The sequence below is a fragment of the Peromyscus maniculatus genome, chromosome 6 (genome assembly GCF_049852395.1).
Source record: "Peromyscus maniculatus bairdii isolate BWxNUB_F1_BW_parent chromosome 6, HU_Pman_BW_mat_3.1, whole genome shotgun sequence".
NCBI classification, from domain to species: domain Eukaryota; kingdom Metazoa; phylum Chordata; class Mammalia; order Rodentia; family Cricetidae; genus Peromyscus; species Peromyscus maniculatus.
The window spans coordinates 3,279,173-3,408,282 of NC_134857.1; the positions used below are offsets into that span (position 1 = coordinate 3,279,173).

General features: G+C 40.5%; 1 protein-coding gene and 1 pseudogene across 1 annotated transcript; one reads left to right on the forward strand and one right to left on the reverse strand.

The window, feature by feature from the left end:
• Positions 1–10,934: 10,934 nt before the first annotated feature.
• LOC102919169 (large ribosomal subunit protein uL30-like 1 pseudogene) lies at positions 10,935–14,844 on the forward strand (annotated as a pseudogene).
• A 10,507-nt stretch (positions 14,845–25,351) lies between these two features.
• Positions 25,352–78,208, reverse strand: LOC102918868 (uncharacterized). Its single transcript, XM_042280235.2, has 4 exons — positions 78,060–78,208; positions 32,698–32,824; positions 32,435–32,495; positions 25,352–31,138 (listed from the first exon to the last, which is right to left on the reverse strand). Exons 1-4 carry the CDS (start codon positions 78,060–78,062, stop codon positions 28,090–28,092), a joined length of 3,240 nt encoding a protein of 1,079 aa, XP_042136169.2. The 5' UTR covers positions 78,063–78,208; the 3' UTR covers positions 25,352–28,089.
• Between the last annotated feature and the right edge of the window lie 50,902 nt (positions 78,209–129,110).

Sequence of the window (129,110 nt, forward strand, 5' to 3'; positions counted from 1 at the left end):
CAAACTATAAAACTTATGAGTCTATAGAATGGCAAATAACTCTACAGGATATACTGGCACCTTTTCTTATTTCTGTCCAACAATTACAAATTCTTTCCCTATGGAAGCTCACCATGAGGCTTACTTATGATTTTTGGTTATGAAATAAGAAGTAATACACCATTTATTTTTACTGCTTTTCAATTTTAGGAATGCCTAGAACTCATATATAGACAATAGCCTTACTTATACTTCAAGAACTCTTAAGAATTGGCGCTTAGATTTTTCATATGTCCCACTACAGGCATTCCTTATTACTCCCAGGCCAAGCCACAAAGTTACACCTAAGCCTCTGTGATCTTCTCACGGGTATTTGAAAAAGTCCTGATGTTTTCATACTGTCAGGAAGAGGATATGCTTACATGTCTTCACAGGACATTGACCTGCCTTTATGAATCCTGGATCGCCTGGTCACGCCATATACTAGGCCACTGCAGGACAAAGGCGCTCTAAAGCTGCCAAACTGAATACAGACTGTTATTTACATCTAGATTCTTAAATATTGAGTGTTAAATATAAATAGATTGATACAATTCCAGATCCTTTTGATGAACTGTTCATCAATGATATAAAACTCATAGAAATATGATTAAAATAATAATTCTCTTCTAAATGTATTTTATTAACTTTTGTCAAAAGATAATGAGACTTGAGAGATATATAAATGACACATTTCAGATATCATTCTCTGGCTATCCTGATTCTGTTGAGACTCCAAGGATTCATATTTTTGTCTGACAAAATTTACCTCTGTTATATAGCTAACATGTCTAAGCTTTTGTCCATTAAGGTTCTCACAAGCTTCAGGAAATCAAAATTTGCCAACGCTCACAAACCAAGAAGGACTGGGAGGAATGCAACCTAACTACAGTTCTTATCTCCCACTTACAAAATTTCTTTTTCTCCTCTGGGTGGGGGAGGAGCCTTCCCTCTCCCTGGCCTGGTATCCCCTTCTCTTATCTACTAACCATGCATTTAATATCCCATAGGTACGCCTAAGAGAAAGAGTTTCCTCTTTAAAACTCCTCATCTTTAAAACTCCTCGGCTGCATGTTCTACCATTAATACACATATTTGTTCCCAGCAGAAATTCTAACCATTTAAAGAGTTACAGGTTGTCATTCTCTGGACCATGGACATGCTGTCTAGCTGCAGGTCTGCACCCCACCCTCCAGCCCACACCGATGTGCTGTCCAGGCCAGCCCTGCGTCACGCCCTCCAGCCCATGAGACAGAAAATTCTGCTACACTGCCTGTCTCACAGAGCCTGAAACAGCCTGCGCTTCCTGGGTTTCCACTGCATCCCAGGCCTCAAGACCCCCAGCTTCGCCCCCATATCCGCAGGAAGTAACCATGAGAGATTTCTACAGCCCCCTTTGTCACGTACCCCTCTTTGTGAACTGAACTTTCCAGCCCAGGGGCTGGACTGCCCTTAAAAATGCTCTATTGTTAATTGTATAAGTTTTGCCCATGATCCTGAATTGTATGTATGTAAGTCTTGCTATGTATACCCTGACACAGGTTATCACTGTTCTCTCATAGCTAATAGTTTAATATTGCATTGATTACAAATTTAAATTAGGTAAGCCTCAGCTGCAGCCTTGGTCCCACAGGTGTTCAGGACTAGCTCAGGTAACTCTTTAACTATGCCTCATTAAATTACAGGTTAACCAAATTAATACCACTAACCAAAGATTAATAGATAGAGTTAATGTTCCAAACTAACCATTTCTTTTTGATAAGTCACAATCATAGTATTCAGACACTTTTGACCATATTATGCCATACTAGCTAAGGATAGATTTTTATGATTAATCATCTGCTCCCTTTTGGAGACAGAGATATTCTAACTATATACAGATATACCTATTAGATGGTTAAACTAATCCTCAGCCTGCCATCTATATAGAGTATTGATTATAAATATATATTATAGGTACAATATTGATTAAATATCAATGTTAATTAATCATTATTTATCATTTTTCAGAAATCTCCAAACTTAAGTTTATCTACATATTCAATGTCCTACAAAAAAATTTTTTTAACTAAATGAAAAAAGGGGAACTCTTGCGGGCCACAGAAATATATCATAAGAACTCAGCTGGTTATGGCAAAGTCACTACCTGGAGGGATCAGGGAATTCCTCCAGAGGAAGCCAAATCCCAAGGAGTTTTTGGTGTTACTTGGCTTGTTATATATCAGCTGTATTCTGTTATGAAAATCATGTGTGCCTTCATAGTTTTCCCAATTGACTTTCCCCTAAGAAGGACTAACAGTGTAGACTGATCACTCTCTGGACATACACATTCCAGGTATTTGGAGAACAGCCTCAGGAAAGGCTTTCTCTGGAACCAGTTATCTCCCTTAGCCACTTTCAAGGACTACAGGAAACACCACCCAGGGGGGCGCCCAACTTCCAAAGACTAACAAGTGATAGCAGCCCACGTACAAGTCTCCTGACTTACAGTAAATTCACAAGAGGACGCCGCCTAGGCCAGGTGGACACTAAGTAATAGTTTTACACAATTTAGCTTAGGCCCTTCTTTCTTACAGCCTTACTAACTTTATAGACCTCTAACTACTTACCTAACCACTTCTAGGAATATTTAGATAAACTTCTGTGCTAACAGCTATGCTCAGCCAGAACTCCCAGTTCAAACCTCCCTGTATCACCAGAGGCATCTAGCTGTACACAGGTTGCCTAGAGACTGAGCACACTTTCCCCCACCCTGCAGTAAACGGCAGACAGCTTGAACAGATAGGAGCCTGTGGCGCGCTCCTCTCGACCCGCAAGAAAGAACGACCGCCACACAAAGATTCTTCCCGATCACACTTTATTGGAGAGCCTTTGGTTAAGGGAGTGCTGGAAGCGAGGGGAGGGGGCAGTGAAAGCGGCTGCCTTTTATAGGGAAAGAGGCGCGAATTGCTGGCTGAACTTAGCCCACGACCACCAGGCGAGATAGGATTGGTGAGGGGCCAATATAACTTGTGCATATGCAAAGCAGAGGCGTGTATTTCGTCGAAAGCATTGTCTTAGGAGTAATAAATCTTCAGAATGCAGAGAAGTCAGCGCCATCTTATAATGGCGATTGTCCCGGCTCCCTGCAGTTCCCCTTTTTTGTTTTAATATAAGAGCAAAATGAGGACTTACTCCCGTTCAGGTCCCCACCTCATGATGTGTGGACCGATCGAGGGAGGCCTAGGGCCAGATAGACACTCCTTCTCCGGTGCAATGGGGTCAAACCCTCGGAGGTGCAAAGGCAGTGCTAAGGCCAAGACAACTCTACTCGCCTTACCTCGTGCAATGGGCAATTCTGTCCCTGAGGGTGCAAAGGCCGAGTAGGTCAATTGCTCTTTAAGGCAGAAAGCCAAATTTGAGGGGAGGAGCCACACTCCAATGCAGCCAATGCTTGAGAAATAATCACCTTGTCCCTTTTGGTTTGGGCTCGCAAGCGACAGACCAGCCATAAGCAAAACGCGCATCCTCCCAGGCAGCACGCTAAAAACATCCCTACCCCCACCCATTCCTTAAACAGGGAAACAGCAGAGGTGATCCAAGATGTCATTCCCTTGGCCAGGCTAAGGTCCACTCGTGTGGAATTGATGGTCACCACTGCCACTCTCAGTTTTTTCAGGGTCTCATCAAACTCTCCGGACCAGTTTCCTAAAAGATAACTAGACAAGGTTTTAGACAAATTGGCAGCCTTAGAAAAATTCTGATATTGAACACTAGTAATACACAAGGCTGGCATTCTCCATTCGCAGCCCAGCTGAGCCAATTGCCAGAGCATATCCAGCTGTTCTTGGACTAAATCAATGCGCTGATTCACCACCATCAAACCACCCTTCAGCTGAGTATTCATGGACACCTGGTTATCCAGAGCTTGTGCTACTGAAGCAGAAAGCTCATTTAGAGCAGTGCCTGTTGTTACAGCCATATGCATAGCTATGCCAGCAGCAGTAGCGGCAGCCGCACTCAACGAAAGAGCAACAATGACAGCTGCAGTAATACCAAAATCCCTTTTTAGTCTAAATAATGTCATGGTACTAGGGGCCTCTACAGGCACTGGTATCCAGCGAGGGACCCGTGCAATTAGGGCTCTGGAGAAGTTCCGAGCATCCCAACATTGCGACATCCAGCAGGTATCATTAGTGCAGTTAGTAAAGGGGTTATTGGAAAGAATAAACAAAAAAGGGGGGTACACACACACGGGGGTGGGCTTATACGAGATATTAAACAGGGGGAAAACCCCTTCTCCTATACAACCTGGATTAATACTACGGATAGCAGTAGGATTTTTATAACTTGGAGAGGACTTCATTCCCCATTGGCCCCAAGGCTTTGACCCGGACCAGCTGAACTTGCTCAGCCCATGCATGCCTCCTCTCAACATTGCTAGGGGCTCCAAGTTCATACAGCTGCCATTAACCCCACATAGGAGCCAATTATCAAATGGGTTGGAAACATAAGCTTGAAGTGGATTCTGATCACTAAAATTAAACCCTGCAAATGAGGTGTTGTATTTTGTACCAATACCAGGGGAGAAGGAAAAATATTTTCCTTTGCTTGCCCACTTGACTGTATGAGACTGGCACCCAGTCCAGGGCCATATTTCCCCCCAATTCACGCCCCAACAATAAGGGGCCCATTTTGGTTGTCTAGGGGGTAAACCTTCTTCTCCTGTGGCTGGCCACCAACCGGACAGCCAAGTTGCATTAGCCTTATAGCAGGGCCCGGGCAAGTCTTCAGGTAAATCAAACCATCCTGCAGTTTGGTTATAAATAGGAATGCAGGGGGTGGTTATAGAAATATTATCGACTAGCTGAAAACAAAGAGTCCCTTCCAAGAAAAATGATCTATTCTCCCCCAGGGGAGCAATCTCAGAATCCAAAGGCAGAAAGGCTACACCCATGCTCCTATTGCTACTAAACAACCTAGGAAACAATTTAGCATCATGACGGACTGGCATCGGTCTCGGGAACACGGACAGGATCCCCCATCTCTGCTCCGCTTTCCCCTGGGCCCATATCATCAGGAGCAGCAACAGACTCATCTTCCAGCGACTCAGATTCAGCCATGGGAACATCTTTGATGACTCTTGTCAAACGGGTTGGAACCCAATGCGGTGTTTCTTGATTCTGTGGAAAAACACAAACAACTCCCCTGGATCTCGCCACAACCGGATCCGGTCCGTACCATTTGTTATCAATGACATCTTTCCACATAACTGTGTCCTTTATTTTTGTAGCTTTCTCTGACACATGTCGATCTGCAGCTGACTCCTCAGCATCATTCAAAATTAAGAAATTAAGAGTAAAGAGTGCAAGGGAAAGTCTTTCCCTGGGGGACGCTGTCTCAGCTATTCCCCCTCTTTGTTTTTGAAGCATTTCTTTTAGGCTCTTATTGGCCCTTTCCACAATGCCCTGACCTTGTGGGTTGTACGGCAGCCCCGTGGTGTGGGCTACCTGCATCTGGGCACAAAAGGCACGGAAGCCATGAGATGTATATGCTGGTCCATTATCTGTTTTCAGCCTGAGGGGTTTCCCCCAGGCTGCCCAGGCCTCCAGGCAGTGTATTTTTACATGCGAAACCTTTTCTCCTGCCAGGGGCGTGGCATGAATCACACCAGAGAAGGTGTCTACTGATACATGTAAATACTTTAGCTTTCCAAATTCTGTCAGATGTGTTACATCCATTTGCCACAAGGCATTGGGTCTTAGTCCCCTGGGGTTCACACCCACATGAGGGGGGTGAAGAAAGGTTACACAGGACTGACAGGCCTTTACAATTTCCCTAGCTGTTTTTCTAGAGATATCAAACTTCTTTCTAAGAGTATTGGCAGGCACATGATACAACCTATGAAAATCTCTTGCCAATTCAATAGAATCTGTTACAACCAGAGCCAGAGCTCGAGTTGCCTGTTCTGCCAAAGCATTAGCTTCAGACATAGGGCCTGGTAGCAAAGTGTGAGCCCGAATATGACCAACATAAAAGGGATATCTTCTCTTTAAAATAAGGTCTTGAATTTGTAATAAAATATTAGAAACAGCACTCGTATTCTTGACAGAGGCTGCAACTTCAAGAGAGGCAACTGCATTTACTACATACTGTGAATCAGAAAACAAATTAAAGGGTTCATCAAATCTCTTAAACACTTCTAAGACTGTCAGGCATTCTGTAACCTGTGGAACATCTGGTCGGAAAGTCAAAATCACTGGTTCCTGGCCTTGAACCACAAAGGCACCCTGGCCTGTTTTGGAGCCATCAGTGTAAATTGTCAAGGCGTTTGCCAAAGGCTCTTTTAAAGTAACAACAGGAAAATAAACCAAATCCTTTTCTACAATTGCAAGCAAGGGATGTTTAGGATAATGATTATCAATGAGGTTAGGGAATGCACACATCAGGATTGCCCATGCATCCACAGTGGCAGCCAAGGTCTCTACTTGATCCTTGGTATAAGGAATAATCAATTTTTCTGGAATCCTCGCAAAATGCATCAAGCAACACTTTAAACCCAATAGCGCCTGATTTGCAACAAGCTCTGGAAAATATTGAACAGTTCTAGCCCCAACAGAATTACCATGAAGCCACCACAGGGGGCCATCCTGCCATAGGACCCCTGTAGGATAATTCTTAGTTTTCAAGATGCATAATAAAATTGGCATGGTCGGATCATAACGATTTAACTGAGTTCTGGTCATTGCTTCCTCGACCTTTTCAAGGGATTTTAGGGCCAGTGGTGTCAACACCCGAGGAGATGTAACATCAGGATTGCCTTCTAGAATGGAAAATAAGGGCAACAACTCTGACCGGGGAACATTTAAATACCCCCTGATCCAATTGATATCGCCCATCAACTGTTGAAAATCATTAAGTGTTTTTAACTGAGCCGTCCGGATAGAGATCTTTTGTGGCCTAATAACAGAGGGAGAGATAATGGCTCCCAAAAATTTTATTACTTGAGATTGTTGAACCTTATCAGGGGCAATGGTAAGTCCCCATTTAATAAGAGCAGAGGTAACCTCCTGGAAGGCTTTATGAAGCACCTCCTGCGAAGAAGCGGTTAACAAAATGTCATCCATGTAATGGACGATCTGGACTAAAGGAAACTTTTGTCTAACAGGCACCAGGGCCGAATCTACAAACAGCTGACATATAGTTGGGCTATTGGCCATGCCCTGTGGGAGGGCTCTCCATTGATAACGGGCATCTGGTTGCTCATGATTAACAGATGGCAAAGTAAAAGCAAACCGCTCTCTATCCTCAGGGCAAAGAGGGATAGAGAAAAAACAATCCTTAATGTCTAGAGTCAGGACAGGCCAGTCTCGAGGCAGCGCAGAAAGCAGCGGAAGTCCCCTTTGGACAGCCCCCATAACTTTCATCTGGGCATTGACTGCCCTTAAATCATGTAACAGCCTCCATTTGCCCGAGGCCTTTCTGATGACAAAAATAGGTGTATTCCAGGGAGACACAGAGGGCTCAATATGGCCCAATTGTAACTGTTCCTTAATTAGTTCTCTGGCAGCTTCCAACTTTTCTTGTGAAAGGGGCCACTGAGGTACCCACACCGCCTTTTGAGTAAGCCAGGGTATGGGCACCATACCTTCATTGGAAGCTCCTTTTTCAGCAGCCCCTAGGAAAAAACCAGTCCCTTTCGATCTGACTTAGGAACCGACTCAATTGGTTCCTGACGCCCCTGGAGGCATCTTCCAAGTCCCTGAGATGGGACATACCCTTGTCGTTTCATCATACTTTGACTGGCCTCTGAGAAATCATTAGTTAATCTAAGTCTTAATTGCTGTTGTACATCTCGCCCCCATAAATTGATGGGGACATCAAGCACAAATGGCTGTACAGTTCCCTTCTGGCCTTCCTCAGTTCTCCAAATCAATTCTTTTGCACTCACACATGGGGTGTTAGCATAGCCAAGACCTTGTAGAGTTTGGGAGGACTTTTGTAGCGGCCACTGTTTTGGCCATGCTTTTATCTGAATAATGCTCCGATCTGCCCCTGTATCCACCAGACCAGGAAAATGTTTTCCTTCAATTTCTAAGAACAACATGGGCCTCTGGTCTAACTCCATGGATAAGCATGCAAGGTTGACTCCTGTAGAGCCTAAGCCTGCATCTCCTCTTTCCTTTTGTAGTGAGGAGAAATTTCCGTGTTTTGAGGGCAAAATCAAGAGCTGAGCAATCCTGTCTCCTGGGGCTATGGAGACTACACCATAAGGTGCATGGCAAAGGACCTTTATCACTCCAGTATAATCAGAGTCTATGACCCCAGGAAAGACTATCAACCCTCTCATAGTAGAAGAGGAGCGCCCTAATACCATTCCTACAGTATCTTTATCTAAAGGCCCTGTCACATCAGTATCCAATATCTGTACTCCCATGGCCTGTGTTAAGACCAATCCGGAGGAGGCACAGAGGTCCAACCCTGCGGAGCCTGAGGTTGCCCTTCTGGCCTGAATGACTGTTGTAGGCTGGGAATGGGGGCCGGAGTTTGGAGTGCCCCATAGATTTGCGGGCCCTGGGGTCGAGGGCCCTTCCCCCCGTTTTTTGGCTCCGGATTTGTACTGGCAGGGGGAATGGGATGTCCATTAATGTCTTTTACTGACCTGCATTCATTAGCCCAATGCTTTCCCTTTTTACATCTAGGACAGGTTCCTGGAACTCTCTGATTCCCTGGAAGGCCTTGCGGGGCAGCCTGAGGGCACTGTCGCTTGAAGTGCCCTTGCTGACCGCATCTGAAGCAGCCCTTTCCTTTTCCGTCCTTAGCTGCCCTAGCGGCAGACAGAACAGCTGCAGCCAGGCCTGCATTGGTCAAAGGACCACCCACCTCTCTGCAGGCTTTTACCCAGGCTTCCAAGTCTTTGTCCTTGACTGGCGTTATTGCTCTCTGACATTCTTTTGTGCTTTGTTCAAAGATAAGCTGTTGCACGAACAGCATGCAGGCATCAAGATCTCCAAAAACACGCTCTGCCGTCTCGATCATGCGAGCGACAAAATCAGAGAATGGCTCGGTCGCGGCTTGGATAATCTTAGTGAGGCTACCGGCCATCTCGCCCTTATTGGGAATTGCCCGCCAGGCTTTATAATATATATCATTTATTTGCCTGTATACTTCCCAGGGATAATTTATTTGATCAATGGCCCATTGCCCTTGGCCAAGAAGCATATCTACGGTCCAATCGGGCCGTCCCTCCTGCACATTTCTCTTGTATTGGGCCTGAGCTTTGTCCATAATTATGGATCTAAAATCAAGAAACTGCCCATGGTTGAGACACGTGCGGGCGAGCTCTAACCAATCATTAGGCGTGAGCGCGTTAATTGTGAGCCTGCGTAGCAAAGCTACTGTAAAGCGGGCGGCTACTCCGTAAGTGCGTACTGCCTCTGCCAAGTCCTTTATCTGTTTGTAGGAGACGGGCTCGAAATATCTCTCAAATGTAACAGTATTTTCAAAAACTGGGAACGCAGTCGCCAAGCGCTTCCAGGTCTCTCTTCTTATAAAATGGCACTTCCCAACCGCCGGAGAATACGGCGCGGGCGCCGAAGGTGCAATCTCCTTTCTACCTTCAGCCACAAGAGGTCGCTGCCGCCCATAACCTTTTTTCTCAAACCTCGCAGTCGTTTCCTCCAAAACTTTGTTTCTAGGATCTAATTCCTCTTCTAACTCTGAGTCTGATCCCAAATCTGATCCCAAGTCTGATTCTCCCTCTGACTCTCTGTGAAGTTTCCTACCGCTGGATTCCTCATCTGTTATTTTTAAGCTTGTAAATTCGTCCAGGGTTGGATAAAGCTGTCTTACCTCCCTGGCTCCCCCCTCTTCCTCCTGCGCAATTTCTTTAAAGGACTCAAACCTGTCCTCTTTGGTACCTTTTTTAGAGCTCTGAGGTTTGTTTTTATCTTTTTTCTTTTTAGGCCTAACCTCCTTTCCTGTTTCTGACTCTGAAAGGCTATCTTGGTGTTGCATTAATACTCGTCTTCCCGCTCTAATAATTTCATGATGACGATCATCCCTGAGACATGAATAAATAAGACGCCAGAGAGGTATTGTCGCTTTGCCTATCCTGTCTTCCTGGTTCGCTTTCGCTAGATCCTTTCCAAGCTTATTCCAGGAAGCCAAATTAAGGTCTCCTGACACCGCGAACCATGGCGCGATCCTATCGATATCGTTAAGGATCTTTTTAATAGTACCTGCGGAGATCTTTAAGTCACGTTGACGGAGTAATGCCTGCAGGGGTTCATGAAAATTGGCGGCATCCGCGCCAGTCCCCTGCGTGTTGCCCATGGTACACTCTTATCTGCGAGCGAGTTTATCCACGGGTAGAGAAGGCGGCACAAATACAGACTTCTCTCTCTCGAAAAGCCGAGTTATCTACCACGGACTTACTTTCGGTTTTAAGCAAAAAACTCCCAGGCTACTTTTCAAGAAAGCACCGACACTCCCTCCCGGGTTCGTCACAATGTAAACAAAGACAGCATGCGAGAATTAGAAGCACCATGCAGGGAAAGACAAAGGCGATCACCCAGAATTCCACCCCAGTAGTCAGCATTCCTGGAGATACCAGCTGATACTTACCGACGTCCTCCTCTCCGTGTGTCGAGTTCTGAATCTTCCACGCCCCTCGCTCGGTGCCCGAAGTTCCCGGGTTTCGGCACCAATTGTGGCGCGCTCCTCTCGACCCGCAAGAAAGAACGACCACCACACAAAGATTCTTCCCGATCACACTTTATTGGAGAGCCTTTGGTTAAGGGAGTGCTGGAAGCGAGGGGAGGGGGCAGTGAAAGCGGCTGCCTTTTATAGGGAAAGAGGCGCGAATTGCTGGCTGAACTTAGCCCACGACCACCAGGCGAGATAGGATTGGTGAGGGGCCAATATAACTTGTGCATATGCAAAGCAGAGGCGTGTATTTCGTCGAAAGCATTGTCTTAGGAGTAATAAATCTTCAGAATGCAGAGAAGTCAGCGCCATCTTATAATGGCGATTGTCCCGGCTCCCTGCAGGAGCCACAGGAAAAAATAAGACAGTTTTATTTTCTCCCATTGACCTAGCAACTTATAGATTTTTAACATCCTTTACCAAACACATTTAAGGTTATAGTTGTGCACGTAAGATCCCTCTTCTTAGATGTTACCCATATTTAGCATTTAGTTAATTCATTAGTCACTTCCCCTTTGGGTCACAAATGGTAATTAACAACTAGTGCCCCTCTTTGTAATTCTTATCAACCCTCCATTTGATCTTGATAGCGGACAATCACTGCCTGAGGAAGTTCAGGCTGAGTGTCCTGGGTGGAGGGGAGGATCGTGATTTTGGGGAGATATATAACTGTAAAGCAGAGGACAGGAGGGGAGAAGAGAGAAGAGAATGGAAGAACGAGATGGGTAAGAACTTGAGAGGAACAAGCTGAGATGGGGAAGAACTAGATTGAAGAGCTAAAAGAGAGGACTAGAGGAACAAGATGGAAGATGAGGAAGAGCCAGATGGGGAAGAACAAGATGAGGAAGAGCCAGATGAGAGAGGAGGAGACAGGAGAGGAGCTGATAGGGGAAAGAACTAGATAGATGAGAACCTAGAAGGGACAGAACTAGATGAAGGAATTAAGATAGAACATAGAGGGGACAGTAGATAAATATAGAGAGAAATCAGGCAAGAAAGGAGCTAGACATGAGAACAGAACTGAAGCTGTGTATAAAGGATGTTATGCCAGAGGAATTAAAGCAAATGGATCAAAGAACTCTGAGTGCGTAGACTGATTTACCGACCCTAAAGATTCTCTGCTGGTTGATAGAGCCTTCTGCGGACCCTGGGAGGGGACTATCGAGGGGCTGGACCCCCATAGTCCTCGTTAGATATATACAGGCTTACTTTGCTGACATTGCCAGGGCACATCCAATCGTTGAGGGAACTCAAGAAAAAGGCATGGCTAGTAACGGAAGGTGTAAACATTGGAAAACATTGCTTATTGATGTGTTCTCTTGCCTGGTTATGGTCTTATGCTCAGCTAGCTCTTATCAAGTCTGGGCCACGTGCTTATAGACACTGCCACACTCAGAGACTGGACCTTTCTACTCAAACAATAAATGTATAATCTCTCAGGCATAGCAACAGGTGATTCTGATCTATGCCAGCCCTCAACTGATAGTCCTCAGATCATGCTAGGATATGTAACAATGACAGTTGAAGCTAACTAAGACACACAGAAAATAACGTGTAAGAATACTTAACAATTCCAAATCAGTGTATAAACCCTATCAATTATGAAAACAAAACAAAAAAAAACAAGCAAACAGCAACAATTGGAAAACACAGATATGCCAAGAAATGAGAACAGGGAAGCCCAGGGCTGGGTAGTGGTGGTGCACACCTTTAATCCCAGCACTTGGGAGGCAGAGTCAGGTGGATCTCTGTGAGTTCGAGGCCAGCCTGGTCTACAGAGTGAGATCCAGGACAGGCACCAAGACTAAACAGAGAAACTTTGTCTCAAAAAAACAAAAACAAAAAAAAAAAAAAAACAAAAAAAACAAAAAAAAAAAGAAAGTTCCCCTCAAACAAATTTCTAGAAAGTAATATGATATGTTAGCCAATTTTCAAAATACAAAATTACATGTAAGTCCATCATTTTTTGAAAAATCAATACATTCTTAAACCTATAATTAATAGAGAAATGCAATATGGACAGCACCACTGATGAAAGACACAAACAGAAACATACAAATATAACAAGTTCCTGAGCATTTCCTGTTCACAGCCAAGCGGCCGCGTCCAGACACCACGGCCTAAATGAAAAGGGCTGGATCTTGATGAATGTCATAGACTCTAGAAAGCTTGGCAGTGATGCGAAGGAAACTGGAATTTTTTTTTCTTTGGCTGGATTCAGGGCTAGTAAGATTCATCGGAAGCTCACAGCCACTAAGGGATCCCAGCCGGCCTGGGTCCTCCAGAGTGGGCGAGAGCGGCGTCTCTATGATCAAGGAGCCATAGAGCAGGCCTCTCTTCCCCGTGCCTGAGCAGTAGCTGTATCACCGGAAAGATGGCGGAGGAAGGGAGAGAAAAATGATCTCTTTGGTTCCGGAAAATCTCCTGAAAAAGAGGAAGGCTTTTCAGGCTCTCAAAGCAACCCAGGCAAAGCAGGCCCTTTTGGCAAAGAGGGAGGGGAAATCAAAAGAATTCAGGTTTAAGCAACTGGAATCATTCATACATGTGTGTCCGGCAACTCGAAGTGAAACCTCATGCATTGGAAGTGCCTGATAAACATTCCTTGGCCTTCGTTATTCGCATGGAAAGGACAGGAGGAGTGAGTTTATTGGTACAGAAGACCATAGCAAAACTTCGCCTGAAGAAATTGTTCAGTGGTGTCTTTGGCCATGTCACCCCTCAGAGTGTGAAAACGCTACGCACAGTGGAGCCTTATGTGACCTGGGGATATGCGACCTTCAGACCTTCCAAACTGAAGTCTGTCCGGGAACATGGACAAGCAAGGATTAACAATAAGACTGTCGCTGTGACAGACAACACAGTGATTGAGGAGCACCTGGGGAGATTTGGTGTCATTTGCCTGGAAGATCTCGTCCATGAAATCGCCTTCCCGGGCAAGCATTTCCCGGAGATCTCCTCATTCTTGTGCCCCTTCTGCCTCTCCATGTCCCGGCATGCTACAAGAACAGGGTGGGGTTCCTCAAGGAGATGGGTTCTCCTGGCTATCAGGTGAACGTATCAATCAGCTCATCCACCAGCTGAACTAGACTGGGACCAGGATTTCCAAAACCACAGTGCACTGGAAGAGTGCTTTTGTATTTAAGATGACCAAGTATCTTCAGAGAAGATTGTTTTCTGCCTTCCAACAACGGAAGGAAGAGGCGGGGAGAAAGACAGGGGTCCGAGCATTGTGAACCTCAGCACAGCCCAGTTCCATGGAAAAATGGCTGCCCTGCTTCACCCTGTCTGATATCTTGGTGTATAATGTTGGGTGAGCAAATAGTCCAAACATCCCCCCCCCCCCAACTGCTTCCAAGACTAATGCAATGGACCAGACCAGGGGCATACTTGAGTTTGGAAGAAAAGAGTTGTTTTTACTTTTTATTTTATTTTTGTCAGTGCAGGTGGCTTTTGTTTGTTTGTTTAGGACAGGGTCTCACTGTATACAGTTCTAGCTGGCTTTAAACTCCATAGCAATCCTACCTCATCCTCCTAGATGCTGAGATTACAGGTGTGTGCACCCCCAGCCTGGGAACTTATTCCTCACACATGAAATATGGTTAGGAAGTAACAAAAGCGTTGTGTGGTCTTGTGCTGTGAGGCCACGGTGTGACATCAGTGTCAGCTTTGGTCAGGTTTACCTGTCCTGAGTCAGCATGGTGCTGTTTGAACCCTGACCCGCTGTTTAATATGGGGATTGTCTATGCTAGGAAGACACATAGCCATACACACACACTCCCAACTGTGCTCAGAACTCCATGGTGCTGAGACACACCCTCTTGGAACCCGTGCCTCTTACGTGAGGACAGCCTGCTTTTATGTGCATTAATCTAGCATTCTGTGCTAGAAGAGCCTAAAGTTTAGTCTTGATTGTTTCCTGTTAGAACTAGTGATAAACTGGGCCTTGTGTTACACCCCCTTAATCCCAGTGCTTGGGAGACAGAGGCAGCAGAGCTCCTGAATTCCCTGCTCTACAGTTACAGGACACCAGGGCCACACACACAGGAACTGCTCAAACAAAAATGTATCCGGGAATTGCCCATTAAATTTCACCCTGGGTTTCAGGGTGGCCTTGGAAATTCCCCTATCAGCCTTTCCTTAAAACCCATACCAGAGGCTGGGTGGTGGTGGTGGTGGTGGTGGTGGTGGTGGTGGTGGTGGTGGTGGTGCACACCTTTAATCCCAGCATTCAGGGGCAGGTGGATATCTGTGAGTTCAAGGCTAGCCTGGTCTACAGAAAGAGTTCCAGGACAACAGGCACCAAAACTACACAGAACAAAACAAACAAACAAATAAAAAAAACCCACATCAGGGGTCTACTTTCTTAGCCATTGTTTTCCCCTGAGCTTCTCTGTAACCTTGGCTCACTGTGAAATTGAGTTAGAAATAATGGCAAGAGCCAAAGCTGTGTGCTGGTAGCACATGCCATTAATTCCAGCACTTGGGAGACTGAGACAGGCAGATCTCTGAGTTCATTCCCAGCCTAGTGTGCAGAGCAAGTTCCAGGACAGCTAGGGATACATAGTGAGACCCTGTCTCAAGGGGAAAAAAAGGGAAAGAAAAATTTAACAGTGCCTCAGAACATACTGGTTACAAGGTCAGTGGATTCCAGAATCCACCTGAGGTCAGTAACTGCTGTTGTAGAGCATTGGGAGATGAGGTAACCAAAAACGCCTTGTAGTCATGGAGAAATGCTCGTGGGTACCATGCTTAAATGAGGGAACCCAAGGCAGTGTTAGAGTGCTTCCCTAATATGTGTGAGGCCCTTGATCTAAGATAAGGGGGCATGGCTTCAGTTTCTGGCCTGAAAAATGGAGCTAGTATCTTCCCGAATGTCTGCCTTGCTCACAATTTAAAACAAGTTTTAAATTAATTATAAGTAAAACACTATTTTTAGGTGAAAAAAAAAACCAAATATAACAAGTTCCTTTAAACAAGAACTACAAGATCCTAATTAAAATAATTGAATCATGACCCTAATTAGTCTTAGCAATAAAAACCAAGAGCCAGGTATTGGGTTAAAACCTGAAAGATCGGAGAAGCAAAGGAGCAGCCACCAGTGACTTCTTACCTTTTCAGATCCTCTGACCAAGAGGGCTGTGATCCTGTCTCCACCCTACCTTATCACTTCCTTTCTCCACCTTCCTGGTAAGATTAAAGTCAGGAAATTCCAGAGTGCTGGCATTAAAGGCCTGAGCCTCTCCAGTGGTGAGATTAAAGGTAAGAGCCTCCCAAGCCTGGTATTAAAGGCATGAGCTACCCACACCAAGATTCTGTGGTTAACTAGGCTAAACTCTACCCTCTGATGTCCAGGCAAGCTTATTTGTCAAAACACAAACAAAATATCACACAACATTTCTCCCTTTTTGCCTAAATACAAAGTGAAGGTTTTGATGAACACAGAAACTGTATACAATAACTATATATAAATATATAAGGCAATAATTACATTAACCATGCCTAGTCCATTAACATTTGACAAATTAAGAGAAAACACTCCCATTATCTATCCTATCTTGGTGAGTCCAAAGTGTGGCACCTAATTCACCTTCTAGCCTAACTTGCATTACAAACCCAAAACTATCTTTTTATGTCTCTCAACCTTATACACTTTACACCTCTTTTATGAGTGTCTTTTCTGAATTTGTTCAAAAGGAGAAGTATAACCATCTAATCTCTAACTCCATCAGAGAACTTAGAAGGATATAATATTACCAAAGTAAACAGGAAATTAAAAACAAACAACTTGCAAGATTAAGAAATCCCAGAGATCAACACATGCTTGAAGTATACAGGCTGATTGAATTCAGTAGGATTTTCTACTGCCGTATGTCTCTCTGCAGCTGTCATTCCTCATTAGCATTTGGAAAACAAAGTTATTAAAGCTTTATGCAATCTATCTCTGGGGTCTTTATTACCCCTTCCTGTTTATTAAGCATATCTTTTAGAGTGTGATTACATCTTTGTATAACTGTATAGGATTGTGTGGCATACCTGTAATATGTTTTATGTTGTGATATGCATAAAATTGTTTCATTTTACTAGACACATATTCTGGAGCATTGTCAGTCTTAATTTGTACAGGTGTCCCATGATGGCAGAACTTCTAACAAATGTGTGATTACAGAATCAGCCTCTTCAGAACTCAAAGCCATTTCCAATTGAAATCCTGAACATGTATCTATACTGTGGTAGACATATTTTATTTTTCCAAACTTTGTAAAATGAAACACGTCCATTTTCCAAATTTCATTTGTTTGAGTACCCTTTGCGCTACTCTCTGCAGATAGTGGAATTTGGTAACACAAGGAACAAGTAAGACATTTTCTTATATTTTCTATGACTTTCTATCAAGTGGTGGGAAAACCCTTTTACAACCTTTGCCATTGACATAGTGTTTTAAGGAACTTCTGAGGCTTCTAGTACATTTCCTACCAATAGTTGATCAGTTTCATAAAAAAAAAAAGAAAAAAAAAAAAGAAAAACCTTGTGCTAGAGAGCCTGATAGAACCATATGGGATCTAACATGTGTTATACATAAGGGATGACTTCAACTTATCATTATTTCTTGTAACTGAATAAATAACAAAATCAAGTCTGTATCATCTGAAGTAAGTTCAATTTCAATATGTAAAACACCTCTTTATGCATAGTGAGAGTCAGTAACTATATAAAGAGAAATCTAATAATATTGTAAGAATAGCATATAATTCTGACTTTTGAACAGGATCATAAGGGCTTTGAGTCACTTAAAAAAAAAAAAACAATTCCTGATTTGTTTGCATCAGTATAGAAAGTTGGGGCTCCAGAAATTGGTGTTCCCATTTAATGTGAGGAAGGATAATTCTCTTGCTTTTGGGATATTTGTTGTTAATCTCTACAAAAAATACCCTGCAATCAATTGCTGAGGTTCATTTTCTGCCAATAAAGAGGAAATTTCAGCATTAGTAAAAGGTACTATGATTTCTGCTGGGTTTACTCCTGTTAACTGGCAAAGTCTCAGTTTTCATTTTAGAATCAACTCAGAATTTTTCTACATAGGTCATTAATTTCTGTTTATATGATAAAAATATCCATTCTAAGATATTATCTCTCTGCATTAAAATTTCTCCAGGGAAATATGTAGAAGGTAAAATAACCAGAATGTAAAAAAGTTATAGATCTACACGATCCACATGTGCATCCTATAATTTCTTTTCTATCAGAGCCATTTCTTTCTCAGCTTAAGCTAATAATCTCTTCAACTATTTATGTCCTTGTCACCTTGTAAGGTTTGAAATAAATTTCTTAGTTCTTGAGTTGTTCATCCAATTGTTGGTCATAGCCAGTTACTGTCTCCCAGGAAATTTTGAAGGCCAGTTAGAGTCCACAATTGATCTCTCTTGATTTGTACCTTTTGGGGCTGAATTTTTTGTAAATGCATTTTATATCCTAGGTAATTAATGAAATCTCCTCTTTGTATTTTTTCAGGAGTAGTTTGTAGACCCCAACAAGGCAAAATTTTATTTCTTCAAACATTTTCCTTTAAAGTATCTACATTTGAATCTGCTAGTAAAATATCCATAAAATGGTAAATCAAAGATGGAGGAAACTGTACACAAAGCATTTCCAATGGCTGTTGTACAAAATATTGGCACAGGGTGAGGCTGTTCCCCATCCCCTGTGATAGAATCTTCGATTGATATCTCTTATCAGGCTGAGAATTACTATAATTAGACACTGTGAAGGCAAATTTTTCCTCATTCTTTTCTTGTAAAAGTAGAGTGAGGAAACAGTCTTTTAAAGCAATAACTATAACAGATCACCATTTCAGTAATAGAGAAGGCAAGGGAATTCCAGGCTGTAAAGAGCACATTGACTGAGTCACCTTATTAATAGCTCTTAGATGGGTTACCATTCTCCATTTTCCAGATTTCTTTTTAATAACAAATACAGGAAAATAATGAGTGTTAAATTCCTCAACATGTTGAACATTTAGCTGCTCCTGTACCAGCTGTTGTAAGGCCTATAATTTTTCTGATGTCAAAGGCCACTGTCCACCCAGACAGGTTTGTCAGTCAGCCATTTTAAAGGTAAAAATATCAGTAGCTTTTAAAAATCAACAGCTGTTTTGCCTTGTTTTTGTACACACTGAATGGTCAGTGACTGCTCTTTATAATTCCTGTTAATATTTTTCCCAGAAACATCTTAGTGTATGGTTTGTTTCTGAGATCAGGGGAATGTTAATCTTGGTATTCCATTGCTTTAACAAATCTTGTCCCAATAAATGCATTGCTATATTAGCCACATATGGCTTTAATTTTGCTCTCTTTCTGACCCTTTACATTAGAACCATCTCATGCTCTATTTTACCTGAGATAATGTTCTAATCCCTAAACGATGAACATTTACCTCTTGAAAAGCATAATTTGGATGCCAAGATTTAGGTTCAATTATTGTTACATCTGCCCTGTGTCTACCAGACCGTCAGTTACAATGTCATTTATTCATAACTTTGGCTTTGGTATTTGATCATTTATAGAAGTCTATAAAAATATTCACTTGATGGTTACTTATGAAATTTTTGTTTTATCTTCTAAAGCTGTTCTATCATCCAGAGCAGTATAGATTTTTTTTTTTTACAATAGGCATAGGTCCTTTAATTGCTCTGGGTAGGAGTTTCCTCCATGTTGACAGGGAATGACTGACCCAAATTGGATATGGGGGACTATGAGAGGCCACTGAAGGCATTTCCTGCTGGCAAAGGTTATCCTGTCTATCCCTTGTTAATTTGGATCCAATGGTCCAATGTTAGCCTTTGCTACACATTCTGTATACTCCAGAAGGCAGGGGCCTTCTAATTGAATTATTCTTATAAAAACATTGTTTCTAGGAATGCCTGTCTACACTCCTTTCTTAGGTGATGTTGTTTGCAACAATTAAAACACCTGACATTTTTTTTCTTCAAGCCTCTGGAAATCACCTCTCCTATCAAAACATCATAATGGTTATGAGACTCAATACTGACTGTATCACAGTACCATTCCTCTAAAGGTACTGATCTTGCCTTTAACAACCAAAGTACACTTTTGCATTGTGAATTAGCATTTTCAAATGCCAAAGATTCAATTTGTATTGGTCTAGCTTCTGACTTTGGTATATTTTGAAGTCAATCTTTGTAAAAAAAAAAAAATCAGTGAAAGTCTCTTTTGGGCCCTGTATAACTTTATTAAATAACTCAGATCTCCTTCTGATTTCTTCAATTCTGTTCCAAGCATTCTAAGAAGTTACATGGCATATACCCAGGGTGTGTCTATGCCATAGGCATTATTTTCTTTTCTATACATGCCAAAACAAAGTGGCTTTTCAAAGAAAATGGTGAAACACTAATTTTATATTTGTATATTTGTCACCACTAATGTGAACATCTATCAGAATGTAAAATTAACATTTAGCCTATGATAGAAAATAAACCACTCTGTACCATTCTAAATGGGAACTATGAGATGTTGCCAATGTAAATGTTAATTTGCAAATGGGAACAGTGGCTCATGCCTGTAACTGCAGCCACTTAGGAAGCTGGGCCGAGTACATCATCTGTGAAGCAGGGGTGAATTCTAGACAGTGTTTTGCAAACAAAGAATCTTGCCTCATTGTACTGTGACTCTCCTATCCGATACCAGAGTCAATAAAAAATACGTATTAGATGAAACCAAAGAAGTACATTATGAAACAGACTTTAGATTATAATGAAATATAAACCCAAAATTCATCATGTTTTCCCTTAATTGGACACCTAAGGTAGAATTTTATGAATACTTATTTTATCATACATATTTGGCTATGTAAAAAAGATGCTCTGAGCCGGGCGTTGGTGGTGCACGCCTTTAATCCCAGCACTCGGGAGGCAGAGCCAGGAGGATCTCTGTGAGTTCGAGGCCAGCTTGAGCTACCAAGTGAGCTCCAGGAAAGGCGCAAAGCTACACAGAGAAACCCTGTCTCGAAAAAAAAAAACCAAAAAAAAAAAAAAAAAAAGATGCTCTGAGTTCTGAGTTATAATTGGCAAATATCATAATCTCTCAGTTATTTGTTCACTTATAAGCCAAAGGAAGCCTTAATTTTATTGATGACAAATTCCTTTGGCCAGGCATGGTGGCCCATGTGTATAAAAGAACAACTGGTAGTCCAGAAATGGGACTACCAGCTAAAATGGGAGAATCCCAGCAACTTTCACACCAGTCTCGATTCTAGCCACAGAGTGCAAACCAGGTAGCCTCTACTCCTTCATCCTACCTGCACTACCTGCTGGTTCTGTTTTATCCTGACAGCTTACTGAATTTGAGGAGACATCGAGTGCACTGGATAGGGAGAAACAAAGAGGAAATAAAGACAGTTGAAGGACATTGGAAGGGAGAGTTGAAAGCTCTGTGTGACCCAGAGAGCAGGGAACAGATGTCCAGCCCATGGAATCTTGAGCCAATGATGCTTTCACACTACCAGTCCCTCAGCTACACAAACCTGGCTCCAAGCCTCAGTATCTGTTCTAGGTAAACAGGGACTGCTTGCCAGGATGTGAGCTAGGACACATCACTTTAATTGGACCTGCAACACTCTGCCCTGGCACTGTGACTAGGCCTCTAAGACATGAGTGGGAAAGAGGCAGATGAACAACCACCCTAGATAATGGGGTATTTATGTCCTTCCCAAGCCCCATGCACATACAATGAGATAACATGCCCCTACTTGGTACAAATGCTGTTGATGTGGAATATAAGAGGAGTATTAGCTTGGAATTCAAGTGGGACTGCCACATTCCAGGCGTCCTAAACTGGTTTCGTAGGCTGCAGACAAGATAATGCCCCTGATGAGGGGACAGAAGACAGCCTGAGGCCCAGAGTAACACATGCTGATGCCATATTCCCTGAAGTTCTGTAGCTTCTGGGAAGACTAAGGACATTGACCTGTGCCAATTCCAGTCTCCCTTAACTTTGTGGGTTTCCTACCAGACTCCAATGACCACTCTCAACTTGGATGACTTCGAAACCTGAAACTCCTACCTCAACTTTCAGAGTGGTATTATTGTCTTATGCCACAATGCCTGGCTCAGGTGGCTGCTTTTCAACTTCATTTAGTGAGTCATTAAAATAAGGGTTTGAGGACAATGAACAGTTAGACTTAACTATATTCAAAACAACTTATTTCTGTGAGCCTGAGTTTCAATATCTATAGAATAAGGACAGAACTCCGTTCAGGTCCTTTGATGCATTATAACAGACTCAATGATAAAGACAGTACTGCTCACAATTGGAAGACAGTGGACAGTAAGACAGGAGGGCTGATGGGACCCTTCTTCTTTTACGGGAGTTAGGACCAGAGCCTGTGTCTACCTAAACTTAATCAGCCAGGCTCAGTTACTCGTCCTCAATAAGTGAATTAAAAGAGGCAAATTAGTTTATTGTGATGTGCTATAATACAGGTGCTCTGCAGACAAGGTGGATAAATCTCTCTGATGTTTTGGAAAAGCCTAGTCTATCTATTGAGTTTCAGGCCAGCAAGGGGGTAATAGTGAGACTATTCTTAAAATAAAAAATTTTAAAAGAGAATGAAAGGAAATAAAAAATTCATTATAAAAATAAAAAATGTGATTAAATTGGAATAAGGATGAAAATAGAAGTTAACTCTTCTTGCCATCCAAGTAACTAAGCTACCCAAGCTTTATAATGAATTTCTACCCATCGCCTAAACCCTCCCCCATTCTCTGCTCCTCTGTCTCTTGGCAAGTATTGGTTCAGGTAGGATGCATATAATTCTTCAGCAGAAACATTCTCCTTGGCAGGACTATTTATTCCCAGAATGTGATTGCAAGGGAAATTTGAATTTCATTCAATCTACTGTTTGCCTAATTGTTAGCCAAAGAGAGAGACATACGTGTCTCTTTAGAATGTCTGTACTCCTGTCAGGCAGTCAGGTGAGAGGAATGATGACGGGGTGGGGACCATTGTGTGGAAGCATGCACGGTACTGTCACTGGCAGCTACGCTGTAGTTGCCAAGAGTAATGACAGAGTTGAAAGCTAAAGGTGGCTAACCCACCACAGCTGGGTAGATACAGAGAGCACAGGAGGAGCCAGCTTGTCCTTGGGTACACCCTAATTATTGCCCTCTGGTCATTTGATCCTCTGGTTCTCACATCTAGAATCCATCCCTAACAGTTCATCCATACCCCACATCTCTTTGTAAGTGCCTGATGGCCCCAACCTTAGAGTGACGTCTGTTTGTCTCAGGATCTCCTGATCATCTGGAGTCACCATCACTCAGGGACACTAACTGAAGCTCTTGAAGGCATTAAGGAAGCAGAATATGATGCCATTCAGACAAGTTGATCTTCATGCCCCCAAGTTCCTTTTCTCTCCTTTACAGGAGGCATAAACTCCAGCAGGGTACAGCTGACCTGTGTCCTTGTGGGCTCCCATGGCTGCCTATTTACCACATTTCAGATGAACTCAAGTCTTGTTGCTTTGGTCAAGCAGTCAGTCACTTTTTAATAACTTGTCTTGACAGTGTCTATCCTGATAAATTTTTGTACTCTTCCCGCATTTTGTGTAGATTTGTGTTTTAACATTTCTTTTTTAACTCTTTTGGGGGAGGCCCACCACCCAGCTGCGAAGTAAATCACACACAGAGGCTTATTCTTAACTATGAATGTCTGGCATTAGCTTGGCTTACTTTCTAGCCAGCTTTGCTTCACTTAAGATTATTCCTCCCTCCTTTTTGCCTCTGGGCTTTTCCCATTTTCTTACTTTTGTAAGTCGCAAGCCATGGCTTGCCATGTAGCTGGATGGCTGTTCCCTGGAGTCCTCCTCCTTCTCTGGCTCCTTGAACTCTCCTCCCAGATTTCTCCCTGGATATATTATCTGCCTGCTAGACACACCTATCTTTTCTGCTGCCTTGCTAATTAGCCATTCAGCTCTTTATTAGACCATCAGTTATTTTAGATAGGCACAGTAACACAGCTTCAGAGTTAACCACATAGAACATAAACAAAAGTAACACAACTTAAAATAGTAAGATTCTACTAAAGATTTTGGTTTGAAAACATTTTAAGCATGAAAGTCTAAGTTAGTTTCTGTTGCTATCAATCTTTTGTTTCTTCTGAATCATCAGGGCTGAGGTAAAGATGAGCGTAGGATTAGCCATTCTCACCTTATTACTATTAATGTCATCTTCATGGGACTGCGTAGGTGGATCAACAACTAAGAGCAATGGTTGCTCATCCAAAGGGCCTGCCTGTGATTCCCAGGAGCCAAAGGACAGCTCACAACTCTCTGTAACTTCAAACATGGAGGATTTGCCACCATCTTCTGGTCTCCATTGTACCTGACATGCATTTGAGATATATATATATATATATATATATATATATATATATATATATATATATATATATATATATATATGTGTGTGTGTGTGTGTGTGTGTGTGTGTGTGTGTACACACACATATACAAAAGGCTTATACACCTAAATTACTTTAAATTGTTTTTTAAATAATACATACATGAAGAAAACCTTTTAAATGATCTGGGATCCCAAATATATCTGCCTTTTCACTATTTGCATATCTGGTGCCCAGGAGGCAGTTGAGGCATCAGATGTCCTGAAATTGGAATTACAGGTACTTCTGTGCTATCTGATATAGGTGCTAGGAATACTACTGAACTCTGGAGTACTCCATTACTCCTATCACTAGAATGTGATAAAACTCTCCACTAGACGGTTGTCAAAGGATTCCAGTTATAATGTATTAGAAAAATATTCATAATTTTAGATATGCTTTCCCTTTTTGGAATCTGTTAAGGATGTCCTGGAACTCATTATGAAAACAAACTTGGCCTCAGAGAGATTGTTCTGCCATTTTCTCAAAAGTGCTGGGATTATAGCATGCACCTCTAAGCCCAGCTGAGATGTTTTTAAATTGACTCAGATATGTTCTCAATAGTTTTTTTAATATTTAATTTTATACACATAAAAATGCTCAACTGTGTTTGTGTTTTTACCTGTAGCATGTTGTGTATATGGCAATGAGAGGACATTGTACTCAAAGGTGTTTGCTGTGGGATGTTCTGTATGTCCTGTGGGAGCCCTTCTTGGGTTCTTTGTGGCGTTACCCAGCAGGTCCGCATAGAGGATGATTAGGACCATGGGCCTGAGTGCAGGTGTCTGAGATGGTCTGCACTTGGCTATGCTGGGGGATGGTCTGTATGTCAAGTTGTTCTGATTGATCAATAAAGCAAGCCTGATTGGCTGTGGCTAGGCAGGAAGGATAGGCGGGACTAACAGAGAGGAGAAATAAAAGGACAGGAAGGCAGAAGGACTGACTGCAGCCGCCGCCATGACCAGCAGCATGTGAAGATGCCGGTGGGCCATCAGCCACGTGGCAAGGTATAGATTTATGGAAATGGACTAATTTAAGCTATAAGCACAGTTAGCAAGAAGCCTGCCACGGCCATACAGTTTATAAGTGATATAAGCGTCTGAGTGATTATTTTATAAGTGGATTGTGGGACTGCGGGTGACAAAGATTTGTCCTGACTGTGGGCAAGGCAGGAAAACTCTAGCAACAGGTGTCTATTATGTACTTCTCTTATGTGAACTTTAGAGATGAAATCCATGGTGTTGTTTGCTGCAAGTGACCTCAATGGCACTTACTAGGGTTTAAAATTATTCATGTATGTGCCTGTGTGGGTGTGTGCATATGCCACAGGACAAATGAAGGGATAGGAGAAAAATATCTTGGGATATTATGTGTTTAAGTAGTATTATTTGTTTAAACAAAAACCACCTTTACCAAGTGAGATAATTGGAATTCATTTGTGGTTCTGAAAAAGTGTTATGAAAGTGTTTAGTCCTCAGAATAAACCAACACATTCCAAAAGAAGTGACAGCTGTATATCATTTTCATTTGCAAATTAGATTTATTATTCAGATGGTGCTGTTTTCCATTATCTTTGGATGAAAGTATGTTTACAACATGAAAAGGAGACAATATTTTAGCTGTATCACACTTCAACTAATCTCATTTGAGAATCAGTGATATCTCAGTGGGAATGGTCTGTGGTGTATGAGACTGGCAAACTCATCACCATATGAATAAGGAAAAAAGGAGACTGCAAATCTTCAGACTACACATATGTGTCATGGCTCAAAAAACCATAATCATCTCTCTCTCTCTCTCTCTCTCTCTCTCTCTCTCTCTCTCTCTCTCTCACACACACACACACACACACACACACACACACACACACACACACACACACACCAGAATTTTTTTCAGTACATTATTTGGCATCTCTGGATAATTTCCTTAGAACACAGTAGTTATAGAGGAAGTCTCAAATGGATAACTAATGGGGCATGAAGACACTTGGAATGTCAAATAATGTATACATATCCATAGTACATGAAACTACGTTGTGAAGTACAGTTGATTGCTGATTATGCTACATTATTACATTTCTACCACATATATGAATATACAGCTTTGGATATATATGAAGTATTTAATGTTTCTTATACTTTTATTTAAACATTATAACATTAATGTTAAAACATGGTAACAGAACAGCATACATTGGGGTATATCATCTATTGTTGTACTTGTACTCATCAGAGTGACACAAGTATCATGAGTTCAAATGTATCCCTGACTAATTACTGACATTGAAGCCAGGCTGATAATAAACATCATCAAGGGAATTTATGAAAATATGAAAAACAGAACAACTTACCACCCTTTCACAAGCACTCTCACTTGAAAAGGATGATCACAAACTTCCAGATATTTAAATAAACAATGGACCACTTAGACGATGGACATCCCATTCTATACATTGCAATAGAAAAATACCTATTACTAAGTGAAAGCACAACAGAAGATGAACAGAAGTCAAAGAAAGAATAAAAGGACAAAAATATAAACTTCACTAAATGGATTTGCCACACTTATAGCACACTTTAATACATAACTCAAATGTTGCAAAAATAGAAACAATGCAGTGATCTCCACAATCTGTCTTGAGTGAACATGTTAAATACTATGTGCTTCCTTCAAGGAATGATGAAAAAGAAATGAAACAAGATTGTTTTCTTGAAATTGAAGAAAACTGTGATGTCAAGTTTCTATCAAATCATTTACCTGAGTAGGGTTTTTCTCTTGTAGGAATTATTTCCTATTTCCTGACATCAACATGAAATATAAAGGCTTTTAAATATCTACAGGCTGAGAGACATGGCCAAGTAGTTATAAGAAGCTCATTCCCAGGAAAAAGGTCAGGTTTTTAACAACTTTCTGTAATTCCAGCTAAAAGGAGAGCCAAGGGTATACATTTTTGGGGAATCACCATGCACACAGTAAAGACACATTGAGATCACACAATTAAAACAAATTTTTAACAATGAGATTTTCACTCAAGAATGTTTTTCTCCCTTAAGGATTTATTCCTATAACCCAGGTGTTGAAGAATCAAAAGGCTCACTTACAGAGTTTTCTTCATCATGAACTGACTTATGTAACAGAAAGCAAGCAGAGCAAGCATGGAGGCTTGCAGTTAGAGAAATCATTCCTGCTCAGTTGGTGGTATCATTTGGAAAGATCTGGGTAATGCATGCCCTGCTGGAAGAAATAAGTACCTGGGTGTGAGCATGAGAATTCACATCCACACCATTTCCAGTTTGACTTTCACCTTCATGTTGTAGGTGGAAGATGACAGTTCTTAGCATTCTGCTGCAGCTGCCGTGTTTGAAACTTGTTGCCATGCCACTTTCATTGTGATTCTATACCCTTCTGGACCCAATGGCCAACTCTTTCATGAGTAGACTTAGATATCACGTTTTATCACAGCAATAGACAAGGAAATACTACTACACATGCATTAAGTGTTACACCTGGATGCCTTATAGCATGTAATTGAACTGTAGAATAGAAAATGAAAACTTTATCATTTAAATTCACAGGTCTTTTGTCCACATGAAAGATTTTACCAAACCCTTTATGGCCAGATTTCCTTCAGTATTAATTTTGTCAGGCCCTCAGAGACTACTGTAAAATGCAAAGGTTTTAAGCGACTAATTATACACTACAAGTCTTACTCTTGTATAAAGACTACCATGACATGCAAAACTTTACTACACTCAGTACATTTATAGGGTTTCTCTGCAGTATTTTCTCATGATTTCAGACTGCTGATTCACGCAAAGGCTTTACCACATTGATGACATTCATAGGGTTTTTCTCCAGTATGTGTTCTTCTATGTGTTCAGAGATTTCCTGTGTCTTATAAGCACTTTACCACAATTACATTCAAAGGGATTCTATTTAGAATGTGTTCTTTTATGTATTTGGAGACTACCAGGACATGCAAAGGCTTTACCACATTGATTACAATTAAGGGGTCTCTCCCCAGAATGTGTTTTTTTATGTATTTGGAGACTACTGGCACAGGCAAAGGCTTTCCCACATTGATTACATTCATAGGGTTTCTCTCCTGTATGGGTTCTTTCATGCCTTTGGAGATGACTATGTAGTAAAAAGGCTTTATCACATAGATTACATGTGTAGGGTTTCTCTCCAGTATGTGTTCTTTCATGTATTCGCAGACTACTGGAACATGAAAAGGCTTTACCACATTGATTACATTCATAGGGTTTCTCTCCAGTATGTGTTCTTTCATGAATTTTGAGATGACCATGTCGTGAAAAGTCTTTATTACATTGATTACATTTGTAGGGTTTCTCTCCAGTATGTGTTCTTTCATGTATTTGGAGATGACCTTTTTGTGAAAAGTCCTTACCACATTGATTACATTTGTAGGGTTTTTCTCCATTATGTGTTCTTTTATGTACTCGGAGATTACTGTGTCGTGAAAAGACTTTATCACATTGATTACATTTGTAGGGTTTCTCTCCAGAATGTGTTCTTTTATGCACTTGGAGATAACTTTGTCGGGAAAAGACTTTATCACATTGATTGCATTTGTAGGGTTTCTCTCCAGAATGTGTTCTTTTATGCACTTGGAGATAACTTTGTCGGGAAAAGGCTTTGTCACACTGATTACATTTGTAGGGTTTCTCTCCAGTATGTGTTCTTTTATGTCTTTGGAGAAGACTGTGTTGTGAAAAGGCTTTATCACATTGATTACATTTGTAGGGCTTCTCTCCAGCATGTGTTCCTTTATGCATTTGGAGATTAGTGGGTCCTGAAAAGACTTTATCACATTGATTAAATTGGTAGGGTTTCTCTTCAGTATGTGTTCTTTTGTGCACTTGGAGATTAGTGGGTTGTGAAAAGGCTTTATCACATTGATTGCATTTGTAGGGTTTCTCTCTAGTATGTGTTTTTTTATGGTTTTGGAGATGACTGTGTCGTGAAAATGCTTTACAACACTGACTACATTTGTATGGCTTCTCACCAGTATGTGTTCTTTTATGTGCTCTGAGATTAAAGGCGTATGTAAAGGCTTTATCACATTGATTGCATTTGTAGGGTTTCTCTCCAGTATGTGTTCTTTCATGCCTTCGGAGAAGAGAGCATTGTGAAAAGGCTTTATCACATTGATTACATTTGTAGTGTTTCTCTCCTGTATGTGTTCTTTCTTGTACTCTGAGATTATTGGCATATGCAAAGGCTTTATTACATTGATTATATTTGTAGGGTTTCTCTCCCGTATGTATTCTTTCATGTATTTGGAGATGACTGTGTTGTGAAAAGGCTTTACCACATTCTTTGCATTCATAGGGTTTCTCTCCAGAATGTATCCTTCTATGGGTGTGAAGATTACTGAGTCCTGAAAAGGCTTTACCACATTGATTGCAATTGTAGGGTTTCTCTCCAGTATGTGTTCTTCTATGTATTTGGAGACTATTGTGTTGTGAAAAGGCTTTCTCACATTGATTACATTTGTAGGGTTTTTCTCCAGAATGTGTTCTTCTATGTATTTGGAGACTATTGTTTTGTGAAAAGGCTTTCTCACATTGATTACATTTGTAGGGTTTTTCTCCAGAATGTGTTCTTCTATGTATTTGGAGATGACTGTGTTGTGAAAAGGCTTTCTCACATTGATTACATTTGTAGGGTTTCTCTCTTGAATGTGATCTTTTATGCATTTGAAGATTACTGTGTCCTGAAAAGGCTTTATCACATTGATTGCATTTGTAGGGTTTCTCTCCAGAATGTGTTCTTTCATGTATTTGGAGACTATTGTGTTGTGAAAAGGCTTTATCACATTGATTGCATTTGTAGGGTTTCTCTCTAGAATGTGTTCTTTCATGTATTTGGAGACTATTGTGTTGTAAAAAGGCTTTATCACATTGATTGCATTTGTAGGGTTTCTCTCTAGAATGTGTTCTTTCATGTATTTGGAGACTATTGTGTTGTAAAAAGGCTTTATCACATTGATTGCATTTGTAGGGTTTCTCTCTAGTATGTGTTCTTTTATGTTTTTGGAGAACACTGACTCGTGAAAACGCTTTATCACATTGATTGCATTTGTAGGGTTTCTCTCCAGTATGTGTTCTTTTATGTATTTGGAGATGACTGACTCGTGAAAACGCTTTATCACATTGATTACATTTGTAGGGTTTTTCTCCAGAATGTGTTCTTTTATGTACTTGGAGATTAAAGTTTTGTAAAAAACCTTTACCACATTGATTACATTTATAGGGTTTCTCTCCAGTATGTGTTCTTTTATGTCTTTGGAGATGGCAGACACGTGAAAATGCTTTATCACATTGATTACATTTGTAGGGTTTCTCTACAGTATGTGTTCTTTCATGCCTTTGGAGAAAAGTACCTAGTAAAAAGGCTTTACCACATTGATTACATTTGTAGGGTTTCTCCCCAGCATGTATTCTTTTATGTATTTGAAGTGTAATCTGTATTGAAAAGTCTTTATCACATTGATCACACTTGTAGGGCTTCTCTCTGTTATGTGTTCTCTCTTGTACTTGCAGATTATTGGCATATTCAAAGGCTTTATAACATCTATTACATTCATAGGGTTTCTCTCCATTATGTGTTCCTTCATGTCTTTGAAGACTAATGAGACATGTACTCACTTCACCACATTGATTACATTTATATGGTTTCTCTCCAGTATGTGTTCTTTTATGTATTCGAAGATGACCATCACTGGTGAAGGCATTATTGCACTGATTACTTTCATTGGTTTTCTTTCCAATATGTTTTCCTTTACATATTCTGAGACTAGTGTTGTGTGCAAAGCCTTCACCATACTGAATACAAATATAGGGTTTCTCTCCATTATGAATACTTTCATTCTTCTGAAGATGACTGTGATATGAAGATGGTTTTGCACAATGAGAATATTTGGAGGGTTTCTCTCCTCTATGACATTTTTTGTACCTGTAATGATAATTGGCACATGTAAAAGCTTTCTCAGATTTATTACACTGATGAATATTTTCTCTTTATAAATTCATTTTATAATTTAGTCTAATTTTTAAGACAAATAAGATCATAAAGTTTATACTCATAGTGTTCCCCTTCATTTAGGGATGTTTGGTGTTTGAATGTATTTGTAATGGTAAGAGCCTTTATTACAGGGACATTTGTAACATTTATTTTCTATGAGATTCTTCACATATTTGAAGAGAACTGGAAGAACTCAGAGCTTTGACATACTTATTACAATCATATATTTTCCATTGTGTGACTCTATTTGCAAAGTGAACTAGGACAACCATATTTATACATAACAATACTCAAAGGGGTTTTCTGCAGCATGAGTTTGTTGATGTATTCCCAATGAAGAACGAAAACCAATTAATTTAAATCTTGTATCGCATTCAAAAATTCTACTCAAATTGGGGAATACTACATGTCTTCTAATTTTCCTATGTGAGAGAGTTACGTTGCTTTTTTCCATATCTCTATGCTCACATGGTTTGTATCCAGAGTGACATATGATACACTGATAAACTAACAAGAAAAAATGTCTCCACTGCATTCACACAGGTTGACTTTCTGTTCTTCATAGATATGTGGTATAGCAATTAAGGTTTTTTTACAACTTTCTTGGCTGTCATAGAACTTAGAAGTCTATGTCCCTAAACTTAGAAGTATAAGAGTAACACTAGCTCACTCTGAACTACATGCTTATTAGAAGGTTTTTGTGATATAATTACCACATATTCATCATGTATACCTTTTTCAATATCTAAATGGTATGAAATTAAACAGACTGGCTGTTCTGCAGCATAGCTATCATGAAGGTGTAATTCAAAGGGGGACATCAATTAAAGCATTGTGTTCCCTGTGCTCTTTCTTAGAGCAATGCCTTGCAAGCACATGTCAGCTACCTGACATTGAGGCATTTGGTTTTGTGAGAATTTTTTTTTTTTTTTTTTTTTTAAAGATTTATTTATTTATTATGTATACAGAAGAGGGCACCAGTTCTCATTACAGGTGGTTGTGAGCCACCATGTGGTTGCTGGGAATTGAACTCAGGACCTCTGGAAGAGCAGTCGGTGCTCTTAACCTCTGAGCCATCTCTCCAGCCCCCTGGTTTTGTGAGAATTTAAGAATCATCAGTACACTTTAAAATGTGCTCATTTACACTCTTGCTTTCATTTAAAACTTCTAGGACACATTAAAATTTCTCCATAGGTACATTCATATCAGCTTGCACATGAAAATTACCTTCCATGTCTTCCAGAACATTGACAATGTTCTTCAATATTATGGTCTTCCCAACTGTAGCCTAAAATACAATACCAGTAAATGTATGATATATTATGGGAAATTGTGGAATATTTAGGTTACTATCTTCAGTGAAAGTTAGAACCATGCCAGATTTATTCACCTCACTCTTCTTCTTTCTCAGTTGAAATTACGAAACTATATCAATGGCTAAGGAACCATTCTCCCATTATTTTAAAATGTGATGGAAAATTCAGTCTTACCTATAGCAGTGAGGTTCCTGTATGTCTCTTGCATCACATCTTTGTAGAGATTCTTCTGGGAGTGATCCAACAGAGTCCACTCCTCCCAAGTGAAGTCGATATGCACATCATCATAGGTCACTGAAGTCTAAAATATCCCATACATGTGTACAACAGAGAGTGTGATACTGAGAACATACTAATGTACATTTCTTAGACAATATATTCATATAATTTGGGGGGCTCCCCACAGTTATTCCATGACACGAAAGTTCTAATCATCAACTCATTTTAAAAAACAAAAACTGAACAATGAAATTCACCTCTGTCATCATAAAGAGACATAAAGAGAGAGGCAAGCAAACACATCAAAGTACACAGAGAAATTGAATGAACAATTATTAACTACAAAAAAGATGGGCACGCTGTGTATATTGGTTTATGCCTTTAATTGCAGCAGTCATGAGGCAAAGGCAGGTGAATTGAATTGAGTTGCATGACATCCTGGCCTATACAGTGAATTTCAGGATAGATCGAGTTAAATATTAGCAAGACCCTGTCTCATCTATAAAAATAAATTGATCAAAAAAGGTAGAAAGAACTCACAGGTGTTTATCAAAGTTCCTACAAAGAATTATGCATACATTCTAGTTCTGTTTTCATCTTCCATAAACCAGTTTAAACTGGTTTAAAAAATAAGATTTTTCTAAAAGAGAATGCATGCTTAAAGTTACAAATGAGCAGATGAAAATGTTAGCAATGTAAATATTGATCAAAATAGACAACATAGGACAGTAGAAATGGCTCAGCATTTAAGAGCTCTTGCTGCTGTTGCAGACAGTTGGGCTCAATTACCAATACTTACATGAGGGCTTACAACTAGCCATTACAACTTCAGGGGTTGTGAAACTATCTTGATCAATCTGAGGAGCAGGCACACAAGGCAAAAGATGTATATTCACTCAAAAGAATTCCAAACAATTACAGTAGGTAGGAAGAATGTCACACACCTGCAATAGAATGCCTCAGAAGGCTCAGGTAGTTTTAATGTCAGGATTACTGCCATCCTGGGAAAGGGAATAGTACACTCTGCCAGATTTCAAAATTGACGATTGGCTGAAGTTCAGCAAAACAACATTAGCTTGACTTGTACAAAAACATACATTACAGGCTCATCAGATAATAGTATAAAGAAACCCAGGCATGATGGGCCACATTTATTCACAAGACATAGCAGCCAGAATAATTTGGATCTCTGAGTTTAGGCCAGCCTGGTCTACAGAACTACTTTCAGGATAGCCAGAGCTACACAGATAAATCTTATCTTAAAAAACAAATATAAACACCAAGATTGAAAAAAAAAACTCAGGTTACACAATGGCTTAGCACTGAATAGTAATTGCTTCAACTGTATCATATGGGATTTAGTGATACTACCTATAATCTTGGTGAAGTCATGACAGGTAGACACAAAGAACATGAGCACCAGACAAGGGCTGTGGAATGCTCAGGTGATTGGGCTGTACCAGTACCTATGCTTGAGCCCATCTGTGCTGGCTGGGAAGGTGTTTGTGTGATTATGCTGTGGTGTGTGTCTGGTGGCTTGATCATCATGGGGGTTGTTGCTGGAGTTGAGGGTACAGCTGCATAGGAAATGGGCTAAAGAAACTCAAATCCCTTCGCCAATGTGGAACTTCATCCTGAAACTCCTCCTACTAAACATTGCACAAGCACCCAAAACAAAGCCACCAAGGAGAGACAAGTATTCAAACATATCATCCTAAGTCAGATGATTTTCACTCAGTTGAATACATTATGACCCAGGTCACTATATGCTTAGGGTCATGCCATGATCAAAACTTCAATGATCCTCATAGTCTTTAAAACCATCTACCATTTCAAATGTTCAATGTCTCTTTGGACACTCAAGGTGATTGCTTGCCTCTGACATCTTGTAAAATCAGAAAACAAGTTAAATATGAATGCAAAACAGCTTGACCACACAACTGTTATGATAGGCCTAGAGGCCCCCACAGAGCTTTTATAAGAGGCTTACTAGCAGGCAAGAATCAGATCCAGGAAAGCCTTGAGATGACACCACAAAGGAATCCACCCCGAGATAGGCCAGGGACGGGCAAGTACCTAACATCCCAAACATCCCAACCTTCAGATATGATAGCCAGAAGTCCTTGACCCTAGCACACACCCATTTCCTCTTCTTAGCAAGATAGCCCTAGACAAATGTCAGCCCATCAGGATCCTGAAACCTGGAAATCCCCTCACTCCAACCTCAGTTATGATAAAAATTCTACCATGCCTGAGCTCCGGGACTCTCTGCTCTCACCACTGCATTAGACAGAAAAACCAAGCTTGTAACTTGAAAATAAAGTCTCTTTGCTTTTACATAAAAGATTTGGTCTCTGTGGTGGGCTTTTGGAGGTCCCCATGAACTGGCCAGAACATTTGGGAGCTCATCTGGGATCTCCCAAGCCCACAGGGAGCACTGCCCTTAGAGCCTGAGGCTGCCTAGTACGTTTTCTGTGTGTCTCTGGTATGTGTTTACTTTTGTGTTTTCTGTGTTTACTTGTGTTTACTTTCCTTTGGATATCCTTTTGTAAGTAAGCCCAAAATTTGTAAACGCCTGCAAATAGTGCCATAGGCTGGGGAACTGACATCCTTGATTAATTTGAATTTGATTTGGAAGGGGGCAGCACCTCAGTTTTGTCTTCAGGAGCCAGGAGTTCTGGTTGTATTGTTTGCAGCCCTGTGTGTGCTGTAATTCTGTTTGTTCTCTTCCTGACTTATGAGACTGATGTAATGGGACAGACTAAGAGTACTCCTACTCCCGAACCTTGATTCTGGACCATTTTCAGGGCTTTAGAAATAGGACAAAGAGAGAAAGAGTGGAAACTATTAAAAAAGGTAAACTTACCATCTTTTGTGAGACCAAATGGCCGACATTTGGAACAGGGTGGCCAATAGAGGGAACCTTTGACTCATACATCATTTGTAGGACAGAAGACTGGAGTTAGGGCAAACCCAAACACCAGACCAAATTCCTAACACAGTCACCTGGGAGGAGGTTGTAGCACATCCTCGCCCTTGGTTAAAACCTGTCATCTCCACCGGACGGATGAACAAAACTGACCTCGCCTTAAAGGAAGACAAAGGGTGAGAGGAACTTAAGCACTTTTTGCCCCTGTGTTGCAAGGGGGTACAGAGGATTAACTCTCCCCGACCCCTTACAGGCCACCTCTCCCAAGTGATCAGGTGGCCAGTGCAGCCCAGTTGGATGCAAGGAATGCTGGGAGCCCACCATTTACCAGGGGATGAGCCCAATGAGAATTACTCCAGGTGCTTCTGTCACTCTCCCCTTGAGAGTGGTAGGCCCATTGGATGATGAGGGCAATGAATGGATGCAGTATTGGCCTTTCACCATGACTGATGTTTATTAAAAAAAAACAAAAAACAAAAACAAAACAAAAACTCGAGTTTTTCAGACAATCTATGGGCTCATATTAACCTCCAAAATTCGGTTATAGTTACTCACCAGCCCACTTGGAAAGACTGTCCTGTCAACAGCTTTTACAGATTCTGTTTACCATATAAGAAAAGAATTCTGACAGAAGCCCAGAAATTGGTTCTGGGACCTGATGGAAAACCGACTGTCAACCCTGCCTTAATAGACCCAAGGATTCCCTCAGGCCCGTCCTAATTGGAATTTCAACTTAACACACGGTAAGGAAAAGTAAGGAGAGGCTCCGGGTCTACCGCCAGGTTCTAATGAGGGGGCTATGTGTAGCCAAGCATTGGCCCACCAATTTGGGCAAAGTCAGTAGTGTACAATGGGAAAAGACAGTCTCTATCAGCCTTCTTAGATCGGATTGTGGAGGCCTTTAGGGCAGACTCACTTATGGATACTGAGGCCCAGGAAAATCGATCATCCATGGTCATGGCCTTTGTTAATCAGGCCACACCTGACATTAGACACAAGTTACAAAAGATAGATGGGCTTGCAGAAAAGAGTATCCAGGAGCTGTGACCTGTAGCTTAGAAAGCGTACAACAACTGAGAAACCCCAAAAGAGATACAGATGAGGGTCATGGCGGCAGAGAATTCAAAGCAGACTCAAAATATGGTGAGAATCCTCCTAGCAGTCACTGCATGCAGGAGATCCAGGTGAAAGGAAGGTGCCAATTGAGATGCCTCACCAGAAGCCAAGAAAATGACCCCCACTGAAGGGAGTATCACAGGGTGCCAAAAGACCAGTGCGCTTTTCAATGAAGTGGGACACTGGGCTAAAGAATGCCCTAAAAACTCCAAGTGCAAGGATTATGATCCGGGGCATGTACTGGTTGCAGAATCAGGTAACTTCAGTGATAAGGGGAGTCTCAGTTTGGATCCCCTCCCTGAGCCCAGGGTAACACTCAGAGTGGATGGTAAACTTACAGATTCCATAGTAGATACTGGAGCTCAACATTCGATCTTAATCAAACCCCAAGGAAACCTTTATCAGGAAAAGTCTGCAGTCCAGGGAGCCACAGGTATGAGACAATATTCATGGACTACCTCAGTAACAGTGGATCTCAGAATGGGCTGGGTATCCCACTCATTTCTGGTCATACCTAAGTGCCCTTGTCTCTTTTCAAGAAGAGACTTACTAAAGTTGAGGCTCCAATCACTTTCAATAAGAATGGAGTCTCAATTAGAAATCAGAAGGAACAGACAACTGAAATTCTCACCCTTCAGCTTGAGGACAAATATAGATTACATCAGGATATGCCACCTGCCCCTGAGGACATGACCACATGGCTAGTCAATTATCCAGAGGCATTCACAGAGACTGGGGGGCAGGGATGGGCTTGGCAAAACATTGAGCCCCAATACTAACTGAGCTGAAGACCAATGCCTTCCCCACCCAGGTGCGGCAACATCCCATGTCCCAGGAGGTGAAGGAGGGAGGGAATCACCCCTCACATCAGGCACTTCATGGAACTAGGAATTCTGGTTCCTTGCCACTCAGCCTGGAATACTCCTCTGCCCCCCATTAAAAATCCAAACTCAAGTGATTACCAGCCTGTGCAGGATCTTGGGGAGATCAAACTCAGGGTTATGGATGTCCACCACACTGTCCTGAATCCATACACCCTTGAATTCACTTCCTTCCACATGGGCCTGGTAAACAGTATTTGACCTTAAAGATGCTTTCTTCAGCCTGCCCTTAGTGCAAAGAGCCAGTCCTTGTTGTACGACCCTGGGAAGGGATACAATGGACAGTTGACTTAGACCAGGTTGCTCCAAGGGTTCAAGAACTCCCCAACCATCTTTGATGAGGACCTTAAGGAATACTGGAGGGGACATCCACTGGTCACTCTCCTGCAGTATGTGGATGATCCTCTGATAGCAGCTGACAAGGAAGAAGATTTTAAGGTAAGCACTGACAATTTGCTTACTGCCTTGGGAAGTTTGGGGATCAAGCATCAGCTAAAAAGTCCCAGATCTAAAAAAAAAAAAAAGTTCCAGATCTACCCACCAAAAATGATGTATCCGGGATATGTCCTTGAAGGGGGTCAGCATTGGCTCTTTGAAGCCCACAAAGAGACTGTGCTCAAAACACCTGCCCCCACCTCCAGGAGGGAGATTAGAGACTTCCTTAGGTCAGCCAGCTTCTGCTGTCTCTGGATCCCCAGTTTTGCTGAACTGGCTAAACCACTGTATGAAGCAACAAAAAATGCCATCCCTTTCAATAGACTGAATCTGATGAACAGGCTTTCAGTAAGATAAAAAAAAGGCCCTCCTCTCGGCACCTGCACTTGGATTGCCTGATACAACCAAACCTTTCCATCTCTATGTAGATGGCAGAAAAAACCTAGCTAAAGGGTCCTGACTCAAAAGCTAGGACCTTGGAATAGGCCTGTGGCCTACCTGTCAAAGAGACTCGACCTGGTGGCAGCAGGGTGACCCCATGCCTAAGGATCATTGCAGTTCCTGCCCTATTGGTTAGAGTTAACTTTGGGCCAAGACCTCCTTATCTCCACCCCTCATGCCATGAAGGGAGCGCTCAAACAACCGCTCTACTGGATGATCAGAGGTCCAGTGACTCAGACAGCACAGGCCTCCCCTGCTCTGCAGTTCCACCCCAGGAGACAGGTCCCTAGTATTTTAGTAGAAATTCTTCCAGTCTCCCAGACAACTTCCTGGCAGGGAGTGTTTTGTGTGAACAATTCATTACACGCTCAATGTACAATGCAGCCAACCCTTTGCTTCTTATCTGAAAACTACTTCCAAAAATGGGCCACATTCAAAAAGTGACTGTTGTTACTGTTTAATTGTCTTTAAAGCAAAAACAGGCCATGAGTTAGAAAACATGAGGGGCAGTGGTGGGGCTTGCAGGCAGGAAAGAGACTGTGGACATGATGTAGTTATACTCTCAAAGAACTATTTTGAAAAGTAGAAAAATGCTTCAGGGCCATGTGCTGCAGATTTGTAGGAGAGCACACCAATGATTACTCAAACCTTTTCCCTCAGGCTGAACATCATAAACCAGGAAAATAATAGTCCTTTTAGGCAGAGCCACATCATTGTACCCAGATCTTCTATTTTGGTTGAACTCGTGTAACTAGAATAATTTGGTTTCATGGTAAGGTTAGTACTTTATCCAGATTCTTGATTTCCCTGGTCTGTGGATCCCAAGAAATGACCAGTCAGGACATATACGGAGCATCTGAAATTGATTACCTACCACATTGCTAATCTCAACTACTGCCAAAGCAGAACAAGTTTCACCCTCCTTCCTGCCCCTCCCTTTATACACTGTCACTACACCAGCTTCAAAATTGTTCAGGGAACTCCATTCTTGCCAGGTCCCTCTTCATTTCTAGATCCCCAATAAAAGCCAGAGATTGGAGGACACTCCTTCACTGGTCTATGTTTCCTTCTCACTGACCAATCAAGACCCAACTGGAAGGAACTAAAGGACTCTTCTTCCCAGCACTGGGTACCAGAGGAAGGATTAGGTTTTCCAAACAAGTCTCACTTACTTAGCATGAGGCAAGCCAAAAGGAAACATAGCTCTAAACAGTATTAAAAAATCAACAGCACTTGAGAGAAAAAGAATGAAACTATTAATGACCAAAAAACATTGGGAAACAGAAACAAATGAGGATTAGAGAAGAAATGCATTTATTTTTTCAAATTTGTATTAAGAAATTTTCTATTCATTTTACATACCAACCACAGATACCCCCTCCTCCCTCCTGCCAACCCTCGGCCCCAACAAAATCCCATTCCCACCTCCTCCAAGTCAAGGTTTCCAATGGAGAGTCAGCAGAGACTGGTATACTCAGTTGAGGCAGGTCCAAAGCCCTCCCTACTGCAAAAGGCTGCCCAAGGTATCACACCTTAGGCATTGGGCTCCAAAAAGCCTGCTCATGCACCAGGGATGGATACCAATCACCCTGTCTGGGGGCCCACCAAACAGTTCAAGCTAAATAACTGTCTTCCATATCCAGAGGACCAGGTCTAGTCCCATGGGGGCTCCTCAGCTATTGGTTACACAGTTCATGTGTGTCCACTAGTTTGGTATGCATCTCTGCATGTTTTCCCATCATGATCTCAATGTCCCTTGCTTATAGAATCCCTCCTCTCTCTCATCAATTGGACTCCTGGAGCTCAGCCTGGGACCTGGCCATGGATCTGTGCATCTGATTCCATCAGTTACTGGATAAAGGCTCTATGATGACAGTTAGGGTATTCACTAATCTACTTACTGGAATAGACCAGTTCAGGTACCCTCTCAACTATTGCTAGTAGTCCAAGGTGAGGTCATCCTTGTGGATTCCTGGGAACTTCCCTAGCACTCTATTTCTCCCTATTCCCATGATGTCTTCATTTATCATGGTATCTCTTTCCTTGCTCTCCCACACTGTCCCTGTTGCAGTCCAAACCTCCCATTTCATTATATTCTGATTCCCATTCCTTGCCCTCCATTGACCCTCCTTAATCCCCACTTTGTTTAGATAGATCTCATCTATTTCTCCATCTCTGGGCTACATATGTGTCCCTCTTAGGGTTCTCCTTGTTACTTAGCTTCTCTGGAGCTGTGGGTTGTAGTCTGGTTATCCTTTGCTTCTACATCTAGTATCCACTTATGAGTGAGTACATGCCATGTTTATTCTTCTCAGTCTTGGTTGCCTCACTCAGAATGATATTTTCTATTTCCATCCATTTACCTGCAAACTTCATATCTTTTTTTTTTATTGTGGAGAAGTACTCCATTGTGTATAGATGCCACATATTCTTTATTCATTTTTTGTTGAGTGGCATCTAAGTTGTTTCCAGGTTCTGGTTATTATGAATAATGTTAATATGAACATAGCTAAGCATGTGTCCTTGTGGTATGATTGAACATTCCTTGGGTATATGCCCAAGAGTGTATAGCTGGGTCTTGAGGTAGATTGACTCCCAATTTTCTGAGAAACCACCATACTGATTCCCAACGTGGCTGTACAAATTGGCATTCCCACCTACAGCGGAGGAGTGTTCCCCCTTGCTCCACATCCTCTCCAACATAAGCTGTATTCAATATTTTTGATCATAGCCATTCTATCAGGTATAAGATTATATCTCAAAGTAATTTTGATCTGCATTTCCCTGATGACTAAGGATCTTGAGCAATTCCTTAAAAGTATTTCAGCCATTTGAGATTCTTCTGTTGAGAATTCTCTGCTTAGCTATGTAGCCCATTTTTAATTGTATTGTTTGGTATTTTGATGTCTAGTTTTTTGAAATCTTTATATATTTTGGAGATCAGCCCTCTACAATTAATAAGTGGGACCTCTTGAAACTAGGAATCTTTTCTAGGGCAAAGGACACAGTCAATAAGACAAAGCAACAGACTACAGAATGGGAAAAGAATTTCAGCAGTGCCACATGTGACAAAAAAATTACATTTTAAAAAATGCCTTTCAAAAGATAATAATAATTGCTTTTAGCATGATAAAAGTAACTTATTTTTAAGGTAAAACACTTGGCTATATTAGCTATATTGGCTTTAAAAAAAGAATAGAATCTTTCCTAGTTGAGGAAATGCAATTAATAAGAGACTGATCTTGCCCATGTGCACATGTTGGCTGCTGAGATCTTTAACCTGACACACCGAGTTACAGGCAATGGTCTATTTCTCAATCCTCTGAGCTGATTTAACTTGGTCAAGCAGGACTGAACATATCTGCAAAATGAGTTGTCTAATTGGAAATTCAATATTCATTGGCTCAAATTAACTTTCTCAAATTGTACACCCACCAATCTGGTCTGTGTTCATTCATATGACAGGGATTAAAACATGCTGGAAAACTACAGTCAAGTCCTTCTTCATAATAGTGACTCCAGCAGCTGGTTGCCTACTGCTTCTCTCTGAAGGGCACACATTAAACTATTCCTCCTATTGCTGGGAGGAAGGTATATAAGGCCTTCCCTGTTATTGAAGAAAGGAGTTCGTTATTTGCCCTCAACAGACTCTCAGTGTCTATGCCATTGATGTCACGCCTTCTCACCCCCTACCCCAAGGGAGCCATTAGAATCTAATCTGGTACCCAATGTGAGACTTTTGTTACTTTTCTCTCCCAGCGCAGGTTCTGATGTCTCGCTCTATTCTCTCCCTCTTTTCACTCATGTACTTGACAGTTCCCCCAAGACAGTGTGTTTCAGTGAGAAGACCCCTCAGTGTTGTGTTCTTTTGATCCCTCTGGCAGGTAAGCATTGGGACCCCCATTTCTTTCCTTCTTTTGTGTTGTCTGTCATGGTTGCCCATCCCATTAGGAAGGCACAGTGTTTTCTTTCTGTTTTGGTTCACCCAGTGCCTCCACATAAAGACTGACCCACCTCCCCAGGAGGTGGAACCAAGACTCAGCCCCGATCACTCTAACTCATCAGGAGACACCTTGTGGGCATAAGACTGTGGCCTAAAAAACCACGGAAGTCCCCCACTAAACAAGAGACATAAGGGTCCAGTACAAATGTTCACCCTGTTCCCTGTCATCTTCTGACTGCTGTTTGCTTGCTGTTTCCCTCTAGAAGATGGGTAAGCTTTTCATCACCCCCACCACTGCCCTGTCGGATATCTCTACAATATCTGATGATGAGACACAGGCAGTTTGGGCCTCTAGATACTTGTCAGTTTAGGCCCCACAAAATCTGTCAAGGAGAATATAACTGTCAGTTTGGCCCCCTAAATCTGTCAAAGAGAACAAAACTGTCAGCTTGGGCCCCCTAAATCTGTCAAGGAGAATGTAACTGTCAGTTTGGGCACCTAGAAATCTGTCAAGGAGAAGGCAGCTGTTTGGGCCCCTAGAAATCTGTTAAGAAGGAAGCTGTCAGTTTGGGCCCAAGATATCTGTAAAGGAGAATACAGCTGTCATTAAGGCATGTGCTATGTCCCCAGCTGCCTCCCCACCACTGCAACTAATGACACCTCCGCTGGAATATTCTTGGGGTGTTCTACTCCAGTACCTGCCTGCCTCAGGAGGTGGCTCCTCTCCCGCAGTGCCAGGTGTCTTACAACCCTCACAGCCTGCACCACTGTCAGTCTGCAGGCCCAGAGAAGCCTGCCCAGCAAATATGGGCCAAATGCCAATGCCCAGGCCTGGATTTCCACCCCCATAGCTGATCTCTCCCTATTCTGGAAGACAGCCAATGAGTCAGGCCCAGCTTCCCCTACTTTCAGCAGGTCCTTGCTCAATGGTCCATGCAGTAACAAACTTATTTTCGTTGGTGCCAATTGCTTAAAGCTGTGTTGGAGCCCGCAGTCTTTCTCAGTTGGAGATTAGCCTAAGATCATCACGTGGAACCCCAGGTCTGGGCAAACATCTTACTTAACTTCCCAGTGAACTATGATATGCTTACAGGGGATGGGGAAAATATCCTTCCTGTACACCAGGCACAGATTGGTTTGAATGTCTCAAATATGGCCCTCAAGGCCTTACAAGGGGCTTGGCCTGGCCTACAAGCTCTGGACATCTCTGGGAAAAAACATGCCCCTGTCCCTGTTGAGATGGAGAGATTCTATCTCCCTCCAATGGCAGCTGAGAGCCCCGCTGCTAACCCATGGGAGAGGGTGTACTTGTGTTTTTTCTCAGAGTATCACTATGGTAACGTGGGTCCCAGCAAGAGATGTGTTCTTGGCCACAGACCAGCCTGCTTCCACCACTTCCATCACGGTGCAGCATGGTATGCAGGCAGACGCAGTGCACTGTACAACTGACCCACAGGCAAAAGGAAGTGACCTGGGACACTAGGTGTGGCTTGAGCACATATGAGACCTCAAAACTCTCTCCCACAGTGACACTTACCTGCAACATGGCCATACCTACTACAACAAAGCCACACCTCCTAATAATGCCACCCCCTTTGAGCTTATGGGATCCAATTATATTCAGACCACCACAGGTACTAAGTATTAATGTTCACAAGGAAGTATGATACGTTCTCCTCTGTGAGGAAACAATGCACCCATACTATTGAGAAAGACTAAAAGTATGATTGCTTCTATACCATAATTTATAAAACCATGAAATTTTCAGTGGGGTCACCTAAGGCCCCATGATAGATTATATGAAGATTTCAGCTTATATTTAACCCAATGTGGGAATAATGACAAGATTGCCCCTTGTCCTCCAATTGGACATGGAAGAAATGAGGCACTTCTTTAATACTGGTTATGATTTTTGAGATGGCGATTTAAATAACTCTGCTTCCAATAACTTGTACAGGGTAAACTGCTATTTTTCCCATTTTTTCATTTGCCCAAGAAAAAGGCATACCGTTATTAATTACGAGTCATCCTGGTGTATTATTTGTTATTCATGACCAAACATTTGAGTCAGAAGCGTTATTGTAATGAGCATAGTAAAAACACTATATAAGCAGAAATGAAGAGTAATACTCTGCTCTCCACATCTGGAGATATGCTACCTTGATCCACATTGTGGCTGGAGAGTCTCCCCCAGGATCTGACCCTCCAATCAGAGATTTCTGTTAGAGACTGGACCTGACTTTCCAGCTAAGATACACTGGACAGCCCTGGAGAAATAGGCTTAGGACCAAAGTTAGAAATTCAGACTGTGAACCTTGTGTGATGGCCATCAGCATAATAAAGTATAACATTTGTTATACTAACTATGCACATCTACCTTCTTGTTCATGATGTTTCTCTTTTCCCCACTTCCTCTGCAGCATTTGTTGTCAGTTGATTAATGAGTCTTTGCCACAATTCTCATCAGTTGACCAAAACCTGATGCTGTTTCTATGGAAAGAGGAAATTCTATATCAAAAACCTCCATAATTCTGATCATAGCTAATATAACTCATGGTGATATTTCATTTGTGCTGAAATATGATTTTATTTGTATGTTAATGAATAAAGTTGCCTGGGGATCAGAGGTCAAAGCCATTAACCAAAAGTCTGGCAGTGGTAGCATATGTCCTTTATCTGATCACATGGCAGGCAGAGTCTGTGTATTCAAGGACACAGCCAGCATGATGACACACACTTTTAATCCAAGTACCAACCATAGAGACTTGGAGGTCTCTATAGACAGGCAGTGACCAGAAAGTCATGTGGTTGGGTTTAGACCTGATGAGAAGGCAGAACAGAAAGTCAATAAAAACACAGACACACAGGAAGTAGTCTCTTCCTCAGGGGAAGGATAGCAGTGGCAGCAAGTGGTAAGAAGGTGGTCTTAGCTCTTGGCTACTGCTCTCTGACCTCTGGGCCTTTAACTCTGTATTTGGCTCTGTGTTTCTTATTTAATAAGACCGTTTAGAATTAGATCTACACTCGGATCTCTGGGCTTTTAACTCTGCATTTGGCTCTGTGTTTCTTATTTAATAAGACCGTTTAGAATTAGATCTACACTCGGATCTCTGGGCTTTTAACTCTGCATTTGGCTCTGTGTTTCTTATTTAATAAGACCATTTAGTTTTACATCTACAATAACTAGTTTTTTAAATACCAAATAGCAAATGCCTCAATACAACAGTTATAAAATCATCTGCCTCATAAAATTTCCAGTTTTACAAGGAGCTCACCTATGAGAATTAGCCAGGTTACCCCAGGAACACTCAAATCTCTAGGAACTTCTTATATTTTTGGTTGTGAGCCATCTGTCAGACCTGACTCTAGCAATTTCTAAAGGCTCACAAGGCAGTAGAGGCCCCATGGAAAGTGTAAAGCAGATGGACACTAGGAGGTATTGTGGGGCATTTACCCACCAACCCCACAGCTCCCCAGAGTTTTCTTGAGTGTAAGCAGTAGGAAGTATTAGATAGAAAGATTTATTGTGGAGAATATTGTGGAGATAAACAGAAAATAAAAGATAGCCTCGAGAGGACCTGGAACCTTTTCCACAGGCCCCAACTTATTCTGTCCCAGGGTTTTTATAGAGATGCCAAGAGGTGGAGCAAAAGACCTCCTCCCCCAGCCCAGCCAAGTGCAGACCATCTCAGACACTTGCACTCAGGCCAATGGTCCTAATCATCCTCTATGCGGACCTGCTAGATAAAGCCACGAGGAACCGAAGGATGGGCTCCCACAAGGTATCTGGAAGGCACATGGGCTCAAAGAAGGTTCTAGAGAGTAGCTTACAGGCTAAGGAATCAAAAGACAACCTGGTGGTGAGAAGGTCCTAAAAAGAAAGGGCAGGTAGATACTGCCTCACTTTCCCTGTATCAGAGGTTCACCTGTATGGCCACGGTGAGCTGTTCCTGGGCTGTTCCCAGCATCCCACTACTCTTCACCACTACAGCAGGAGCAGTATGACCTCCACCTCTCTGTGTTTCATCATAGACTTGGTTGACTCCTTGCTCAGCAGGACTCAGGTCCTGTGGATCTCCAGGGACTAGTTCCAGGGATGAAAGGGATCAGGCAGTGTTATGTTCCTGGAACATCTCCTTCAGCTCTACAAATATTCACAGATAGGCAAGACAAGAGCTAAGATAGTGAGCAGGGCCTGTGAGCTTGTGCAGCCCCACATTCCTGCCTTGCTGAGCCAATGATACTTGGAGCAGGTCCTGTGCACATAGAAAACTTCCCTGTTTTATACCTCTGAACAAAATCATCAAGCTTGTTTAAAAGCCAAACTTAAGAAAATACAAAAATACTTGTAGCTAGAGTTTTCCTGCCTTGCCCACAGTCAGGACAAATCTCTGTCACCCGCCAGTCCCACAGCTGCTCAGACCCAACCAAGTAAACACAGAGACTTATACTGCAAACAAACTGTATGGCCATGGCAGGCTTCTTGCTAACTGTTCTTACAGCTTAAATTAATCCATTTCCATAAATCTATACCTTGTCATGTGGCTGGTGGCTTACTGGCGTCTTCACATGCTGCTGGTCATGGCGGCGGCTGGCAGTGTCTCTCTGCCTCAGCCTTCCGCTTCCCAGAATTCTCCTCTCTCCTTGTCCCACCTACTTCCTGCCTGACCACTGACCAATCAGTGTTTTATTTATTGACCAATCAGAGCAATTTGACATACAGACCGTCCCACAGCAAATACTAGCTGCTTTCAGAACCAAACCTTCCAAAGTACTAGGGAAGAGGATCAAATATTTTGAAAAGAATACTGCTAAAAGATAAACTAACTAATTATGAGGGTTTATTTATTTATTTACTTTTTGTTCCTACTTGACTTTATTTTCATATATTGTCTCATTACATTGCACAGGCTGGGTCTTACCTCACAGTCCTTGTCTTTGTTGGCCTTTCCTCAACATGACATAAGCTAGGATTATTTGGGAAGAACTTAAATTATAGGGCATTTTCTTGATTAATGACTTTTGAGGGAGGGCCCAGCTCACAGTGGAGCAGTACTATTCCTGGACAGGTGGTATATTCAGTGTATAACTCAATAGAATATTGTGAAATAGACAGCCACTTAGTTTACTGTGTTTCATATGAAAATCAGATGTGACTAAAGAGACATTGATTGATTTATCTGCCAAGGGTTTGCAACATAAATCAGTTGCAGAATGAGGAGAGGTTCTATCTTTTCAAAGGGGTTTACTTTCAAAAGTCAATTTATTGTAAAAATGTGCAAGAGCTGAAGTTTGGTCATGCAGTATTAGCATTCTCATTTTTTTCTAATTCAAAGTCACTCTCATTAACATTATTCACTTCAGAAATGAACACAACAAAATCAACCACTGATTAAATTAAAATAGTGATTCTCAAGAATGAAAAGTATAGAGTACAATGTGTCAGCATTTGGGGGAATGGTCAAAGTACAGTAACAATCTCTGATTACCAGAGGCCTATAGTGTAGTACATCACCCACATATGTAAATCACAAATGGCTATTACATCTCTATAATAGGGGCAAGGGATGTAGCTCACTTAGCTGGTGGAGTGTTTGCTCTGCATTCACACTTGTAATCCCAACACTTCTGGAGACAGAGGAAGGATTGGAAGTTCAAGGATTTACAATGCCGTCAAGGTCAATCTGGGAAAATTGAATGCCTGTCTCAAAAAAACTACACAAACAAACGAACAAAAAACAGCTATAATGTCAACCAGAGTCAGGATCAAATAGGTTGCCTACAATGGCGGCAAAAACCAAGGGACTAGGGCAAAGGCTAGGCAATTAAAAGCACTGGTTACTTTTCTAGGGGGCTGGGTTTGATTCCCAGCATCCACATAGCAGCTCACAGTCATCTTTCATTCCAGTGGCAGGGAATCTGACAACCACGTCTGGCCTCCGTAGATACCAGAAATGCAAGTGGCACATGGACTTACATATAGGCAAAGAACAAACATAGGAAAATTCATATAAAAACAGCTATCTTCCAGTAAGAAATTTTCCAGCAAAAGAGTGGGGCAGGAGTGGCTACATGATGGTTTGGGCTATAAACATAAAGAGGCAACAGTATAAAAATAAACACCAGGACTACATGTATAGTTTTTCTCACCAGAGTTAGAGACAAAGACACTCTTGGATTCTGGCTATGCTCAATCTAATGCTCACCTCATTCTTAATCCAGGGCCTCTATATTCACAGCAAACACCAAGCAGATCTTAAAAACCAAGCTGGCCAGGCAGGTCTAGTGCTGTGACAAAGTGATGCATTCATTTTTCTTTACAAGGAGCATGTAACATAAATTGCTAAATGATCTTATTAATAAAATCCCAGAGCCAGATATTGGGGTAAAAGTTGAAAAATCAGAGAGGCAGAAAGCAAACCAGCCAGAAGTTCTTACCTCTACAAAATCCTCAGTCTCAAGAGAGTGAGTTCCTCTTTCCTCAATTCTTATGTGCCCTGCCATATTACTTCCTGGGATTAAAGGCATGAGTCCTTCCCAAGTGAAGACATGAAATCTCAAGTCCTGGGATTAAAAGTGTGTGCTACCACTTTCTGGTATGTATGTCTAATCTAGTGCCTGGCTCTGTCCACTGATCCCCAGATAAGTTTATTAGGATACACAATATATTGAATTACACAGTATATCACTACAGGAGCACATCCTGGACTTGGTGTCCTAAAAGAACATAATCCAGGACTGCAGTAAAACTTCATTCCTTAATTTGTGTTTTTCTAGACCTTCCTAGTACATTATTACTGTTGTAGAAAAGTAATAATAACTTAACATAAACATACATAATGTCTCAAAACTTACATAGAACTGTAAATGTATGCTGCACTTAAGTAACCTGAACCCAAGAATCCTAACTATCAACCAAAGAATAGGAAAAACCCAATGACTGTCTACATGTGACAGCAGATTTCACATTTGCTGCAATACAGAATCATTAATTTAGACATTTCTTAGGAGAGAAAATAACATGAAGACAAAAGATATTTTACAGGGTTCATACGTGTAATCCCAGCTCTTAGAAGCAGCAGGATTACCCCAAGTGTTAGACCAGCCTGGTCTACATAGATCAATTCCGGGGAAGCTATCCAGCAAAGCTATCTCAAAAATATTAATTCATTAATTAAAAAATGAAAATCAGGGCAACTGTAATTGAGCTAAAATATTTCTAGGCTTTGTGACAAAAAGAAAGACACTTTTTTTAAATACAATCCACAAGGAAAGCTTGCATCTTGATTCAAAGATGGGATACATGAAACAAAAATATGCCTTAAGAACTAAGTCATCTAACTTCACAATTATCCCACTGTGAGAAAACCCACAAAAGAAGCAAAAATTAATACAAAATATTTATTAAGAAAAGGGCTTGATCTATTTACTAAAATCATACCCAAGAAGAAAAAATATTCAACTATCAAACGAGTATTTCTAAGGAAGGGAGCAGCTCAGTGGCAGAACAACAGCCCAGCGTGAACTCTGACTGGGTTTCACTCCCAACATGAAAATCATCTAGAATAATGGGGAATCTAAGATACATAAAATTATCATAATCATAAAAGCAAATAAGCTTTTTAAAAGGAATGCTGATGAGTTGGCTGTTTGAAACCTGGAGCTTATGCAGGGAAACTTGGCTCAGTCTGGGAGGAAGGGACTGGACCTGCCTGGACTGAGTCTACCAGGTTGATTGCAGTCCTCGGGGAAAGATTTGCCCTGGAGGAGGTGGGAATGGGGGGTAGGCTGGGGGTAAGGGGAGGGTGTGGGACGGGGGAGAATAGGGGAACCCGTGGCTGATATGTAGAACTGAATGGTATTGTAAAATAAAAAAAATAAAAATAAAAAAAATAAAATAAAAATAAAAATAAAAGGAATGCTGAGTAATAATGATTTAAACTAATTTTAGCAAACAAATGATACAGATCTGAAAGGAAAACAAGATTATTTTTCAACTCTGAATCAAAACCTATGCAGTAAACAAAGAAACAACATTGTTACATTTTAAATGTTTAAATCATAAACTGGACAGTGGCCTGTGTGAAGGTAATAGCATTAAGACAAGGCCTTCCTCAGGTGAATATGGAATTCAAGGCCACCATGGCCTATTAAGAGCAGGTCTCAAAATAAGCAACTTTGGCCCAAAATTCTTAGTCCGCATCTGTTATTTTACTTTTTCAAAGCAAAACAACATTTAGTGGTCATATAAAAAAGATCTTGAACTGTAGAGATGGCTCAGGAGTTAAGAGCATTGGTTGCTATTCCAGAGGTCCTGAGTTCAATTCCCAAAACCACATGGTGGCTTACAACCATCTGTAGTGAGATCTGGTGCCCTCTTCTGGGATAAAGACATACACACAGGCAGAACACTGTATACAGAATAAATAAATCTTAGATAAAAAAAAAAAAATTAAAAAAAATGCATCCAGGTGTGGTGGCACATACTTTAATCCCAGGGCTCTGGAGTGAGAGGCAAGCAGATCTCTGAGCTTGAAGCCTGCCTGCTGTACTCAGGGACTCCAGGCCCACTGAGGATACATATTGACACTGTTTCAATGAACCTGAAACCAAAGCCAAAGGCCAGACTTGCTGGTATAAGCCTTCATTCCAAGCACATGGGAGGCAGAGACAGGAGGATCTGTCTGAGTTCAAGGCCAGCCTGGTCTACATAGCAAGTTACATGATAGTCAGGGCTACAAAAACAAAACCAAAGCAAAACAATGACTTTTTATGCTATTGCTGACATTCAAAATGATTCTTAAGGCAGTAATATTAAATGAAACAATAATTTATTCATACTGTACTCATAGTAGTCAGAGTACTCCAAGTTTCATACTTTCCAAATATTAGCTTTATAGCTAACAGACCAGACTACTAGTTCTTTGAGGTCAGAAATTTTCAGAACATGCAGTTATTTTATACAAATTACAATTAAAAAATTGAACAAGGAATGCAGTCCTGTGTAAACTTATTCACCATGCATATCCTAAGGGTTCTTTAAATACTAATACTACTTTTAAAAGGTTGTGTGTGTGTGTATGATGTATATGTATTTATGTTTGTATATATCACTGTGTATTTCTGTGTTTGGGTGTGTGTGATGTATGTGTGTTTATTTGACATGTTTCTATTCAGTTTGTGTGTATGTTCATAAGTTTCTTTAAGTTTCTGTGTGTATTTGTATGTAAGTATTTGTGTTTGTGTGTGTGTATTTGTGTGTGGTATTTGTTTATGTGTGTGATATGTGTGCATTTGTGTTTGCTTCATGTGTACTTGTGTATATGTGTATGAGAGAGGTGTGTGTGATGTCTGCATCTGTTTGATGTGTGAGTATAGGTACATGCTATACCTCATGTGTAAAGTTCAATGGACAACTTTCAGGACGTGGATCTCTCTACCATGGATTCCCAGGAACAAGCTTATTGCACTTATACAGCAATGTGCTTTGCCTGTTGAGTCATCTTAACATCTCATAAATACATGTAAATAAACTTAATATAACAATTGCTGTCACCTAAAGTCTGTATAAATATACAGTCTTGTGTGACTGCTTTTCAAGCATACAAGAACTAACTCAAGTTTACTACTGAACCATCTTAGGTCAACTTCATGAGTGGGATGATTTTAGCACTTAAAATAATTTTATCAAAAGCAACAGTGGCTACAATTACCCAAAGTTACTATATCTGTTGGTCTTTGCAGTTGGTAACACCAGTGTGAAACTTCTCTAGTGCCTTTGCCACAGGACAAAGTTGGCAATTTAGGATGCAGACAAATTATAAAACTATCCATTAGTATAGGCAGGTGACAAGGAAGTTTTTAAACTTTAAAAAACACAGAATATGTGCACTAGCAAATAATCCCTCTAGTGTGACAATTCCACATGATGCCAAGTTGAGAGTTCCTCCTTCTATGAAACTCTCTAGAGCTACAGATTACAAATACCTACATTAAATCAGTTTTCTTTAAAATTCTATTTTCCAAGCTCTATCTCTTAGCTGCTATGATTCAGAGTAACTCAGATTTTGTCAAGAAAGCTATAGTAAGATCTTCTTGCAATCCTGATAAGCAGTCAAATTTGTTTACCATTAGTCCACACTTGTTGAGTTTTTGTTTTTAAATCCCCCATATCAATCCCCCCAAATGTGTGAATGGCGCAATGGATGTGAAAAAATTCCCTCAGTCTCTGCTGCTTGTGTTATGTCAGTCTCATTGGCTGACCACTTTCCTCTCTACCTCTTAGAGGAGCAGTAAACTAACTACTGGTATTATGATAAGGCAAGCAGGAGGCCTTGGGAGGTTGGGCCAATGTGCCCCAGTGGGTGAGAGAGACATGTAGTGCAGACTCGGTGGAGGTCAATGTGGCATGGTGGAAAGTTACTCACCCTAGGCAAGGCATCCATGTAGAAGATTATTCTAATAGAGAGAGGGGGAAAGGAAGGAAAAGAGGGAGAGAGGAAGAAAGAGAAAAGTAGAGTTAAAGGGATAGTGGACGTCAGTATACCTCATGGTAGGAAAGGGAAAAAGGGGAAGAGGAAGAAGAAAGGAGGGTCTGTCCCCAAAGGAGGCCTTATGTCAGGACAGAGGGTGGGTGCCCAAGGGGAGGGCCAGAATGCCAACACTTGGGATCTGACACTAACTTTACTATTCAGAAGAGTACATGGATATAACCACAGCACTCACAAGCTGGGAGGAAAACTACCATGAATCAGTGGCCACCCTGGACTAGGACATAAAACAACAACAAAATTCCACTCAAGATAGAGCAGGCCTAAATATTTGAAGTCGCTGAGAAACTCTTAAACCTCAGAGTGGTATGAGCTGAGCAACACTTCAACTAGATCACTCTGGGAAATAACTTGCAGCACAAAGGAAAATCCACCACTCAGGGACTCCTAAAGAATCACTATAGGAGGTGGCAGTGAGCAGGAAAACCATCCTATTCTAAGCACTAGGAAGGGTTTCACCTGAAGTGCACTCTAAGGGCAGAAATAAAGTTTTATGTATAGGGAAGATTCCAGCTTGATACTTTCAACAATAGGAAGTATGAAGCTGGAATCTTCCCTATACATAAAACCAGTAGACCAGAAGAAGCCATAGAGTGATTTCAAGGGTGGCTATGTGATCAGATGAGAGTGCAAAGGGGCTTTGCAAATATCAGGTGCCACAGAAGCCCTTAAAACTGGATAGAAATCTTCAGACTGGATAGAAAGCTAAAATACCAGGCACAGGAATGATTGAGAATTAGTGTCACACAACTTAATGCAGTCTCTAAAAGGTACCAGCTAAGTGTCATGCTCACTCTAGCATCAGTCAACTGTAGTGGGTAGCTATTCCAGCTTGGATCTGGAAGTTCCAACCCCCATTGAGACTCTGGCAACTGTCATGCCTATGAGGCGGGGCCAAGGGAGGCATCTGGAGACCAGAGACCTGGATGGGCAAGCGCTCTCTCTGTTCCTGGACCCTGGACGGTGAAGGTTGACTGAGCAGAGCTCCAGAGAACACTGCTGGATTGCGATACACCTTCCCCAGACCCCCGCAACCTATCTATTCCTTCATTTGTAAGTCATCCACTAAATAAATCTTCCTTTTAACTACGTGGAGTGGCCTTTATAATTTTCCCCCATATCTGGCGCCCACGTGGGTCAAATTCCAAAGGCCTGGGCGGCTCCTGCCCTCAGCCTCCTCCCTGGCTGGCGGGTACCTAAACCCGCCTGCAAAGTTCCATATAAACAGGGAACGCCTACACAGTTCCATTCCTGAAAAGGGGAGTAGCTAATCCGGTCTCAGCTCCCTAGCTTAGCCCTGAGACCAGTGAAAAACCACTGCGAATGAGGTATCCGGCTCCTGGCTCCATGCAATGTAAATAGCAGAGGTTTGAAGAAGGATTTCTCCATCACTTAGCAACAGCCTAAGGATATTGTGAAAAAATGTCCTACTTGTTCCATCTATAACCAAACTACATTACCTACAGAGAGCAATCCAAAAGGTATACAAAGAAATGAAATTTGGCAGATGGATGTGTTTCATTTTGCAGAATTTGGAAGATTAAAGTATGTACATCACACCATTGACACCTATTCAGGATTTCAATGGGCAACTCCTATGAGTTCTGAAAAGGCTGATTCTGTGATCACACACCTATTAGAAGTTATGGCCATCATGGGAATACCTGTACAAATTAAGACAGACAATGCCCCAGCATATGTCTCCAATAAAATGAGGCAATTCTTCGCTTATTACAATATAAAGCATGTTACAGGTATACCACACAATCCCACAGGCCAAGCAGTCATAGAAAGAGTTAATCAAACTTTAAAGGATATGCTAAATAAACAGCAACAGGTAACAATAACTCCTAGAATTAGACTGCATAGTGCTTTATTAACCTTGAATTTTCTCAATGCTGATGAGAAAGGAACAACAGCTGCAGAGAGACATTGGATGACAGACAAAACTCCTGAGCTAAACCAACCAGTTTATTTCAATGATGTGCTGACCTCAGAATGGAAACCTGGATATGTTCTATGTTGGGGAAGGGGTTTTGCCTTTGTTTCTGCAGGAGAAGAAAAGCTATGGATACCAACAAAATTAATAAAAATTCGATTTGAACAGGAAAAACACCTTGATGAAGTGAAGTAAAAGATCATCCACCAATGTGACATCTCTACAAGTTGTAAGAAAAATTTAACAATCAAAGGTTGGGGTAGGGGTCTGTTTTTGTCTTTCCAGGATAACGGAAATATCCATCTTCCAAAACTCATAAGGCCTTGGATATCCGGATGTTTACAGCAGAAAGAATCTATTGGTACCAATCTACACATGGTAAAATCTCACTGTCTAACATCTATCCCTCTATCAATATAGTAAAGTTGTGGTTCCAATTCAATTATAAGCCAAGCTGGCTTTGGAGATGGAATTGGCTCACTCCTTCTCTAAACACAAGCATATTGCTAAAGAAAAGTTTGAGAGATTCTTCAGTCCCTTATCAGAAGAGCCCTCTGGTGTGGGACAGAAGGAAACCAATAAAAAGGAACCATTGTCTTCTAAATTCTAATTTTCTCCATGCTTACTCTTGATTTCTCAGAATCCTTTCTTACATGCTCTGTCCTCTTTAAATCCAAACCTTCCATTTTTGATAACAAATAAGCTTTTCCAGTAGCAATCTCGGAAGTCCCCAGAAGGAAGATGGGGCCCCAACAACAACAACTCTACCCAATCCAGAATGATGCCATGGTAATCATCATCATACTACACTTCTTGCCAGAATTTCAGACAATCATACCCATTACTCTAAGACTTGCTGCAGAACCTACAGTTAGTTTAACAGATTTAACTATCTGAGCTTTCACACAGTACCCAATAGAGATAACATCACCCCCTAAATGGCAGGAAGCAATTCTAAGAAAACAACGCCCCTTCTCCCTTAGGTTTCATATTTCTCAGGGTTATGGATGATGGCTATAGGGTTGGGGGTAGAAGAAAATATTAAACTCAGTATTCTCCTTAAAAAAAAAGGAAAAAATGGAATGGATAGGTATAAGATATTATGGTAGATCCTTGTATATACTAGTAAACAAATTTAGTAAAATAGCAACCTTAGATAATTTTCACTGTAACTTGTACTGTTATGGATTCTTATATGTTGATACAAATGTAAACTATTTTTATATTCCTGTTTAAGATAATTTGTATATTGATACAAATACAGAACTATATTTGTTATAATGTTCATATATTTCTACTCTTATTTGAAATATTTGTATATTGATACAAATGTAAATTTATATCTGTCATACTTTATGTATGTTCTACTTCTGTTTAGGATATTGATATATATTTAAGATTATTGTCATATTGCATATCGCACTATATATTCATACCTCTGTTATAAATATCTTGTGTATTGTCACAATTTTGAAGTCATCATTCTTCACCATACATTTGCTTATAGACTGTTTACCTTGTTTACATGAAGCCTTAGTCCTTAGGTTATTTCAGTAGATAAGACTTATAGATTTATAGTCACCTATGCCTGTCATCTCTATAGTTACATTAGTTAGGTTACCCAGATTTACAGATACATAGGTCAGATGGACAGGTAATCTTCAAACACTTCATAGACCTAGAGAATATGGCATTTAAATAACTTAGAATTCTGTTGACATGAGACACAATTGCTCCTGGCTCCGCCAATTTGATCCCGAGAGAATGTTGGGCTTCTAAGACATTTCCATTTGGAAGTTTGTCTTCTTGGCACAAAATGGCCTACTGGGCAAAGAACTGCCCTTGCCTTGATGGCTGACAGTACAAATGCAATGCTGTCCTTCCTGGACAAGCGGGACACAAGGAAAGTGACCACTGTACTCTGCCAAGACAGGGTAAGATGGTCTTTCAGAATTCCTGCTTCTGAAGATGGTCTGTCAGATACTCTAGGCCTGTAGCCAATTCGAATGCTCCAACAATGCTGAGAAACATTAGGTGACTGTCCAGGCTGCCAGCTGTCTCTGTCTACTCTTGTAAGACTCCCGAAAGTTGCTTGAATCCATCTTCCATTTCTCAGGTACTATTATGTTCCTTCTCAGGTCTTTGATGGGATTGAAGACTAGCAGTTATAGTTACAACTTAGTATCTATAATATCTTAGATAGAACATATTAAGTATTAGATTCAGGTTCTTTAGGATAGGACACCTTTTGGAATGATCTTTATAACATGCCATTTACCTATGCTCTATACTTCTCTGGATTTTAGTATGTGTTTCTTGCTTGATATTGTTTGCATTGGTTGTAGTTCTATCTTATCTAGGTCATTATCCCTCATTATTCCTGGACAATATTTGATAACCATTCCTTTGTATATAGTCTTGTACTAGTTTAGAACCTTCTTATTTAGACAAAAAGGGGGAGATGTAGTGGGTAGCTATTCCAGATTGGTTCTGGAAGTTCCAACCCCCATTGAGACTCTGGCAACTGTCACACCTACGAGGCGGGGCCAAGGGAGGCATCTGGAGACCCGAGACCTGGATGGGCACGCGCTCTCTCTGTTCCTGGACCCTGGACAGTGGAGGTTGACTGTGCAGAGCTCCAGAGAACACCGCTGGATTGCGATACACCTTACCCAGACCCCTGCAAACTATCTATTCCTTCATTTGTAAGTCATCCACTAAATTAATCTTCCTTTTAACTATGTGGAGTGGCCTTTATAATTTTCCCCAATAGTCAACTGATATCTACCCTGAGATCACACTGCTTACACACACAGCAAGAGTTGATTTCAGCAAATACAACCATCCTATAACTACAGGGCAGAAGCCCCAAGGATGTTATACCATTGTTTAGAAATCTAGCTAAGTAGAAATTAGTTTAAGACTCTCATGAACACTCAAAGTTGAACATCCAAATGTTTGTGTAAGAAAATAGAAATTCAATAAAATAATAGCAATTTCTCTCAAAAAATGTAGAAATGTAGTGGGTAGCCATTCCAGCTTTGATCTGGAAGTTCCAACCCCCATTGAGGCTTTGGCAACTGCCACGCCTACAAGGCAGGGCCAAGGGAGGCACCTGGAGACCCAAGATCTGAATGGGCCAGCATGCTCTCTTGGTTCCTGGACCCTTGATGATGGAGGTTGACCGAGCAGAGCTCCAGAGAACACCGCTGGACTGCTATACACCTTCCCCAGACCCCATGACTGACCTCTCCATTCATTTGTAAGTTACCCACTAAATAAATCTTCCTTTTAACTACGTGGAGTGGCCTTAATAATTTTACCAATATAAAAATAATGGCATCACCAAAAGCTATAAGACACAGACTTGTTCAAATATCAAAATTTACAAGCACATGTGTTTAGACCTTGTGTGTGCTTAGGTGTTCTCTCAAATTAAGGAAAAGTACTAGAGTTGAAACATTAAGAATGCAGATTGCAGATGTGCTCCAGCACTTCAAATGTGTAGGCTGGAGGACCAGGAATTCATGGGCAGCATGGGCCATTGTTTAAAAAAGATCAAAACATAAAAGCATTACTGAGCAGCTGGCGAGAAAGCTGAGAGGGTAGAGGGGCTTGAGCCAAGCCTGACCTGAGTTCCAATCCCAGGCACCACATGATAGGCAAGAGAGAGAACTTCTGACCTCCACACATGCCCTGCCCCCCAAACAATATTACCATAATTACTAAAGAAGAAATCCTATGATTCCATAAAACTTTGGGATATATAGGCATACATGCTTTATTCTAATAATGGTTTGATAAAAGGAAGCTGGCAGGACTGTAATCAGGCCATAGAGATTGCCACCTTAAAACTAGATCCAGACGTCAAGTACCAGTTGTAACATGGTGTCCTAAAAAATTAATTAAATGCTACAAATAAATTTTGTTGGACCCTTGAATACTTACAGGGGCCTATATGCCTACACCCTACTGGATGTAAGCACAGGGCTTGAATTAACCAGAGAAAGTCAGAGATAAGACCAGTTGGCAACAAAATCAACACTCTAGTGTTGATAAGCCACATATGGCTGCCCAATAACTATTTATTTACATCAAGGGACCCACTTTACAGGTTCTAAAGTCCAGAGGTGTCTGCAGGATATAGACATACAGTGGGGTCTTCCATCTAGCATAGAATCCAACTCTACCTGACAATATAATAAGATGGAATGGACTGCTTAAAACCAAGTTATTACAACTCAAAGATAACCCTGACAAAGGCTATTGAAATTGCATGCTATGAGTCAAATACTAGACAAAGATTGAACAGAACTTCTCCCTTAGAAGAAGCTATTAAGTCAGACTTAGAAAGAGAGCAACAACCAGATATTTCCTGACCATGAGGAATAATTCCTCATAAATGTGTTTACAGACTAGAAATACTCAAGACTTAAAGGAGACACAAGCTGTGGCACCTGGAACAGGCAATATAACCTGGACTACAGACAAGAAGGCAAATCTGAACCTTAAAAAATTAGATGATCTATGCGCATAATATAGTTAACCCAATATAATGCATTTGCACTTTCATAAGGATATTGAAAGGACCAAGCAGATGCCATAACAGGCTGCTCAGTCTTGTCTCAGAGATCAGGCCTCAATTTCAGTTTCCTGAGACTGAGCAAGCACTTTCTGGGAGGGCTGTGAACAAAAGACATAGTCCTTGCAGTAGCTCCCTTTCTGCACGTACTCTGACTGCTAAAAGTTCAGCCAGATGTTTACTGTCTGGGGCCCCTCACCAACTTAGAGTTATGTGCATGACGTGCTAGGCCAGCCAGCCCCCATGGTGGCTCAAGGGCAAAGTCTGGGACTTGTGCTGGACAGCCCCCAAAGTGATAATTGTAAACACCAACCAGTAAATTCAAAGGTTACATACCCTCACCCAATTAAAAGAGAACAGAGATAAAAATAAACCAATCCGAGTTGCACCCATGCAAACCCCCCTAGCCCCCCCTGAAGGGCTTGTGGTTTTTGCCTTTAAATAGCTAGCCACACAAAGAAAGAGGAACTCCTCCCTGACTCACTGTATTGGGTGTAGGAATGAGTCCCCTGTCTAGACTTGTATCTGCAGAATAAACCTTGCTGTTGCATTCTGGACATCCAAGGTTTTCGGTGGTCTCTTTGGGGGGTCACAATCTGGGCATAACATATATATGTAATAGACTTAGAATTACTTTACTCAGCACTGATGCTTACTGGGCATTATACCTTCTGCCCAGACAGAATGGAAAATAGAACAGGGCAAGGCAGAGCCATAACAAATTACACCCTATGCCTCATAGAAACTGCAACAAGAAAATAAAAGAGGTATCAATCTGCTGGGCAAAGGCACCCAGGACACTGTTCCTGAAACTCCTCCTGTTGAATTCCATAAGTTTAAGATTAACCAGAGAGTCAAGCTCAGGCTCCTCAGCAATACCATTGTTTGCTTCACCATCACCAACACTACTGAGAGGGTCAAAGTTGGAGATATCATAGCCTTCAATGACCACATCTATAGCAACAGGAACAATGTATGAAACAACCACCATACCAACAGCTACCATAACAAACAAACCAAGAGTAAAGTCTGATATTGGTGACTTACCCTGTTATACCTTGGATAGATTCCTACCAGAATATTAGAACCATGAACACTTCATCCCAAACCTCACCTACACCATGAATGCATTCTATGTTCAACACACTCATTGTGGAGCTTTGGGGAATACCATTTGGTATAGCTACTGTGATGAATGAGAAAGGCTAATGCCCAGATTGAGCCAAATTTGAGAGCCATAGTCACCAATGACCAAGAGGACATTAAAAACACCAATTTTAACAAAAGAAACCCACTGAAATACTACTTAACACAGATCTGGAGAAATATCACAGCAGCATCAGCCATCTACAACTTTAACTGGAGAGAAATATCTACTAAATCATTCTTCCACTTACAGTGAAGAACAAGGGGAGAATGAGATTTGAGATGTCAGACATGAAAACAGCAGCAAATGCAAAATTCCTCTCAGCATTTTTGGCCTCATACATATTGCAGTCCAACCCTAGGCTTGTCAACGAGTACAATAAAACTACAGGGATTGTATTTACAGGAATGTAAATAAAAATGTATACAATGATCCCAATTGGAACCAGAATCAGGAGCCAGATAAATTGACTGGGGTGACAGTAATATCAGCCACAACAAAGCCATGTGAACCCAGGCTTTTTCAGAATTGTTCTTTTAATCAAGACAGTGATAGAAGAAAGTGATGGGAGCATTTTCTCTCTTGGAACACAACACCACTACCATATGAATCCAAATGTCCAAATTCACTTTTTGGACTATACCCAAAACTGAATAGGCCAAATGTGACTAGTGTTTGTGGCCAAATTTCCTAACCTACCCTACTATGGAAAGATGGACATATGGATAGAAAAGGCAGAAAATGATTCATTTCCACATATTAGTGACTGGCTAGAAACTGCAGGATTGGGGACACATGTTACAGATTTCCATTGATCTTGACCTGCTGCTACAACCCTTCACACATCTTTGTGATACTGAAGCCCCATCACCTGAGCAGAATCCATGCAGACCCTCAGACACTTTGTACCTGCATGATGTTCTACAGAACTCAGATTATACCTTAGCATACCCAGCCCTATTTTGTACTGACATGGCCTATATATGGCCATGATTTTTAATGCATTTAAATGATTTTAATGCCTCAACGCTCATAATAGAATCTCTGGGATGGGTAACAACTGATGCAAACAAGACTGGTGTACTGACTAATGTCACCTCTTGCATATGGGTAGACGACTCAATGTAATCATCCAGTTCACTCTGGACTTGTGAGGGCAAGTCTGTACAAATTTCCCTGTAGTCCATCAAGGGTTCCAACTTCAACTGGACCACTACCATACAAGGTTTAATACACCAGCAACAAAATAAACAATCTAAGTTTTGGAAGGGACAATGGAAAACATAACTGACCCACCAGTCTTTTTCATACACCACTCTCAGAAGATTTACCACTGGACAACTACATTTACTGACACATTTTTAAGGTAAATTATAAAACAAAAGGAACAATGGACTTCACTAATTACCAATGATACACTGAAACCCATAATTGTAACTTAAAAACAAAAATCTGCTTACCAAATGAGAAAATTTTTGTAGCTGTGATTCCATGCATGTACTCCATGACAATGAAACAATAGACTTCCCAATACCTCTGGATATCCACATCAGGAACACCACATACATCTTTCCTCCCCAAATATGGGACATTAGGTCCCAGACTACTGAATTCCAGCCTGGACTTCTTTCAACTCCAAATGGATTACATCAACCCAAGAGTGGACATCATACAATTTGCAAAAAGAGGATGACCTAGATCCTATGATTCCTTTGTGTCAAGTATCACATAAAAATGGCAGACTATGGACCTGGAGAGATGGCTCAGTGGTTAAGAGCACTGACTGTTCTTCCAGAAGTCCTGAGTTCAATTCCAGCAACCATGTGGTGACTCACAACCATCTGTAATGAGATCTGGAACCCTCTCCTGGCCTGCAGGTATATATGCAGACAGAATACTGTATACCTAATAAATAAATGAATCTTAAGAAAAAATGGCAGACCACAGAAACTTACATTGGTGGAAAACTGCAGGTATGGATCTTTCCAGACTGGAAGCCTGAAAACGTACACACCCCAGATTTCCCTATTATTTCTACATGATTCTTCCACTACCACAGCTCAAGGAATGGGGAATTTGAGACTTTGGGGCCCATGAGCCCATACTTGTTATATCACATGGAGGAACTCTGCACAAAGGAATCCAATTTGATGATGGATATGTCTTCCCCATAGCATGGAAATCCTGTAAAATCAAAGAAGGCAGTTTAACACCATGTGTTATTGATAGAGGATGGGTTGAGAACAACAAATTCTTCACAACCCACTAAAGGTGGCATTTGTCAACAGCCTTTCTTCCCCAGCAATGGTTACTGGGGAATCTATGGTGATGCCTGACCTTAGTCTACCTGTAAAACATCATTACACCTAGGATCCAGGAGATCTTCCTTACCTTCCACCTCAAATCATGCCTCCCACCTTTAGAACCCTGCTCTGAGCCTGAACTGAGTCTTCTCCTACTCCTCAAGAAATAGGTTTGCCCCAAGAAAGCCCTCATAATTGATGATCACTGGAGCTATGTTGGTTGGCTCCTTACTCAGAGCTGGCAAAGCATCTTCTGTTCTTTCAGAAATCAACACAGACACAGCAGACATGTGAAATCTTTGGTGGGCTAGTTACTACTCATGAACTGGTTATAGGCCTTCATCTGGAAATATATGCATTAAAGCAATCATTGGCAGATACTAACAAATATCTGAAATTTGAAGAGACTATCTGTAGACAACCAGATCTCTCAAAATTATCTGCTACTACTTATTCAGGGGAACAAAAAGAAGAATGTATTCAAGCAAGACTCACTTTACAATGAGTACACAGACCTATCTCAGCTCTTCCCCACAGGATTTGAAACAAAAACTGCCATCTGTAAGTCTCTACTGGATCCGAGGCAAACCTCTTGGTGTGAGCATGAATTCTGCAAAATACATTTACACTTAGTTTATAGGAACAATGCAGTACCAGCTTAGCACACACACCCATGGCCTTGGAAACTTGGCAATGAGCTTGTTGTGCCTACTTATACCTTCCTATAGAATGGTTGGACTAATACAGAGGGTATCTACTTACTAGCCAGAGGTGTGCTGATATTTTGTGCGAACTCTAACAAATAAAGCTTGCCTGAAGATCAGAGGAAAGAGCCAGACAGAGTTAGCCATAGAGATCACCTTTAATCCTAGTACTCAGGAGGCAGAGGCAGATGGATTTCTGAATTCAAGTCCACCCAGGACTTTAGGAGAGTAATCCAGTCTGAAAGAGAAGCATCCAGGCCACAGTCACACTCACCTGTCATCCCAGCACTTGGGATCTCATGCCTTTGCTCCCAGTACTTGAGAAGCACACACACCATTAATCCCAGCACTAGGAAGGTTGAGACAGGAAGTGATATGGCTGGGTGAAGACAGGAATATATAAGGCTGGAGGAGGCAAGAGTTCAACCCCTTTTGGCTGAGGAATCAGGATCTTCAGTCTGAGGATTCATGGAGACAGGATCTTCCCCTTTGGGCTGATGAGTTGTCAAGGTGAGAAGTGGCTATGGCTTGTTTCTCTCTGGTCTTTCTGCATTTATCCCAATATATGGCTCCAGGTTTTTATTATAAGACCAATTAGGATTCGTGCAACACAGAGGAACACACCATCTCACTTGGGGCCAACATCTTTGTTGCCACCACTCATGTCCAGTGAGCTCCAAATGTGAGAACTGGCCCCTTGTGTATTTATAAACAAACTCACAGACCTTGGCAATGGAGTCTTTATTGCATGATCCATGGAGGCCTTGAACCTCACAGTTGACATCTATAACATCACCATGGATACTTTGGAGTCCACTTTTTATTTTGCAGAACCTGTTTATCTGGCAATATTTAATGCTACTAGAGTTACAGTTCATTTCTCAGGACAGATATACATGTGGAAGATCTCCAGCCTAACACTCAAATGGAGGCATAACAGAGGTATGATTTTGATTCATGAACTCTATAGAATAATGAACCCAAAGATGACTTGCTAGAAAAGGCTAGAAAAGCCATTAATAAGAATTCCACTGTTCTTTCCTTTAACATGCCACAATTACAGTCAATGGATTCTGAGATTGCTAGGGATCTTGAGAACCTGGGAAGACTGATAGACAGAGCCCAATATTAATTAGCTGTATTCAAAGCAAACACTATTTCCTATGCCCATAGTTAGCAAGCTTAAAAAATGTTCTCTATTCTGCTAGCAATAGTGGAAAGGATGCCTGAAGTGGACATCTCCTGCAATCAGATTGGTGACTGCCCTAATTGTCATCAGAGAGCCTTCATCCCTTAACTTAAGGAAACAGATGAAGAGATCCAGAGCCAAGCACTGGGCCGAGCTCTGGGAATCCTGCTGAAGAGAGGGGGGAAGGATTTTAAAAATGCTCTTTATTTGATGTCACTGGTAGGACATTCAGATTTGACTATACTTGCTTCCCCACATAGGTATTACTCTGTGGGAGCCCATTCTTGGGTTCCTTTTGGCTTTACCCAGCAGGTCCAAATAGAGGATGATCAGGACCACAGGCCTGAGTGCAGATGTCTGAGATGGTCTGCACTTGGCTGTGCTGGGGGAGGAGGTCTTTTGCTGAACCCCTTGACGTCTCTATAAATACCCCGGGTCAGAGACAGTCGGGGCCCATTGGATTAGGTTCCAGGCCCTCTTGAGGCTATCCTTTATTTTCTATCTGTTTATCTCCGTGGTATTCTCCGCAATAAATCCTTCTATCTAATATTTCCTGCTGATTGCACTCAAGAAAACTCTGGGAAGCTGTGGGGGTGGTGGGTAAACACCCCCACAGAAAAGCACCGTGAACAGGGACTAAAGAAAAAAGAAAAAAAAGGGACTAAAGAAAAAAGGGGGGACAAAAAAAAGGGGGGACTAAAGACAAATGATCAGGGACTAAAGACAAAGTAATAGGGACTAAAGATAAAGGAAAATAATAGTTTTATTACAGAGTTTTTGGTGAAAGTGCTGTCAGCCCTGCCAGTGGAAAGACATGCTGGTGTTATGGAAAAAATATATTTTTTTCTGCAAGGCAGGGGTTTTATCCTCGAGAGAAAAGGAAAGCGTACTGGAAGGATGTCCCGATGCTGCAGCAAAATTCTCTTCTGTCAAAATTTTCTATCTTCTATCCCTTTTTCAATTTTTATCTGTGAAAAATAAGTATAAGGTATAGGGTAGTAATATAGTGTAGGAAAAACTTAGAAGTGTAAGATTGTGTAGGAAATAATAAGTAAGGCAACTAGACAGAAAAACTTCAATTTTCTCACTTTGGGAGCTATAAACGCAAACTGGGAAAAAAATATTTCTTTGGGCTTTACAGGTAGTAAAAAAGCTCTTCTTTGAGCTTATGGGGAAGAAAAAGTTTCCTATGGAAGCTTTTGACCTGGGGACAGCTGAAATGCTAAGTCCAAGCAGCAGGAGAAAGTAATTTCTCCCTGAGGCAAAAATGGGGGTGTAAGAAGTCAAAGTTTAAAGTTCAGAAGTTTTGGGAAAAGTTGGTCTTTCTCCTGGGGAAAAAAATCTTTCTCTTAAACTATAAAGCTTTTCTTGGAAAACTTGGGGGGGAAAATCTCTCTAAAAAGCCTTAATCTTTTTCAAAAGCTCTCTTAAACTTAAAAACTAAAGCCTTTCAGAACTTTTTCTCACAAGGACAAAAATTAGAATCACCTGAAGATATTAGTATGGGGACCACCTGTGATTAGCTCTAAGGGAAAACAACAAACTTAAGACAGCAAAACCTCTAAGTTCTCTTTCAAGCTTTAAAAATCATCCCTGCAATGCAGGAGGCAAGGACAAGTTTCTAAAAAAAACCCTTCTAAGCTGTCTCTTCAAGCTAGTAAAAGACAGTGGGTCAGAGTACCCTGAGGGAAACGCTTGGGGAGAGTGTGGGTGAAGAGCTACAGAGAGCCCCAAAGGGCAGGAAACTTTGCCCTGAGAAAAGCAAAAAACCAAGCTTTTCAGTTACAGCCAAGCTGAGGCATCAAGGGTGTTGTTTCTGAGTGAGCATTTCAGAATGAAAAGGTGCTCCTAATCATCCTAATGCAAAGATCCCCTGAAGCAATGCAAACTGTTAGCATTTTATCCTCACTTCTGACCAAAAACCCAGAGGTGACTGGCCAGTGTCTCTGAGTTGGAGTGCATTTCAGGGATACTAGCCTTCCTGCAGTTGTAAACTTCCTGGAGCACAGAGCTGAGGCAGGACCCAGGGGAAGATTGCTAATGAAAAAACAAAGCTAAAGCTGGTGGGAATGGCACAGTTGTCTGCTTTCCTACAAGTCCCAGGTTGACAGGTCCACAGCTGCAAAAAGAAATCTGAGAAAAAGCTTTCCTATTAGAGAAAGGACCTTTCTGGGAAAACAGTAAAGCTGAACTGTGTCTGAAGCAGTTGTGCTGCCGAGTCAGAACACTGTCTGGGGAAAGAGCCCAGCCAGGGCACAACAGAACTGTCCAGGAGTAAAGCTTTCTTTTCTGTCAGAGAAAGCACCTCTTTGAGAAAAGCTTTGTTTCAACTGACTCCCTGAGATGAGGGAGTGTAGCCCTGAGTGGTGACTGCCTCTGGCATAAGCTCTGTCCTTGAGCACCCAGACAAGCAAACACAACCCACTGGGGGACTGGGCCAGGTGAAGGCCTGATGAGGCAAAGCATCTGTCCTAGTAGGAGTTTAAAGATGGTGAAAACCTCCCTCGCTAAGCTTGATTCATGAACACAAACCACAGACCCCGAAAACAGAAACGGACTAAAGCCCCTACCTTCAGTAGCAGGGAAAGCCGCCACTGTAGTGTCGGAAACTGTTTCTGGGGTAGAGGGGATAAACTGAGACCAAACTGGATACTGTCAGGGAGAAAGACTCTGAAGAAACAGAGGGGACAGATTCCTCCCCAGAAAATGTGTGACCTGAAAAAGCTGCTAGAGTTTGAGGCAGATTCAGGGGGAGAAAAAAAAAAAAGCCCCTACCTCCAAAGGCAGAGGTACAGAGCTGCAGACAGATACCTGAAGCTCTGCATCTGTGGGGGAAGGAACAAGCAAAATGAGATAGATCAGTGGGAGAAAATCTCTGAAGGAGCTATGGAAAAGCTCTGTTGCAAATGATCTTGTTTTTCACTGACTGGCTAAAACACAAGCCCCGAGGAAAGTTCCTATCAGAAATGCCAGCCTCAATGCTGGCTAATGAGGCAGGTGTGGTTCTGATCGGGGCCAGTGTCTGATGAAGGAGAGACACCTGTTAAAGCCAGTTGAGAGAACAGAAATCTCCCAATGTCCCATAGCTGAAAATGTAAAATGATTGTTCAAATTTCCCATTGCAAAAGCAAGAAACTTTGTTCAAACCTCCCAGGCAAGAATTTGTAAGCAAGTCTGGTAAAAGAGAACCAGTTGACTCTCAGACTCAAAAAGAAATAAAGGACTGATATTATTATGGACTGATAAGGGAAATGCATTCTGGGAAAGGTAGTTTTTTCTGCTAAAGATGGCGACATTGCCCTGAAACACTTTTGTCAGCTCGAAAATACGTTCATGGTAAACTTAAAATACAGCCTTTAAAAGAATAAGGAGGATAATCATCTAAGAGTTTAAGTGTCAGTTCCAATGAAAAATTGAAAGGATACGGAACTAGGTGCTTCGTGGTTTGGGGGTTTGGTAAAATGCCTTATTTACCCTAATAGCTGTGCAAAGTTTTTACTGTAGTTGGATGACAAAAAGCTACCTATTAGAGCAAACAACCCACTTTAAAATCCTTAAAACAAGGGAAAACAGTTTATACACTGAACGTTGTCTTAGATATGAAGAAACTTATGTTGAAATTAAAAAAGTTCTTTGCCTTTTGAACAAACTGCCTGCAATGAGTAATTCCTTTGCAAATCTAATAAGGAGACAAGGAAACAGGCATTCAAAAAAGAAAAGACTGCTTTATAGAGGGGAAACAAATTTCAGAAAATCTAGCTGTCTTACAAAATAGTTGCTTTACCTGAAAGTTCCTTATAAGAAATCAATGCTAAATATCACTGCTGCTAATAATATCAGGAGTTAAAGCTAATGAAGTGAAAATACTAAATCCTGAAACTCAAGTGAAATGGAAAGATCCCTGTTCGGGATTATGGAAGGGTCCCGATCCTGTGTTAATATGGGGTCGAGGACATGTTTGTATTTTTTTCACAAGAGGAGAATGAAGCTCGGTAGTTACCGGAGCGTTTGGTAAGGAGTGTGGAACTAAGAAAAGTCAGCTCCAATGACAGTAAGGAGCGTGGAACTAAGAAAAGTCAGCTCCAATGACGTTCCTACAAAGGCACCAGAATGAAAGTGGCTCGATTAGTATTTGTGGTTTTTGTCACTGGTTTAATGCAAACAGTGAAGAAATAAGAGTTCAGAGCTGTGCTGCTTTTGGCTTACTAGCTCCTTTAGAAAAATACCTTTTATCACCTAATAGCTGTGCAGTTTTGGGCGAAGAGCTTTACAGCAGCTAAATATGGTAATTTCACCCTCAATGTAAAGTGAAGTTTTGCAGTAGAGCAAACCAAAAGTACTGCTGTGATAGAAACGTTTGTTTGAATTGAAGTTCTTAGGGGAGCTATTATGAATTTGGGTGAAGGGACAGCCTCTAGTTAAAAACCATTTACTGCTGACAGTACATCTCTGCCGGTTCAGAAAGGCCAAGAGAACTCAGCAACTTTGGGGTGTGGCTTTGTCCTGAGAATGTTACAATCCCCTAGCAACAAGTATCACAACTCTATAATGACAACACTCACTAAATCCCAGTGCTTTATAACAAAGCTGACTATAAACTCTAAACTTTAGAAATGATGTACATACTTCCTGTCTAGTTAAGGAAATCTTTCTAATAGAGGTGGTGATAATAATTAAGAGTAAGAAGTAGAAAGACAAAAATAAGATATGTGAGTTTGTAAAAATTCTGTCTTGTTATATCTGTGTTAAGAAATCTTTAGGTGTTTGCTAAGTTAGATATATGCTAATGGTAGCCCTATATAAGTTTGTAAAATAGATCTATAGAGTTCCTTTAAGAATATAAGCTTGTAAGAAGTATCTAAGGTAGTCTTAAGACATGTAGTAATAAGCTTGTAAGATGCTAGTTGTAAATGTAAGTTTAAATAAGAAATAAGATGGAATGAATATAAGTATATAAGAATTAATAAGAAATATGTTTGCTAAAGTAGTTCTATAGTTTCCTTAAAGTATAAATAAGTAGATGTTAATATGTTATATGTGAGTTTGTACAAATGTGTAAATGTTGAGTGAGTTTATGCTTAAGCACATGTTATGTGAGTTTGTAAAAAAGTGTAAATGTAAAGTGTGAATCTATTCTTAATGTATATGGTGAAAGAACCCGAGACACAGAAGGTTAGTGTTCCAGTAGACTGCAAAGTAGGCAGTCTGGATGGTTTCAAAAGCTCCAGAAGCTGCTAAGAAGCTAAGAATGGCGGACGCCAGAAGCAGCACAACAAGGCTGCACAACAAGCTGAGATCCATGGAAAACTGACGCAACACAGGAAAAACCTGAGCTAACAACAAAAAACGGTACGGTTTAGAATACTACTGTGCCTAAAAAGGTCTCTGGCTTGAGAATAAAAGTTCAGAGATGCTTGTTTGAACTAAAATTGTTAACTGCAAAAAGTTTTGGCTGAAAAATGTCTCTTCATAATTGGAAGTGAAAGCCTGATACCAGAATTTTTCTTGTTTGAACTTTTTGAACTTAAAAATGAGATAAAATTACAAAAAGATTTTGATTATGGATTTCTCATATTTGGGAGGCTAGTACCAGAATTTATCATTTGAATTTTAAGACTTAAATGAAATAAACAATAGAGATTTCATTGCAATGGGACAATTTTGAGTAATGACCTAGGAACAGTTTTCTGGAATTGGGTTAAAAATGGAACTGTTTAAATGAAGAAATGTATTTCTACTTAGAATCAAGATGCAATTTTGTGTATTCATATATGCTTTATTAACTGGTGATTTATGAATTGTTTTGTGGAACTGTTTATGTAAAAATGGAATTACTTATGGAACTGGTTTTGTGTTACAAATGGAACTGTTTAAACAGAAAAGTTTGGGTTTTCTAACTAGGCTTGAGATTTTGCTTAAAATTATAAAGAAAAGGGAGAGTTAATATTCCTTAGTCTATTTAATTTAAATTGTTTGAGTGGATTAATGTCATGTTTTGTTAGTAAGAAATGCAAATGGGGTATACTAAGAGACTACTTTTAAAGTGTGTAAAGAGTTTTATTAAGAAACTGCTTTTGGATGTTTTGCTAAAAGTTTTCAAAGTGTTAATGGTTAGATTGAAAATATTGCTTTTCAATATGGGTTTGTAGGAATTGTATAAGTTTGGGTTCCTCTAACTAGGTTTGAGTTTTTGTTTAAAAATTATAAAGAAAAGGAGGAGCTATGAGATTGAATTACGTTCGCAGAAACCTATTGATATTAATGCACCCTGGTTTTGTGGAGTTGAGGAAATGTTTAAGTTTGATGTGACTACATCGAAGATTTTCCTATGTTCTGTTAACAAGAAAATTCAAATGACTGAGTTAAAGTTGTAAGATGGAGAAAATTGTTAACTATATATAGCACCATATATGCTAATTCAAATGGTTCTGTTAAGAGTTTGCTTTGAGTTGTAAGATTGAGAGAACTGTGACTATGTATAGCAATATTTATGTTAACTGGTTAATGGTAATGATGAAGCTAAGGGATTCTTTAAGTTTGTAATCACCGAGTTTTTGGTTTAGAAAGGGCTTGAGGCAGCTAAGACTGCTGTAGTCACCTTGGACCTAATTCAAAAGAGAAATGCCATCTATATCATCCTCTACTCCCATACTGGGAGGTGTAACAGCTATGGAGATTGCTGAAAGCCATTAATAGTTATTTTTTTTATATATTAAGAAGGGGGTCCTGTGGGAGCCCATTCTCGGGTTCCTCGTGGCTTTACCCAGCAGGTCCACATGGAGGATGATTAGGACCATGGGCCTAAGTGCAGGTGTCTGAAATGCTCTGCACTTGGCTGTGCTGGAGGAGGAGGTCTTTTGCTCCACCCCTTGGTGTCTCTATAAAAACCCTGGGCCAGAGACAGTCGGGGCCCGTTGGAATAGGTTCCAGGCCCTCTCGAGGCTATCCTTTATTTTCTATCTGTTTATCTCCGCGATATTCTCCGCAATAAATCCTTCTATCTAATATTTCCTGCTGATTGCACTCAAGAAAACTCTGGGGAACCGTGGGGGTGGTGGGTAAACACCCCACATTACTCCACTGGAAAAAGGAGAGGTCTTGGCTTTTTGCATGCATCATATTGGCCCTTTGGGCGTATAAATTCCTTATGGCTATTTTGGGCTTGTTTAAGAAACTCTGTCTTAGGAGGAACTATAACAATGAGCTCCAGAGACTACAATCACATCAGAAGGAACAAAGCAGCTATGTATGATTCCTGCAAACAATTCTACGCAAACCATGATTAAAGAAACTTTATGGCTCATCTCGATGATGACTCTGCAGGTCAGGAATATTGTATTCCAGATTTTCAGTTCTGCCCCACAATGTCACTGTCATTTTTGCCAAAAGAGAAGGTATAGCTACATTGGTCATAGACCAGAGATGGATGCCTGTGGCGACTCAACAGACTTCCTGATGCTTTATCATTTGCTTTTTCATACTAACATACAAAAAACTGAGAAACAACATTAGAAGCTAATTATGAAGCTCACTGGACTCTTGGTTGCTCTTTTCATTAATAAAAGAACTACCTCTCCCATAGCTAGGAACTACATGCTCCTACTTGACACTGAACAAGTAAGGATGATGCTCTACTATGATTGGTTTAGCTCAGAGCCCAACAGCTCCAACCCTGCTATGCCCCCCATTAAAACACTTTTGACTGAAAATGATTACATTTCCTTTTCTTTCTGAATGTGTTCTCAACTTGATGCATACCAAACCTGGAGAAAATACGAATTTGGGGAAATCTCTATATAACAGAGAGATCATAACAACATCCTGTAATCTATATTGATTTGAACATTTTGCTTAATGTTTGTGTGTTTTAGTACCCGAGACTTATATTCCTGCATTTATTTGTCTATTAGTAATTAGAATATTTATTGTATATCACAAGGACCAGAGGATGGAATGTAATGAGCATAGTATTAAAAGAACATACATGTCTTTTAGACATGTAAAAATAGCTTAGTCAGGAACCCCAATACACCCAAGGCTGTACCTGATAACCAGAACTCCATAATATCACTCATTTAAGATAACCAGACAATCCTAAGACCTAGGAAACCCACTGGACAGTATATAAGCACATACCAAGAACAAAGCTCTGCTCTGCACATCTGAAGAGACATCACCTTGATCAGTCTTGCAGCTAGAGCATCTCCCCCAGAATTCTGACCATTGAATCAGAGACTTCTGTTAGAGACTGGAACTGAACTCCAACTAGGATATGTCACATAGGTGAGCACCCTTAAGGAAACAGACTAAGAACCACATTTAGGAATTTAGAGGGTGAACCTTGTGTGATGACCATAATCAAATATAGCTTTTGTTATACTAACTATGCATATCTACCTTCTTGCTCATCAAAGGTAGGATCACTTAGAAACCATTTTGTTTCCTATGATTGATGATTGGATGTAAGTCTGCATCAGAGGGAGGAAATGGAAACTTTCTCAAATAAAATGCATGATCACAGATTTTGAAAGAAACGGTATGATTTGTACTATACAGCTAAAGCAATTTGTCTTGCTCTAATTGATTTATAAGTCATAAGAACTTTTAAAGTAAATGTATCCCCATTTTTATGTGTACAGCGTATGTTCAAGAGAATGACTTCCATGTGTGTATAGGTGACACACAAGAAAAGAGGGTGTCAGTTACCCTGAATCTGGAGTAGTAGGTGGTTATGAAACACCCAACATGGGTGTTGGGACAGGAACTCAGAGATAATACTGTTTATCCAATAAAACAAAAGTCTTTCACAGATGAACAAGAACAAGACTAATTAAATAAAGAAGTAAATAAATGATCCTTGGGAACATGATGCATCAATATTAAGATGCTGTGTATGGTAAACTTGCACCATACACTGAACACAATCCAAAGACAATACCCAACAATTTAAATAGGAAAGCTGATTTCAAAGCTACATGCAAAGTCAAAACACTCAGAATGCTCAATGGGATTATGAAAAGATAATACACACATTGACACAATGTGACTTCCATATTTACCCGAAAAGCTGCAACAATCAAGAATGTGTACAGTTGTGAAAGACTAAAGAGGATGGAGAGAAAAAGCAAAGAACAAAAGTAGGAAAATATAGTAAAATTTTAATCAAAAGACCAAAGGAAACTCAGCCAGGAAAAGTATGATCTTGACCAATGTTACCCACCTACCTATGATTCCATGTGTATAGAAATTAAATAAACCCAGACTTCACAACTTTTACAAAATTAGCTCATAGTAAACCTTAAACTGCTATGCTTTTGCCCTCTGGCTACTGATACTTCTTCCAGAGAGGTACCATGATCTTTGCAAAGGGTGGTGAACTTCTCCAGTGTGAAACCTCAGTAAACCCCCTCCCTGACTCCATCCCCTTCAGACAAAGAGAAGCTTAAACCAGGATTCCTAAGTGTACATATGAACTTAGACCCCTTTTCCCCAGGTGGCTGTATCTGCTACAGAAACTTAAGAAAACACAGAGTCAGGATATTAGAACATCTGGCAGAGGCTAAGTGGTCATAAAACATCCCAAACTTCCCGAACCCCGGAGACAGCTCTTAAAACTCCTAAACACGGTTGCTGAACAAATGAGAAATAAAGATAACATGAAAGACTACTGATATGAACCAAAAAAAGAGGGAGGCAGGCTGTGGGAGATGAATTATGTGGTCTGTGCCTTTAAGAACTAGCCTCACAAAGAAAGGCTCCTGCTCCTTCCAACCTCCCTGCTGTGTGTGAGAGATTTGGAACAAGCCCCCTGCTGAGGCATGTAAACTTCATTTGAATAAACCTTGATTTTGATTTCTGTACCTAAGGTCTCCCGTGGCATCTTTGGGGAAGGCATCTGGGCATAACATCCAGATCCTGCTACAAATCTGTGGCCCTTCATGCTCCCTTGTGTTTTCAGGCAAACCCAGCTTCAATGATGCCCACACAGAAAACACTGTAGAAGAATAATTTAATGTCTGATTCCAACCACATAGATTATTTCATCCCACAAGATGTGGCATCTGCCCTATCCACCTGCCCAAAACCATGCAAACATGATATAGCTCTGCAGATCAGAGCTTCCTTTTGTCCCCCTGAAACTGACCTTCACTGAATCACACCATGGTGGCTGGCAGTAACAGAAAGCTAAAAGCATTCTAATCATGTATTGCTGAAGGATGATCCCCATCACTCCCTTTCTACCATTTTCTAAACTGTCTGTAACATCTATAAGACAAACCTGAAAGGGAAAAGTAACATCCAGACCTTGCAGAAACCAGACCTTCAGTTTTCCAATCTGTCTTCCCAGACTCCTACTGTCACAGAAGCAAAGCCTGTGTGTGCACACTGGACAGTGATATTACAAGCATCATAGCCTCCCCTGCCAGGGTGGCAGAGCCTTCTCCTCCCCAGGGAATCCATACTCAGTAAGGATCAGAGGCCAAGGGCCACTGCCCAGGTCACCACAGGGACCAACAGAAACAGTCTGGCTTATGGTCCATCTTAATCTCAGCAGCTCAGACTCTAACAGCTCAGCCAACCTGCTCTTCATAGTTTGAGGACAGTGGCCCCCACACTCACCATGGCATAGCTATGGTATTCCTTACAGCCCCCTACAGCAGAAGCAGAAGAGAATCCTGGAAATAACCTGTAAGCTCCCTCCCACTGATGCTCCTGATGCCTTCCCAAAGCTCCTCATTAATTAGGACTACCCAGTTGGACCTCAGGACATTAGCAGTTACCCTATTGGGTGAGCTGAGATCAAGTGTCTCTAACTGTACAAACCCTCCCAGCTCTGCCCTTCAACAATAGGGTCGGAAAGGACACTAGTCTGGGAATTTTGTAGTTTAATAAATAGAATCTTCCATTTTCCAGAGCACGTCCTGTTCCACTTCACAGAGTCCTTTGCATGCACATTCCATTACACACTCAATGCCCAGTGAAGCCAACCCTTTGCTTCAGAGCTGGGAGGTCCTGACACCAAACACAGGTCACATTCAAACAGTAACTGTTGTGGAAGCTGAAACAGGTCATGGATTAGAACACAATGATGGGAGGGCTTGGAGACAGAAAAGTGATAGTGGAAATGAGGTAATTATAATCCAAAAAACTATGTTGGAAAGTAGAAACAGGCTTTATGGCCATGTGCTCCAGTGACTAGGGATGTGTACTAGAGCACACTAAGTACTACTCATTCATTTCTCCCAGGTTGTGTGGGGCGTTTACCCACCAACCCCACAGCTCCCCAGAGTTTTCTTGAGTGCGAGCAGCAGGAAATATTAGATAGAGGATTTATATCTCGGAGATAAACAGATAGAATAAAGGATAGCCTTGAGAGGATCTGGAACCTTTTCCAACAGGCCCTGACTATCTCTGCTCCAGGGTATTTATAGAGATGCCAAGGGGTAAAGCAAAAGACCTCCCCCCAGCACAGCCAAGTGCAGACCATCTTAGACACCTGCACTCAGGCCCGTGGTCCTAATCATCCTCCTCTATGCAGACCTGCTGGGTAAAGCCACCAGTAACCTGAAAACGGGCTCCCACAAAGTTGTACATCTTAAATATGGAAAAGATTCACATTAGGCAGGGTCACATCATTTTATCCAGTTCTTCTATTTAGGTTAAACTGGTGTAACTACTATAATTTTGTTTCACAAAAATTCAGTTCTTTATCCAGATTCTTGATTGTCTGGTCTGTGGAACAGAGAAATGGTCAGTCAGGACATTTATGGAATGTCTAAAATCGATGACCTCACTACTCATTGCTACTGTCAACTCCTCTCACAGGAGGAAAGCTTTCACCTCCTTCTTGCCAACCCTTTCTGTGTTGTGACTACACCTGCTTTACTGTGGGTCAGTGAACTCTCTAGATTTTATTGTGAAATTACAGATGATGTGGCTGGTTAATCCTGAGGAAAACATTTAAATCTTACCATACTAACCTCTAAAAACATGGTAAGTGAGGAACCCAGTCCCCTACCTAGACCCCTGCCTTGGCTATTCTGCAGCCATGACAGGCTTCAGAAAAGACCCAGCAGGATGTAGGCCCCTGGAACAGCACAATGGGCCCTTGAGCCCCCAACCTTGGGTCTACCTTTAGTTACAGGAAAACCCCTTCAGATGCCCCCATATAGTAGAAGAAGCCAATTAAAAGTTACAGCTAGTGGACTCATGATAAAGAAAGAATGGAGTTACCACAGCAACCGCTGAAAGAGTAGTAGTTCCTGCAGCTGCAAGTTACCCAAGGACAGCAACTCTGGATGGAAGGTCATCAATCCTGAGTCTGTTCCTAAGTAGTCTGTAGAACCCAACAACCCTCTTGCTTTACCCAATAAAAACTGCTCCATTGCTACTCAGGGTCTCTCCTGCTCTGCTGCTGCATCAGGTGAATGAAGAGGCCCTAGTTAACTAGCAAGAATAGCAAGACTCTGCTTTTGCATCGAATTTGGTCTCTTGATGGTCCTTAGGGAACTCTGGGTGCATCAGTAAGAGTACTACTTATCTTAGGGATATCTGGGAGACAGCCCTCTCTTAGCTTAATTCTACTTTGTGACTGAATGTCTCCTAAAAATGGGTAAATCCTTATACCGTCAATTCTATTACCATCAATTCTACTCTTCTACATCACAGTTTAGCAGTGGAGTGCTACTCTACACAGGAGATGCCCTTTAACAGCTCCACAAAATTAACTACAGATGGATGCTAAACCTAAATGTTGAAAATGCAGAACTGCTTAAAGATTCTACAGACACCAGGGCTTTCTGAGTTTGGCAAATCTGCCTTCCATAGTGACAATACAAGCATTACAGGAGCCAGCACTTCACAGTGACATCAACAACATGGATATTTCTAAGTCTTGTTCCCAATGCTCTGCACAGACACAGACCAAGGAGTTGAGTTATTCAGAGACTGCCACCCAGCCCAGGAAGTTGCAAGGATCATGTAGGACACGCAGGACCAGGAAGTCACACGTGGGACTCCCAGGGCGACAAAGGACGAGTCAGGACCATGCTGAACTCTGCCTCTGGCTGCTGACTCCCAGGCAGCCTGGAGAGGACAAGGCTCCCACGGCTCAGATGGCCGCTCCCCCCAGTCTGGGTAAAGTAGTCTGTCACTCACCATGGCCGGCCACTCCTCCCGTCTGGGAACAGAAGCTCCTCGATCTCCGATCTCCGTGTGGGGGCTGCGGAGCGCTCTAGACACAGCAGATCCCAGACCCCATGGAACAGCACACGGGCCAGCTTCGGATTTCCTCAGCACATGAGCTGAGCCAGGAGCCTCCTGCCTAGAGGAAGAACCCTCCCATCTGACTGGCAGGTCCACTAGAGGCCCTAATTGGCTAGTGAGGTTTGAGTGACAGGACTGGGTGAGCTGAAGGGACTCAGCTCAGTGTTTCCCTGCCCTAGCTTCCAACTGAAGCACAAATGTATCCCAGGTTGGCTGGAAATTTGTGCCAAATTCCACAGAAAGTCTCTAGTTAATTAAAAAAACAAACAAACAAACAACAACAAAAAAAACAACAACAATGAGTTCAGTTTGAAAAGGAAGCATTCCATTTCAGAAGGAGGCTAATCTGACAATATTGCACAAGAGGAACATGGTATCTCTGGAACACTATTTTTAAAAAGTCCACAATGCCTGGGACCAGTTACCACAGCCCAGGTGTGGAAAGAGATGGTTCTCAGGATCTGAAGAAACCCTTCCCAAAGGCGGTGGTCCCAGACCTTTACCAGCTCTCCCAAGCTCTCTTTCCTAGTTTTAGAGAAGGAACTTTCCCCCTCTGTGGGAGCCCGTTTTCAGGTTCCTCGTGGCTTTACCCAGCAGGTCCACATAGAGGATGATTAGGGCCACGGGCTTGAGTGCAGGTGTCTGAGATGGTCTGCACTTGGCTGGGCTGGGGGAGGAGGTCTTTTGCTCCACCCTTTGGCATCTCTATAAAAACCCTGGGCCAGAGACAGTCAAGGCCCATTGAAAAAGGTTCCAGGCCCTTTTGAGGCTCTCCTTTATTTTCTATCTGTTTATTTCCGCAATAAATCCTTCTATCTAATATTTCCTGCTGATTGCACTCAAGAAAACTTTGGGGAGCTGTGGGGTTGGTAGATAAATGCCCCACACGCCTCCCTTATACATCAGGGCCTTAGAGAAACCTCCCAAAGACTACCCAGGTTGGAAAGCTGAGAGAGGCATAATTTGTCAAGTATCTTCTAGAAGTTCTGCACTTTGAATTTGACATTGATGTGTAAGATCCACTTGGAGTTAATTTTGTGGAGATTACAAATGGTATCTCATGTACTGGGTTAGCACTCCTCTACTGAGCTGTGATGTAGAAGAGTAGAATTGGTGATATAAAGGATTTAGCAATTCTTGGGGCATAGTAAATCATACAAAGTGGAATTTAGCTGGCGGGTGGGGTCTGCCTCTAAAACACCCAAAGACAAGTAATGTGCAAACCAGGCCTGTTACAGAATAAGATGCTAGGATGTAATAGTTTGTTCAGCTTTTAAGTATAGTGGTCACATGTCTATACATGTGCTAATGGGATGTACATCTATGGAGAGAGGATAGAGTGAACCCTTTGGGTAAAGATCTCTCTATACTAAGCTGGAGCATCATAGTTTTAAGAGGGATTTCATAGTTGTGCTATACTGAATGCTGTACACATCTATTTGATGATGTCTTGTCATGTGTTTGCTGGTTCTTTTTATTGCCTACATATACTCATTAAAAACTAAAAAACAAAAGCATAGTTTTAGTAGTGATTCCATGTATTATATATGAAGACTGCCTTGTGATTTCTCTAAGGTTCAGTTTAACAGATTGTACCTAGGAAGTACTATTTATTACATTAACTTACATACAGTTTCTATTCAGCTTTCTTTTGTTTGATTCTTGTTGCTCAACACTATCTAACAATATTTTTTAATACTGGTTAACAAGGCACTTCTTTAATACTGGGTATGTTTTCTGAGATTCCTATTTTAATACCTCTGCTTCCAATAACTTGTACAGGGTAAACTATTATTTTTTTGCATTTTATCATTTGCCCAAGAAAAAGCCATACTATTATTAATTCCAAGGCTTCCTGGTGTATTATTTGTTATTCATGACCAAGCATATTTGAATCAGAAGCTTTATTGTAATGAGCATAGTAAAAACATACATATCCTTTAGACAGGTAAAAATAGTTTAGTCAGGAACCCCTCTACAACTAACCAGAATTCAATCACTTCACTCAACATAACAGTCCTAGAACCCCGTGATGCCCACTGGACAATATATAAGCAGAAACAAAAAGTAATGTTTGGCTCTCCACATCTGGAGATCTGCACTGTGGCTGGAGAGTCTCAACCAGGATCCTGACCTCCAATCAGAGATTTCTGTCACTGGACATAACCTTCAGCTAAGATACACTGCACACAGCCCTGGGGTAATGGGCTTAGGACCGAAGTTAGGAATTCAGACTGTAAACCTTGTGTGATGGCCATCAGCATAATAAAGTATAACATTTGTTATACTAACTATGCACATCCACCTTCTTGCTCATGACGTTTCTCTTTTCCCCACTTCCTCTCCAGCATTTGTTGTCAGTCTTTGCCATTCTGAATGCAATTACCATAATTCTTACCTAGAGACCAAAACCTGTTCCTATTTCTATTAGAAAGAGGAACAATTTATAATATCAACAACCTCCTGTTGCTGGAGGATTTCTCTCCAGCTCCCGCCAGTCCTGGAGCCCACTTATAAAATAAACACACAGACTCTTACATTATTTAAACTGCTTGGCCATTAGCTCAGACCTATCATTGTCTAGCTCTTACTCTTATATTCAGCCCATTTTTATTAATCTTTACTTTGCCACGTGGCTCATGGCTTACCGGTACTTTACATCTTCCTTATCCTGGCAGCAGCTCCAGGCAGCCTCCCTTTCCTTCCTCCTTCCTCCATTCTCCTCTCTCCTTGTCCTGCCTATACTTCCTGCCTGGTCACTGGCCAATCAGTGCTTTATTTATATAGAGCGATATCCACAGCAACCTCCATCATTCTGATAATGACCAATATAAATAGTTTTTAAAATACAAAACAGCAAATGCCTCAAAACAACAGTTATGAGTTCTTCTGCCTAAAACCTTTGCAGTTTTACCTAGGAGCTCACCTATAAAGATTAGGGAGGCTCCCCAGGAACATTTAAATCACTAGCAACTTCTGCCTCTGAGCTCCCTGCTCCCTTTTATAGCATTTGAATTGGGTATCTGCCTTTTACAAATATCCCCTTTAGCTACATCCAAAGACAAGACCAGCTCCAAACAAAGCATTGAAGGACAAGCAAGGAACAGAATAGTGGACCAGACCACCTTCTAGGCACCTGAAGCCCCTGAACTAAGGTGAAACATTCTTTGTGGACAACCTGGCTCCTTGGCCAAGTGCCTGGCTCCTAGGTGCACAGCTTTACTTCTGGTGCAAATCAACTCAGATCTCCCCTCACTGCCCCACAGCAACTTTTGAGAACAAAGGGTTTTCTTCTCACCAGGTGCTTCAAGCTGTATGCAGATTGACTGGCTGTCAACACTCCTCCCCAAACCTGTCAAAAACTGGCAACATAGGAAAATAGAGGCAGTTTTAAATTCAGTGACTTAGAGATTTCTTTACCCCATCACCTGTAAGTCCGTAATTTGAGCACATTCATGATAGACCTGTAATGTCTTCACCTAACCACAGATGAGGATATATTTATAGCCTAGAAATTCCTTTTCTGATTTATTCCAGCTTCTACCTAACTCTTTTTTCCTCCCCCTTTGAGTTGCAAATGAAGTTAACCAGAAAGCTTCTGGTGGGCACCTCGTAATTCTTGTGTTATATTGTAGACATGAAGGTTGTTGCCATTTTTGGAGAGATATAGACCAGACCCCAGAGAACCAGGCAGAATTATGGTGGCAGGCGAATAAACGAGTTGGACAAAAGAGCTCCGTGTACCAAGATTCATTTCCTCGCCATTAGTTATGTCTCTTCTAGGCCCCTGGGAAAGAAATTAAGAGGCTGGACCTCAAAATTTTCATTATGCAAGATCTCGGGTGAAAGAGAAAACATGTTCAGTCGGCATACTAGCATAATGTTGGGGGAAGGAATCTAATGAGAATCTATCCCTAGACAAAGTATTACAGGAAACTATTGACTATTGAGAGAAGGAGGATTATTCATTTCCAGGCATGAGCCTCCTACTTGGTTATCCAAAATAAAGTGGTCTGCCCTGAAATCATATTAGTACATGAAATACCAGATGGACTCAGCATCTTATATTTAAATACTTATGTGCATAGACATATAAATGTAAATGCAGTAATAACAAAAAAACAAACAAGAGACAATCAATTTGAGATGGAGTAAGTGGGGGGCATGAAGTGATTGGAATGAGGAAGGAAAAGAGTGTTTTAATGGGTTTATCTTTTAAATATTAATCATGAGACATAGAACTAAATAGTGAATTCTCAAAAAATAAAATACAAATTGCTAACAAAAAATTAAGAATGTTTAACATACTTAGCTATTGAAAAAATGCTAATTACACCTTTTTTTATTTCATATCACCCCAGCCAAATGCCTAAGGTGAAAAAACAAAAAACAAAAAATGACACATGCTGTCGTTGATAAGAGGAAAAAGAACTCCATTTCAAGTCTTGAGGGAATGCAAACTGGTACAAGAATTTTAAAAATCAGTATGGTGGTTATTCACAAAGGTCACTCTAGATATGCTATATGACCCAGCTGTAGCTGGATTTTCTCCAGTCCTGCTTGGCTCATGGTCAGGACAAATCTCTCTCACCCACCAGTCCCACAGCCGCTTAGACCCAACCGAGTAAACACACAGAGACTTTTATTGCTTACAAACTGTATGGCCACAGCAGGTTTCTTGTTATCTAGTTCTTATATCTTAAATTAACCTATATCTATTAGTCTATAAGTTGCCATGTAGCTCGTGCCTTACCGGTACTTTGCATCTTGCTTTTCATGGCAGCATCTGGCTGCAGCTCTCTGACACAGCCTTCCACTTCCCAGAATTCTCCTCTTTCCTTGTCCCTCCTATACTTCCTGCCTGGCTACTGGCCAATCAGTATTGTATTTATTAACCAATCAGAGCAACACATTTAACAAACAGAATATCCCACAGCAGTACCACTTCCATGTATATACAAAAGGGAGTCCATATCCTATTCTAGAGACATCTGCTAGTCCATGTTCATTGTGATTATATTTACAATATGTTGCTGGAGGGCTTCTCTCCAGGTTCCCCAAGCCCCGCAGTCCCACAATCCACTTATAAAATAATCACTCAGACGCTTATATCACTTATAAACTGTATGGCCGTGGCAGGCTTCCTGCTAACTGTTCTTTTATCTTATATTAACCCATTTTTATAAATCTATACCTTGCCACGTAGCTGGTGGCTTCCCAGCGTCTTCACATGCTGCTTGTCCTGGCGGTGGCTGCAGTGTCTCTCTCCTCAGCCTTCCGCTTCCCAGAATTCTCCTCTCTCCTTGTCCCACCTACTTCCTGCCTCGTCACTGGCCACCAGTGTTTTATTTATATAGAACAATATCCACAGCACTTGCCCTTTTTTCTTTTTCTTTTTTTAAAAAAGGAAGGTTTTAACTTTAACATGGTAAAATTATATATAACAAAACAATTACCGAGGAAGAATTATAGTTACAATATTAAAGAAGATGTCCTATCTATCTTATATTTGTGAGTTTAAGGTTTTATATTTAACTTATCTTTTATCATAACTGAGGAAATTACAACTATCTAGTTTTCAACCACATCAAAGACCTGAGAAGGAACATAATGGTACCTGAGAAATGGTAGATGGATGCAAGCAACTTTCGGGAATCTTGTAAGAGTAGACCAAGACAGCTGGCAGCCTGGACAGTCACCTAATGTTTCTCAGCATTGTTGGTGCATTCAGATTGGCTACAGGCCTAGAATTTCTGACAGACCATTTTCAGAAGCAGGAATTTTGAGAGACCATCTTACCCTGTCTTGGCAGAGTACAGTGGTCACTTTTCTTGTGTCCTGCTTGTCCAGAAAGGACAGCATTGCATTTGTACTGTCAGCCGTCAAGGCAAGGGCAGTTCTTTGTCCAGTAGGCTATTTTGTGCCAAAAAGACAAACTTCCAAATGGAAATGTCTTAGAAGCCCAACATTCTCTCGGGATCAATTGGTGCAGCCAGGAGCAATTGTGTCTCACATCAACAGAATTTTAAGTTATTTAAATGCCATATTCTCTAGGTCTATGAAGTGTTTGAAGATTACCTATCTATCTGAAATATATCTATGTATACCTAGAAAACTTAACTAACACGGCTACAGATATGATTATCATAGATGACTAATTATTAATCTATTTTTAATTATCCATTACAATTTTAAATGAGTTACATAAACATAATACCTCAAACAAGAATAGAAATATATATATACAGTATAACAAAATTAACTTCAAGTTTGTATCAATAAACTAAAATTTATACCAATGTAAAACATTTTAAACATAAACTAAAATCTATACCAATGTAAAACATTTTAAACATAAACTAAAATCTATACCAATGTAAAACATTTTAAACAAGTTGTTCTTTAAAAGTAGGTTCATTAATCTACCCTTTTATCTTATCATCTCCATATCCCATATATCCATATCATATCCCCTTTTCTTTTTTAGAAAGAGATCATATTTATAATCAACCTGTTTTAAATAAAAATATTGGTTTTTCTCTGTCCCACACCAGAGGGCTCTTCTGATTTGGGACACAAGAATCTCTTAACCATTTTTTTTTTTTAAGCAATATGTCTGGGTTTAGAGGGGGAGTGAGCCAATTCCACCTCTAAAGCCAGCTTGGTATATTTGGGGATTTGGGCGTAGCATCTCTTACTACTTCCTGCTGGAGGGGGCGCTGTATCTTATGGGGATGTAAAGAAAATTTTAGACCTATGGGGTAGTCCGTGAGGCTGTATTGTGTGAACCAGTTGCCTTGAAACCGCTCTGGATGTTGGATCATCTGGGCCATGGTGTCATCGGAGACCTTTCAGGGGGTCTTGGCTGGTGAAACCTGATATATCTTAATCTGGAACAAATCCACAGCCTCTGGCTTTCTGTGGAAACAAAAGCAGAATCTCTTTTCCAAAGCAACATATCCTTAAATCCAAATTTTGAAGTGAAGGTACCTTTAAAATATACATTTTGGCATAACTTAACAGCTTTTGCAATCAAATGTTTTTCTTCAATTATGAATATCAAAGATAACATAATCCAGATTGTCTTATGTGGTAGCCATCTTTATGTGGCTTATGTTTTATATTACCTCGAGCCTATTGCTTTAAACTGTACATTCTAAGACTGAAACAGCGCTGTGGCTGCTGGCTCCGCCCACTTCAGCTTTCCAACATGGCAGTGGTACGTTTTCCGCCAGCTTGAGGAGCCATCAATTCTCAGAAATAGTAGGTCTATGTTTTTATCAAAGCAGCGTGTAGCCCAGAAACCTCTTTTTTTTTTTTTTTAATAGTAGTAAAGACTAAATCTACCACACAGCTTAATGTGCCGCTGGCAGTCGCCTCATTTCCGCCATACTGATGGTCAAACACACACGCCAGGAACCCGCCAGTGTTCAAACCTGCGTTTTGCGCTGTCTAGCTGCCCGTATGAGACAAAAAGCAGGAACCTGGTTTTGGCTCTCTTTAGAATTGGTTATTAAATATTCTCAGGTTTAAGGTGGAAACTCGAGCCGTTGGGCGCCATTTGTTGCTGGAGGGCTTCTCTCCAGGTTCCCCAAGCCCCGCAGTCCCACAATCCACTTATAAAATAATCACTCAGACGCTTATATCACTTATAAACTGTATGGCCGTGGCAGGCTTCCTGCTAACTGTTCTTTTATCTTATATTAACCCATTTTTATAAATCTATACCTTGCCACGTGGCTGGTGGCTTCCCAGCGTCTTCACATGCTGCTTGTCCTGGCGGTGGCTGCAGTGTCTCTCTCCTCAGCCTTCCGCTTCCCAGAATTCTCCTCTCTCCTTGTCCCACCTACTTCCTGCCTCGTCACTGGCCACCAGTGTTTTATTTATATAGAACAATATCCACAGCAACAATAGCCAGGAAATGGAAGCACCCTAGATTTGCATCAACTGGTAAATGAATAATGAAAATTGTTAGAGTCATACAGGGTAATGTTATTCAGCTATGGAGAAAAATGAAACTATGAAATTTACAACTAAACAGATGGAGCTGGAAACAATTATTTTGAGAAAGGTAACCCACACCAAGGGAGATGAACATCACATGTTTTCAGTCCCTGTGGTACTTGGTGTTAAATCTTCAGATATGTGTTTCAATTGCAAGACTCACAATATACATGAAACTAATGAAGTGCCATGGGAACGGCTATGAACAGAGCAGAGATAGAGTGCACAGATAAAATTGGAAAAATGGACCAAGTGGAATTAAACTGAGATGGGGATTAGAGGTGGGTAACCAGAGGGAGAAGGGAAAGAGAGAAATAAAACCAAAGACCTTTTGAAAAAGACATGAAAATCTAATGTGATTTAATATTACTAACATACACTCATGCACAGAGAGTCACAAACATATGCACAGAAAAAAATAGAGTAGAAAGTGAGAGACAGAATTAAAATGGAGTTACTCTTAAACAGAGGAATAATGCTCCTACTAAACAACAGAGGATAACATACAAAAACTGTGTCATGTAGATAAGGTACATCTTTTGGAGCTCTTGCCAATTAGGTCCCAAAGACCACTGAAACATTACATTGTATTGCAATTGCTCTTGGCTATCCTCAGGAACTTGATGATAAGACCTTACTTCTAAAGACTCCATATGCTTCAGTCATATAGCACTGCAAAATCAAAGCGGTAAAGAAGCAGGAGATTTATCCCTTCTGACTTGCTTTCAAAGACCTGGATGGTGCTATGCAAGCTTCTTGAGGAGACAAGTAATCATCGGTCATGCTCAACTATAAACATTTCTACCTGCAGTAATAACAGACCTGGTGCTATAGTAGCACAAATATCATGGGAGTAAGCAACAATTACATGATTGTATCTAAATCTCTCTTCACATGATGAAACACATACCTGGCACCATTATCAGATGAAGAACCTAAGGATAGACAAGTCAAGGGCCTTAGGGAAGAATGCTGCTAAGTGGACAAAGAATTAAACTGACCAAAAATAATTTACCATTATATCCATTGATTAATGAACCTCTACTTAATCCCACAACTTAAATGTTTCTAATTAAAGTAGATTGTGATTTACATGGTGATATATATCTGGCCAAAGTGAAGAGAATAAAGCATTACTGGGGAATGCTCAGCCTAATATAACAATCCCCTCCTAAGTCCTAGGGATCATTTTGGAAGATGTAGCAGGAAGAACATAAAGCTTCCCTTCCCCCTGCCCATATCTCATGTTAATCCCACAGATCTTCCTCTCTAAACCTTGTAGATGTAACCAACCGTCTTATTAAATAAGAAACACAGAAACAATGTAAAAGAGAAAGCTGAGAGGTCAGAGCTCAGAGCTAAAATATCACCCTTCCTCCTGCTGTCCCAGCTTCCCGAAAGAGAGCTACTTCCTGTGTGTAAGTCGATTTTCCAGTCATTCTGCCATCTCATTGGTTGTAAACCCAAACACGTGACTGCCTCATCACTGTCTGAATGTACAGCCCCCTAGGTCTTAAAGGCATATGTTTCCAATGCTGGCTGTATCCCTGAACACACAGAGATCTATGGGATTAAAGGCATGTGCCACCACCGCCACACTCTGTCTATGGCTCTAATAGCTCTGACCCCCGGGCAACTTTATTTATTAACATACAATCAAAATCACATTTCAGTACAATTAGATTACCACCACAAAACCTCTTTCCCCACACTCTGCTGTTTCCTAGTTACTAATACCAGCAGTCATTCTCTGTGAATACACCAGCAGAGCAAGCCATTAAAGTAGGTAATACACAGCCATCACACTTTAGATATATTCAGAGAAGAATCAAAAACAAAGAGCATACTACCCACCCAACTAAGACAAACCCAGAAATCAACACCTAGACTGATAATCATCCCAGACCCAGATGCCTAGATGCCAACATAAGAACATAGTCAATAACAGCCAGGGCAATATGTCTCCACCAGAACCCAGCTATTCTACCGGAGCAAACACGGAATATTCCAACATAGCTGAAGCACAAGAAAAATACCTTAACCCTAACTATATGAAGATGAGAGAAGACCTTAAAGAGGAAATGAATAAAACCTTTAAATAAAGGCACAAAAAATGGAAACAAACAGTTAAAGGAAATGAACAAAACTATTCAAGATCTGAAAAATGGAAATAGAAACAACAAAGAAAATATAAACTGAAGGAATTCTGGAAATGAAAAGTTTAGGAATGAAAACAGATATTACAGATGCAAACTTTACCAACAGAGGACTAGAGATAGAAATGAGAATCTCAGACACTGAAGATAAGACAGAAGAAATGGAAACATCAGGCAAAGAAAATGTTGAATCTGAAAGAAATTCCTGACACAAAACATCCAGGAAATCTAGGATATTACAAGACTAAATATAAGAATAATAAAGAATAGAGAAAAAAGAAACTCTGGTTAAAGACACAGAGAATATGTTCAACAAAATTATAGAAGAAAACATCCTATCCTAAAGAAGAAGCCTATCAACATAAAAGAAGCATATAGAACACCAGATAGATTGAGCCAGAAAAGAAGTCTCCTCAACACAGGATAATCAAAACACTAAACATACAGAACAATGAAAGAATATAAAAGCTTCAATGGAAAACCACCAAGTAACAGATAAAGACAGACCTATCAGAATTACACTGGATTTCTCAATTGATACTCTAAAAGCCAGAAGGGCCTGGGCACAGACTCTAAGAGACCACAGATGCCAACCCAGACTACTATACCCAACAAAACTTTCAATTACCAGAGATGGAGAAAATAAGGAATTCCGTGATAAATCAAATTTAAATAGTATCTATCTACAAATCCAGCCCTAAAGAAGGTGATTCTTAGAAAGAACACTCCAACCCACAAAAGTTAACTAAAACCATGAAAACACAGGAAATAGATAGCCTCATACCTGCAAAGCCAAAAGAAGGGATCTCTCTCTCTCTCTTTCCCCCCCCCTCTCTCTCATACTCACACAAATAATAAGAACAATAATAATATAACAGCAAAGAACAATCATTGGTCATTGATATTTCTCAGTATAAGTGGTCCCAATTATCAAATGAGAAGAAACAGGCTAACAGAATGCATGTAAAAACAGGCATTCTGCTGCTGCATACAAGAACACATTTCAATACCAAGGATAGACATTATCTCAGGGAAAAGGGTTGGAAAAAGATATTCCAAGCAAATGGACCTATGAAGCATGCTAGTATAGCCATTTTAATATCTGTCAAAATATGCTATCACCCATTCAAGTCCCCTAAATAGCCTCAAAGTCAGACTAAAATCCAGAATTGTATTTTATTATTAGTTCTGGGAGTCTGTTTTCACCATGATGGTCTAGGTATATACCTTGATATAAATATATAAATAAAAGTACAAAGGTATATACTTTGATAAAAATATCACTGCATTATCACTACCTTTTATAACTTGCTTACATTTTGTCAAAAAATACAGAATAACAATATGTACCTCTAAAAATAGTAGCTCAAAAGTCTTATAAGGTAAAAATTAAAAAATGCTACTTTTGTATTATATGTACATGTTCTGTAATTGCTCTAAGTATGTAATGATCAAACATTAAAATGCACAGTGTGGTTGATTATTCATTGGGCACAATTTCCCCTCTACAATTTGAGTATTTGGATAAAATCCCCAACTATAATTTCAGGCCCTTCTGTAATTATAGTCATTAGCAAATATCCACCCAGGACCATCTCTGGGCAAAAGTATTTTATTTGAAATACTTCCCAGATTTCCTAGTACAGATTGCAGATAAGCATTCAGACTATCTGTTGGTTCCTGAAATGAGATAAAAAATTTACACTAAGACAACTACCCAGGGGCTGGAGAGATGACTCAGTGGTTAAGAGCACCAACTGCTCTTCCAGAGGTCCTGAGTTCAATTTCCAGCAACCACATGGTGGCTCACAATCACCTGTAATGAGATTTGGTGCCCTCTTCTGGCCTGCAGGGACACATACAGACAGAATACTCTGTACACAATACATAAATAAATCTTAAAAAAAAAAAAAAAAAAGATAACCACCCAAGCCAGGCAGATGTTCAATTTAAGCTTACCCCTCCTTTTTCCAAGTGTTTATCTCTAGTTCTAAAGATCCCTTTAACAATTAACTAGCAGGTCTTTCACATACCAGATACATCAAGCTATGATGCAGGTTTTCTTGTTACCAAGTACACTACACTCCTCCTGCGCTGCCAGAAATGGCACAGCCAAGATAACCTTGGACAGGTAGGGCACCAAAGGAAAAAAGGCAGTTTTATTTTCACTCATGACTTAGTGACTTTTAGACTCCTAACATTTTACCTGACCACTTCTAAAACTATAGTTTCAGCACATAAATTCCCTCTTTAGATATATTAACTAAATTTAGCCTCTAGTTGATTCATTAGTCACTTCCCTTTTGGGTTGCTAATGATAGCTGTAATTACTGCTCTTTGTGTGGATCTTGTCACCTCTCTATTTGACCCTGAAGGAATCCAAGCTGTGTGACATTGCTTTGGCCAGAGTATTGCTGATTGCATGGGTATATCCCGGAAAACCTCAGAGACTTAAAAAAAATAGAACTAAGATGGGGTAGAAGTAAGATGAGCAGAAATAAGATGGAAAACTAAGAACACAGAGAGAACGGCCAAAAATGTAGAGAGAGTTAGGCAAGAAAGGAACTAAGTATGAGAGCAGAAAAGGAGCTGTGTATAGAGAGAACTGACTCAGAAGAATAACGTGAATGAACCAAAGAGCTTGGTGTTTGTTGCTCTGATTAAATTCTCTAACCAAAGCCAGGTGGTGGTGGTGCATGCCTTTAATCTCAGCACTTGGGAGGCAGAGGCGGGTGAATCTCTGTGAGTTCAAGGCCAGCTTGCTCTACAGAGTGAGTTCCAGGACAGGTGCCAAAGCTACTCAGAGAAACTCAGTCTTGAAGAAAAAATTCTCTAAGCAAATCAACTCAGGTAATGAACAGGTTTATTTGGTTGAAACCCCTAAGTCACAGTTCACCATTTTGGAAGCATAGGATAGAAACTCAAGCTAATAACCAAAGGTAAAATGTGTGGAGCCATTGTTTCCTGCCTTTCTTGTTTTCTCACTGTCTTGAGCTCAGCTAGCTCTCTTACCCAGCCCAGGCTTATTGCCCACTCAGTGGAAGAGCCTTCCCACATTCATCATCAATGAACACAATCTCTCTCAGAATCAGCAGCCGGATAGTCTGATCTAGGCACATCCTCAATTGATGTTCCCTCAAATGACTCTATGCTATGTCATGATGACAGTTGAGGCTAATTAGGAAAAAGAGACAATAATATATGAGAAGGTTTTAAAAATCCAAAGCTAATGTATTAACCATATCAATCACTTAAGCAGCAAAAACCTAAACATGAAGATAGCAACACAGATAGGCCAAGAAATGAGAAGAGGCAGGCCTCTAAGATCAAGAGAGAAACTAAAACTCTCTCTTTCTCCACAGGAAGTTCCCAAACCAAGAAAAACTATATATAGTACATTTTCTGAATACATAAATTGGTGCAGGTGCATCACTTTCCAAAAAATAACATAATTAGGTGATAATTAACAAAATCATAACTAGATTGCACACTGGCAAAACAAAACACAAAGACAGAACTACAAATATATTAACATGGTCCCTTGAACAAGAACTACAAGATTCTAATCAAAATCAAACTGCCAAGAAATAACTGGCCAGTACTCATCCTGTGCACTCCAGTTTTCTTGGGGGATCTCTCTGGCACCTTATTACATCATCAACAGGTGACTATGTCCCAGCCTAAAAGCCGGATGTGCACTCACTCCCACATGCTTTCTAGGTCTCTGTCTCTGTCTCTCTCTCTCTCTGCACCTCTCTTGGTCTCTATCTCTGTCTCTCTCTGCACCCCTCTCTTTCTGTTACCTCTCTGCCAGGCCTGGCTTCTCCTGTTCTATCCCCTCTTCTCTCTGATAAAGCCCATTCTAACTCTGGTAACCATGGCTCGTGATTCTTCTGCTCCTGATTCTTCTGAGGACTGAACCAAGGCCGCTGCTGCAGTTACCACCCCCACGGTATCCAGTGTCAAACACCAGCGCACCATATACCCTTTCAGATACTAGATCATGGAATGCCCTCTCGCCCTCCCTCCACCAGCTGGACATCCCCAACATCCTAACCTTTGTGGGTACATATGGTTGCTGGTAGGGCTTCTACCTAAACAGGCTCCATTGCTTTAGAAGTTTTCTTCCTGAAATTCAGGGCAAACTATTGGCAAATGAATAGAAGTAAAAAGTGTGGTCTTCATGGTATGTTGAATACTTGAAGAAAAATGGAGCTAGGAAGAATGCCTTTATGAGCACTATTGTCAAACAGCACAACACAGCTGCATTATTCAGGGTTTTCTAGATGAACAGGAGTGGTTATTAGTTTTTAGACATACCTGACCCACCACTTGAGGTCCTGGCAGGATGTGCCTGCTAACATTCAGGCAAATGGCCAGCCATCCCCAGGGTCCTATGACCATGCATGCATTGTCAGTATTCAGGCACATGCTTAGTCAGCCCTGGGTCCTGTGGCCATAAATCACTATGCAATCTAGGTGCATGCACTGTGTGGCTGCATAAGTCTCTACAGGCATGAACTAAGCCTCCTTTAAAAGATGGGCCCCTCATGCCTCCAGTCTCTTCTTCCTCTTCTTCTCTCCTCAGCCCCTGTTTATTTTCTCTTTCTGTCTTTTCCCACCAATTCTCTTCCTATGAAGCCATGTCTGCACTCCCTCTTCCCCCTTTGTCATCTCTTCCTCTCTTATTCCTTTTATCTCCAGAGATCCACTCTGCAATGGTAGAATGAATCTCTTCACATGTGTAGAAAGTGGATTTATTAGAATGTCTCACAGGCTGCGGTCCAGGTAGTCCAATAATGACTGTCTACCAAGGGGAAACTGAAGAACCCAGTAGATGTTCAGATCATGAGGCTATATGTCTCAACTGATCTTCAGTATACATCAGAATTCTGAGGAAGTAGGCCATAATGCTAGTAAAGGAATGAACATGGTAGCCAGAGGTAGGACAAGCAGGCAAAGAGAGGGAGCTTCCTTATTCAATATCCTTTATATATGTAGGCTGCCACCTGAAGGTGCTATCCACATTAAAGCTGGATCTTAAATTCTTTCTTCTTTTTATTAATAAGAAATTTTCCATTCATTTCATATACTAATCACAGATCCTCCCTCCTTGTGCCCCAAGACTCCCCCCACAACCCATCCCCCATTCCTATCTCCTCCAAGGCAAGGCCTTCCATGGGTAATCAGCAGAGCCTGGTGCATTCAGCTGAGGCAGGTCCAAGCCCTTGCCCCTGCACTAAGGCTGTGCAATGTGTCTCAGCATAGGTTCTGGGTTCCAAAAAGCCTGCTCAAGCACCAATGAGGGATCCCAAACCCATTGCCAGGTGGACTCCTAAACAATTCAAGCTAAACTTCCCGCCTATGCAGAGGGTCTACTCCAGTCTCATGGGGGCTCCACAGCTATTGACCCATAGTTCATGAGTTCCCACTAATTTGGCCTGGCTGATCTCCATGTCCCTTGCTCATAGAATCCCTCCTCTGTCTCATTGACTGACCCCTGGAACTCGGCTAGGCACCCAGTCATGGAATAGGGACAGAGTGGGAAAGCAAGGAAAGAGACACCATGAAAGATAGGAATAGGGAAAGACAGGGTCCTAGGGAAGTTCCCAGGACTCCACAGGGATGACCCCAATTTAGACTACTAACAATAGTGGAGAGGATGAATGAAATGGCCTACTCTGGTAATCAGATTGGTGAATGCCCTGTCATCATAGAGCCTTCATCCAGTAACTGATGAAAGCAGATGCAGGGACCTTATTCTTTCATTGTTTTGTGGTATTTTCCAGACAGGGTTTATCTGTGTAGCTTTGGAACTCATTCTCTAGACCAGGCTGGCCTCAAACTCAGAAATTCCAACTGCCTGTGTCTCCTGAGTGCTGGAGTTAAAGGTGTGCACTTGTACCAGGCTGCCAAAGGTGGATATTATTACCTCAAATGATCCAGATTAAAGATGGGTCTTTAATTTCAAAACCTTTAATAAAAATCCCTCACAGGTGTACCCAACTCTCTGGGTTTTAGTTAATTCCAGAGGTAGTCAGTTTGACTACCAAGAATAGCCATCACAAGAGCCAAGACAGAAGAAATAAGAAATATTTATTACCTGCAGAAGGCAAGGAGACCATGGGAGTTATTTCCAAAGCAATGCTTTTCCTAAACAAGGGAAGCATGGGGAGTTTACTTAGGGAGGCTGGACATGTTCATGTAGAGTTCTCTCTATTCCTAAGCATGCTCACTTAATAGATCTCCTTCTGAACATGATCACAATGTAAAAGCAGAGACATTTAGGGCCAATATTACCTCAAAGTCATTTGGGATATATATATATATATAATAAAGATGATGGAAAGAAATGCCTCTGGCATGTTCATCTTATACCACACGGTCTTAGCTGAAAAATCATGTAAATGACACTATGAAAGTTGATTGCTTTGGAGCCTATGCTACCTGTCAATCTTGATGTTTAATCTAAAGGATAAATATACCAAAGCCACAATTCTCACAAATCCAAAAGGGAGAGAACACAAATACAGAAAACATCAAGGAGAAGTCACCTAACATCACCATATACTCTGCTCTTAGATGAATGGGTATGCTGAGCTCTATTAATCTCAGAAGAAAGCTGCTTTTGCCTTTGAGCAGGCTGGGGCAGAGGAAGGCCACAGCTGCTTCTTTGCAAGACTAGAAGAGTTCATTTTAACTATCCCAAGCTGCTGTCTGTCTTGGGGTTGTGACATCACTATAGAGAATTCCAGTTTTCTTTTTCCTAATGTATTTTAAAATTTTAGTTATATGGGTGTTTTGCCTGAACATGTCTTGCACAGTACCTATCTATACCTGCCAGAAGAGGTCAGGAGATGCCTCGGACTTGATTAACAGCAAATGCTGTGTTTTCTGGGAATGAAACCTGAGTTCTCTCTAACAATACACAGTGCTCTTCATTGCTGAGCCATCTTTTTAGCCCCTCTTTTTATATTTAAATTCATTTCTACAAATTGTCAATTAAATGATATTACATCAGTTTCATCTCCCATCACTTCTTCGTATCCCTTCCCAAATCCCTCCTAACTTCTTCCTTGTTAAGTATGTGTGAATAAGTATGCTGAAATACAAGAATCCAACCTGCTGCATCTGCAGTATCAGTACTGCACCCCAGGCAGTGAAGCAGGAAGGTCACTGTGAGTTTTAAAACAAGTCTACACACACACACACACACACACACACACACACACACACACACACACACACACACACACAAAACACACAACACACACTGGGAAAGAACAAAACTGACTAACACACCAGAAAGGACCATTGAAAAACTGGGACAATACAATACCTCTTAAAGTCATTTCAAGTGTCTGCCAATGGTGCCCATAAAATCATTTTCAAAAATAAATATTACCAAATATGCAAGCACATTCCATTAATCCCACCCATTGGAAGGCAAAGACAGGCTGATACCCATGAATATGAGGCCATGGTGCTTGACATAATCACTTCCAAAGTAAGGCCCATCTCAAAAAAAGTTAAAAAAAATGTAAAGGTATGAATAATGTGATTTGCTTTCTTTGTTTGAGATGGGGTCTCATTTGATATGCCAGTTGATCTTGATTCACTAATTAGACTATAATGCATAATACACTTTGAGTCTTTAATAAATTCTTATATATTTATTTAATCCCCTGCCTTTAGACCAGTATTCCTAGTATCACAGTCTTCTATGGAAGAGTTTCCAAGTAAGTTGATATTGGTCTGGTTATAAATAAAAAAAGTTCTTAACAGGGTTGTTTCTTCATGGAAGTCTAGACTTGTCAAACTTGGGTTCATGCCTCACCTCAAAAGCATAGGATTTATGCTACCTGTTTCAGATCTAAAGAAATAAATAAAAAATCTCCATGGTTTCTAGAGTTGGAAGGGGAGATTTTTCTGTGTTCTGATCTTCCACAGAACCCTCTGTATAGTTATCATTCAATTCCTCTGCTGGAACACACCATGTCCAAAGCAATTTATAAAGGAAAACATTAAATTGGGCTTACAGCTCCAGAAGGTTGGAGTCCACGATGGCCCGGTAAACCCATGGCAGAAGAAAAGCTGAGAGTTCACACTGTGTACCTCAAGCAGGAGGTAGAGAGCACACTGGGCATGGTGAGAGGCTTGGGAGCCTCAAAGACTACCCCCATGAGACTCCCCCTTCAAAGGGCCATGCCTCTACTCCTTCCCAAACATTTCTACTAACTGGGTGAACAAGCAGTTGACTACATGAGTCTATGGGTACCATTCTTATTTAACCGCCACATGCTTCTTCAATACTGAGAACGACTTTTTATCTCACCACACTCTCCTCTATTCTTAAGTGAGACTTACATTTCAAACATACAATGGCACAGAATGAACATTCCCATTTCTCATAAAAAGAATCAGAGCATAACAAGGAATGAACAGACCAAAGCAAGACCAAAATTCAGCACAGCAAACATCAAATATTGTAGTACCTTGTCAAGCATCGTGAGATTGTGATGGACTTGCCTGGACTCCAAAGGGCTTTGGTATTCCCTCTTTTGAAATAAAATAAAATTCCAACTCGAATCTATATTGATGCATTCTGAAATCCTTTTCCAAAATGCAGCAAAGTATCCAAGCTTAACTTTAGCAGAGAGATCCCTATGAACACCTAGTTTGTTACAAAACAGCATGGGGCTGTGTCTCTGACTCTTCAATCTTTCTACAGAACTGTTGTTTTTGTCCAATCATTCTCAAGTTTCATTAAATAGCTTTAGAAGATCCCACTTGAGCCAGAAATAGGTGGACAAGTCTGTAATAGTACCACACTAGAGACAGGGGCAGGAAACCACTGTCAGTTTGAGGAAATGCTGTGGATGATTGATTGATAAATAAAATACTGATTGGCCAGTAGCCAGGCAGGAAGTAGAGGCAGGACAAGGAGAGAGAAGAATTCTGAGGAGTGGAAAGCTGGAAGAGAAATGCTGCCAGCCACCATGATGAGAAGCAAATGTTAAGATACTGGTAAGCCACAAGCCACATGGCAACTTTTAGATGAATAGAAATGGGTTGATTTAAGATATAAGAATAGTTAGCAAGAACCCTGCCACAGCCTTACAGTTTATAAGAAATATAAGTCTCTGTGTGTTTACTTGGTTGGGTCTGAGGGGCTGTGGGACTGGTGGGTGAGAGAGATTTGTCCTGACCATGGGTCAGGCAGGACCAGGAAAACTCTAGCTACAAATGGCACCCAACATGGGCCAAGAGTTTCCACCTAAAACCTGAAAAAAAATTCTAAAACAGAACTAAAAACAGCTTCCTAGTTGTATCTCTCAAGTTAGCAGCAGTCTGCATGTTTGAGGTACTCTATGGCGGGTTCGTGGCATGTGGGCTTGACCTAAGCTATGACAGAGGTGTCTCGAAGCTGTGCACTATGCTGTGTGTTGGACATAGTTTTTGCTAGTTAAAAAAAAAGAGGTTTCTACGTTGCTTTGATAGAAGCATGGACCTGTAGCGTCTGAGAGTTGTTGGCTCCCAGAGCTGGCAGTAAATGTACTACCACCATGTTGGAAAGCTGAGGTAGGTGGAGTCAGCAGCCACAGCAGTCGTTTCAGTTTTACAAATGCTGCAGTTTAAATCAATAGTTATACAATAAGGCAGATTCAGATGAAACAAGACTTTAAATGGTTTACAATGTGTGTAAAAATGTACGTAGGCTTGAAAGAGAGCGAAAAAGGAATAAATGCAGTTATATAAACAAATAGATTTTTTTAAAAAAATAAAGTCTTTAAAGAGACAGTAAAGGTAGTATAAAAAATAAGCCATATAAAGATGGATATTACACAGAGAATCTGGATTGTGTTGTCTTTGGGATTCTTAACTACAGAAAAACATTTGCTTGCAAAAAAGCTGTTGAATTAAGCCAATATGTATATTTTAAAGATAACTTGACTTCAAAATTTGGATCTAAGGATATGTTGCTTTGGACAGGAGGCTCTGCTTTTGTTTTCACAGCAAGCCAGAAGCTATGGATTTGTTCCAGATTAAGATACATTAGGTTTGACCAGCCAAGACCCCCTGAAAGGTCTCTGATGACACCATGGCCCAGATGATCCAACATCCAGAATGGATTTAAGGCAACTGGCTCAGACAATATAGCCTCACAGGCCACTCCATAATCCTAAAATTTTCTTTGTGTCCCCATAAGATACAGTGCCCCCCTCCAGCAGGAAGTAGTAAGAGAAGCCATGTCCACATTCTCAAATGCAGCAAGCTGGCTTTGGAGATGGAATTGGCTCACTCCTTCTCTAAACCCAAGCATTTTACTAAAAGAAAAGTTTAAGAGATTCTTATGTCCTATATCAGAAGAGCCCTCTTGTGTGGGACAGAGAAAACCCAATATGTTTATTTAAAACAGGTTGATTATAAATGTGATATCTTTCTAAAGAAGAAGGGAATATGATATAGATAATGATAAGATAAAGGGGTAGATTAATGAACCTACTTTTAAAGAGTAACAACTTGTTTAGAACTGTTTTACATCGCTATGGATTTTAGTTTAATGATACAAATTTAAAGTTAATTTTGTTATATTCAATGTGCATTTTTATTCTTCTTTAAGGTATTATGTTTATACAACTCATTTAAATTGTAATGGAACAATTAGTCTTCAATAATAGTCAAACTTATAGTCATGTTAAGCTTTCTAGGTATACATAGATATATTTCAGATAGATAGGTAATCTTCAAATACTTCAAAGACTTACAGAATATCACATTTAAAATGTTTAAAAAATTTAGAATTTCTGGACAGTGAGACATGTCTACTCCTGGCATCACCAATTTACTTCAGAAAGGAGGATGGGCATTGAAGACACTCTATATGGAGTTTATCTTCTTCTTAGCAGAATTAACCATTTGGGCAAGAAACTGTTCTTGCCTGAACTGGTTGATCAACTGGATATGCAGGAACCATAGGAAGGTGACCACTGAACTTTCCTTGGCAAAATGGTCTTTCAGGTTCCTGCTCGCAGAAAAAACTGCCAGACATTATCAACGACACAGAGAAAAGTGACTGAGAGGCTCTAAGCCTGTGCGCTAGAGACGGATGCCCCAACTTTACAAAAGAACTTTGGATAACTGTCCAGGCTGCCAGCTGTCTCTGTCTACTCACCCAAGACTCCTGAAAGTTGCTTGCATCTGTCTCCCATTTCCCAGATAATATGATATTCTTCTGAGGTCTTTGATGTAGTTGAAGACTAGATAGTTATAATTTCCTTAGTTATGATAAAAGATAAGTTAGATGTGAAATCTTAGACTCGCAAATGTAGGGTAGATATCTTCTTTAATTTTGCCAAACATAAATAGACTAGATATTGTAACTGTAATTCTTGCTTGATAATTATTTTGTTATATGTAATTTTACTATGTGAAAATTAAAATCTTTCTTTTGGAAAAAAAAGAAAAGGGGAAGTGCTGTGGATGATTGATTGATAAATAAAGTACTGATTGCCCAGTAGCCAGGCAGGAAGTAAAGACAGGACAAGGAGAGAGGAGAATTCTGTGAAGTGGAAGACTGAGGCAGAGAAATGCTTCCAGCCACCATGATGAGAAGCAGATGTTAAGATACTGGTAAGCCATGAGCCACGTGGCAACTTATAGATTAACAGAAATGGGTTGATTTACGATATAAGAACAGTTAGCAAGAAGCCTGCCATGGCCATACAGTTAATAAATAATATAAGTCTCTGTGTGTTTACCTGGTTGGGTCTGAGTGGCTGTGGGAGAGAGATTTGTCCTGACTGTGGGCCAGGCAGGACTGGAAAAAACTCCAGCTACAAGGAAAGCCTATGCTCTCTAGTCACACACACTCACATACACACACATGCACACACAAACAATGCAAAAGAAGATCCAATGTGAATAATAAAGAGCACTGGAGTTTCAGGACAATATCTCTTAAACCCTTTTCAGGTATCAACCACTGGTCCCTATCAAATCATTCTTAGAAATAAATATATCTGAGCATAGTAGCAGAGCCAGGGATCCCTCCATGAATTTGAGCCAGCTTGATCTACATGTCCAGTAAAACACACGAGTGCACACACTCACAGAAACACTACAATCTCCAGGTGTGTCTGTGTTGAGTATTTCCACACAGGTTTAATGATGTGGAGAGATTTCTGGAATTTGTAGGCACAATCCTACTAATTAAAGGATAATTAATGCTGAAACCAGCTAAGCACCAGTTTTAGTTTCTCCTTGTTTAGTGAATGCAAACCCACTCCTGTTACCAGAAATCTCTGTATGAAATAGATAATCTAGATTTTTTGAATTTTACTTAAATGTGATTTTAACTGCATCTATATTGCAAAGTTTTAAGGACATATTAGAAAGAAAAGCAACAAAGAGCTGAGAAGCTGCCAAAAGGAAATCTGAGTGAATTGAATTATAGAATGTGTGTTGATTATTGTTTTCATTGTTCTTTGGTGGAGATGAAAAGGAGGAAGTGTTTCATTGTAGAAGTTTCAGTGGCATACCACTCATATTCCAGGCATCTAAATATTTGATACCCTGTTCTTGTCAGTATTTGGGTGGTTTACGTGGTTTAACCTTTCTGGAAAAAGTATGCCTTGTGCTGGAACTTAGGGTTTCAAAACCCATGAGCCATTTCCAATGCACTCTCTCTACTTCATGTTTGCTGTCCAAGACTAGAACCTCGGTCTCAGCTTCCTGTTTGAGTTGTCCCACCTGCCAGCAGTCCTGCTCCTCTGCTATGATTGTGAAGGACTCTAATGCTTCTCTATCTCTAAGCCCCAAAGAAACTTCCCTCTATAAGTCTCCTTGGTTGTGGTGTTTTACTAAAGCTGTAGAAATGTAACTAAGACAAAAGACCTTAGTTCCAGGAGTAGCAAATCCATATCTAAGAAGAGAAAATTCTAATTGAGAAAATGCCTTCCTAAGATTGGCCTGTAATATAGGGAAGTCTGTGGAATATTGTCTTGATTAATGATTGAAATTTTAAAAACCAGATAAATAGGTTGATGTCATCCCTGAGTTGTGAGTTCTATAAGAAAGTATGCTTAGAAAGATATTAGGTGCAAGATATTGGTTAAAATTTTAAGGCCACTCCACGTAGTTAAAAGGATATTTATTTACTGGTGTAACTTACAAATTAAGGGACAGGTAGGTCGCAGGGTCTGGGGAAGGTGTATCGTAGTCCAGTGGTGTTCTCAGGAGCTCTGCTCGGTCCACCTCCACCATTCAGGGTCCTGGAACAGAAAGCACTGGCCCATCCAGATCTTAGGTCTCCAGGTGCCTCCCCTGGCCCTGCCTCGTAGGCGTGACAGTTGCCAGAGTCTCAATGGGGGTTGGAACTTCCAGATCCAAGCTGGCATGGCTACCCACTACATCTCCCCCTTTTTGTCTAAATAAGAAGGTTCTAAACTAATACAAGACTATATACAAAGGAGTGGTTATCAAATATTGTCCAGGAATGATGAGGGATAATGACCTAGATAAGATGGAACTACAACCAATGCAAACAATATCAAGCAAGAAACACATACTAAAATCCAGAGAAGTATAGAGCATAGGTAAATGGCATGTTATAAAGATCATTCCAAAAGGTGTCCTATTCTAAAGAACCTGAATCTAATACTTGATATGTTCTATCTAAGATATTATATATACTAAGTTGTAACTATAACTGCTAGTCTTCAATCCCATCAAAGACCTGAGAAGGAATATAATGGTAACTGAGAAATGGTAGATGGATTCAAGTAACTTTTGGGAATCTTGCAAGAGTAGACAGAGACAGCTGGCAGCCTAGACATTCACCTAATGTTTCTCAGCATTGTTGGTGCATTCAAATTGGCTACAGACCTAGAGTATCTGACAGACAATTTTCAGAAGCAGGAATTCTGAAAGACCATCTTACCCTGTCCTGGCAGAGTACAGTGGTCACTTTCCTTGTATCCCGTTTGTCCAGAAAGGACAGCATTGCATTTGTCGTGTCAACTGTCAAGACAAGGGCAGTTCTTTGCCCCGTAGGCCATTTTGTGCTGAGAAGACAAACTTCCAAATGGAAATGTCTTAGAAGCCCAACATTCTCTTGGGATCAAATTGGTGCTGCCAGGAGCAATTGTGTCTCACGTCAACAGAATTCTATGTTATTTAAATGCCATATTCTCTAGGTCTGTGAAGTGTTTGAAGATTAACTGTCCACCTGACCTATGTATCTGTAAATCTGGATAACCTAACTAATGTAACTATAGAGATGACAGGCATAGGTGACTATAAATCTATAAGTCTTATCTACTGAAATAGCCTAAGGACTAAGGCTTCACGTAAACAAGGTAAACAGTCTATAAGCAAATGTATGGTAAAGGAAAATGACTTCAAAATTGTGACATAACACAAGACATTTATAACAGAGGTAGGAATATATAGTGTGATATGCAATATGACAATAATCTTAAATATATATGAATATACCAAATATCCTAAACAGAAGAACATACATAAAGTATGACAGATATAAATTTACATTTGTATCAATATAAAAATATTTCAAATAAGAGTAGAAATATATGAACATTATAACAAATATAGTTCTGTATTTGTATCAATATAAAAATTATCTTAAACAGGAATATAAAAATAGTTTACATTTGTATCAACATATAAGAATCCATAACAGTACAAATTACAGTGCAAATTATCTAAGGTTACTATTTTACTAAATTTGTTTACTAGTATATACAATGATCTACCATAAAATCCTCTACCTATCCATTCCATTTCTTACCCCCCCTATTTTTAGAATGCTGAGTCTAATATTTTCTTCCACCCCCAACCCTATAACCATCATCCATAACCCTGCGAATTATGAAACCTAAGGGACAAGGGGCATCATTTTCTCAGAATTACTTCCTGCTGTTTAGGGGGTGATGTTTTCCCTGTTGAGTACTGTGAGAAAGCTCAGATTGTTAAATCTCAGTTATACTAACAGTAGGTTCTGCAGCAATTTTTAGAATAATGGGTAAGATTGTCTGAAATTCTGGCAAGAAGTATAGTATGATGATGGGTACCATGGCATCATTCTGGATTGGATAGAGTTGTTGTTGTTGGGGCCCCATCTTCCTTCTGGAGACTTCTGAGATTGCTATTGGAAAAACTTATTTGTTATCAAAAATGGAAGGTTTGGATTTAAAGAGGACATAGCATGTAAGAAAGGATTCTGAGAAATCAAGAGTAAGCATGGAGAGAATTAGAATTTAGAAGACAATTATTGGAGAAATTATTTTGGCCACTCCACGTAGTTAAAAGGATATTTATTAAATGGCGTAACTCACAAATTAAGTAATGGGTAGGTCGCAGGGTCTGGGGAAGGTGTAATGCAGTCCAGCGGTGTTCTCCGGAGCTCTGCACAGTCAATCTGCACCGGTCAGTGTTCCGGCACCGAGAGAGCGCCCAGAGCGAGCGCTGGCCCATCCAGCTCTCGGGTCCCCAGGCACCTCCCCTCGCCCCGCCTCGTAGGCGTGACAGTTGCCAGAGTCTCAATGGGGGTTGGAACTTCCAGAACCAAGCTGGAATGGCTACCCACTACAGACAATGGTCCCTTTTTATTGATTTCCTTCTGTCCCACACCAGAGGACTCTTCTGATACGGGACTGAAGAATCTCAAACTTTTCTTTTAGCAATATGCTTGGGTTTAGAGAAGGAGTGAGGCAATTCCATCTCCAAAGCCATCTTGGCTTATAATTGAATTGGAACCACAACTTTTATAGATTGATAGAGAGATAGATGTTAGACAGTGAGATTTGAACCTGTGTAGGTTGGTACCAATAGATTCTTTCTTTCTGCTGTAAACATCCAGATATCCAAGGCCTTATGATTTTTGGAAGATGGGTATTTCCATTATCCTGGAAAGACAAAAACAGAACCCTACCCCAACCTTTGATTGTTAAATTTTTCATACAATTGTAGAGATGTCACATTGGTGGATGATCTTTTACTTCACTTCATCAAGGTGTTTTTCCTGTTCAAATCGAATTTTTATTAATTATGTTGGTATCCATAGCTTTTCTTCTCCTGCAGAAACAAAGGCAAAACCCCTTCCCCAACATAGAACATATCCAGGTTTCCATTCTGAGGTCAGCACATCCTTGAAATAAACCCATTGGTTTAGCTCAGGAATATTGTCCGTCGCCCAATGTCTCTCTGCAGCTGTTATTCCTTTCTCATCAGCATTGAGAAAATTCAAGATTAATAAAGCACTATGCAGTCTATTTCTAGGAGTCATTGTTACCTGTTGCTGTTTATTTAGCATATCCTTTAAAGTTTGATTAACTCTTTCTATGACTGCTTGGCGTGTGGGATTGTGTGATGTATCTGTAACATGCTTTATATTGTAATAAGCAAAGAATTGCCTCATTTTATTGGAGACATATGCTGGGGCATTGTCTTTCTTAATTTGTACAGGTATTCCCATGATGGTCATAACTTCTAATAGATGTGTAATCACAGAATCAGCCCTTTCAGAACTCATAGAAGTTGCCCATTGAAATCCTGAATAGGTGTCAATGGTATGGTGTACATACTTTAATCTTCCAAATTTTGCAAAATGAAACACATCCATTTGCCAAATTTCATTTCTTTGTATACCTTTTGGATTGCTCCCTGTAGGCAATGGAATTTGGTTATAGATGGAACAAGTAGGACATTTTTTCACAATATCCCTAGCCTGTTGCCAAGTGATGGAGAAATCCTTTTTCAAACCTTTGCTATTTACAAGGTATTCCTTATGACATTCTGAGTCTTCTAGCACATTACTTATTAGTAACTGATCAATCTCATCATTACCTTGTGCTAGAGGTCCTGGCAGACCTGTATGGGATGTGATATGTGAGATTATCTATATCTATATCTATATCTATATCTATATCTATATCTATATCTATATCTATATCTATATCTATATCTATATCTATATCTACTATATCTATCTATATATCTATATATATAAAACGTTCCCTTTTTCTGATGATTCCCTGCAATTGTATGAATAATGAAGTTAATTCTGTATTATCAGGAATAAATTCAGCAGTTTCAATATGTAAACAACTCTCTCTGCATATTGAGAGTCAGTGACTATATTGAGGGGTTCTGTGAAGTCCATCAGTACCATAAGTCTGAGAGCCTGTTCTCGAGTTCCTTGTGGCTTTACCCAGCAGGTCCACATGGAGGATGATTAGGACCACGGGCCTGAGTGCAGGTGTCTGAGATGGTCTGCACTTGGCTGTGCTGGGGGAGGAGGTCTTTTGCTCCACCCCTAGGTGTCTCTATAAAAACCCTGGGTCAGAGACAGTCAGGGCCCATTGGAATAGGTTTCAGGCCCTCTCGAGGCTATCCTTTATTTTCTATCTGTTTATCTCCACAAGATTCTCTGCTATAAATCCTTCTATCTAATATTTCCTGCTGCTCGCACTCAAGAAAACTCTGGGGAGCTGTGGGATTGGTAGGTAAATGCCCCACAGAATGGTGCCATGAACAGGGACTAAAGAAAAAAAGGAACTAAAGAAAAAAAAGGGGGGACTAAAAAGGGGGGAATAAAGACAAATGAACAGGGACTAAAGACAAAGTAATAGGGACTAAAGATAAAGGAAAATAATAGTTTTATTACAAAGTTTTTGGTGAAAGTGCTGAGTCAGCCCTGCCAGTGGAAAGGCATGCTAGTGTTATGGAAAAAATATATTTTTTATATATATTATTGAGAGGCAGGGGTTTTATCCTCAAGAGAAAAGGAAAGCAGGCTGGAAGGATGTTCGATGCTGTAGCAAAATTCTTTTCTGTCAAAATTTTCTATCTTCTATCCCTTTCTCAATTTCTATCTGTGAAAAATAAGTATAAGGTATAGGGTAGTAATATAGTGTAGGAAAAACTTAGAAGTGTAAGATTGTGTAGGAAAAAATAAGTAAGGCAACTAGACAGAAAAACTCTTCAGTTTTCTAACTTTGGGGGCTATGAATGCAAACTGGGGGAAAAATCTTTCTTTGGGCTTTACAGGTAGTAAAAAAGCTCTTCTCTGAGCTTATGGGGAAGAAAAAGTTTCCTATGGAAGCTTTTGACCTGGGGACAGCAGAAATGCTAAGTCCAAGCGGCAGGAGAAAGTGATTTCTCCCTGAGGCAAAAATGGAGGTGTAAAAAGTCAAGGTTTAAAGTTCAGAAGTTTTGGGGAAAGTTGGTCTTTCTCTCTTGGGGAAAAAAAAAAAAACTTTCTCTTAAACTTTAAAGGTTTTCTTGAAAATTTTGTGGAAAAAATCTCTCTAAAAAGCCTTAATCTTTCTCAAAAGCTCTCTTAAACTTAAAAACTAAAGCCTTTAACTTTCTCAGAATGACAAAAATTAGAATCACCTGAAGATATTAGTATGGGGACCACCTGTGATTAGCTCTAAGAGAAAACAACAAACCTCAAGACAGCAAAACCTCTAAGTTCTCTTTCAAGCTTTAAAAATCATCCCTGCAATGCAGAAGGCAAGGACAAGTTTCTGAAAACCCCTTCTAAGCTGTCTCTTCAAGCTAGTAAAAGACAGTGGGTCAGAGTACCCTGAGGGAAACGCTTGGAGAGTGTGGGTGAAGTGCTACAGAGAGCCCCAAAGGGCAGGAAACTTTGCCCTGAGAAAAGCAAAAAAGCCAAGCTTTTCAGTTACAGCCAAGCTGAGGCATCAAGGGTGTTGTTTCTGAGTGAGCATTTCAGAATGAAAAGGTGCTCCTAATCATCCTAATGCAAAGATCCCCTGAAGCAATGCAAACTGTTAGCATTTTATCCTCACTTCTGACCAAAAACCCAGAGGTGACTGGCCAGTGACTCTGAGTTGGAGTGCATTTCAGGGATACTAGCCTTCCTGCAGTTGTAAACTTCCTGGAGCACAAAGCTGAGGCAGGACCCAGGGGAAGATTGCTAATGAAAAAATAAAGCTAAAGCTGGTGGGAATGGCACAGTTGTCTGCTTTCCTACAAGTCCCAGGTTGACAGGTCCACAGCTGCAAAAAGAAATCTGAGAAAAAACTTTCCTATCAGAGAAAGGACCTTTCTGGGAAAACAGTAAAGCTGAACTGTGTCTGAAGCAGTCATGCTGCCAAGTCAGAAAGCTTGGGAAAGAGCCCAGCGCCAGGGCAGAACAGACCTATCCAGGAGTAAAGCTTTCTTTTCTGTCAGAGAAAGCATCTCTTTGAGAAAAGCTTTGTTTCAACTGACTCCCTGAGATGAGGGAGTGTAGCCCTGAGGGGTGATTGCCTCTGGCATAAGCTCTGTCCTTGAGCACCCAGACAAACACACACAACCCACTGGGGGACTGGGCCAGGTGAAGGCCTGCTGAGGCAAAACACCTGTCCTAATGGGAGTTTAGAAGTGGCAAAAACCTCCCTTGTTAGATTTCCAGTCTGTATGCAAACCACACAGACCCTGAAAACACAAACAGACAAAAAACTCCTACCTTCAGTAGCAGGGAAAGCTACCACTGTGCCACTGTAGTGTCGGAAACTGTTTCTGGGGTAGAGGAGATAAATTGAGACCAAACTGGAAACTGTCTGTGAGAAAGACTCTGAAGAAACGGAGTAGGGACATAATCCTCCCCAAAAATAATATGACCTGAAAAAGCTGCTAGAATTTGAGGCAGATTCAGGGGGAGAAAAAAAAAGCCCCTACCTCTAAAGGCAGCTAGCAGAGGTACAGAGCTGCAGACAGATACCTGAAGCTCTGCATCTGGGGAAGGAAGGAGCAAGCAAAATGAGATAGATCAGTGGGAGAAAATCTCTCTAAAGGAGCTATGGAAAAGCTGTTATAAGTGATCTTGCTTCTCACTGACTGGCTAAGGCAAACACAAGCCCCAAGGAAAGCTGCTATCATAAATGCCAGCCTCAATGCACGCTAATGAGGCAGGTGTGGTTCTGATCTGGGGCCAGTGTCAAATAAAGGAGAGACACCTGTTCAAGCCAACTGAGGAAAGAATAGAAATCTCCCAATGTCCCATAGCTGAAAATGTAAAATGCTTGTTCAAATCTCCGGTTACAAAGGCAAGAGACTTTGTTTAAACCTCCCAGGCAAGTCTAGTAAAAGAGAACCAGTTGACTCTCAGACCTGAAAAGAACTATGGGAAATCAATGATGTAAGGAAAATGATATAAGGGACTGATATTATTATGGACTGATAAGGGAAATGCATTCTGGGAAAGGTAGTTTTCTGCTAAACATGGTGACATTGCCCTGAAACACTTTTGTCAGCTCAAAAATACGTTCATGGTAAACTTAAAATACAGCTTTTAAAAGAATAAGGAGGAAAATCGTTTAAGAGTTTAAGTGTCAGTTCCATTGGAAAAAATTGAAAGGATATGGAACTAGGTGCTTCACGGTTTGGGGCTCCATTGGTAAAATGACTTATTTACCCTAACAGCTGTCCAAAGATTTTACGGTAGTTGGATGACAAAAAGCTACCTATAAGCAAACAAGTCACTTTAAAATCCTTAAAATATCACCTAATAGCTGTGCAGTTTTTGGTAAAGAGCTTTACAGCAGCTAAATACGGCCATTTCACCCTCAGTGTGAAGTGAAGTTTTTCAATAGAACAAACCAAAAATACTGCTGTAAGAGAAACGTTTGTCTGAATTGAAGCACTTAGGGGAACTATTATGAATTTGCGTGAAGGGACAGCCTCTAGTTAAAGACTATCTACCGCTGACAGTGCATCTCTGCTGGTCCAGAAAGGTTGAGAGAAATCAGCAACTTTGGGGTTTGGCTTAGTCCGGAGAATGTTACAATCACCTAGCAACAAGTATCACAACTCTATAATGACAACACTCACTAAATCCCAGTGCTTTATAACAAAGCTGACTATGAACTCTAAACTTTAGAAATGATGTACGTACTTCCTGTCTAGTTAAGAGAATCTTTCTAATAGAGACAGTGACAATAATTTAGAGTAAGAAATAAAAAAAATAAGATATGAGTTTGTAAAAAATATTCTCTTGTTAGATCTCTGTGTTAAGAAATCGTTAGGTGTTTGCTAAGTTAAATATATGTTAATGGTAGCCCTATGTAAGTTTGTAAAATAGATCTATAGAGTTCCTTTAAGAATATAAGCTTGTAAGAAGTATGTAAGGTAGTCTTAAGACATGTAGTAATAAGCTTGTAAAAAGTAAAGATACTAATTGTAAATGTATGTTTAAATAAGAAATAAGATAAGAAGTATATAAGAAGTAAATAAATATATTTACTAAAGTACTTCAATAGTTTTCTTAAAAAGTATAAATAAGTAGATGTTAATACGTTGTATGTGAGTATGTAAAAATGTGTAAATGTTGAATGTGAGTCTAAATGCTTTGCAAGGCAAAAAAATGTTATGTGAGTTTGTAAAATGTAAATGCTAAATGTGAGTCTATTCTTAATGTATATGTTAAAAGAACCCGAGACACAGAAGGTTAGTGTCCCAGTAGACTGCAAAGTAGTCAGTCTAAATGATTTCAAAAGCTCCAGAAGCTGCTAAGAAGCTAAGAATGGCAGACGCCAGAACCAGCACAACAAGGCATCCGCAGCTGAGATCCATGGAAAATCGACGCAACACAGAGAAACCTGAGCTAACATAAAAAACAGTGCGGTTTAGAATACTACTGTACCTAAAAAGGTCTCTGGCTTGAGAATAAAAGTTCAGAGATGCTTGTTTGAACAAAAATTATTAACTGCAAAATGTTTTGGTTGAAAAATGTCTCTTCATATTTGAAAGTGAAAGTGTGATACCAGAATTTTTCTTGTTTGAACTTTTTGAACTTAAAATGAGATAAATTTACAAAAAGATTTTGGTTATGGATTTCTCATATTTGGAAGGCTAGTACCAGAATTTATCATTTGAATTTTAAGACGTAAGAAATGAAATAAACAAAAGAGATTTCATTGCAATGGGACAATTTTGAGTAATGACCTAGGAACAGTTTTCTGGAATTGGGTTAAATGAAGAAATTTATTTCTACCTAGAATCAAGATGCAGTTTTGTGTATGCATATATGCTTTATTAACTGGTGATTCATGAATTGTTTTGTGGAACTGTTTATGTAAAAATGGAATTACTTAAGGAACTGGTTTTGTGTTACAAATGGAACTGTTTAAATGAAAAAGTTTGGGTTTTCTAACAAGGCTTGAGACTTTGCTTAAAAAATTACAAAGAAAAAGGAGAGTTAATATTACTTAGTCTATGTAATTTAAAAAAAACATTTTCTTATTTGAGTGGATTAATGTTATGTTAGTAAGAAATGCAAATGGGTATACTAGAATTTAAAGTGTAAAGAGTTTTATAAAACTCTTTTGGATGTTTTGCTAAAAGTTTTCAAAGTGTTAATGGTTAGATTGAAAATATTGCTTTTCAATATGGGTTTGTAGGAATTGTATAAGTTTGGGTCCCTCTAACTAGGTTTGAGATTTTGTTTAAAAAATTATAAAGAAAAGGAGGAGTTATGAGGTTGAATTATGTTTGCAGAAATTATGTTAAACCTATTGATATCAATGCACCCTGGTTTTGTGGAGTTAAGGAAGTGTTTAAGTTTGATGTGAATACATCGAAGTTTTTCCTATGTTCTGTTAACAAGAAAATTCAAATGACTGAGTTAAAGTTGTAAGACAGAGAAAATTGTTAACTATATATAGCACCATATATGCTAATTCAAATGGTTCTGCTAAGAGTTTGCTTTGAGTTGTAAGATTGAGAGAATTGTAATTATGTATAGCAATATTTATGTTAACCTGTTAATGGTAATGATGAAGCTGAGGGATTCTTTAAGTTTGTAGTTGCCTTAAGAGTTTTGGTTTAGAAAGGGCTTGAGGCAGCTAAGACTGCTGTAGGACCTAATTCAAAAGAGAAATGCCATCTATACCATCCTCTACTCCCATACTGGGAGGTGTAACAGCTATGGAGATAGCTGTAAGCCATTAATACTTATTTTTTTTTATATATTAAGAAGGGGGGACCTGTGGGAGCCTGTTCTTGGGTTCCTCGTGGCTTTACCCAGCAGGTCCACATGGAGGATGATTAGGACCATGGGCCTGAGTGCAGTTGTCTGAGATGCTCTGCACTTGGCTGTGCTGGGGTAGGAGGTCTTTTGCTCCACCCCTTGGTGTCTCTATAAAATCCCTGGGTCAGTGTAGCTAGAGTTTTCCGGCCTTGCCCACAGTCAGGACAAATCTCTGTCACCCGCCAGTCCCACAGCCGCTCAGACCCAACCAAGTAAACACAGAGACTTATATTGCTTACAAACTGTATGGCAGTGGCAGGCTTCTTGCTAACTGTTCTTATATCTTAAAGTAACGCATTTCTACAAATCTATACCTTGCCACGTGGCTGGTGGCTTGCTGGCGTCTTCACATGCTGCTGGTCATGGCGGCGGCTGCAGCGTCTCTCCCTGCCTTCCTGTTCTTTTATTTCTCCTCTCTGTTAGTCCCGCCTATACTTCCTGCCTAGCCATGACCAATCAGGTTTTATTTATTGTCCAATCAGAGCAACTTGACATACAGACCATCCCCCAGTACAGCCAAGTGCAGACCATCTCAGACACCTGCACTCAGGCCCATGGTCCTAATCATCCTCTATGCAAACCTGCTGGGTAACGCCACAAGGAACCCAAGAAGGGCTCCCACAGGACATACATTAACATCCCACAGCAGGTCAGAGACAGTTGGGGCCGTTGGAATAGGTTCCAGGGCCTCTTGAGGCTATCCTTTATGTTCTATCTGTTTACCTCCGCAAGATTTTCCACTATAAATCTTTCTATCTAATATTTCCTGCTGCTCGCACTCAAGAAAACTCTGGGGAGCTGTGGGATTGGTGGGTAAACGCCCCACACATAAGAATGGCATACAGTTCTGCCTTTTGTACAGAGCTGTATGGAAATTGTACCACTTTATTTAAGTCTCCTGATTCATATCCTGCTTTCCCTGATTTATTTGCATCAGTATAGAATGTGAGGACTCCAGAAATTGGCTTTTGTCATACAATGTGAAGAAGGACCCGTTCTGTCTTCTTTATGAATTCATTCTCTTGCTTTTGGGATAGTGGTTGTTAATCTCTCCCAAAAAGTTACTGCAGGCTCTCTGCCAGTATTCATTATGTTTCCATAGTGATGAAATTTCCTCTTTAGTTAAAGGTACTACTATTTCTGCTGGGTCTATTCCTGTCAACTGGTGAAGTCTTAATTTACCCTTTTGAATCAAATCAGAGGTCTTTTCTATATAAGTCTTTAATTTCTTATTTGGTTTACCTGGTAGGAATATCCATTCCAATATAATATCTTCCCTCTGCATCAAAATACCTGTTGGGGAATGTCTGGAGTGGAATATGATAAGAATGCATTTAAGTTCTGGATCCACACAATCCACATGTGCTTCTTGAATTATCTTTTCTACTAGAGCCATTTCCTTCTCAGCTTCGGCTGATAATTCTCTTGGACTATTTAATTCTTTGTCCCCTTCTAGAGTATTAGCCAAATTTCATAGTCTATCTTTGGGTATTCCCATGATATCCAGTAAGTTGGAAATGCTTCCTAATAACTTTTGAAAATCGTTAAGAGTCTTCAATTGATCTCTGCTCAGTTTTATCTTTTGGGATCTAATTTTTTGTGGCTCTATCTTATATCCTAAGTAATTAATAGAATCTCCTCTTTGTATTTTTTCAGGAGCAATTTGCAGTCCCCAGCAAGGCAAACCTTTTTTTACTTCTTCAAACATGCTTTCTAATGTATCTAACTTTGGATCAGCTAATAGGATATCATCCATATAGTGATAAATGATGGATTGTGGAAACTTTACATGAATTATCTCCAATGGTTTTTGCACAAAGTATTGCCACGAAGTAGGGCTAATTAACATTCCCTGTGGGAGGACCTTCCATTGATATCTCTTGACTAGCTGAGAATGATTATAATTAGGTATTGTGAAGGCAAATTTTTCTCTATCATTTTCTTGTAAGGGTATGGTAAAGAAACAGTCTTTTAAGTCAATAACTATTATAGGCCATTCTTTGGATAGCAGAGAGGGCAAGGGCATCCCAGTCTGTAGGGAGCCCATAGGCTGAATTACTTTATTAATAGCTCTCAGATCTGTCAGCATTCTCCAATTACCAGACTTTTTTAATAACAAATACAGGAGAATTCCAAGGGCTGGTAGTTTCTTCAATGTGTTGAGCATTTAACTGCTCTTGAACCAGCTGTTCTAAAGCTTGTAGCTTCTCTTTTGTCAAAGGCCATTGTCCAACCCAGACAGGTTTATTAGTTAGCCTTTTTTTTTTTTGGAGAGGAAAAGGTTTATTTTAGCTTGCAGGTTACAGTCCATCAGGAAAGTCAGGGCAGGAACTCAAGGCAGGAACCTGGAAGCAGGAACTGAAACAGAGATCATAGAGCATGGTTGTCTCCTCGATTGGTCTCTTGCTTGCTTAGCCTGCTTTCTTATATAGCCTCGGATCCCTTGCTTAAGTACCTTAAGGTACTGGCCACAGTGTGCTAGGTCCTCCCACATCAACCAGAATATGTCTCACAGAAACGTGTGTCTACACATCAGTCTGATGGAGGTATTAGCCAAGTTGAGACTCCCTCAGATAACCCTGGGCTAGGTCAAGATGATAGCTTGAAGCTAACTAGGAACGTCTTTTTAATCATGTTACTATCCTCTTTCCCAACCCAAAGGAACTCACCATATTGTCTGTCATATTGTGCCTTTTTCAGCCTCAACAATTCCGTAAACTCTCTCCCCTCTTAACTTTTATTCACTGTCAATTATAGCTGAATTTCTGGTTACAATGTCCCACTAGCACACTGACTTCTGAGTAAATAGCAAAGAGACTTCAAAAAAAATCCCTTTAAAATAGATGAATTCATCTTACTGACTTAACAGTTTTGAATTTTGAACTGTACTTTTACCCTGGCTGCAAGTTAAACAGAAACGGCTTGTATTTAACACAGGAAGAAGCCTGTGCACAATACACAGACTCTGGATGCTAGAGAGGAGCAAGCGGCACTACAGAGAAACAGCACATTATTGAAGACTCTCAGCTTTTCGTGGGAAGAGAAGCAGTGAAGAGCAACCAGTTGATGGTTTGTTCTTGGTGCTCATCTGGTCACAGCTTTTTTGTTTTTTCACACTCTTGTTCCCAACTCTTAGTGACCATCATCTGGCCCTTCTTGTCACTGTCACTTGCTCTTAGAGCAGAGCCTGGAGGTTCTCATCTCTGCTCCTCATCATGCTTCTTCATGGCTCTTACTGTCTCACCTCACTCTTGAGACATGGGATTCTCAAGGACAAGTGATCTCTTCTCTCTCTGACGTTGTATGTCCATTCTCATTGTCAACTACTGCCAATGTGCATGGGCCTGCCATCACTCTGTTCATGCCTATCTCCCCACTGTGTTCAACACCTGTGATTCCAGTTTCCTAATGCCATGCCAAATTTATTCTTCTCTCAGATAAACACTGATGGGCTTACTAACATTTTACCCCTCCCTGTCTTTCCCCAAATCTGTGTCTCCTCCTGCCTTAACTATCTCAGATAATAGAGGTTTCCCAAGCTTCCTTTATGTCTCCATTTCTTAGACCTTCTACTTTGTAGAATTGGTCAGGTCAGGAATTTCTCGGTGTAGTGTTAATGGTCTAAGTACAGAATCATCATCTGCAAATAGGAATAATTTCACTCCTTCCTTCCTTGTTTCTACTCCCTTTATTTACTTCTCTCATGTTATGATTCCAGATGGTAATTTGTCTCGTATTGAATTAGGCAGAATGGTGTCCTGTCATCCTGCTCCTGGTTTTAATGGACATCTATTCAGCTTTTCCCTATTCAGTACAAAGTTCACCACAAATTTGTTGTATATTGTCCTTGATGTGTTGGAATAGGGTTCCTTTTTTTTTTTTTGCTTGTTTTGTCACAGCTTTTTCTAAGAAGGGATTTGAGATTGTATTAGATGTTCTTCGTGTGTTGAGATGATCATGTAACTTTTGTCCTTGGTTCTATTTCTGTGTTGTTTTATATTTCCTGGTTTGTGTATTCAAGGCCATCTGTGCAGCCTTGGAATGGAACCGACTTTATCATAGGTATGTGATATAGTTAATGTGTTTAATTTGATTTATATGTATTCTGATGAGAAATTTTGCCTCCAAATTTGCCAAGGAAATTGTTTTATCGTTTTCTTTTTGTTGTGCTTTTATTTGGGCTTTGAGATCAGGGTAATTCTGACTCATAGAATGAGTATGGATGGTTACTTCCCTTTATGGTTTATGGGAAAATTTGAGAGTTAGTCCTTTACAAATATGACAATATTCAGTGAATTTTACAATATTCAGAAAATTTGAGAAAGAGTTAGTCCTTTACAAATATGACAATATTCAGTGAATTTGGGTGAATCTGTCTGGTCATCAGCTTTTGTTTGCTGGGAGAATTTTTATGACTGCATCATTCTTATATTTTTGGTTGTGAGCTTAGACTTTAATGGCTGAGCCATCCTGTCAGCCTGACTGCACTGTTTTAGTTACTTGTTTTGTTAAGATTTTCTATGTCTTATTGATTCAATTTGGGCATATCATGTGTAACTAGAAAATTACCCAATGATAGCTATTCTAATTTATGCTCAGATATTCAAAACATTCTCTAATGATCCCTTGGATTTCACTGTTATCTGTTATAATATTTTCTTTTTGTCTCTAGTTCTCTTAACTAGTTAGCCTTTTTAAAGGTAAGGCAGTTGGTACTTCTGAGAGTTCAACAACAGTCGTGCTCTGTTTGTGAACAGCCTGAATGGTTGGTGATTGTTTTTTTATACCATGTTATGATATTATTCCTAGAAACATGCATTGGTCTGTATTTCTTTTCTGAGATTGTAGGAATTTTAATCCGGGTATTCCACTGTTCTAACAGATCTCGTTCCCAAAGATTTACTTGTACATATGCTACATATGGCTTCAGCCTTCCTCTCTGTCCTTCTGGCCCTATACATTCAACACATCTCGAACTCTGTTTTATCTGAGATAGGGTTCCAATCCCTAAAAGTTGGACATTTTCCTCTTAAAGAGGCCAATTCAGATGCCATGATTTTGGTGTAAGTATAGTCACATCTGCACCTGTGTCTACCAGGTCCTCCAGACCCAAGCCATTAATTTGAATTCTAAGCTTTGGTCTTTGTTCATTTATGGAAGTCTGCCAATATTTGTTTTATAGTGTTCTTTGTAAACTGTGATCCATCTATCAAAGCTGTTTTATCATCCATTGCAGTATTGGTTTTTACATAAGGCAGTGGTTTGTTCAGTTGTTCTGGAGAAGAATTTCTTCCACAGTGGCTGGGAATGTTCATACTACGTTTGATTTGGGTGCCTGCAAGAGGCCCCCTGAGGCGTTTTCTGCCAGTAAAGGGTTGCCTTGTATATCTATTTTGATCTGCACTCACTGGTCCAATGTCGACCTTTGCCACATCTTCTACATAATCCAGGAGGTTGTTGGGGTCCCCTGTTTAGGCTATTCCTAGAAAGAGTATTACTTCTAGGAGTACCCCATGTACAGTTTTTACTTATATGACCTGGTGTACCACATTTAAAACATTTGGTAATACAGGGCCTTCTTTCACCTCTGGGATTTGTGTCTCCTATCCAAGCCTCATTACTGCAGTTAAGAGACTAACATCATTAGTATATTGAATCCATTCTTCCAAAGGAGCTGATCTGATTTTTAATGGTGTAAGTATTCTTCTGCATTCTGCATTAGCATTGTCGAATGCCAAGGATTCAGTTAATACTTTTCTTAATTCTTTATCTGGCACAGCTCTTGTTATAGCTGTGTTCAGTCTTTGTAAAAAATCAGTGAAGGGTTCATGCGGTCCCTGAAATATCTTTGTGTATATCTCAGTTGGTTTTCCCAAGCATTTAGAGGTGCTGTACAGCATAGGGATATTGTATGCTCATCATAATTGACTTGTACATTCCTGTCAGCAAAACATCCCTCACCAAGTATTTGATCTTGGAAGATCACAAAACCTCTGATTTTACCTTGTTGTTCTAAATTTTTTCTTCTTCTCTCAACCAGCTTTTCCACTGTAACTGCTGGCTATATTCTAGAACAGCTGTAATTAACTGATGCCAGTCATCTGGAATGATTCTATGTGAGGTAGACCACGAATTTAACATCTGTCTTACATATGTGGAGTGTATCCCATATGTAACTACTGCTTCCTTTATATTTTTAAAGTCCCTTGTTGAAATTGGTTGTAAAGTATATGTATTATATGGCTCAGGGTGTGTGTCATCTGCTGGCTTCTCATGGATGATAACAAGATAAACCATGGTATGGGGGCCATTTGGAGATGTTAAAACCTCTATGGTCTTGCCCTTCTGCTTATTAGGTCCCTGGTTAGGTTTACTGAGAGTTTCTTCTAGGGCTTGCAAATGAGCACCTAGGGTCTGTTGTAGGGAGTGAACCTCCTCTCTGGCAAGGGATTCCAGATTTCTCATGGAATCAAAGAAGTTTTTATGTTCCTCAGAAACACATGGTTCCACGGACCTTATCTAATCAATTAATGATAATCTTTCTTCTTTACATAGTTTCTGTAGAGTTAGTGTTCTGTCCATTAAATATTCACATTTATTATCAATAAGATCAATTTTCGGTACAATCCTGTTTTGTAAATCCTGATCAGCAGATTACAGAGAAAGAATCTTTTTCTGTAAGCCTTCATTGCTATCTTTTAAAGCAGATTCAAGAGAAAGAATCTTTTTCTGTAAGCCTTCATTGATATCTTTTAAAGCCTGTATCAGTCCCAATAATGACTCATCTTTGTTCTTGTTTTCAAGCCAGTGTTTGAACACTGTGAGAATTATTACGATGAATGCCAAAATGGTACAGGCCAGCCTTCGGAATGCCGTATATTTCCAGGAAGATGCCATTCATCATACAGGCAAAAAGGTTTTTAAATTCTTGTGAGGTAATGTTGTCGGCCATATTACAAGAATTACTCAAAATTTGTTAGTCAATTTTAAGGTGTAAAATTATCAAGTACCTTTACTTGAAGCAATATGCTTACCTTTTGTGGTTTTGGGGCATGTAGTAGCACTTGCCAGCAGGCAGGTGGCATTGGTACAGCTCCAAAGCAGGGCCTGCTGGCGATCTTGGCTGGAGTCAAGATGGCAGAAACTGGAGCCAGCACTCAGGCAGCAAGGGAGTGCTTCTTTCACTGGTCTGGGGCTAAGCTAGGGAACTGAGACCAGACTAGCTCCTCCCTTTTTCAGGAATGGAACCCTGTAGGTGTTCCTTGGTTACATGGAACTTTGCAGGCGGGTTTAGGTATCCCCCAGCCAGGGAGGAAAGGGTGGGAGCCATCCAGGCCTTTGGAATTTGCCCCACGTGAGCGCCAGATATTGGTGAAATTATTAAGGCCACTCAACATAGTTAACAGGATATTTATTTAATGGTATAACTTACAAATTAAGGGATAGGTAGGTCACAGGGTCTGGGGAAGGTGGATCACAGTCCAGCAGTGTTCTCTGGAGCTCTGCTTGGTCCACCTCCACCGTTCAGGGTCCAGGAACAGAGAGCACTGGCCCATCCAGATCTTGGGTCTCCAGGCGACTCCCCTGGCCCCACCTTGTAGGCATGACAGTTGCCAGAGTCTCAATGGGGGTTGGAACTTCCAGATCAAAGTTGGAATGGCTACCTACTACACAAGCCAGTTAACAGCACTCTTTCATGGCTTCTGCCTCAGAGCCTGCCTCTAGGTTCCTGCCATTCTTCAAATTGACCCCTAACATTTCACAGTAACTGGTTGCTTACTTGAAGTTTAACATAATGTGATTTCTTTCTTCTATAAGCTGCTTTTCCTCCATGTTTTTACATAACACTAGTCCAAACTAAGTCACTTGATAAGTTGAAAACAGTGCTAATATTTTTTTTTCTGAGATGGTCAGTGTTCTCAGAGGAACAGAAGGTATAGAATGAATCTCTTTCTCCCTGTCTCTCTCTGTCTCTTTGTCTCTGTCTCTCCCTCTCCCTCTCTTTCTCTCTATGTATGCATGTGTGTGTACATATATAGGTACACATATATGTATGTATAGATAGATAGAAAGATAGATGATAGATAGACAGATAAATAGTTAAAAGATATATTAGAATAGCTTACATAGTGAGTTGGTTGTGGTTCTCAAGATCCCTATCCATCTCAGAATCCATTGAATGTAATTGTGGCATGTTAAAGGAAGGAACTGTGGAAATCTCACTAATGGTTTTTCTAACCTTTCCTAGCAAGTCATCTTTATGTTCATTATTCTATAGAATTCATGAGTCAAAAATCATGCCTCTCTCTGTTTGAGTGTTAGGTTGGAGATCTTGGACATGTTTACCTGTCCTGAGAAATGAGCTGTAACTCTAGTAGCATTAAATATATCCAGACAACCAGGTTCTCCAAAATAAAAAGCAGAGTCCAAAGTATCCATGGTGATGTTATAGATGTCAACTGTGAGGTTCAAGGCCTCCATGGAGCATGCAATAAAGACTCCATTGCCAAGGTCTGTGAGTTTGCTTATAAACACACAAGGGGCCAGTTCTCACATTTGGAGCTCACTGGACATGAGTGGTGGCCACAAAGATGTTGGCCCCAAGTGAGATGTTGTGTTCCTCTGTGTTGCATGAATCTTAATTGGTTTTATAATAAAAACCTGGAGCCATATATTGGGGTAAATGCAGAAAGATCAGAGAGAAACAAGCCATAACCACTTCTCACCTTGACAACTTATCAGCCCAAAGGGGAAGATCCTGTCTCCATGAATTTTCAGACTGAAGACCCTGAGTCTCAGCCAAAAGGGGTTGAACTCTTGCCTCCTCCAGCTTTATATATTCCTGTCTTCACCCAGCCATATCACTTCCTGTCTCAAGCTTCCTAGTGCTGGGTTTAATGGCATGTGCGACTACTGCCTGGATGCTTCTCTTTCTTCAGACTGGATTACTCTCCTGTAGTCCTGGGTGGACTTGAATTCAGAGATCCATCTGCCTCTGCCTTCTGAGTACTAGGATTAAAGGAGGCCTCTATGACTAACTCTGTCAGGCTCTTCCCTCTGATCTTCATGAAAGATTTATTTGTCAGAGTATACACAAAATATCACCACACCTTTGGCAATACCCTTTGTATTTGTCCAACTAGTCCATAGGAAGGACTAAGTAAGTACAAGAAGCTCATTTGTCTGTCTTTACTGTAGGCAGAAATGTTTGTAGTTGAGTATGACTGATGATTACTTGTCTTCTCAAGAAGCTTGCATAGCGCCTTCCAGCACTCTGAAAGCAGGTCAGGAGGGATAACTCTGCTTCTTTACAGTGCTATATGACTCAAGCATATGGAGTCTTTAGCAGCAGGGTCTTATCATCAAGTTCCTGAAAATAGCCAAGAACAATAGCAATACAATGTAATTTTTCAGTGGTCTTTGGGGCCTAATTGGCAAGAACTCCAAAAGAAGTAATTTCTACATTCACAGAGTTTTTATATGTTATCCAACATTGTCTAGTAGGTGCATTGTTCCTCTGTTTAAGATTAACTGCATTTTAATCCTGTCTTTCTCCCTCCTCTCTCATTTCCTTTTGTGTATGTGTTTGTGCCTGTGTGTGAGTGTATATTAGTGATATTAAAGTATAGTCAATTTCCATGTCTTTTTAAAAGTTCTTTGGTTTTATTTATCTCTTTCCCTTCTCCCTCTGGTTGCCCACCTCCACTCCCCCAACTCAGCTTAATTCCACTTGGTCCATGTTTCCTTTTTTATATGTGTATTTTATCTCTGCTCTATTCATAGCAGTTCCCATGGCACTTCATTAGTTTCATGAACATTATGTGTCTTACAATTGAAACACTTATCTGAAGATTTAACACCAACTTCCACAGAGACAGAAAATATGTGATGTTTATCTTTCTTGGTCTGGGTTTCTCAAAATAATTATTTCCAGCTCCATCTGTTTAGCTGTGAATTCCATAGTTTCTCAGTATCTGAATAACATTACACTGACTCTAACAATTTTCATTATTCATTCATCAGTTGATATAAATCTAGGGTGCTTCCATTTCCTGGCTATTGTAAATATAATCACAATGAACATGAACTAGCAGATGTCTCTAGAATAGGATGTGGATTCATATATATATATGGCGGTGGTATTGCTGGGTCATATGGCATATCTCCAGTGACCATTCTTTTTTTTTTTTTTTTTTTAGTTTTATTTTTTAGAGCTTTATTAGGAGGAAAAGGCAAGAAGAAAGAGAGGAGCCAGGTTTAGTGGGGGAGAAAAGAGGGGGAGGGAGCAGAGCAGAGAGCAGAGAAAGAACACAGAGAGAGTAGAGTTACCTTTCTAAGTAAACCCCATACTGATTTTTAAAATGGTTGTACCAGTTTGTATTCCCTCAAAATTTGAAATTGAGTTTCTTTTCCTCATATCAATAACAGCATGTGTCATTGTTTCCTTTTTCATCATAGGCATTCTTACTGGGGTGAGATGATATTAGAGAGAAGTTGTAATTTACATTTCCTCAATAGTTAAGTATGTTAAACACTTAAATTGTTTGTCAGTCATTTGTATTTTATTTTCTGAGAATTCACTATTTAGCTCGATGTCCCATGATTAATATTTAAGATGTAAACACATTGAACTCCCTCCTCTTTCTTCTTTCTAATCATTTTATGTTCTTCACTTAATCCATCTCAAATTGGTTGTCTCTTTTTTATTATTATTTCATTTATATGTTGATGCACATAAATATTTAAATATAAGCTGAGTCCATTTGGTATTTCATAATATATGATTACGGGGCAGACCACTCTTTTGCCTAAATAACTTGGAGGTTCATGCCTGGGAAGGAATATTACTTCTTCTCTCAACAGTCAATAGTTTCCTGTAGTACTTTGTCTAGAAATAGATTCTCATTAGGTTCCGTCCCCCCATCTTACACATATTGTGTGGGTGTGTTTGTGAGAGACTTTTCTGGGGATGCACCTGAAGATTGCTGTGCTTGAGGAGACAATTTTCCTGGATTTGCCTCAGGAGAGGGGGTGTTTAGGATGTGAATGGCAGGCTTGGTTCAGCAAGATGGGAAGGTGGGGCTACACAAGCTCACAGGCCCTGCTCACCAACCCAGCTCTTGTCTTGCCTATCTGTGAATATCTGTGGAGATGAAGAAAGTCTTCCAGGAGCATAATCCCTTGCATCCCTGGAACTAGTCCCTGGAGATCCCCAGGACCTGAGTCTTGCTGAGCAAGGAGTCAACCAAGTCTGATGGTGAAATCCAGAGAGGTGGAGGTCATACTGCTTCCACTGTAGCTGTCAGGAGTGGTGGGATGCTGGGAACAGTCCAGGAACAGCTCACCATGGGGATGTAGTGAAAGGGTTTTTGCACCCAATAAGCCTCTCCACTGATGCAGCCATCTTAATGAGACCAAATTAGAAAAAGCCCCAGTTTAATGGGTAAAGCATTCCCGAGTGATCCTCCAGCCATAAAACCATGTGTCTCTTTTCTGGGATGCAGTTTAAATAGCCTATGGGAGTGGTCTTGAGCATATCTGGGGGAGGAGCCATGTTTGGTGGGCTTTGATGGGGCAGGTTTGGGGAAAGAGATGAGAGAGAGGAGTTGAGGAGGACCTTCCACCAGAACACACAAGTGAACCTCTGATGTAGAGAAAGTGAGGCTTTCCTTTTTAAGGAACTTCTCACCACAAGGTTGCCTTCTGATTCTTTAGACTGTAAGCTACTCTCTATGTTCTTCTTTGAGCCCAAGTGCCTTCCAAATACTTCCTGGTGCCCAGCTGCTTTATAAAGCTTTCCATGGGGCCACTATTGCCTTCTGAGCCCTTAGAAATTGCTAGTCAGGCCTGAGAGATGGTTCTGCCATTAAAGGCCAGGCTCACAACTGAAAGTATAAGAAGTTGTTAGAGTTTCAAGTGTTCCTGGGCAGCCTGGCTAATCCTCATAGGTGAGCTCCTCAGTAAAATGGAAATTGTATGAGGCAGATAAACTCTTAACTGTTGTTTTGAGGCATTATCTCTTTTGTATTTAAAAAACTAGTTATATTGGCTATTATTGGAATTATGGAGGTTGTTGATATTATAAATTGTTCTTGTTTCTATTAGAAAGGTTTTGGTCTCTTGGTAAGAATTGTAATTGCAGTCAGAATGATAAAGACCCACTTGACAACAAATGCTGGAGAGGAAGAGGGGAAAAGAGAAACGTCATGAGCAAGAAGGTGGATGTGCATAGTTAGTATAACAAATGTTATACTTTATTATGCTGATGGCCATCACACAAGGTTTACAGTCTGAATTCCTAACTATGGTCTTAAGCTCATTTCCCCAGGGCTGCTCACTTGTGCAATGTATCTTAGCTTATCTTAGGTACAGTGACAGAAGTCTCTGATTGGAGATCAGGATCCTGGGTGAGACTCTCCAGACACAGTGAAGATCAAGGTGGCATATCTCTAGATATGGAGAGCAGAGCATTACTCTTGGTTTTTGCTTAAAAACTGTCCAGTGGACATCATGGGTTTCTAAGACTGTGTCTTGTTATCTTGAGTGAGTGATGTCATTAAATTCTGGTTATCAGGTGCAACCTTGGGTGTAGTGGGCTTCCTGACTAAGCTATTTTTACATGTCTAAGACATGTATGTTTTTCCTATGCTCATTACAATAAGGCTTCTGATTCACAAATGTTTGGCCATGAATAACAAATAATACACCAGGATGCCTTGGAATTAATAATGGTTTGGCCTTTTCTTGGGCAATGAAAAAAAAAATGGGAACAATAAGAGTTTACCCTGTACAAGTTATTAGAAGCAGAGGTATTAAAACAGGCATCTCATAAAGCATAACCAGTACTAAAGAAGTGCCTCATTTCTTCCATGTCCAGTTGGAGGACAAGGAGCAACCTTGTCATTATTCCTACATTGGGTTACATGTAAGCCGAATACTTCATATAATTTATCAAGGGGACTTGGGTGACCCCACTGAAAATTTCATGATCTTATAAGTTATGGTGTAGAAGCAAATATTCTTTTAGTGTTTCTCAATAGTATGTTTTCATTGTTTCCTCACACAGGAGAATCTATCATACTTCCTTGTGAACTTTAATACTTAGTACCTGTGGTAGTCTGAATATAATTGGCCCTCATAAGCTCAAAGGTGGTGGCACTATTAGGAAATGTGTCTTTGTTGCTGTAAGTATGGCCTTGTTGGAGGAAATGTATCACTGTGGGAGTGGGTTTTGAGCTCTCATATTTGCTCAAGCCACACCTAGTGTCCCAGACCACTTCCTTTTGCCTGTGTGTCAAGTTGTACAATGCCCAGCTCCATCTCCAGCACTATGTCTGCCTGCACACCACTATGTTGCTCAATGATGATAGTGGACTCAATCTCTAAAAATGTAAGTCACTCCAATTAAATGTTTTTCCTTTATAAGAGTTGCCATGTCTTGTGTAATATTAGAGGGACCAGCCTTAACATTTTACATCCCAGGGGCTCAGGAGAGAAATTATGAATGGTGAGGACTATTTTCAGGAAAATAAAATCTCAGCACACCGAGCTCTTTAGTCCATTCACTTTAATTTATCCTTCAGTCTCTAGCTTTACAGTTATATACCCAAACAATCACAATCCTCCCCTCCAGCCAGGTCACCAGGCCTGAATTTCTGTGTTTTCATAAAGGCAGGTAAGCATTTCCTCAGGCAGTGATTGTCAGGCTTCCAGGGTCAAACTGAGGGGTGATAAGAGTCACATAGAGGGGCAGTAATTGTTAATTATCATTTGCAACCCAAAAGGGAAGTGACTAATGAATTAACAAAAGGCTAAATTCAGGTAATATCTAAGAAGAGGGATCTTATGTACTCAACTATAATCTTAAATGTGATTGGTAGAAAATGTTAAGAATCTATAAATTGCTAAGTCAGTGGGAGAAAATAAAACTACCTTCTTTTTTCCTGTGGCTCCTGTCTGTTCAGGCTATCTGCCTGTTTTCTGCAGGGTAGGGGAAAATGTGCTCAATTGCTAGGCAACATCTACAGCTAGATGCCTCTGTTGATAATTAAAGGGAGATCTGGAACTAGAGGAAAGATTTGGGAAAGGAGGTAGTTAAGCTTAATTGGCACAACCCCCAGGCCTTCTCAAATGGGTGGTCTGAATGCTTAAGTCTGTTCTTAGAGAGTACAGAGGTATCTCTGATAAGATATTTTCCTCCCTTTGGGGATGGTCCTGGCTGCCAATGGTGATAATTACAGGGAGGCTTGAACTGAGCATAGTTGTCAATGCAGAGGGTTATCTGATATATAACAAGCCACATAACGCCAAAAGCTCCTTGAAATTTGGCTTCCTCTGAAAGAATTCCTTGATCCCTTCAGGTAATGACTTTGCCATAACTAGTTGCGTTCTTATGATATATCCTTGCAGCCCATAGCAGCCATGGTCATGATGTCTCTTAACAGCAGTAGGAACCCCAACTAAGGCAGTACATGATTCAGTCATTACCCATTAGGGAGAAAGTATTATGAGCACACTGCTAATTTTACTTGTTTCTTTTAAGTATGGAAGATTGTTGTGTATATCACTCTGTATAAATAAACACTGATTGGCCAGTGGCCAGGCAGGAAGTATAGGCAGGACTAACAAAAAGAAAAAAAGAAAAAACAAAAAGACAGAAAAGACACTGGCAGCCGCTGCCATGACAAGCAACATGTAAAGATGCCAGTTAGCCATGAGCCACGTGACAAGGTATAGATTTATAAAAATGGGTTAATTTAAGATATAAAAACAATTAGCAAAAAGCCTGCCACAGCCATACAGTTTGTAAATAATATGAGTGTCTGTGTGTTTATTTTATAAGTGGGCTGTCAGACTGCCGGGGCTCGGCGGGACCTGGAAAGAAGCTCTCCAGAGACAGAAGATCACCTTTTTATTTTATATTTTAGTTTTGCAAGCATGGCACAGCTACAGTACAGCAGTCTCGTCTACATATCCTATTCCTCCACTTATAGCTTTGACATGTGCAATTTTAAAATTATTATTTACTTTAACATATAGGTTGATTTTTTTCATTGCATATAATAACAAATGTTATGTTTTTCATAAAGATCATAAAAAGACACGAGCATTGTAAAGTAATTTTGGATTGAGTCCTGTATTTCAATTAGTATAGGAGTTGCATAAAATGCACCAAGCCCTGTATTCATTGTCCAAAACCACATCAACCACACCATTGCATGTATTAGTGCTTACACTTAATATTAGCACTTAGGACTTGAAGTAAATCCATTTTAGCATCAATTCATTAACATTTTTCTTCTAATTATTATAGAAAATTAAATTTATGGTATTTATATTTCCTTCTGATATTTTTAAAAATCTCAGCTAATTTTACTTTTGATATAAACATATTACACATAAGGTTGTGTTGTTGATTTTCATGTGTTATTAATAGAAAATGTAGTAATCCAGTATAGTCATTCTTTATTTCATGTAACATACAATAACAGCTATTTAACTCAATTTGTTGATAGCACAACAAATAATGCCATTATTGTGAATCATCAACATCCTTTTAGTTTTTTTTATAGCAGTAAAGTTAAAACAAAGAGTGGTATTACAAAAGTTTCAATACAATACTTGGAAATTTTCTAACTTTTTTAGAAAAACATTCTTAAAAATCTACTGGGTTACTGGCAGCTGGAATATTTACTTTAGTAGGTATTATTTCAGCCTCCACAGTTAGAGTCTTAGCATAAAACAAAATTTGAACATAAAACAAAATGTGAAAACAACTCAATTTACAAACAAACTATGAAAATGTTTCTAAATTAGAAAAAGTTCAAGAAAAATTGGTGTTGATTTTATAGAATGATTGGATGGAGGAAAACAACCTAGGAATGTAAACTGTAAAATTTCTCCCACTTCCAGTTCTCTTCAAATATAAGTAAATATACAGGAAATTCCTTGGAAGCTCCCTCTTGTATAGAAAATTGCTGTACTTTGAATAATGAGCCAATGGTATATAATGAAAGCTCGCTGGAATTTAATTTAAAATATTCAATATATATTATTTATTAAGCTGTTTACAGATAGTGAGTTCTAGGACAGCTGGAACTTTCTAATTAGATCCTGTAACAAACAAAAAGCAAAATTATATTCAACTACATTTGTGAGTGTGTGTGTTAAGACATGTCTTACTATCATACTCACTATGTAGACCAATCTGTCTCAAAGGCTCTGTTACCATGTTGGCTACATTCATTTCTGAGAATAATTTGACAGGAACCAGTGGTGACACCTGAATTGACTTCAAGAGATATTGTCCTGAATCTGCTGTGCTCTTCGTTATTTAGTTTTGTTTTTCTTTTACATTGCATGTGTGTGCATGCATGCCTCTCTCTCTCTCTCTCTCTCTCTCTCTCTCTCTCTCTCTCTCTCTCTCTCTCTCTCTCTCTCTCTCTCTGTGTGTGTGTGTGTGTGTGTGTGTGTGTATCTATATAGCACAAGATTTCCTCAAACTGCCAGTGGTCTTTCTGTCACTTCACTCCCATTTATGGCTCAAGTAGGCTCTCCTAAAATCATTTAGTGAGAATGGTCAGACAAAAATATCGGTTCTGTAAAAGGATGAAAGACACAGAGACACAGCCTCATGCTGTGTTGCTGCAAACTGGGTGTTCATAGGGACCTCTGCTCAGGTTAAGCTGGGCCACCTCAGTGCACTTTGGAGAAGGATTTCAGGATGAATCAATGCAAACAAGAATGTGAATTTTATTTCAAGACCGAATCTCTATGTATTAGTGGCTGTCATTGAACTCAAAATGTAGACTAGGTTATCCCCAAACTCCCAGAATTCTACCAGCCTCTGCCTCAAAGCATTGGAATAAAAGTTGTGTCCCCATCATTCAACTTGTAATTTTATTGTATATTTTCTTCTGACTGTTTGTATTTGTGTGTTCATTTGTGTATGGAAATGTGTGCATGTGTGTCATGGGATGGGTGGAAAATTCAGAGAATAACTTTAGTTGTTGGTCTTTTCCCATCAACATGCTAGAGACAGGGTCTCTATTTTGCTATCTGTTTTGTTCATAGCTAGCAAGATTTCTCCTCTCTGCCTTTTATCTTGCCTTAAACCACTCAACTATAGGCATGTACTGTTGCAACTGACTTTATAAAGGGATAGTTGCAAGGTGAGTACTTTATCTGTTAACCCATTTTCCTCAGTCCCAAAGTTTATTGAGTACAGAGTTTTGGAGTGGGTCTGTTTTGAGGCACAGTCTCACTTTTTAACCCTGTCTGACCTGGGAACCATTATGTAGTTGATAGGCTAGGCCTGGAACTCACAGACATCCACCTGCCTCTGCCTCATATGACTACACCTGGCTAAAAAGAGATGTTTATCATGGATTTAACACAGATATTAGGGGAAAGAAAGGGCTTTTGGATAGTGTGGTGTTGTGAGGGAGTGCCACACTTAAGAACTGACACAAAGCCATGTTTACAGTTCTGTTGACTTTGTAAGTTCCATTTCAATGGGTCCTTAGGGAGTCTCTCTCTATCACTCTTTCTCATAATGTCCTTGTCTCTCTATCTCTGTTTCTGTATCTCTCTGTCTCTCCTTCCCTTTGGTAAGAAGATCATAGGTCAGTTGCTGAGGTGGGAAGAGTACTTTGTAAGGCTGGGAATAAGAGCACTTCATCAGGCTCCACCTAGTGCCCCAGAAGGTCACATATCATTAGG

Bases quoted from the DNA above. Each gene is read 5' to 3' on its own strand.
- LOC102918868 (XM_042280235.2), bottom strand. The intron at 32,496-32,697 runs GTAAGACTGAAT...ATTGTATTTTAG, and splicing joins CAGGAACCTCACTGCTATAG to GCTACAGTTGGGAAGACCAT. The intron at 31,139-32,434 runs GTAATTTTCATG...TTATCATTACAG, and splicing joins TGTTCTGGAAGACATGGAAG to GTACAAAAAATGTCATAGAG.